At 39.9% G+C, this 122,768-nt stretch overlaps 8 protein-coding genes across 9 annotated transcripts; 3 read left to right on the top strand and 5 right to left on the bottom strand.

Moving 5' to 3' along the window:
- Positions 1-2,741: 2,741 nt before the first annotated feature.
- LOC146619652 (uncharacterized) lies at positions 2,742-5,087 on the bottom strand. Its single transcript, XM_085369831.1, has 2 exons — positions 4,956-5,087; positions 2,742-3,455 (listed from the first exon to the last, which is right to left on the bottom strand). Exons 1-2 carry the CDS (start codon positions 5,085-5,087, stop codon positions 2,742-2,744), a joined length of 846 nt encoding a protein of 281 aa, XP_085225957.1.
- A 1,120-nt stretch (positions 5,088-6,207) lies between these two features.
- On the bottom strand, positions 6,208-23,871 carry plekha3 (pleckstrin homology domain containing, family A (phosphoinositide binding specific) member 3). Of its 2 annotated transcripts, XR_014906660.1 has the most exons (9): positions 23,569-23,623; positions 17,484-17,600; positions 17,241-17,390; positions 15,385-15,506; positions 14,962-15,066; positions 13,866-13,909; positions 10,225-10,319; positions 9,459-9,867; positions 6,208-8,097 (listed from the first exon to the last, which is right to left on the bottom strand). XR_014906660.1 is itself a non-coding variant. In XM_085369003.1 (8 exons), the coding sequence occupies exons 1-8, from the start codon at positions 23,606-23,608 to the stop codon at positions 9,758-9,760; spliced, it is 783 nt and encodes a 260-aa protein (XP_085225129.1). In that variant the 5' UTR covers positions 23,609-23,871; the 3' UTR covers positions 6,208-9,757. The 2 variants fall into 2 exon arrangements, 1 of the variants encoding a protein (XP_085225129.1); XM_085369003.1 differs by having other exon boundaries at positions 6,208-9,867; positions 23,569-23,871.
- Positions 23,872-24,409: 538 nt separating this feature from the next.
- LOC146619650 (kelch-like protein 10) lies at positions 24,410-29,967 on the top strand. Its single transcript, XM_085369002.1, has 5 exons — positions 24,410-24,543; positions 25,474-25,960; positions 26,939-27,532; positions 29,283-29,432; positions 29,668-29,967. Exons 1-5 carry the CDS (start codon positions 24,410-24,412, stop codon positions 29,965-29,967), a joined length of 1,665 nt encoding a protein of 554 aa, XP_085225128.1.
- A 2,618-nt stretch (positions 29,968-32,585) lies between these two features.
- lhb (luteinizing hormone subunit beta) lies at positions 32,586-35,372 on the bottom strand. Its single transcript, XM_085369000.1, has 3 exons — positions 35,288-35,372; positions 34,818-34,936; positions 32,586-32,819 (listed from the first exon to the last, which is right to left on the bottom strand). The coding sequence occupies exons 1-3, from the start codon at positions 35,370-35,372 to the stop codon at positions 32,586-32,588; spliced, it is 438 nt and encodes a 145-aa protein (XP_085225126.1).
- Positions 35,373-37,252: 1,880 nt separating this feature from the next.
- Positions 37,253-39,917, top strand: cox20 (cytochrome c oxidase assembly factor COX20). The gene is made up of 4 exons (XM_085369001.1): positions 37,253-37,396; positions 38,107-38,221; positions 38,949-39,012; positions 39,159-39,917. The coding sequence occupies exons 1-4, from the start codon at positions 37,364-37,366 to the stop codon at positions 39,301-39,303; spliced, it is 357 nt and encodes a 118-aa protein (XP_085225127.1). The 5' UTR covers positions 37,253-37,363; the 3' UTR covers positions 39,304-39,917.
- A 2,810-nt stretch (positions 39,918-42,727) lies between these two features.
- Positions 42,728-45,514, top strand: LOC146619647 (uncharacterized). The gene is made up of 2 exons (XM_085369830.1): positions 42,728-42,890; positions 44,790-45,514. The coding sequence occupies exons 1-2, from the start codon at positions 42,728-42,730 to the stop codon at positions 45,512-45,514; spliced, it is 888 nt and encodes a 295-aa protein (XP_085225956.1).
- A 1,265-nt stretch (positions 45,515-46,779) lies between these two features.
- LOC146619646 (solute carrier family 22 member 7-like) lies at positions 46,780-52,094 on the bottom strand. The gene is made up of 11 exons (XM_085369608.1): positions 51,990-52,094; positions 51,497-51,900; positions 51,190-51,293; positions 50,838-50,992; positions 50,533-50,701; positions 50,262-50,382; positions 49,302-49,411; positions 48,929-49,143; positions 47,636-47,744; positions 47,236-47,442; positions 46,780-46,937 (listed from the first exon to the last, which is right to left on the bottom strand). Exons 2-11 carry the CDS (start codon positions 51,881-51,883, stop codon positions 46,874-46,876), a joined length of 1,641 nt encoding a protein of 546 aa, XP_085225734.1. The 5' UTR covers positions 51,884-51,900; positions 51,990-52,094; the 3' UTR covers positions 46,780-46,873.
- Positions 52,095-75,555: 23,461 nt separating this feature from the next.
- Positions 75,556-121,955, bottom strand: epas1b (endothelial PAS domain protein 1b). The gene is made up of 16 exons (XM_085369605.1): positions 121,537-121,955; positions 99,588-99,778; positions 95,111-95,256; positions 93,871-93,958; positions 90,712-90,830; positions 89,755-89,957; positions 86,781-86,887; positions 82,737-82,884; positions 82,404-82,609; positions 82,014-82,249; positions 81,554-81,664; positions 80,485-81,017; positions 80,176-80,272; positions 79,877-79,964; positions 79,607-79,783; positions 75,556-79,369 (listed from the first exon to the last, which is right to left on the bottom strand). The coding sequence occupies exons 1-16, from the start codon at positions 121,560-121,562 to the stop codon at positions 79,218-79,220; spliced, it is 2,628 nt and encodes an 875-aa protein (XP_085225731.1). The 5' UTR covers positions 121,563-121,955; the 3' UTR covers positions 75,556-79,217.
- Between the last annotated feature and the right edge of the window lie 813 nt (positions 121,956-122,768).

The raw sequence follows: 122,768 nt of genomic DNA, 5'->3' as shown, positions 1-122,768 counted from the left end.
CAATTTAGCAACATGAGTAGGAATCTGCAGCCGTGCTCTGCTTAGGCATGGTGGAGGAAAATACTAGCACTGAGGTTTTGCAGGTATATCATGGCCACCTTATTAGTTTAGAATGCTTGTATACAGGTAGATGACAACTTAAAGGGAAAGCCTGAAACCCTTGACCCCTGCAGGGAGGATATCTGGTGAATCTGTTATGCTACATTTGGTTTGGGTGCTCTAGAGTGAAGGTTTGCTGTAAATCGATGCAAAGCTGCTCTGAGGGATCACATTTATTCCATAATGAAATATTTTTGCCCTGATGGGAGTCGTCTCTTTCAGGATGACATCCATGGGAAACGAGGATGAGGATGAAAACGGTGTGAATCATCTGCCGTGACCTTCACAATCACCAGATCTCAGCCCAGCAGAACACCCGTGGGAGATTTTGGACCAATTTTATTTTAAACCATCACCGAAACACAAAACGACAAGCTGTGCTTTATGCCTCCACAGAATTGATGCCAAGCTGCACTGAAGATGTTCTGGTGTTACATGTTTATTTTATAAAGCTGCTACAATAGTTATTCCGTTTATTTTGTCACCTGTCTGCATCTTTTCATTTAGAAACCAAGAAAAGAAAATCTTAATGAGATGCTAACGTTTTGCTGCATACAGAGTTTTGCCACCAATGAAAGATTTCATTAGTTTGTGTAATTTTTAAATGGTGAAATATAAGAGGAAAATGCACGAGTTTAAATAATACATTTAATGTGTGGTGAAGTTATAGTTTTGGTGTTTGATTATAGAAGCACGTATAAAATCATTTTGTATGTACTGAGGGAAGTTAAGAGTAAAAAAAAAAGGAAGAACGGGAATGAAGAAAAGTCATCCTCCCCTTTGGTTCTCTGCAGATCTGCAGCATTTACATGTTCTACCCCCAACTCTGAAAAAACGCCATCCTTTACCATCAATGACATCAGTGCATGTTTGTGCGTGTGCTGGCAGCCATAGTGGAAACAGTGTGTCGCAGTGGAGACATCTGGAAACTTGGTGGCTACTGTAGGTGGAACAAACCACACACGCATCATACAAAGAGCCTCTTGTTAGTTTTTTCATGCACTTGGAAACCGTCCAATGCTGTTCTGTGAAGGTGAGACAGAAAAGACTGTTGTGTTATCTGCAGCGTACAAGCACCTGCATTTTACCCTCGTAACAGTCGAGTTCCTCTGTGCGGGGCATGACATGAGATCACGGGTAACATGTTCTACCAGAATTGCTGTGAGTACTTGAGAGGATAATGGAATACATTAAGGAAAAAGGAAAGAAATGAGAACATCTGACAGATCGCTAAGAGCCGATCTTATCTTGGTCTTTTTAGCCATTTAAGCAATGCAGTATCCATCAGTCAACTCGTTTTGGTCCAAAGTAAAAAAAACAACAAAATTTTAGATGATATTATCCACTGTAAAAATAATAATAATAAATATCCAAGATAGATGTAGAATAAAATAATCAAATATGCTAAAAACCCTCAGTCTCACTCTCACCCACAAAACACCATACACATTACAAAACCTTTGGTAACCACACCAACCCAAATAATGTATATATAGATAGATATAGAATAGCGGTAGGACTACATGCCTTTAGAGCCAGAGTCTTAAGTTCGAGTCCCAGTATATCCAGTAAGGGGCAGAAACAAGAAGGCATTGGTAGGCAAGAGATGAAAATAGGGTGCTCTTGAAATGGGTTGCAAATGTTGTCTATAGGCATCTTTCATACCCAACAGCCGCATTAATGACAAAAACTATTAGCAATAGTCTTCTTCTGACATTTGTAAGAAGGGACTGCTCTCACGACTGGACAAGGTACAACACAGGTTGGGGGGAGAGAGATATAATCACTCCCACCTGAGATGTTATTTATCAAGACTACCATAATAAACCCAACATAAAAATCAGAATAAAGGATAAAACAAATGTTGACTGATGCCGATGAAAGAAATTTCGTAAGAATGTGTTGTGGTGTATCTAGAAACTTTAGACCAGAAGGAGACACAGCGAGAAAATATTACTGGATCCAGGCATATCATTAATGCTCGATGTGTAAATGTCTTTAATAAAAATCTATACAGCATTCCAGGAGATGACACGAATTCTTCAGGGGTTGCTTCAGAGCGAGAGTCCAGCATTAAAATCTGCCAGATACAGAGGCACTGGCTTTGGTGAAATCTTGTGAATGCAGCTGAAAGTAGCAGAATTCTTCATGCAGGTCATCAGAATTCAGATTTACAGCTTCATCACGAACACTTTCACCTCAAGACAGAACAATTTATTACAAGCTGGTACTTTCTGAACCCTGGTGTTTGAAAAGGCCTCCCACCTACAACTGATAAAAAGTAACTCATTTCGTCGCCGTTTTGACGGATACTTTACTCAAGGACAGACTTCCCAAAATGACATTTAACTAAAACTGTAATATAAAAAAAAATACAAATTTGATGATCGAGCAGTCCTTATGTGACTCTCTCTTGTTTATAAGCCCCTCCTACTAGATGAGGTTTCCACGCAGGATTCAAACAAAACTGTCCTTTACGATTGCATGCATGTGATGTATGCAGGGGAGGTCCACTCTCCCAGACAGGATTATTGCATTATTGTTTACAATGACAAAACATTAATTTAATGCCTTATATTCACATTTCTTTATTGGTTTTTTCACATGCTTAAGGGCTGTATACAACACTGCAGGGCACTGTATTACCAGGGCAGCTGTGTACTGCTGTAATGACTCCAGTGTGTGTGAGGAAAGTACATACAGTAATAACACTGGCATGGTTGTGCAGTAAGTGTTTGCAGATGTGTGCAGGATGCATTTGGAGCCTGAAGAGGTGCATATAACATAGGAAACGTGTGCAGAGGTGGAGGTATATATTGACCCTGACGTACGAGAGGAGGAATATAGTCAGGCTGAAGATGTGGTGGCTGCCACGGGCATGGGAATGGTACAGAGGGAGGGATATTGTCTCTTCTTCCTAAGGTTCCCCCTCTCTCTGGTCGGCAGATGGTGTAGGTGGTGTCATTCTTGTGTTTTTGGGGCAGCACCTGGAGGTGAAGGGTGGAGGTGACTTGGCGAGGGTGGGGCAGGAGACTGACAGACTTGGTTAGCCGAGGTCTTTTGAGCATCCCCTTCATCCTTCCCTTATCCTCTGGAGTCTCAGATGTCTCCGCTCGCCTGTCACCATCCTGCCCTCCAGAATCAGGTTCAGCAGTGTCTTCACACACAGGCCTCACTGGTGTCTCTTCTACGACGTTCCCAGTAAAGCAACTGCTGCTGGAACTGGACTCTGCTTCTGAGTCGGACTTAACCTCTGATCCAAAGTCTTCGTCAGATGAGCTGGACTCACTCCTGCCCCCCCACCAAGACCTGAAGTGTGCCTTGTGGTTGTAGCAGTCAGGGCAGCGAGATAGACTCTGGAGTTAGAATAGAATAATCCTTTAATTGTCCCACAAGGGGAAATTTGGTTGTATCAGCTCACTTTGGAGTAGAATCAGCAGGAGATAAGGACATGCATGCAGGTCCTCCTCCTACAACACTGAAACAATGCTGGCAATTCCCCAGATTTACACAAATATTGTAGAAAAGAAAAAACATTAAACCTGTTAAACTGGACTTATAGCCTCAGTATTAACATTTTGACTGCTGCCATGTTTGTTAGGATCCAGAAGCGACCATATTTTGACTAGTTGGAAACATCCAGGACTTAAAAATGAAGCCGAATTTGGCCCTAAAAGTGAGTCAATCCCAACAGAAAATACAAGGCCCACCTTTTCTGGATTGATAAACTCTGCTTACCTGTGTTACTGAACTTGAGCTCGCATACGATAATATGGTTTGTAAGAGCATGGAAAAGTCGCTGATGAAATGAACTCAGGCTTCATAGATACAGAAGGAAAATTCCTATTATGGTTAAGCCCCACCCCTTCATTTTCAAACCTGTTGTTTACAGGAGCAGCCAATCAGAGGACACTGACTTAAGGGAATTGAGGGCTGAAACAAACCTTTGTCTGACAGATGCAGAATATTTTGAGCTGTGAGTCACACAAACTCTACCCGGATACAGTCTAAGAATTTAAAAACCAACAGATCTCTTTCAAGCGGCAATTTCTCACATCATTTAAAAACATAGGTTAATACCTTTGATTGTTTTTGACGATGTGCTTGATTGTCCTCAGTGTTTTGTTCAGAATCTGAGTGAAGTCCTCCAGACTCGTCTAGAAATCAGATGGAGAAGAAAACGTGAAGGAAATAAGATGCACAACTACACGCATAACAAAAAAGAAAGACAGGTGGTTATTTGTGTTAGGGTTTTTTTGAAGCTACAGTTTGTTGAATTCTAGATTCTACATGAATATACAAACGCACAATCACCTGTGGCCTCTCATTACACAACATTTGAAAACACCTGTCCTACTTCAACACACTAGCAAGAAGTTGAATGGTTACATTTTCTTAGCTGACAATAAAAAAAAAAAAAAAAATACTACCAACCCATTAATAATCCGTATTAAAACTGAACCCAGTTGGAAAACAAACCAGAGAAATTACACTTATTTACTAGTGTTTGAGCAAAATGTTACAAATCACATTTAAGTGACTGAGTCTGGGCTCAAGTACTTTGAGATTAACAGGAATTCACATTTGCTATTTGAGAACATATGAGGTCATGTTCATTTTGATTTAAAGTCGTTTTGATAACTAATGAATGATTTCAGGCTCAGGATTTTTTCTGTCAAAGAACAAAATATGTCCTCACTCAGTTTGCAGCAGTACAGACTGAGCAGATTAATTGGTGAGAAAAACAGTCCTAACCAATTTCAGCTGTTAACCCTGCGTAATGTGTGGCATAGTAAAGTTTGTACTTGCTACTTCTTAAGATAACAAGTTATTCATTTATCACAAAGCGCACTCACCCATGCTTCCCCGTTCTCTGCCTCAGGTCCGGGATACTTCTGCTTCACACACCTGCGTGTCTTTGTGCAAATGAGTGTCAGGTGAGGGCGTTTTGATATGTGCTGTTTGAGGAAGAGACACACTGAGCTCATCGCTGTCAGAAAATAAATAAAATAAAGAGCCGACTTCCAACCACAGATCGACACACACAAGCACATATGCATACACACACCTTTTTGTAAACACGCAACAGGATCATCGTCCAGGCCCCTCCACAACCTCCCACCAGCTGAATAAACACAAAGCTCCTATTAAAAGTCTTAAACTGCTGTTGATTTATGGGCAGGTAGTATATGCATGCGTGTTAAAGGTCTATATAAACCCTTAAATATGAAAGGAAAAAAAAAACCACCTTCAGTTTCAAACATTTCTTTATTCAGACAATGAAAATCTGATCTGATACAACCACTTACGTCACTCAGAGACAGTTAAGGCATGAAAATCTCTGCTGGTTTGGCCACAACAAATACAAAATAATCCGCAAGAAGAAAAAAAGAGATTTGGGAGTAACTCAGGAGTGTAATATTTAAGCTTCTCTCTCTCTCACATCAGAGCTTGTTGACTGAGGTGTTTAAGGGCAGGATATTTATTTATTTATTTATTTGGGGGGGGGGGGGGGGGGGGTTCCAAAGAATCCTGAACACATGAATCTACAGCTAAACAGTTTGCTTAGCATGGAAATGTGGAAAGGGTGGCTTACACGTAACACAGTCAGCCTCCCCGTACTTGCAAAGATGACTCATTAAGATATGGGCGGGATCTCAATATCTGGATGCAAAAGAACAGCAAGAAAAACATCTTTATATTTATTTTAAAATTCATATATCTAGAGTTTGTAATATTCTTCTTACATAGCTCAGCAAATATATTCTGATGAGTTCTCTCCCCTGCATTCATCAGCTCATTGTTTATGCATGGTCTACGGCTTCTCTGGGCACAGGGGCATGGATGCTCCCACCTCCTGCTCTTTGAGAAATTCCCAAACCAGCCGAGAGCCACAATCTCTCCTGAGTGTGCTGGATCTGCCCCTGGAAGTCCGAACTATGTCAGCTGGCTCTTTCAATTCAGAGAAGCGGTGTCAACTGTATTCTGTCGGTCATTAACTGAAGCTCACGACCATAGGTAAAGGTAAATCTAAAACTTTTTTAAAAATTCACTGTATTAATAAGTGATTCAATAATAAAAAAATAAAAAAAAGTCCAGTTTTTGATCGATTTAATCTATCATCTGTGTTATTGGACAGAAAATGGATCATATATGAGGCCCAAATATGTCCCGAACCAGCCGGTGGACCACGTCAGTAGTCAGAGAAGCAAAAGCTCATTAAGCGTTGTTGTCGTGCTATCAAGTCTGAAAATTTGGCAAAATGTAGACTTTATTTTATATGGGCCCACACAATGATCAAATACAGATCTACCAGCTCTCTGCAGATGAGAGTAACATCACAGGTCAGTGACAGGACATGAAGCTAACATCCAAAGTTTAAACTGTGTGCAGCTCTGATTATACACAGGAAATGCACCTCTGGGTCTTCATCACAGAGAGTGAACAGACATTCGAGTAGAATAATACACAGAAGAAAAGTTTCAAGAAGTTTTCATATATTTAAGGCTGCAGCTTTCAAAGTTTCACAGCCATCACTGTTTCCAACACGCAGTACCATTGTCACTATAATCCACTTATTTAGTTCTCAAATATTTTTTTAAAAAAAAGACTCTGGAGTGCAAAAGTCACCACATGAAAGAAAAATGGATGTTAAGGGAAAGTACTGTAAAGTTACTAGGAAAACTGTCTGTTTCAAAACACCCACAAAATTCACAAAGCTTAGGATACAACAGACGTGGTCCATCTAAATTGGCACGAGTGACGTTAAGGTAAACACAAACGCACTACGGCATCAAATATTTGGGGGGTTTTTTCAGTTCAGTATTCTGCCGGGAACGTTGGTGAGCATCACTGTGTTTGCTTTGTTTTCACATGACTACTTTTTCTGTGTTTGAACAACAACGCAAGCGTGGCGTGACACGACACTGTGCAGACTTCAAAGGTGATGTGTGAAGATTTGGGACAGCCTTCCTCGTCTCTCACACACGCACACAAATCTAAATGTCTTCTTCCACTCAATGTGTCACTTTGACCATTAGAGTGTCTGAGCCACAGAAAATTATATATCTTGTGTTTTTTTTTATTTTCTGGTGGTGAACACTGTTTATCCTGCTGTGGATACTATCTGAAGGCAGTTTTTCAAATGGCACAAACACGTTTTTTCCTCCTTGCAGCTCCTCAGAAAGAAATTTACAAAGACAACACTTTGCAAACAATACATCATCGTCTGAAACGTTAAGCTTTACATATTTTTAAAGTTTGATAAGGTTTTGGGAATCAACATGTGAAAATCAAACACTGTAAACGTTTGATCACCAGTGTGGCTGCAGTTTTTAGATGACTGCTGCTGTCTCCTTGCACTCGCTCCTCTGCGACGCCGCTTGATCGCCTCTCGTGTGTCTGAACAGTTATACTTCTCATGATTTTATACTTTCAGGAAGTGAACACAGTCACAGGGAGGCAAATCTGGGGAGTTAGACAGGTGGTGAGCGAAGCCTGAATGTCTGTGGCTGAAAATCCCCACAGTTCAGATCGTTGCATCTGAATCTCCTCCCTCAGACACCTCAGGATGTTACAGCAGAACTCTGTATCCACAGCCTTGTGCTGGGGAACGAATCCATGATGCACAACCAGATAAATGTTGAAAAAAAATGCAGAGCGTTCTTCTAAGTTTCCTCAACCTGATGTGCTGCCTTTGGACTTGGAAACTCTGGTCTTTGACTGGAAACTGCTTGGTCATAGCTAAAGATTCAGCTCTCATCACCAACGATGATCATCCACAAACTCTGGATCAGTTTAAAGTAAAAGTTGATGTTCGTTCTTTGCACTAATGTGAGGTCCATGGTGAAGTCACACAGTGAGAGTGGTCAGAATGGAGGAAAGAAAAAGACATGCTGAAAATGACCTTAAAGAGGAGATCAGATCACAGTAAGGTTCAGATAAGGTTTTTGATTTTTACGCTTCAGTTTCCGGAACCTTCTCCAGTTTTCCGTGAAGCTGAAAATGACAAAAACAAAAGAGAAACGATGTTGCCAGTGTTGGAAACGCAGGACTGTAAAACAGACTATATGTCAGTTTATACACAACACTTTGGTTCTCTCATTTGAAAAGGCTGGATAACAAGTGTGACTGACTGGGATGTGGCATCTGTGGTGACTCTCATTCTCAAAAGGCAAAGTTTTTATCCGCCACCATTCGGTTGTTTTGAAGAGAATTTTGATGAACAAGTGATGAATGTGACCAAGAAACAGAGGACAAATAACTGAAAAGTCATAAGTCTACGAGTGCACCTGGATGATTCTCCTTTCTGACTTTAGTAAATTACAAAACGACCTTCACAGTTCCACAAAGACTAGGCAGCACAAAGAGTCGCCCCCTGCTGGCAATCAAAAGGAATGCAGCTTGAAGGCACTTCCGCCTCAATTAAATCCCAAAACTGAATCCATCTTCTAAAACATCTCCTAATCTGACACAGTGACCACACACACAAATATAATATGATCTGAGCTAGCATTAATGCTTCAGTCATGTCAGTGACCGATTGCTAAAAAGCTCAGTTTTCATATTCACCCTAAAATGAGTGGTGTCAGGGTCACATCTTCAAGGAAATAATTAAGAAATTCAAAGATTTGCTCACATTCCCAGCTAGATTATCTGAAATTTAGTATTTCTGTTCACTTGTCTTAAGAGTTTAGGTGAAACTCGGCTCAAAACGAGGACAAGCTGCAAAGAGCGTAACACGGTCCAGGCTGAGCATGACCGCCTGGAAAAAGAAAGGTGGCAGCTTTAATGCAGGTGATTATGTTTTGGCAAACATCTGAAGACACAAGCAGACTCGTTAAAGCAGGGACGGAGAGTGATGGAGAACGTTTTTTTTTTTTGCCTTTGCTTTCGGCAATGAGCTCAGCTGGAGGCCTGGAAGAAGAACACAGAAGACGGGAGGAAAGAAGTAATTTGGGGCTCTTTAGGAAAAGCCAGAAAAATAGATGCTTTTGCGTCACAGTTGCTGGATTTCAACATCCTGTCTAAGTGCCACTGAACAAAACTTTTGGCTCTGCGGTCAGTTTTTGGATGCACAAACAAACCTCAGAACACAACAAACCTTCAGTACATTCTGATTAAAGCAGCCCTGGCATCTAATTGTTCCAGAAACCAGGAATTCATAGTTCATCGTGTCCACACTGCGTCATGGAGCTGCCTGATACAATCATCTGGTTCCAGCTGAGGAAATTCGCTGGATCGACTGGGGATACTTACAATTTTCCTTGAATCCAGGATGTGGACTTCAAGTACAACTACATGACTACAAAAGTATCCATGGTTAAATCTGAAAGGTTAACAGTGTGGAGTCCTCTCACCTCATCAGGTTAAAGCTTCATATAATTCATACTCTCAATTTCTCGAACTTCAGCTTGGGACTGAATTTCCGTCAGTCTAGTGTATACTGTGCAACTGAAAGACTTCATGAAATGAAAGCTAATGAATCCAAAGTGCTTTTGTTTGGCAATTAGCTGAGAAACAGCTTGTGAAGGACGTTCCTACAACGAAAATGTTCATCCTTGGTGTAATGGTGTCAGTATCTCAGCAAATAATGATCTGGTGGCGTTTGTGACATCTTCTAGAGTTTATCAGGGTTTGGATGGGCATCTTGGGGTCTTCAGATGGAAAGGTCAGTGTCTGTATCAGTGGGCGTGGTCTTTGGGCTCACACTGCCTGCCCTCTCCTCGGGAATGGAGGACGAGTCACCGTTGAGAGCAGGCAGCAAACCTGGAAAACAAAACAAATATATTAACAGGTGGGTCGCTTTCATTCAGGATTCTCAAAATCGAGTTACACAGCGGAAAGTGCAGAAAGCTACAAAGAACGTAGTTAAACCACTCACTGAAACAGCCATTGGTAAACTCAACCAAGGGTCATACAGGCTTTAACTCTCAGTACTGAATACAAAACATGTTTTCAGCTCAGTTGTAAGAATTCATATTGAATGTAACTATACCTACTTATACTAATTAGCTCATATAATATCACTTAAAAACTTAATGTGTTTAAGTCTCTCTACTATTTTCTCTTTATTTAGTTCTGAAGTGTCACTTATGCAGACTATAAAAAGATGTTATGTCTTACGTTCAGTATCATAAACCGAGCTGTCAGAGTTGGTACGGTTTCTCCGCTGAGTTGACCTTTGACCTCCACTCACGTACTCCTTCAGTACACCTGACCTGAGGAGGAGGAGTAATGAAAAAGATTGAGAGAAACTGAAAACTTTCTCACCGCAGTAGTGTTATTTAACAAGTGTGTCTTACAGCTGTAATTTAATGGGGAGGTTTTGTGAACAGTAAAAAAAAAAGTCATCCACAAATATTTACCCCTATTAGCCAGAAGGAGAACAAAACTACCAAGAAGTAAAAGGAAGAGATGTTTGGACATCTCTGCTCAGACTGCTGCCCACAGGACCCTGACCCTGACAAGCAACAATGCAAGCTTTAGCTGCCCTCAAACAACAACAACGGAGAATCTCAGCTGATAGGATTTAGCAACACAGTGTCAAACAAATTCTTCTCCAAACTTGAAATATTTTCAACTATTGTGTGTTTGTCTGACTTCCCACTACTGTGGTCCCCGCCAACCTTGACAGAAACATGGTTAGGCGGTTAGCCACCGCATACAGCATTTGCTTCAGTATTGTTTAATTTCAGTCATGGCATCTAGTGTCTGCTTTATTTCCAAATCTAAGAAATGGACATTTATACAGAAACTTCTTTTTTCCCCAAATCATTATGTTTTGAAATTATAGAACTACACTGCTGATGCAGCACAGCCTGTCACGCATCTGCACTGCAGTCAAATGAGCCTTTGTGTGGCAAATGTTTATGTCTAGATTGGAAATAAGGCAGACACTAGGTGCCATGGTCATTAGAATTATGGAAAGGCAGCTTATTAGGTGCTTTTCCATAATACTAAGACTGCCTTATTTCAGCAATTACCAATCACATTTGATATAACAAGCAAAAGTGACATCGGACTCGACAGTCCTGTCCAGTTAGAGATCAAACTGCAATCAGAATCGTGCTAAATTATATAAATAAACATTTCTAATGCTAAAGAAGTCCTGAACATGTGAGAAGAACTCTTACATATTTATACGAAGCTTCCAACTGATTCCAGCTTAATTATCAGTTGTTGAAACAATAACAAAATCTGTAAAAATAAATGAACTATCTAGACTGTCAACTGCTCCTTTACAGAAAGCAAGTTTATTAAACTGATAACTGAGTTAGTTATCAGCTGATCAGAGTTAGTTCAGTTATTATTAATTATTATTGTGTTTTTTCTTATTATTATTATTATTATCAATAAATAATATCATTACTATATTCAGGGTTTGTTGAAGAAAAGCAGCCAGTGAGTGAGTTATGTGACCTGGGATTTCTGCAGTCCAACTACAACAGAAAACCCAGAGTTGCCTCCAGTTTTCCATTAAACCTGCTTCTGGAGCAAAGCCCCGCTTCCATCTGAGACGATGCAGGAGCATTTGCTCATCACACAATCAGACTCCAAAACACAAGAACATAAACAAGCTGTCGTTACTCATTAAATAAATGCAATATATAATCTTCATAATACTGTACAATTTCCACTCAGACCACTGGGCTGCTTCATAGCCACTCACTGTCGTAAACATTATTACTGCACTCATATTAATCTGTCAGTCTTGTGACTCAGCACTATCACACTGGACTTTACAGGTTGTGCTGTAAATATTTAGTTTCATCCTGATGTCTCATGTGTTCAATTGCACATCAAATCTCACATAAAACCTTTTTTTTTTCCACAATCATGAGTTTAAATTTTATCGCTTGCTTTGCTTTTTGTCCTCTTTACAGAGAATGACATCCTCTGAAAGTTAAATGAACCAGCAACAAAAATGAAGGGACCTTTAAATCCTCACAGTCATTTTCATTCAACAGATTTGAGAAAACCTAAAGAACTAGTTTGGTTTCTGAGAAACTGGTGAAGAGCCGTTACATTTGATTTGTAAAGGTCAACAACAACAAAAATTAAAATATTCAGTTTATTTTTTGCATGGTGTGTGAACAGCTTCCCCCCAAAAGATCCAAGACACAAGTACAGAAGGAGTAGAAACTGTTGTAAAGCGGAGTGACGTATGAACACTTAACCTTGAAGTAACCAAGTGAGGTGTTACAACTTTTCACAGGTGTGACAGGGTTAATGGGTAGTTAGGTGGGTCATTTATTTTTTGTTTTAACACTGTGGACAAATTTTTGGTGTAATTTTCTATGTGCAAAGTGATGTTTCGCAGTGAAGTGGTGCTCACGAGAACTAGCAGACACCTGAGACCCAAACTCACGATGAAAACAACTAAACTGACATTTTGTGAGGTTGACGCTTTTGTGCCCAAAACATATTAGTGATAAACAATAACTGAATATTGTCATGGGAAAAGTAAATAGTATAGGCATCATTAACACATAAAGCTGTAAGGAAAAAGGAAAAAGGTTTCCTGTACAAAATCTAATGGAGTCATAAATGAACCCACTCAGTCATTTCAGTGGCTAAAATAGCAGTCACTTGAGGGTTTAACAGGTTTTATTTGCTTTAATAATACCTGCTGTCTATGCTAGGCATTAATGTCAGCAGATTTTAAATCACTAAAGTGAACAAATGAAGTTGAGTCCGATAAATATCCTAACATCTATTTCATTCTTATGTGATGCAGCAGTCATCAGCAATTGAAAAAGCACTTACTTTATAATTTTAACATCTCCCAGTAACAGATGTATGTAACACCATTACTTTAAAAAGTGTCCTGCCATGCATCTCAGTCCAACCATTGGAACGAGACTTTTTACAGAATCCATCAACAAAACATGATTTTTTTTTTTTTTTAAAAAGGCAATCATGCTACACACAAAACAAGTCACTTTGTTGAATTAGCTCTCAGGTAGATGGTGACTCTGCTGTCAGAAGGTGACGTGTGTGCAAAGCACTGCACACGGACTATAAAATGCCAATATGTGACAATAATAATTAGTGTGTGACGTGTCCATCCTCCAGTACTCTTCAGTACCTGCTGTAGTAAAGTCTACACTGAGTTGTGCCAGTTCAGATTGACATATTTAAAATACTACATTTCTGCCTCCTGGAGGCCAAAATCAGCATTCCAGTAATTCCTTTCTTATTTGGAGAACAGGGTCAGATTGAAAAACTTTCACGTAAAAGTCTGCTTCCTGTCCAGGATGATTTTTCAGTGTCTGTACTGAATAATTTTACTTTAAGTAGTAATACTGAAACAATGCTGTGCATGTTTGTATCTACTTTATTGTTCTTTAACTTCCTCCTAAAAATTCTAGTTTGAAAACTCTGATCGAGTCTTTGCCTCAGACTAAACGATCCACCCTAAAACCAGCTTATTACTTTTAAATCTGTGAAAACACATTGAATTGAATTGCTTTTAAAGGCAAGTTGTAACACAATGCTGTAACTGCAAGGCATTGTGTGCATGACATTATGATTGGAGGCTGAGCCTGCATAAAAGTTTGAAGCTAGAATCGCCCCTGGTGCATCCAAGGGTTTTTTTTCCCACGTAAAGATCTTTGAACAACATGTTTGTAATAAATATGCTTCATAAACAAACTTGAGTATAGTCTACAAGAAACTTTAAATGTGACTTTGAATGAATTTAAGTCACCTCTTTTTTGTTACAACTTTAAATTCATGATGGTTTGTGTACGTGTTTCACTCACCTGTCAAAGCTGTATGTTCCAGGGTGACTGATTGACCGCTTCATCTGTACAGAAAGTGACACATTTGGTCATTTAGATTTTTTTTAAGTTCAATTAAAACCTGATAACAATTTCAAGACCTTCACTTTTGTTTTTGTTCTAAATATCTCTGATCCCTCGATGAGCTGTAAAATGAGAAAACATTTAGACTTTAAGCCATTTTGTTAACTTTTTATTTCCATCTGGCACGTCTAAATAAAGACCTGCGTCTTGAGCATTATTGGAATTATTCTGTTGCAGATTAAGATTTTTTTTTATTATGCCTGTAGGTATTGGTATTACAATGTTCAAAGTACAGTGAAAAGAATACAAAATAAGTAAAAGGAAATGAAAAGTGTCTGAGACTAAAAATGGAAATTGACTGAACAGTTTGATCATTTTTGTGCATTGTGTGAGGGTAACCTGAGTGACTGGTGCACCTTTCAAAATACAAAACAGAGTCATCACCTTATAAAAAAAAGTATTGGTCTGTTTATAAATGAAACAAGTAAAAGATCAAAGTAACATTTTTATTGAATTCTGTTCGATTTCTTTCTTACTGTAAAAATATAGTAAACTAATCAGTGAAGATAACATTTTGCTCGAGGTCAAGTGTTTTCTTAACCTCTCCTGTCACGTCTGCTTCAATGTTTTACCCTGAGTGTATGAGTACAAAATAAAATCTACAATAAAACAATTATGCCACACTGTTATTTGCCAAGTCTACAACTACACAATATTTCTATCCAATTACAGAACGCCTAATGACTCTGGTTTTGTGCACCAGAGCACTCTGTACTGCTGAACATCACGGGCACATTGTGAAACTCGAACAAACCATAGGAATATAAATGAAAAAAATCGGTCGTGTCAACAAAGATACAAAATTGTATTTTATTTTACGGAGGATGTTTCTTCTTGAATATTATTACTCATGTTGTATTAAACATCTTTTATCTACTGTAACTGAATAATTAAACAACTTTTGAGTTAGAGAAAATAGATATTATTGACCTTTTTTTTTATTAATCTAAACCTAAATTACAGGCTTTTGATTAGCTAGAGAAGGTGAAATTACCCTTTCAGGAGGTCGGAGGTCAGGAGTCAAACTGTGATTGGCCAAGGTCATACACTCCTCCAGAGTCCTGATGAAAGTGGCACATGTGGCACTGAGGAGCGAGGCCTGAAGACACACAGACGAATAACCAATCATCTTTTTTTTCTTTTTTTTACTCACATACCTTCAAGCTTCAAACTGAGAAATAATTTTGATTTAATTTTAGACATCTTTCTGCCTGATGGGTCTTTTGTGTGCACTAAAGGTTCCTTTTTTTTTTTTTAAATGGTAAAATGCCTCCTTTTTAAATAATTTCTTTCACATATACACAATAAAGCAAAATAATATCATTTAAGTACTGAAAAAAGAAACTCTTATAATTTGAGTCTAACTTTGAAATATTGTAAAGATAAGTTTGAGGTAAAAAGAACCCCCGTTTCTTACCTCAGAAGTCGGCGCGGTCTCTGAGTCAGCGCTGTACTGTGATTGGATTGTTTGGACCTGCTGGACGAGGAGGTCACAGTACAGGCGGAGTTCAGACATTTTTGTCTTCAGACAGTCTGGACCTGACAGACAGAAGTGTTGGGTTCAGGAAACTAATAAATGTGTACCTGAATCAACTAAATGATGCCACTGTTCACTTCTGTTTTATGTTAAAATATTTAAACAACTAGATTTCCATGATAATGTACATGGAAGGGTTGCAGAGTTGGACGACCCTTCTCCATGTCTTATTCGATTTTGAGATGACCAATAGTCAATATCACTATCCACACTCCGTAATGCATATTGTGTCAAAATAAAATCAAAAAACACAACAGTAGTCTCTCACAGGATGAAAGACACTGAGCAGCTTATTTTGCAATTCCAGAATGAAATAAAGTAATATCAACAGGAGAATCATGTTCACATACAATAATGAATGGTTAAGTCTGTAATTAATGACCACAGGTGGACAGCTAAATGGCTAAAATGATAAGTCATAGCTGAGGATGCACCAAGGAACCTGGGAATCATTCCTTACAGTGTTTAAGGTAGACCTGAGCATTGTATGGCCCTGGCCTCATGTGGCCTTTACCACACAGCTGTCAAATAGCTCAACCTGGGCAAAGCGTTAAAAAGCGTCTGGGGCCTGAGGGCAGAAATTTATGAGATTTTATGAGAAGAAATGTGAGGACATTCCAGAGCTCTCAGATGCAAAAAGACAGCTCTTTGATTTGCTGTTGATGCAACTGTCCTTCATTTTTCCACCTCATACTTTGATCCTGACTGAGTAAAATAGTAAAGCATTTTGTATAAAGTTAAAGGTCTTTAAATTTTTTCAAAAACAATACAATTTGTTCGGTTTGTTTTGGGAATGTTGATTAAACAGTTATGAAAGGCTGGAGTTTTTATTATGTCTATATCATGTTTTTATTGCCTAATTGTAAAAGCCACTGCTACTGCTACCAGCAGCAGTTTATAAAGAGATAAAATTAATATTGAGCACAACTAAATTTAACTCATTGGTGTAGCCCTTCACAACAAAACCAGTTTCTTGGGGAAAATAATTGTCCATCCTGGTTTAAGGCAACATCAGGCTTGACCTAAATATTGCTTTCCTAACTTTAAAAAATAAAATAAAACTAAATATAAAACAAGACAATACATGCAATACAAACATTACTAATCTAGTTTGTAAGATAAAAAAATAACACCAGGACCAGGTTATATAAAACAATCTCATTAACATGCTGCATACTGCTGTCATCTGCAGTTGCTGTTTCTCCTTTTTATAAACCTCCTCATTTAGCAAACAAATCATATACAGAGCTGCCAATAGATAGCAGAAGTGAAATATTTAATCAAGCTGTTTATAAGGTGCTGTTACTGTAAATGTAACAAAAAGTGTAATAAAACTCTCACTTTATATATTGTCTCTCTGACCAAACACAATGACCGAGCGCGAGAGATAAGCCAAAGAATTACGGTGGTCTGAGTCTTTCAATGGTGTCGGCTCACCTGACCTCAGCTTGCAGTCTTTGTAAACACGCAGATAAAACTGCTGGTGTAGCAGCTGTTAAATATCTCTGAACTGCTAACCATTTCCTCTTAAGTCTCTCTATGCCACATCAGCTGTCCCGTGGCTGACATGTGGTGAAGTACGCACAGAATAACATTGAACTAGCAGACTGGGCTGCTTGTTCTTTTACTTTGTAATTTATTCTAAATTGTTGCTGACTGAAATGGTTTCCAGTTTTTGTTAGGTAATTTTCCCACGGATCAATCCTGAGAAAAAAGAGCAGACATTGCAGACTTACCTTTGTGTTTGTTACTGTCCAGTGTCCCAGCTTTGGATGACCCCAAAGCCACGAGCCACCTCTGCCTCTCTGCAGCGTTCACAGCTCGTACGTAGAAATGCTGTTCACCAGGGATTATCAACTCTAGACGGGTCGTATCTGTCGGATGAACTGAGACATAAAATATGAGGAGCGTTAGTGTGATGGATATGTTTGCTTTTGTGGCACCATGAGAGAGAATGGGTGAGATATAGAGGAGCTAACCTTTAATGTCACATACGGACATCTTGATGGATCCTTTGCTTCCTTTGCCAACATCGTCCTCGCTGTCGTAATAAGAGATGACTCCGTTCTCTAAGACGAACCAGCGAGGCTGCCATCCTGAAGATAAAAAAACTTACATGTTTAATACAAAAAAAATCAATGACAACACTGACTTTATAATTCCATGATTTTTTAGGTTTTATATATTCTCAAAATTGCACCCGAGTTTTGTTTATTTTAAAATGATATTTAGTTTCAATTTTACAGTTTAACATTTGTTTTTTGTTTTTTTTATTTTAATTAAAAAACATGATGTAGCAAAAAAAGGTTGGTTATGGAACAAAAACATGCATAACAAAAAACAAAACAAAAACCTAAACAAATTTTTTTTAAAGATTCTGGCACTAGATTGTGACACAGAGTAAAATTAATTTAGTTGCAGTTTTAAACAAGTAAAATGTGTCTTTCGCAAACCTGGAAATTTCATGTACAGCCTGGACAGTCAGAATTTTCAAGGCCAATATTGATATCTGGTGATCTAAAAATCTGCTATATATGCTGATATTTTTCCCCTTTTTAGACATTTTCCCACTAGTGGGCAAACTATGCACCATCAACATCAATATTTCTCCCGTCACTTCCTTCCTTACTTTTTAAACTTTCATTTTTTGGCTGTTATCAGTGCTGATAAGGATATAATGGCCAATAATCATCTGTTGTAAACATGAAGTTATGATGGCTCAAAAAATGAAAAAAAAAAAAAAAGAACATAAAAAGACTGACCTTGATATTTGCATCTGCTATCAGCCACATTCCTATTTTAAACATTGTAATTTAGTAAGTGGTACATCCCTATTTATTATTGCCCAGTAGGTTTTCTTGATTTGACTGGTCAACAACAAGAGAAGATAGTGATCAAACTCATGAAAGCCACTTTCTGAATTTTCCAACTCTACAAGGCAGAGGACGTTGCTGAATATACTCTATCTTATCGCCTTAACCCAATTGTTTAACATCCACAGATATTCAGTTTACCATTAAATATGACAAAGACAGGGGCCCATACTTAGAGGTTGAATCAGTGCATTTTGAAGCCAAAAATCTTGACCATTTCCTGCTTCAAGTGTCTGAACTCTAACTCTGACTATAACCGTTTTTGGCAAGGGATCATACAATGAAGTGAAAAGGGAAATTTAAGTCTCTTTAGAAATGTCCCTTCAGAGGAGATTGTTCTGATGACATTCAGTTTCCAACTGACAAAAAGCAGATGACAGTGGGAGTGTTTGAGGTCACAAGCAGTGTATAGTTTGTCCTCCGCCACTATTATTAATAGACATGTTATGCTGGCATCATTAAGGTCAAACACCACTTCAGGTCCTGTTACCATGCAGCTGGTTTACATCAGAAGATACGTCCCTCAGTGGTTGTGTGTGGCTGTCAGTTCTCCTCTGAGCAACATTTAAGTTAATGCTATAAATACCTGGCTCCGCCCTGGAGCCAGGCCCGGGGAGGGTGCCCGAGGGCGAGCGTCTGGTGGCCGGGCCTTAGTCCATGGGGCCCGGCCGGGCACAGCCCGAAGAGGAGACATGGGCCCATCCTCCCGCAGGCCCACCACCCGCAGGAGGTGCCATAGGGGTCGGGTGCATTGTGTGCCGGGTGGCGGCCAGGAGCGGAGGCCCTGGCGGACTGACCCCCGGCTGCCAAGACTGGCAATAGGGACATGGAATGTCACCTCTCTGGTGGGGAAGGAGCCTGAGTTAGTGCGTGAGGTTGAGAGGTACCGTCTAGATATAGTCGGGCTCACCTCCACACATGGCTTGGGCTCTGGAACCAGTCTCCTGGAGAGGGGCTGGACTCTGTCTCAGTCTGGAGTTGCCCCTGGTGAGAGGCGGCGGGCTGGGGTGGGTATTCTAATATCCCCTCGGCTTGCTGCCGGTACGTTGGGGTTTTTCCCGGTGGACGAGAGGGTTTGTTCCCTGCGCCTTAGGGTCGGGGAACGGGTCCTGACTGTCATCTGCGCTTATGCGCCGAGTGGCAGTTCAGAGTACCCAGCCTTCTTAGAGTCCCTGGGGGGGGTGCTGGAGGGTGCTCTACCTGGAGACTCTGTTGTCCTGCTGGGAGACTTCAATGCTCACGTGGGTAACGACAGCGAGACCTGGAGGGGCGTGATTGGGAGGAACGGCCTCCCTGATCTGAACCCGAGCGGTGCTTTGTTATTGGACTTCTGTGCTAATCACAGTTTGGCCATAACGAACACCCTGTTCGAACATAAGAGTGTCCATAAGTGCACGTGGCACCAGGACGCTCTAGGCCGTAGGTCGATGATCGATTTTGTAATCGTATCAGCAGACCTGCGACCATGTGTTCTGGACACTCGGGTAAAGAGAGGGGCTGAGCTGTCAACTGATCACCACCTGGTGGTGAGTTGGATCAGGTGGCGGAGGAGGACGCTGGACAGACCTGGTGCACCTAAACGCGTAGTGAGGGTGTGCTGGGAACGTCTAGCAGAGGCCACAGTCCGCGAGATCTTCAACGCACACCTCCGGCAGAGCTTCAACAGCATTCCGAGGGAGACTGGGGACATTGAGTCCGAATGGACCATGTTCAGCGTCTCCATTGCCGAAGCTGCTGCATTGAGCTGCGGCCGCAAGGTGGTTGGTGCCTGCCGCGGTGGTAATCCCCGAACCAAATGGTGGACACCAGAGGTGAAGGGAGCCACCAGGCTGAAGAAGGAGTCCTATCGGGCTTGGTTAGCCTGTGGGACTCCGGAGGCAGCGGACAGGTATCGACAGGCCAAGCGGAATGCAGCTCGGGCAGTGGCTGAAGCAAAAACTCGGGTGTGGGAGGAGTTCGGAGAGGCCATGGAAAAAGACTTTCGGACTGCCTCGAAGAGATTCTGGCAAACCGTCAGGCGTCTCAGGAGGGGAAAGCGGTGCTCTACCTGCACTGTGTATAGTGCTGGCGGAGCGCTACTGACGTCGACTGAGAAAATTGTCAGGCGGTGGAAGGAATACTTCGAGGACCTCCTTAATCCTACTGACACGTCTTCCGAGGAGGAAGCAGAGTCTGGGGATGAGGGGAATGACCCGCCAATTTCCGGGGGCGAGGTCACTGAGGCAGTTAAACAACTCCTTGGTGGCAGAGCCCCTGGTGTTGATGAGGTCCGCCCCGAGTTCCTGAAGGCTCTGGACGTTGTAGGGCTGTCCTGGTTGACACGCCTCTGCAATGTTGCGTGGAGATCAGGGGCAGTACCTGTGGACTGGCAGACCGGGGTGGTGGTCCCCATCTTTAAGAAGGGGGACCGGAGGGTGTGTTCCAACTACAGGGGGATCACACTCCTCAGCCTCCCTGGGAAAGTCTATGCCAGGGTGCTGGAATGGAGAGTTCGTCGGCTAGTCGAACCTCGGATACAGGAGGAACAATGCGGTTTTCGTCCTGGTCGCGGAACACTGGACCAGCTCTTTATCCTCTCCAGGATACTTGAGGGTGCATGGGAGTTTGCCCAACCAGTCTACATGTGTTTTGTGGACTTGGAGAAGGCATTCGACCGTGTCCCTCGGGGTGTCCTGTGGGAGGTGTTGCGGGAGTATGGGGTGTCTGGCCCATTGCTACGGGCCATTCGATCCCTATACAACCGTTGCAAGAGCTTGGTTCGCATTGCCGGCAATAAGTCGGACTCGTTCCTGGTGGGTGATGGGCTCTGCCAGGGCTGCCCTTTGTCTCCGGTTCTGTTCATAATTTTTATGGACAGGATTTCTAGGCGCAGCCAAGTGGCGGAGGGCTTTCGCTTCGGTGGCCTCAGAATCTCATCTCTGATTTTTGCAGATGATGTGGTTCTGTTGGCTTCATCGGGTGAGGGCCTCCAGCTCGCACTGGAACGGTTCGCAGCCGAGTGTGAAGCAGCGGGAATGAGGATCAGCACCTCCAAATCTGAGGCCATGGTTCTCAGCCGGAAAAGGGTGGAGTGCCCACTCCGGGTCGGGGATGAGTTCCTGCCCCAAGTGGAGGAGTTCAAGTATCTCGGGGTCTTGTTCGCGAGTGATGGGAGAAGGGAGCCGGAGATCGACAGACGGATTGGGGCTGCGGCTGCAGTAATGCGGACGCTGCACCGGTCCGTCGTGGTGAAGAGGGAGCTGAGTGTAAAAGCGAAGCTCTCAATTTACCGGTCGATCTACGTCCCTACCCTCACCTATGGCCACGAGCTGTGGGTAGTGACCGAAAGAACGAGATCGCGGATACAAGCGGCGGAAATGAGCTTCCTCCGAAGGGTGGCTGGCCTCTCCCTTAGAGATAGGGTGAGAAGTTCGGCCATCCGGGAGGGGCTCAGAGTAGAGCAGCTGCTGCTCCACATCGAAAGGAGCCAGCTGAGGTGGTTCGGGCATCTGACAAGGATGCCCCCTGGGCGCCTCCTGGGTGAGGTGTTCCAGGCATGTCCCACCGGGAGGAGGCCCCGGGGCAGACCCAGGACACGCTGGAGAGATTATATCTCTCGGCTGGCCTGGGAACGCCTTGGTGTTCCCCCGGATGAGCTGGAGGAGGTGGCTGGGGAGAGGGAGGTCTGGGCCTCTTTGCTTAGGCTGCTGCCCCCGCGACCCGGCTCCGGATAAAGCGGATGAAGATGGATGGATGGATGGATGGATGGCTATAAATACATTCACTCAAGTCCTGTATTTAAGTAGCTCATTTGCTACTTTAAACTCTACTCTATTACATTTTAGAGTTTACAGTGATAAACATTTACTACATTTATAGTTCCTTTGCTCTAAACTGGGAGCTCCATTTCTGGCATCCTTGGTGTGATATATCCACTAATATTTCCTTCTTAGGTTTAGACACACAAATGTATTTAATTTTATTTACTCTGTGAAGACCCACTCGACCCCACCTTCTTTTCAGTCTATGTGTGTGTTTATTTCCATTGAGCAACACCGGCAACATCTCGGCCTTCTGTGCAGGTCCGCTATTAAAGCTCTTAGAGCTTAGTTGAAGTGTAGTTCTCTTCCCTGAGAAACATCCTTTGGATTTTGGTTTCTTGCACTAAACAAGATTCCATACACAAGCACTTTAGTCATCGATTCACTTACACCACTGACCATAACAGCTATACACAGCAATTAGCTCACCTACCTACTTTGTCATTTGATTTGACAAATATAATGCTTTTTATTGGTATTTGTATGCATCTACCTTTCTGTCAAGCCTGCACAGCCCAGTTTGTGCAACCATGACAACAGGGAAAACTACTGGCTCCAGCAAATATGAAATCTACCAAAGCTGAGTTTCATATAATCTAACTTGAGGCCTTTGGATCTGAGGAACGGCTGAGATGCCTTAAAAGCACGTTGGTGCACCGCAAAGAACTAAATGCACTTTCCAAGAAGAAGGTGAATAATTTTAAGACAGCAGCATTCACCAAAATGACCTTGTTTTGTTTGATTTGCAAACATACACCACCACTACCACCAACAACAACTTTAGTTTAATGAAGATATTCAAAACATACTTGTAATTTGTGTAATGTGGCTATTGTAAATTGCTGAATTATTATGACTTTTGCCAGTAAACCTGGCATGCAGTGGAGATTGAATAACTCTGCTTCCAACTGTCTCTAAAGATCATGACAAACTGACTTTTAAATTCTTCAATGCTTTAATTTAATTAAGCGCTAAAGACCCATGTGTAGGTAAAACGGTGAACATAATAAATGCCGAAACTTGTATTTACTGTTTCTCCACGTCTAATTACTTGGAATACTTTGATAGCTCAGCATTTACAATCTAGTGATGTCTTACATTTCACCATGTCGACAAGGTATATCATGACTTTTAATGCTTTAACTAAGTTTTTGCAGCAGTACCTTGGCATTGGCATGACGCTGATTAGCAACATAATTCTGACAAAATAAATCCAACATTACATTAATTTACAACCAAAAACAGCAGCCGCACAGTAACATGTACAGTTTTAATTTAATATTAGCTTGTTAGCTAACCTGCTAATTTAGAAACTTGTAACATATATAAAATTGGCTGACATTATTCAATACTAACACGGCTAGTTCAAATCAGTTTTTAGAAAGACTCACCTGTCATGTAGTTCGTCCATTTGTAAAGTATCCCCTCCATGTCTTCGTTTCACATCGGCTAACGTCGCTAGCCTTTTCCGTAGCCAGGCTAGCTGCAGCCGAACACTAGCTATATGTAGCTAACGGTCGCAGTAACCCTTGGTTTTCTGTGTAGCACCGCTGGTTATGTAAAACATGAATGAAGCGTTTGTGGTTTGTGACAGCTGAATGACAGCGTGCGGGTAAAAATAAAGCTGAGGTGTTGATTTGTTCTGAGCTGCTCGGAAACTCGACGGCTAACTTCTGGCCACTCAGCTGATGGAGAAAAATGTCAACAAACCACCAGCTTCTCTACGGAGTCCCGGAGCAGCCATTCCACATGAACGCAAAAATACAAAAAGGAAATTTGCTTTGAATTTACGCAAATATTTATTTTTTTCAATTTTATGGTCGTTTCAGTTAAAATATATAATTTTTTCTTCTACATTTATTTAATATCTGTTTTTGTCGCTGATATTTTTTATAAATATTTTATTTGGCAAAATATATTTATGTACGTTCCTAAAAAATGCAAGGCTTGCAAAATGTCATACATACAATTGAATTTACTAAGGTAGAAATTGTGATTTTGTAATACAATTTGGTTTATTTGTAATCCTTTCCCCGATTAATTAACGGAAGAACAGAATGAAGCACTATGATTTTCAAATATAAACAGACTAGTGACACTTTCCAGGCAGCATAAGTTAACGTAATCGGTAATTTAGACAAAGTACCTTACAAAGTGTAGGCAGATCTCTAAAGGAAAACACTAAACAGGAGATTTTTGAGAAGTTTAAACATCTTGAGTAACATCTGAATAATGAACAGCACCTGTAGTACTGTCTTTAGTGAGCTTTTTCTGGAGGGACAGTTGTGTGACTCTGTGATCCGAGCTGGAGATGTTGAGTTTAAAATTCACAGGATCATCCTCTGCAACTGCAGTGCATACTTCAGGTGAGCAGGCCTGTGTTGTTTGGCTGTGGTTTGGTTCTGCATTTATCCTACTTCAAAGCTTTCATGTAATACAGTGCAGCAGGTATTGGGAGGTTTCAATGTTACACTGTACTTTTTGATCACTAGAAATGTTCTGGAGCAATTTTTAGGGGGAAAAAATCAGTCCTGTATTTTTATTTAGTTATTTATTTTGGGAGGTTTGTTGGGATACACATATAGTATAGGTTTGTGTTTGACTCCACAATGAGCCTGTAAGAGGTAGTTTGAAAGATTACAGACACTATAAACTGGCTTTCTCATGATATTTCATCAGCACGACAACAGCAGCAGCAGTTCTAATAAAGTTGTGCACAAACTGGCCTGCACCAAAAGGACCACATCAGTGGTGATATTAGCTGTGCCTTCACCAGTTTAGCTGAAATTGTATGTCTAAATAGGCAGGTAATCAATTTAGGGCCAGACTGAGAGGTGGCCAATGATATGCCATTTCTGTTGCAGTGGGACATTTCCGCTCTTTCCAATTCTGTCTAGTCAGTAAATTTGATAATGTGAAATTCAGTTATTATATTTGCAGCTATTTAATGCCTGCTGTCCCCTGTCGCCCTAACCCTGTTACTGTATAGGAATATTTGCTACAATGCCTAGACAACTCTATATCCTTCTGTCTGTCTAAACATAGCAGCAATGCTGAATGTTTTTCTGGACATGTCTGAATAGATGACCTTAAATAGGAGACTGCCCATTTGAAATCAAGTCATTTTAGATTTTTGTTACTTTAATTTCATATCTCTTTGATCACAGCTTGCTCAAGTAAGCATGCAGCTGAAAAATTCTACAAATGCTATTTAACTATGAGCTGCATGACATCAGGTACTTTTTAAGTTCCATGACAGAGAGACAATGTGAAAATGTTGATCTGAATCTGCACAGGGATCTCTTCTGCTACAAACCACTACCATCAAACAAGGTCTACAACTTCCCCACTGTGTCTCCAAAAGTAATGAGCCTCATTTTGGAATATGCCTATACCCAATCTGTTGTGGTGACGGAGGACAATGTACTGGAGCTGTTGGTGGAAGCAGACAACTTTATCGTGACTGGCGTCATTCAAGCCTGCTGCGACTTCCTGGAGAGGAAGCTTTGTGTAAATAACTGCGTCAGTATCTGCAATCTGGCACACTTACACAACTGTCCTGACCTCAGGGGAAAGGCCTATCTCTATATCCTCCATCACTTTGAAGAGGTTGGTGCACTCTCCTTGGAGTTCCTGCAGCTCTCTGTGCAGCAACTATCAGATCTTATCGAGAAGGATGAGCTCAATGTGAAGCAGGAGAGCACTGTGTTTGAGGCCATTCTCAAATGGATCAACTATTCCCCTGTGGAACGTGGGTGTGACATGCCCGCACTGCTCAAGCAGGTAACTGAAAATGGGATATCAATTTAATTCCTCCTCTAAGTGCATTTATTTTGTTTATTACTCAGTGAGGGGCTGTTGAATGAATGGTAAAGTTTGAAAGTATAGAAAGTAACTTCCGCTGTAGCACTTTGAATTAGGAATAAAAAATAAAGCATAAGCTTGATGCCTGATGCAAAAAAAGAAGTTTGATTGTACACTATTGTGTTTACAGAGTTGGGTGTCCAGGCCGCCCACCTGCTCACCCATCAGCCTTTTACGGCTGACGTGTAAAAAGCTAAAATTGCAATGGCAAAATTACTCAAACTTAAGGCTTGGTAATAGAGTTAATGTAGGAAAATCATTCTTCTTCATTCTTAATCACATTGGGGGGGCTATTTCTAATTCACTTGGGAGTGTGCATCAGAAGGTGCTCATCATTTAGTCCTTAATAAATTGTCAAAGTATTATTTACACTTGCGTCCAGATAAAACTGGCCGTTGTTTTGTAGTTTCAGAAGTGCATTATTGATAATCTGTCTGAACTGCACTTTAGCTTTTCTGACAGAAAAGTTGACTATGCCCATAGTGTTCTGCCAGAACTTACTGACTGGTCCTTAGGCATTTACAACAGGACACACCCTCATTGTGGGACCTGTTTCTACAGCAGGAGGTTACTCAGTGCTTAGATAATGGCATTGACACTTGACTGTGGCACCCCTGCTTGTTTGGAGCTAATGCCATGACCTGCCATTGCTGTTTGGCAGGTGATGCTGTGGCTCTTTACAGGTAATGTTAGGGTCTTTAAGGGCAATGCCACAGCTGATTGGAGGCGATGCCAGGAGCTACCATAGCTATCTGGGTGATTCCATGACATTTTGATTATAGAGATAGTGCTATACTTCACTAATGTGTGGTGGCATGATGGCTACGTCCAACTCTTATATACAGTCTAATGTTGTATTTCTTGCCTTTTTCCCTTATGATTCTTGTTTTCATCCAGGTCCGCTTACTATTAATGCCCACTGAGTACTTGGTTGACACTGTGAGCAGAAATGATCTGGTGAGTAGTAGTCCGGCATGCATGAATATGGTAACCACTGCCATACAGATGCTAAATGAGTCCAATATGGAGAGACCTCTGACCCAAACACGCCTGCCGTCTGAAGTCTTATTGGCCGTTGGTGGATGGGTGAGTCATTTCCCAAGTGACAAGATTGAGTTGTACAATGTCCGAGCTGACCACTGGGTGCCGCTGAGCTGGAGACACAATGCTTCTCTGGGATTCTACGGTTGTGCTTACCTCAATGGATGTATTTATTGCATCGGAGGTTTTGATTTCATAAGCTATTCAAGTCATGTGAGAAGGTTCAGCCTCACCAGCCAAACCTGGACAGAGGTGGGCTCGATGCATGAAGAGCGGGGCTTTCTCAGTGTGGCCACACTGAATGGCTGCATATATGCTATGGGAGGGTGCCAAAAACAAAAGAAACTGAAAACTGCAGAACGATATGAGCCTGACACCAACCAGTGGACTATGATTGCATCGATGCACAAGCCCAGGACAGAAGCTGGTGCTGCAACACTACATGGTAAGGTAAGTGGAATTGAGGTAGTGGAAGATCTCTGCCATGTTGGTTTTGTGGAGAAAGTGATGGACAAAGTTAACTGGTAATGCTAACAACCTTGGTTAACAAGCTGCGTCAATAAAATGTACAGTCAAATAATTCCATTAGAAATGCACCAAAAGATGCCAATGCCTTAATCTGTCAGTACACTTCCCAAAGCAGTCACAAACCCAAATTTTAGCTAGGACGCTATCCATATGGATTAGTTTTTGTTTTTTTTGTCTTTTGTGTCTGGCTGTAAAAATGATTTTTAAGGCTATGTAGTTGGATTTACAACATATGGGGATTTATTATCTTTTGGAGCCAGCCAACCAACGAATTTATGCACTGGAACATGAGAGCACAGTAAAATATTACTTTTCTGTGAGCTTCTGTGCAAAAAAACATTTTTTAATAGTCTTATAAATCTGGCCAATGGGAGTAATTTTTAAAAAATGATTTTTTTTTTTTAGAATAATGTCATGAGTATTGAGAAAGACATTCTTTCCTTGGTTGGTACTTTTTTTCTTGCAAACTTATAACAATCCTGCAAAGGATTGTTTTGGTTTTCTTGGTTTGGTTGGGATCTTTTTGTTAATTTAATCTCAGTAAATATATGTTTTTTAAAAAGAATATTATGGCTCGGCAATTTCTTTATTCCTGTTTTATTTGTTTTGCTTAACATGGCACTGATTTGCAAATGTACTTTTCGGCTTGAGGGCTTAATCATCACTGGACCTTTCTGTGGAAAATATGAATAGTTTATGAATTGTATCAGTTTTATAATATTTTTTAAAACTAAATATGTCTATTACCATTAATCCAACAGCTCAGGGAGAAGGTTAAGGTTACTTCACCCTCAGATCGTGAAAAATAGTAATTTTACAATTTCTGCATCCATATTTTCCAAGTCTGCAAAATACAGAAAATAAATGCAGCAAACCTCTGCTAAAACTAAATGTTTTAGGATAACACCATCATTTTTAGATTTTTACTACTATTATGCAAAGTAGCTACACAGAAATCTGATGAAAACATTTTTAGTTTTTCACAAGCGCATGGCACAACATAGAAGAGCCACCTCCACGGGACAAGACTCAGCAGTCCATCTGCATCTTAAGGATAAAGGACACTCTTTCGAGGATGCCAATGTTCACATTTTGGACAGAGAGGACAGATGGTTTGAAAGAGGAGTGAAAGAAGCCATTTATGACCACTGTGAGCGACCATCTTTTAACAGAGGCGGTGGTTTACGACACCAACTGTCTGCCATCTATAATCCAGTTTTGAGTTCGCTTCCCAGACGCCTTAATGCCCACTCACACCCTGGGCCATCTGACCTCAGGAAATCACATGATAGGGTGGGGCCAGGTTTCACAATGAGCTCACCTGAAACCCTGGCTGATTGTGACCCACACCCTCTTTCACACCTTGGCTCATGTAATTAGGTAGAGGATCATCAGGGGGTCCTTTGTCTCTTTTGGGGGGACACTCCCACAGGGCTTAAATCTGGGACTCTCCACCATTTGACTCTTAGAACTGAAGAAGCTTCTCGGATGAGAGGTGAAACGTCTTCAAGCAACTTAAAGAAATCCAGATGCTTTTCTTGCCAAGCTCCTTAGAATACGATGACATGGATGACTGAGAACCTTCAGACATTTTTAGTGTTTTTAAGTATTTTCTGGAAGCTGAAACATTTAATTCTATTAATTTTGACTTAAACATGATTTTAATTTCTAGGTGTACATTTGTGGTGGTCTTACTGGAGATGAACCTCTGTCATGTGCTGAGTCCTACAACCCTGACACCAACCAGTGGACACTGATCACACCCATGGAAACCGGGAGGACTGGGGGAGCCGTGGTCGCCTACAATGACGAAATCTATGTAGTAAGAAGAGCTTAAAACATACTCTTACTACGGACAGAAATTCAAACATGGAATGTTTACTGTACCTGTATTTGGGAGTCTGTATTATTTTCCAAGTACCATGTACTGGATTATTGGAATGTGATTTCTATAATTACCCTAGAATCAGATATTTTGGAATCTGGAGACCTATTTACTTTTTTTACAACAGAACATTTTTACGTTACAGACTGTAACAAGTCCTTTGTCTGCACAGGTTGGTGGCTTTAACGGTATCACTCAGTTGCGTAGTGTCATCGCATATGACCCAAGAACAAGACACTGGCGCAACGTTGCTCCCATGTTACACCCTCGCAAAAACTTCGGCATTGCAGTGCTGGAGGACCAGCTGTATGTGGTTGGAGGTTTCCACAATGGCGGCTCATTCTGCAATGTGGAGTGCTATGATGAAAAGACCAACAGGTGGTACATTGTCAGCGACAAAGGGATGACCCAAGGTGCTGTCAGTTGTTGCGTTCTGAAGCGACACCCTGATCTGACTGCTTATCTTTCATAATTATTTCACATAAAGAAATAAAGAAATACATTTTTCATCAATAAAAAACTGGCTGTTTTTCTGCTTAAGATCCTGAGGTCTGACATCCCAGTGAAAAAGTCTCTTTTAGCTGAACAGAGAACTTGAACTTTCTTTTCAACATGATGGGCATTGCAGCTTCCACGTTTTATGGCCACAAGGGAGGTTAACAGCTATGATATTAAGATCCCATTGGTAAAAGTCAAATCGTTTCTTCACTAATAGGTGATCCATTCAAGCCGCCATCTTCATCTCTACCACCAGCGTCTAGACTCCGGGGGGTCCTGCCCTAATCCCTATCACTGCTCCGATTCCATTCTGCCAGGATGGACTATCAGAGTCTAACTGGCAAATACCTCAAATTGAATTCTGCACATTAATAAATCATGTTCAGTTCCTTTGATTGATCTCTCCTTATTAAAATAAAGCTGATGTGTTTTCTGAAACCCAGTCTGTAGAATATATTCTGGCATTTAAATTTATAGCGTTTGAAATGATTTTGAAACACAGGAATTTACAATAGGAACCTGTAAATGAAATGCCCTTTATTTTGTTTGAAGTCGTTATGGCAGCATGAGAGGGCTCAACATCTCACTAAGGCCTTGATCACATGCCCAGACATCAGTCAGTGATCCTCTGGCAGCCCCAGCTCATGAAGAAAAATGTGTATTCCCAAATCAGTTGGTGAGTGGTTCCTGGAGGTTGCTACGTGAAATACTGTAGGGCACAAAAGGATATGCTTCATTTAAAGCCTCCTTGTGATTGCTGTAATTGCAGGCAGATTGTTGCCCATAGGGGAAAAAGTGGATGCATGGAAAAAAGTAACTTCTTTGCAAATACTTGCCAATTACCAAAAAAACTGATAAAAATATGAAAAATGTAATGTAACCTGGAAATCACTGCAGTACCAGTGAACGGTCTTCATTTCCAGTTTACATAAACTTTTTCAACTTTCACTGCCACTTTGTGACTTGTTGGAGAGTGTTTGCAGAAAAGTTGGATACTTTTATCTAAATTACAAGAGACAATCAGTGGCAATCTGCTGGCAAGCCAAGCAATAACAAGGTTTTTTGTCCAAAATCCTCTTAGCGACCATTTTTATCAACAGCTAGCAACCACTCACCAACCAGTCAAGGAATATACATTTTCTCTTTAGACACCACTGTTTAGCTTGAGATAAATGCTTGTAATAAAACTAGAAGTTTAACAACATATTATAGCTTTGGTACAAAAAAGTGTTTGTTAATTCTTTTGTCTTATTATTGCTTCTGTTCTTTAACACTACTCACCTTTTTCCATGACATGGTCATAGGCTGTTTATAAAACATGGACATAGTCAGCATGATGTTGTCCACTGGTTTGTGAAATCCCATTTCTGAAACCACAAAATGAGCATTTGGACCAATTCATCTTTGATGAAGGATGATGCATTTTATCTAGCTTTATCTAGCATTCTGTGGCCTTTCGACATCTTTACCAGCAGAGAGAGGACAAAGAACTAAGTTAAAAAAAAGACTCTGGGGTTTCAATTGACAGTACATTCACCTCTGACTTAATTAATGTTGCTGCACAGAGTTATCTGGATAAATTTAAGTAATGCTACCCCCATTTGCACAGTCCCCTAACTAAAGTGCTTCTCCAAAGTAAAACCACACATCTGCATTGGATCTGACTCTAGGTCCTTCTCAGACCTAGAGAAAAGCTTCAGCATGGAACTAAGAGAGCACAGCGTTGTCCTTACTGCCACAGTAAGGACAACACTGGGATGGGCATTATAACGTCTCTTGGTGAGTCACCTGAGCCACTTCTATTCACTGTAATCACAAAACAACCCGCAGGAAGAAAAATACACATTGAACATTTTTGTCAAGTTGATACCCTTATCTTCAGATATGAAAGTGTGATTACTCAAAGCAATATAAGCAGGCAACGGAGCTCTTACAGGCAAAGACCATACAAGTAGATGTACATGGTGCACCACCCATCCACTTAATCATCCATCCATTAAGAACACCAAATCCTGATTAATTGACACAGACAAACCTTTTGGAATGGACTTCTGGATCTTGTGTTTAAATGTGCACATCACATCATTTACTGTGAGCCAGCTCAACCGTCTTCAATGTAGTTTTCTCGCCTACTTTAATGTCCAATTAAAGTAGATAAAATTCAATTAGAGTCACAAATTAGAGTTACTAAGGCTGACTGTAATCGGATCCACAGTTTATGAAGTGAATGCATCATGTCACATCAGTAAGACTTGAAACTAGCAATGGGACATAAATTCTTCATAAACTGTTGAATTGGGTTATATATCACTTTACAGAAAGAACTTTTTTCCATGTAAATTTTACACAGATGTCATTTTGAATGTCTGCTGGCCTTAAGATATGAGGAACGTTAAAGTTACTCCAGCTGTGGAGTCAATTTTCAGATGTCAGGCGTCAGTTACCTTTTATCTTTTTTTAAGACACTGTTTGAGAGAAATATTCATCATGTGTTTATTTCGATAGCAGAAACATATTTTACTGGTTGATTCTAAACAACAGGGCAGCTTCCGTATACTCTGTATAATGTGTTTAAATATGATTGAGCTTCTTTTAATAGTAGAAAGGGATGTCATTCATGCAGAAGTCAGGTTGCAGGCTCTCAAAGGTGCAGTCAGATGTGTCCATGGCACAGCGACCGCAGTGGCAATTCAAAGCCACAGGGTAGGTGACGATCGGGTCTACACCAGGTGGGCAGTCAGGAAGCTCAAATGTTTTATAGTACAGGTCCCGGTATGTGCACACATGCTGGTACACATTGCTGAATGGTATCTTGATGACAGGGTCCTAAAGGGAGGGGAAATGAAAACAGTGTCCTTACAAAAATGTTGTTATAACACTACAGAAGCAACTGTTTTTAAAGGAGCTTGCAAAAGAAAAGCGTCTGGACTTCTTTAAGTTAAAGAAGTTAAAGTTAAAGCTTTTCTTTTGCAAGCTCCTTTGACTACGATGACCTGGATGACTGAGAACCTTCACAGACAACTGTTTTTAAACAAGAAATTCACCTAAAATGTTAAATGAAGTTTCAAAGTCCTGGTTTTAGGCATAAAGTCTTACTGTTAAACTGTTGTGCATCACAGTGAGGGAAAGTTGATGCTTTCAATGAACCATGTGCCAACACAGTGCAGGGGAGCTACCTAAACGCTACTCCCACAGAGGTTGATTATCTTGTTAATAGTGTTACATCTTCGGTGCGTTCAAGTCTGCATGTGCTCCTCAAATTTAGAACCAATGGACTCCCTGGTATAACTCACAAATGTACACCATAAAGTCGTAAAATTTACTTTTGGTTCTGAGGGATTTTTAAAAGTAGAAAGGGAGGCAGAGCCTTCAGCTTTCGGGGCCCTCTTCTGTGCAACCAGAGTCAGACACACTCTCTACTTTTAAGGCTTAAACCTTTTGGGTTTTTTCTTTTCATAAAGCATATAGTTGGGCTGGATCAGGTGACTGAATCCTTCCTTAGTTACACTACAATAGGTCTAGCCTGCCAGAGAGGCTTCCCATGATGTGGTTTTATTGGATTTATTTTCTTATGCTCCACTCTGCTTTTAATCATTATTTATTATTAATCTTTGGCTCTTTTCCACAGTGTGTCTTTTTTCCTGTCTTCCTCCCCTCACCCCAAACCAGTCACAGCAGATCGCTGTCCCTCCCTGAGCCTGGAACTCCTGGAGTTTTATTCCTGTTAAAAGGGAGTTCTTTCTCCCCACTGTCACTAAGTGCTTGCTCTAAGGGGGGGTCATCTAATTGGTGGAATTTTGTCTGTATTATTATTGGGGTTTTTGCCTTATTATATAAAGCACCTTGGGGTGAATGTTTCTTGTGATTTGTTGCTATATAAATTAAATAGAATTGAAATTTAATATATTCCTTTACTTTTGCTGAGAAACCAGAAAGTTTTTAGTATCTGTGACACAGATACAGGTGAAATACACTGACTTTCTTCCCAGTTTAGTCACTTACATGTTTATAATAAAGGTCTGGAGTCACATGGCAAATATACTAGACACACAGCTTGACTTTACTGCAAACAGCAGCTGGCAGCATGTTTGTGACTTCAGGAGTACTTAAACTTAACCTTCCTGATTTCACCACAATAAAATCCACAGACACATCAATTGAAATTGAAAATAGCTTGAAGCGGCAGCTAACACATTCTTAATAGCACGTATTTTTTTAAACCACAGATTATGCAGTTATACAGGTATTAGTTTTTGCTGACTGATAAGCTTTAGAGGCACCATGACTGACTTGCTCAGAATATTTTCCCAATTTGTATACGCATGAAGTGGAAGTTTTGCATAATGTGTATCAGTGCATAGCATGTGGACTGTAACACCAGTCAGTATAGGTGGTGTCTGTAACCAGCAGCTGAAAATGTAGAAAAAAGAAAAGAGTCTGATATTAATATGTGGTAACACTTGTAAGTACCCTGTACTTTCTGGGGTGCACGTTATGTTATGGAGTGACTACGGTGCAAGTACCCTACACTTGCAATTTGTAGGCAAGTGCGGGGTACTTACAGTGTACATGTTTCATTGTTTCTTGCAAAAACCTGACTTGTTGCCTTCAAGATGCACATAAGTACAGAACACTTGTGCCTTATTTGCAGGTCGGGGTATAAAGTGTTACCTCATATGTTTTTGTAAAGAATCAAATAAGCCCTGATTGTATTATTTTTTGGTTTTGGGCCTCCAAATGATTTGTTTTTATCTCCTGATTTTTGCAGCTTTGAAATTCTTTTTGGTTTATATTTCTCTCCTTTACACTCATGAACCACATTACCTTGGTGATGCAGTGTCCACTGCAGATGGTTGTCTCCACTGGATGACAGCTGGGACAGCCCTCCTTCTCCAGAGACACTGTCTGGTTGATGAGCTGACAGGGCGGCAGCTGGAAGGCCGCTGATGGTGGAATAAGTTTTTATTTGGTTCCAAAAATAAAAGCCTAAAACTTGTTACAGATTTTGGTGTTTGTGATGTTTGTGGTAATACAGGATGTCATGTAGCTTTTAAATTTGTTTTTATGTACAAAACTGGAACAACACAACTGGAACACAACCATTAATTCTATATTTTTGTTTGTTTGTTTTCTATTATTATACATTTCCTTTATAAAAGCCTTGCACACATATAAATATATGTTATCAGCATTTTTAATATAAGAATGAGAGAATCCTCCGCCTTTTTCACAATATTTCCAATAACATCTTAGATCAATATAAGCTTCCTACAATAATCATACAGTTCTCTTACCTGCAGGAGATAAGATGAAAGTTGAAGCTCCAACAAACAAACTCAACATCAGTGCAAGGAGCATTCTGCTAATCTGTGCCATCATTCTGTAGGCGTCAAGTTGCATTAGTTAGTCACTTAGTTAATTATTCCTTAAGACTTTTCAGCTAGCAAACATAATGATGGGGGGCATTGTACAAAATAATTTTTAGACTATATTGGGTGTAATTCTAGTTTCAGTGAGAAAATTAAAAGGTATTGTCCCCTTATTGTGTTCATGTTTCAGATTAAATAAAGAATAAGCCTTTAATTGGGTGTTACACCACTATCCCTGGTGTAAATCTGTGTCACTAACATATCTATACATAAGTAAAACATAAAATATATGCACATAAATCATTAATAACTCATCTAATATCTATTAATTAGGTCAGCATATACTGCAAAAACACCAGCTTTTCTATTAACAATTTCAATTTCTTGAGCTCCGTGTTTATAATACTGGAGCTGGAATACAGAATAAAGTTTTAAAGCTAATAATATAGATATGTAAATATCTATATAGCCCTCCACATTTAAACAGCATTCATATAAATCATCTGTCTGCTAGTAAGAGCAGCATGTCTTACCTCTCCGGTGGCTGCAGGCAGTGTCTGGAGGTAAGCTGCCCAGCTTTATAAAGGACACAGGAGTCAAGTATCTAGTACCAAACAAACTCGTATAGGATATCAGTGTTAATCCCTACTACCTGTTTTTATTAGAAGGATAAAACATTTAAACCTTTTTTTTTTTTACTCACAAGCTGGCAGAAATATAATTTTAAGAGGAAAATTTATTTTTAAAACCTTTTTTGACACAGAAGCACCAAAAATGTAAATGGTTTTCACCCAGTTCTAAACATGCAGTCTTCGCTTTAACTATTAAAAATAAAAGTCGGTTCAGAGAATGCTTAAAAATCTGTTCAAATAACTTTTATAATATATTTGACACAAACTTTAAACAATGTTTTACACTGTTTATTAGTCTACACCTCTTCTTTCTAGTCACTCCCCCTGTTATAGGTACAGTGCTCAAGTCTTTAATCTTCCTCTTTCATTTTTGTGATATTCAATCAGACTCCTAAAGTGATGTAATAATAATAATTACCAACAAAACAGGATGACTGCTAATCTGTTGCGGATGTAGTGAAATAACCTTGTTTTTAAATGGGGGATCATTGTGACATGCAGGCTTCCTGTTTGATGTTGTTTAATGGAAACGTTTACCCTGTCACATAATTCCCGTCAGGATTAATGTTTGTGATAGGTTAGGATGACACAGCAGTGTGACTTCAGTTTCTTTTTCATTTAACTAATTAACCATTTATTTACTGTATCCATTTTCTATAACACATAAAACAAGGCAGCACAGTCTGTATTTAGAACACATTGTCTTCAACCAGTTTACTGGAGTTTTTTTTTTCCTTAAAGCAAATAGGCACATCTACAAGCTGAAAAGTGATTGCAAATGTCAATGTTCTCTGTTTATTTAGTTTTTTAGTTTTTTTTTTTATATATATATCTGCTTATATTGGCAAATAGCCTGTAGTAAACACTACTGCAATCATTTTTTGTCAGTCAGTTTTATATATCTTTCATTTATCATGGGAAAAAAATTCAAAAAATTGGCAAAGAGGGCAACAGAAATAGTAGAAAATAAATAAATAAATAAAACAAATAACATCACAGTTCTATAAGCATATTTTAAGTGACCGAAAAGGCCTGGGTTGATTACAATGTAGGCACAGTAATGAAGAGTCATAAAGATACTTGCTAAACATGTCATTACTGACGTTTTATATCTAACCCCTTTATAAATCCTGTTCACTACTAAGTAGCGATATTAGACGTGAAAAACACAGAAAAACAACAGGAAATCATTTTTGCAGACGCCGGAACCACACATCTTTAGTACGTTTGAGTCGGCGACTTATAGGGAATGGACCATTCGACAGGTACGACGCATGCGTATAGAGGCAATGTTGTTACGAAAGTGATTATATGTTTTTAATATAAATTGAACTTGCACGTTGAAGAAGGACACAAATACGGCGGCTATATGGCAGGAGAAGATAGGGAGACTCAGACCAAGGTGAGAACTCGAAGGGACTCGATGGAATCGCGGCGGAAACGCATTGGTGTTTGCAGAAGGTCAACATCAGCCGATTTGATTTAGCTTGTTTAATTTGAACTGTAGGAGAAAATGAGGAAAATATAAGTTAACAACGAGCTCAATTCGAGTAATGACAACAGGCCGAACGTTTAAATTAAGCAGCAGTTAAAGAGGACAGCTGGATGATACATAACCTTCGTGAGACAAGACGCTTCAGACAAGACCCGATTTGGAAATTTGGTGCTTAAAGATTAACTTTAAGTAGCAGACATGAAACCAGCATCCCTGTTAGTGAGGCAACGATTTTCTTAAACAGTATGGCAATCCGAAAACTTCGGCTTACGGATTATTGACCCTATTATTCAATATTTCTGTAAAACGCCTGTCTGTGTTCACAACAACACATTTAAATGAATAAAAAACAATGGACTGTGAGTGGTGTGACTGTGAGTACTGGAAAACATTAACGTGCAATAAACTGTAAAGATATTCTTTTTGGCATCAATGGATTTCTACCCAGTGTGGGGAAAATGTTGTAGGTGCCCGTTGGTCACCATGAACATCTGATTATTTCCTAACTGACAAACACAGTGTTCACACAACATTGTAAAGCATTTATAGACAAAGATGGAATTCGTTTTTGGAAGGAATTAAGATCAACGTGTATGTCTTTACTGTCTGTTCTTCAGGGTCTGAGGCTGCTGGGGATCCTGGATGTCCAGAACACTCCTTGTGCCAGGGAGGCCATCCTGCATGGAGCTGGAGGCTCAGTAGCTGCTGGGCTGCTTTATTTTCTGGCTACTAGTGAGTCTTGAGTCTGAAATGTCTCTGAATTTACTGCTTGATTGTTTTTATTACTGTCACTCAAATGTTAAAGTACAGTTACTTTTGGATGCTCCCTTGCCACAAGAGGTCGCTACAGCAGGTAACTGTAGTCAACAGGGTTTATAAAGGGGATATGCACAAAATAAAGAAAGGATGTGTTTTGTAATTATTTTTATGACGCTGCATTACTGTATCTACATTATAATCAATACAGTACTTTAAAAAATACTTTTTGATAACAATGTGACTTTATCTGGATAAAAACAGAAAATCTAATAATCACTTTGCCAAAATCTGATCGCAGCTTCCACCTTGTGAGAGGGATGCTGTTTGCGACTCAAAATGACTTTATATGTTTCATGAGTAATCTATTTGGCAAACATATCACAGATTATAGGCCAACAAGTCACTTAGAACAGTTTAAATACAGGCAATCATTTTTTTGGCAAATAACGTAAATCACCTTTTGGCACAACATGCAGTACCCTTCCTGACGCAGCATCAGAGGGGACGTGTGTCACGGTTCACTTGTGGAGTAATTTACTATAATTTTCTTGTACAGTTCATCATGCAAAGCCAAAACCTCTTGATGTATCCAAACCTTAGTACACATTTTATGGTAGTCCCTTTAAACAGAAATGCAAGTAAACAAAAGTTATTCCAGTTCGTCTTATAGTTATCTGACTCGTTTTCTTGTTTTCCTCAGGTCGGGTGAAGAGGTCTTTTGATGTGGGATTTGCGGGTTTTATGGTCACCACACTCGGGTCCTGGTAGGTCTTAAGGACACAATTTTTCTTCAGTGCCTTTCACGTTTTAGTCAGAATAAACATTTCTGTTTTGGCTCTTTCTCGCCTGTCTAGCTTGTTTACTACTTTGTTGTGTAACTGGAATGCTCCTGTTTCTTCCCACTGTTAAGGTTTTATTGCAGGATGAACAATGCTAAGCTCCGTGTGCAGCAGAGGCTGATACAGGAAGGCATCAAAAACAAGGTCGCGTATGAAGGAACTGTTATGGACCCCACAAAAAAAGGCAAAGCAGAAGCACCTTCAGGCCCCTCGTGACCTCTAGCTCTTTTCCTCTCGGAGGACAAAAGAGAATGCAGCTAGGCTAAACAGACCTAACTGCGTTTCTCTGAATTGATGGACAACATTATTAGAAACATTTCATGGATGTTTTTCTGTGTTGGATTGTTAAGGAGCTCCTTCTCTGTTATTGAAATTCCTTCATAATCTGAAAGCGCCAAAGCAAGTTAGTTTCATTTTCCAGTCCCTGACATGATGAGTTTGACTCATTTTCACTGTATCCTAATGCTAAACTAATAAAAGAAGTACTGATTTTGTTTTAAAATGATGATCAGGTTAAGTTATTACTGAGGTTTTCTACACATCAGCCTCTACATAATGTAAAATGGAAACTGCTAGTGTGAATCTGTTGTTTTATGTTATTAAAGCAACAAAATCAAAAGGTGTATCAGAAATGAAGGAAAATCAGGATGTACTGGAGTCTTTTCAGTGTTGTTTATCTGAATGTGCTGAATGAAGCGTCTGTGGGAGAAAGTACAGAGCAGCAGGATTTGTGACTCAGTCTTTAAATCCACTGTATCCCTGAAGGTTTGATTATTTAATGTAACAGTTACATGCTTTCGAAATTAAGATTAAAATTAAAAATCAAAACAAAGGCCTCATATAGAAATTGTAATTGATCTTTTTTTTATTATAAACTTTTCTGTGATTCAACTATTAATAAAATTACTGTGAGCCTTAAATTTAGGTTTAGCTTACATTTTGAGTCTGTTACCAGGGTAACAGTTTCTGTGATCCTAGCTTACTGGCAGGTTTTCTTTATTAAACAGAACTTCTCTCTGACTCCTCTTCTGAAGCTGCAACTGAACCAGCTGACCGAGGCTCTTTTTCATTTCTGCAGTCACAAAGTTGCCATTTTGATATTAATTTGTTACTTTTGTTTGTTTAGTTTGCATCAGGCTGTCAGCCTCTTACTGTAGTGATCACGTATGTATGAAATTTCAAACACATACGATCTACGAACAAGGTCTTCTCAAGTTACAGCTGAATTCAACTCAAGAATCACATGAAAAATTTGGTTGACTCCTGCTTTATTTATAGAGTTAAATTGAGTGCAGATAAATGCTGACTGAGTGGAGAATGCTGATTACGATGACTCATTTTCCCTTGTGTATTATTTATTTGTTTCTATGGGGCTCATGGTCCACACTCAAACACATTTATTTGCCCTTTACAGCTGAATTAAAACTGAGGTTCTGCAAGCTGATCAGTTTTTCTGGAAATTCAGTTTCTCATTTCTAGTCAGGATTTTTTAAACCTGCTCTCTGGAATATAGCCCCAGATCCTAGCTGGATAAATGTGTTTGCTACATGTTCAAGTGGTTTTATATTCTTGGCACACTGTTATAAAATGTTGGCTAGCAAGTGTCTATCTGTCCTTCCTGTTTGTAGTACTGCAGGCCATTGTAGGTCCATTCTAATATCAAAACGGCCTCTTTAAAAAATATTTAGTATGTTTTACGACACATATTACACTATTTCAAATGCTTTTGGTGCCAGAAAATGTTAGTATGCCCTCCTGTATGAAATCAGCTTGCTTTTTGTCCTTAGTGAGTTCCTGGTACCAGCTACAGGACATGCAACAGGAGTGTAAAAGTAGTTTTATATCTCAGCTGCCTTAAAAAGGAAAAACTGGAAAATGAAATCTAAAACATTGTGCAGAAGAAGTAAGATATGCAAGGCTACATCAAACAGATCAAATTAAGAAGGGAATCATTGTTCAGTCCAGGTTCCTGTTCAGCTCCTGTATATTTTACTCTGATGCACAATGTACAAAGAATTTCTGCTCACATTCTTCATTTACATTTTTTCTCCTGCATAGTCACATAAAGTAAAAACCTTTATCAGGTTGTGTAGCTAATACTAATCTAATGAACATGAGATTCCATTTATTGTTATTTAGCACATGTGAAAAGTTTTGTTTTAGGTTTTCTATCCGATCAGTTTTAGAAAGAGAAAAATCATTATTTACCACTTTAGCAAGTTAATAATTTGTTCTGTCTGATCACTTTTGACCATTTATAGCCCTGAGCCTTAGAACTTCAAAGAAAAAGACAAAAACAACAACAACAAAAAGAACATTTAGAAAAACAAAGCAGAAAATATGGCAGCATTTTAAACAAACAAAAATAAAAACAACAACTACCATTTTAGGAATTACAGTATTTAATTAAAAAAAAACGGAATAATTTGAGGGTTTTTTGATTTGTTTTTGTTGCGTTTCCTGTTTTTTGGTCTGTTTTGCCCTTGTGAGTCATATATTTGATATAAAACAAACAACTCTTTAAGGCAAATAATCCTCCTGGGTAAAAATAAAATCTAAGCCCCTCCCTTTAGAAATAAAAAATAGTGCGACACAAACATACAGAAATAAAGTTTACATACAGGCTGTTAAATTATACTGATATCAGTTTTTAATGCAAATCTTCTCATCCTGCTGTGTCACAGACACGAACACCAACAGAGGCTGAGCACATCCACGCCTCATTCAAAGCAGCTTTCTGAGCGCTGTTGAGATCATGAGGCTCAGCACAGCAGCAATAAACAGCTTTGTAAAAGTTCCATGACACGTAGTTTCACAAGAAGACTTAATTCACACACCAGACATGTTACTCAGACACATGGTGTCTGACATTTTAAGACGGAACTGACATATTTGAACAGTTTTTGAATTTAATCTGGAAAAAAGGCTGGGATCACACCTGAAGTGGTTTTGACGCATGGCAGTAAACACGACATACACCACAGGTAGGACATGAAGAAAGTTATTAAAAATGATAAAAATACAGTCTGTCCTTTCTCTGAATTCAGGATTGCAATGGATGTTTTTAGGATGCACCATTTAGTTCCATTATAATCTAGACCTCAAAAACGGGTAACTCTCACTCAGACGTTCTGGATGGACAAGTAGCACTGCAGGGAAGCAGAAAATTATGTAAATGTGGGGATGAATTGTCTCTTAAACGATCTCTAAACTTAACTCGCTTCTCTGCTGCTGTCATGTTGGTATGTTCCGTCAGTTTGATGACAAATATATATTTATTTAGAAAAAAAAATAACCATGTTAACAAAAAAACATTTTTTTTCTTAAAAGGAAATGTGCTTATATTGAAATAGAGTTCAAAGGTCTCATATTAAATTAAATGGGAGCTCAGTGCATAGTTTAGACAGAATCGTGGATAGCTAAGCACTGTTATTCGTCTATATTGAGGTTTGTGTTTAAGGGCTCACATGTACATATCGGATGTGTTTATCTGGCACATTAAAAATGATTTTGTCCTTGTGTTTTTGCATACTGCAGTAGGTGGTCACTACAGCCTGCTGCCTTCACAGCATCACCTCTTTGATCATCTAAACAGCTGAACACATAAAGAGCTGCTGTGCAGCCTCTTATAGCTGACAACATGGTGACAATAGCTGTCCCTGACCTCGTCATTTCCACTTTTAATGCCACTAATAACACCGCCACCAATGTCCACTTAGCCAAAGTGATGAATTGGCTGACCTTCAGCCTTGGGCTGCCCGCCATTGGACTCGCTCTTTACATCCTCAAGAATCTCTCCAAAGGTTTGTCTTCTCTGTGTTTAAATATGTCTTGTGATTAGAGTACAGCCTTTCAGAGCTAAAGATGCAGAGGTTTGAGTTAGACATTTTGGCTAAATCTGGGACAAAGTTGGCACTAGCAGTGTGTGCAGCACAGTATATGTTTTTTGTTTTGTTTCATTCTTGGGATTTTATCACTGTGCATCACTTTAACCCCCACTTCTAACTGCTTGTCACCACTGAACACCTTTTTCAAGTGTGGCTAATGGAAACCAAAGAAAATAGCCCCTTCGATCTAACATGAATTGTCTTTGATTACTTTTACCTCAAAAACTGGGCAGATAACAGCTTCTGGGCACCTCCTGCGCATCCTGCTGGACACTAGGAGGCAGTCAAATTTCATGTAAAAGTAAAATTTCATGTCTTGCTTTCAGCAGTTGTAAATTTACACACAAGGTAACAGCTAAATGTAGACAATACAAATTTGTTTCTTCACCCTGAATATATAGCCACTATTATAAATCTACTGAGCCACTAAACAGGTAAACCAAAGACAGTGGAGACGATTGTATCATATCATCAAAGAGGGATAAGGAGGCTGACATTTGTCTTCAGGAATGCAGCGTATGCTCCCGACAGGTTGATATCACAGCTAATGTGATGGCAGCAGCAGAATACACTGATCTAAATGGGACTGCTTACTGATGGCACCAAAAAGACCTGAAACAAAATTCAACACAGACACATGGAGATAAACTCTGGGTCTCTGGCATCATAACAGCCTGGCTGATAACCTTCAGGAATACTTCTTGTACCAGAAACCTTCAAACTGTTAGGTGTAGAACACATGCCTCACAGAATGTAAAAAGAAATGAGAAGAAAAGCAACAAGCCACTGAACCACAGCAAAGGAATCGTAGGCACAGATATGTAGTGGCTCTTAACACACTTTAAACAAATAGCCCAAATTACTGGTGACTGTGGTCTACGACATGCACATTCAGTGGAGAAGGGGTGATTAAATGCTGCCTCCTAAAAGTAAAAGACTTTCAGACAGGTTGTTAAAGCACAAATACGATGAATGTGATATTTTGCGCTGTGCCGCATACATTTAGAGAGGAAGCGTTAAACCTTGTTTAAGCCTGCTGACGGCTAACTGTTATCAGATGTCCACAGGCAAAGTTTTGTTTAAGCTACTCAGCCTGTGCATCTGTTTCAAATAACTATGTATTTTTTTCATTGGGATGAATTTGATAAACTATTTGAAGATCATCTGAAATTACTCAGAAATCTGATTGTGACCCACACCCAGTTTCACACCTTGGCTCAGGCGATTAGAGGATCATCAGGGGGTCCTTTTGTCCCTCTGTGGGGGGACACTCCCACTAGGTTTAAATCTGGGACTCTCCACCATTTGACCTTAGAACTGAAGAAGCTTCTCGGATGAGAGGTGAATCGTCTTCAAGCAACTTAAAGAAGTCCAGACGCTTTTCTTTGCAAGCTCCTTTGACTACGATGACCTGGATGACTGAGAACCTTCACAGACATACTCAGAAATCTATGCTTATAACAGCAAACATCAATCTTCTTTTCCCTTCATCCCCCAATGACCTTGGCCACGTCTCATAAGTAATCTGCAGCTATACAGTAAAATACAAGAAAGTAATGTGAACCCTTTTGAACAAAAATATCAAGTATCTGTGGGACGTGCTGGACAAACAGTCGCCAACTGCTAGTGATCAGGGACTTCTGCGCTTCTGAATAAATATCTTCAGCACTTCTGTTGGATCAGCAAATAATGGATAAGCACCTGTTTCTAACAACATGTCATCATCTTGATAGGTTTTAGTATTTCCTGAGTACAAGTGAAGTATTTAATAGCAATAGCTCAGCAATTCATTTAATTTCTGTGTTTGTTTTCCAGGTGGGAATAAAGTTCCCATGCACGTCATCTTCCTCCTGGTTTCTGACATCATCAGTTTCTTCGGACGTCCTGATGCGAGTCAGAAAGTGGACAGCGGGTCCACGTTCTCTGCCAATCCCACCGACTTCATCTTATATTTTGGTGTCGTCTCCAATATCACCCTCATGCTGTTCATAGCTCAGGAGCACCATCTCCAGGTGGCCTACCCACAATGTCTTGCCTGCTGCACCAGTATCAGGAGGCATCCCGTAGTGGCCTTGGTAGCATGGGCTGCCCCATTCGCCATCCTGGCTCTCGCTGTGCTACAGTACAACCTCTGGTTCGCTGTGGCTCTCCTTGCTCCTTTCCCCTTTCTCCTCTTCTTTGCTGTGGACTCATGGAGGGCTCTGAATTGCTCCAGATCTAATCCTTCATCACCAGAGAGGAGAAGGACAGTGGTGGGTATCGGTGCAATCTGGGCCAACTACACTGTCCTCTATGTCCCTTTCATCCTCAACCTCCTTCTTGAAGCTCTGTCCTTGACAGAGGTGGTGAGCTATCTGGGGCTAGTGTCTCACTTGCTGCTCTACCTCAGCCCTCTGGTGGACCCTTTCATCTATATATTCATGAATAAGGGTCCCAAAGAGGTGCTGCAGGCACTGCCCTGCTGCCAAAGGTGTAATCAGAAAGAAAACACGACACCCACAGTGAACACTGTGTCTGAGACAGTAGAAACAAGACTTTGAAGAGGAAATACAGGAAATACACAAATCTGGCATGGGACAGTTCATAAGTCTGTCAGATTTCTGGAAGAGATTTTTAGTCTGAGGCATTTTACACAGGAATGATTCTGTTACTCTAAACTTGTAAAACTATAAACCACTGTAAACACATAAGACTGCAGTTATGTGCGGGCAAGGAGAAGAGAAATCTGATAGCAATTAGCTTTGGCAAGACCACACAAGTAGTGTCAATGAAAAGTGTCAGGTTGAATATAATTGGATGTTACAGGTCAGCTGGTAACAAGGTGGTTGATGAGATGGTAAACAGAATGAGAGGCTCCATTCCAACACTGAAATAATGCATATAGAGAAATCTGGCTCTCAAATCCTTCCTCAGCCATACGAGCACATATGCTTCATATGCACAATCAAAATAAGGGTCACTGGATTATCCATTGTCCATCATAACTGCAAAGCTACCAACACGGTCTACTCATCTATTTTAGCTTATCATAACGTCTCTCTCTATATCTGAAATGCTTTGTATTTGTTTGTATTAACACTTGCTTTCTTTCATTGTCAATTTCTTTTTATAAGTTAGCGTTCCTTTTTAAGTATATTTACAATTGTAGGAAATTGTTACCAGTGCTGGAAAATCAACTTTTCTTGCAGGAATGTGCACACACACACACACCTGCATCTAAAGGGCAGCCTAAAAAGCGAGCTGATGGCTGTTCCCTTCAGGATCTTGCTGGATACATTTATTTTTGCTGTGTTCTCATATTTTAGTTAATGCAAAGCTCAGTATTGCTGGATAACTGTAAAAAGTACAAGTTGAAATGTAATGAATTGTCTGTGTTTACACTGAGCAGTAAGGTCACTTTTGATCACCTGACAGGTTGTTCTAATATTAGAACTGCCTCACATACATTAAAAATAACACGGTGAAGCTCTTCCATACATCTTGCATACGTTTTTTTTTTATTTAAAAAAAACAACTGTGAAAATGTAAATTCCTGCTGATTTGTACAGTTTTTAAGATCTCACAATACTTCTTGCTTCATGTACTTTATTAAACCTATAAATTTTATTGTACTTAGATTTGAATGCAGTTACACATCTATATTTCTTTCGTTTTCCTTTTTTCATTTTGTTTTTCTTTTCTTTTTTTCAATTGTGTAAATATCAGTGGGAAACTGTCTCGGTATTTAAAGAAAAAGGTCCACATATAAAGTCTAATACAGTGCATCATCTTTTAGATCAAATAAAATTGTAACTGAACATTGGTCAGTGCAATTTTTTAATGTTATAAAAAATGACATTTATTCTTTCTTTTTTTACATTTTTGGTCAAAATCTCTTTTGATTTTGAATTCATTCTTCGTTAACCTAATTGTGACTTAACTTCTAGGAAAATAAGCGAGGATTCCTTGGATACATCTTTCTTTCTGAAATTAAAAAGAATGGAAAAAAATGAATACAGACCAACATAATATTTAAAATAAGTTAAATAAAACATCAGTAGCTCAACAAAAGGCTTAAAAGTCTTTAAAAAAAAATCACACAGCTTATATTTTAAATAACTTCATATATATATATATATATATATATATATATATATATATATATATATATATATATATATATATATATATATATATTTTTTTTTTTTTTTTTTTTTTTTTTTTTTTTTTTTTACACATTTAATGTATTAATTTAATATATGTATTGTATTATGTCACCAACCTTGGATTTTCTATGTCATCAATTGTCTCAGGCAGCTTCACATTCAGTGTTTCTGGAAGAAGCAGAGCCACTAGGCCAGAAATAATGGCTAAAGAGCAGAGGATGATCTGAGGAAGAAGAGTCCACACATCCTCCAGCAGCAGGATGAGTGGAGCAATTGATACTCCCAGACGACTCACGAAACTAGTATAGCCCAAACCATTCTGCCTGATAAGACAGAAAATAAGTCAGAGGAAGTGAAACCTCTGTAACCCTGCTGAAGGCAGACGAGTTTATAGACCTTAGGTGATCTTTACTCAAATAATAATTAACATCCAATGCCGGAATAATGCATAATAATCCTACCAAATAAAAAATAACTGGCATGGGTCAAGGGATTGGAAGTAAGTGAATCACTGACCTGGTCACGGTAGGGTAAAGCTCAGTGGTGTAGAGGAAGATGGTTGTAAATGAAGCTTCTGAAAGGCCTTTTCCAAGTGTGGCAACAATGGCACGCACGTGCCACAGATCTAAAGAAAAAAAAAGGAAATAAATAAATAATCATTTACATTTAGTTACTGTGAAACAAAAGGGATAACTGATCACTGCAGTATAAGCTGCAGTATTTATTCTACAGCAGTGGTCTGGTAATCTAAGGATATAACATCTGTAAATAAAAGTGGAGCATGGTTTTAAAGTCTTACCAAAAAAGTGCCCTAAAAACCTGCATTCTTTCTAATGGCCAGCAGAAGGCTTTTGTGAAAAAGAAATCAAGTAGTGATTGCTTGTAAGTTATTACTTGACTAAAAACTTAAGTGATGACTAAACAGTCTCAGTCACAAAAATCTTTAAAAAAGTCTAATTTACAGTAAAAAAAAAAAGATAGTAATACTTCAGGTAATGGCTACATTGTGATTGACAGGTACCATTAAATACAATTTCGATGCCAAAACTAGCATACAAATTAATATCATAGTAAATGAACAATGTATGCTGGGAAAAAAACAGGCTAGCAGAAACTAGCAAGCTTGGTTAGCCGGGTCCTGTATGTGTGGAGTTTACATGTTCTCCCTCCCGCTGTGTGGATTCTCTTTGTGTACTCAGGGCAAATTCCAGAGCTTAAAGACAAGCATTTCAGATTAATTAGTGACTCTAAATTGGCCATAGATGTGAGTGTAAGTCAAAGGTTATCATTCTTCGTGTGTTAGCCCTGCGATAGACTGGTGACCTGTCCAAGGTCTACCCCCCTTCTCCCAAATATGACAACAGGGATACGCTCCAGCCCTGCGATGACCCTAAACTGGATGTGTTTTCAAAAAACAGAATGGATGGATGGCTGGATGGACAAATAGATGGATGTATATCTTCACAAAATGCCAACAGGCAAAACTCCCAACTCAAGCCTTCAAATCAGTGATCCACAAACGACTGGCTGTAAAAACTGCATACACAAGAAAAACTGCATTCTTCCTCTTCCTGTAAAAGAGAGCACATTAAAATCTCACGGTATGATTTTATTGTGCTCTCTTTTACAGTGACCCTGTTTGGGTGAATGAATGCACCTGAAGTGAGAAGTTATTGGTTTCACAAAGATACCTCTGCTAATAAAATGAGTGCACTTTAGTTTTCACAGTATTACAAATAAACAAACCAGCCTGCAGTCTGTGCGGTTACAAAACTTCTGGAAAACAGGTAACAAAAAGCTCTCAGTGACCTTTGGGAATAAAGATGTTTATCCCGATGCAGATCCCGGTCAGTAGCAGCGTGCCTGATTGGCATTTCCTTCGTCCAATGATGTTGAGAAAACAATAAATTGTGAGCTTGGCAGGAACTTCAATGGCTCCATAGATAAAGTGTGTGAGGTACATATTCAAACCAAACCCAGTGATGTTCAAGCTGATTCCATAGTATGTTGAGGCGACTCCATACCTGCAGAATATAAAAAAGTATTTTTATAAAACCTACAGCATTCAAAATTCAACTATTGAAAAGAGATTTCTGATTAATTCAAAATCTCAGAGTAGTAGATAGAGGTAGTTTATGATTTATATAATTGTTGTTGGTATTGTCTTCATGCTGATACACACCAAACAATTCCAAGTAAAAAAGTTAACCATCTCATTCTCGGTGTTTTGACTAGGTGGAAGTACGTATAGTTTTTTGCCTGGTTTTCCTGGACTTCTATGTTGGAAAGAGTCTGTAGAAAAACAGAAATAATAAGCAGTTAAACATGGATATTGATTTCTGGGCTAAATCGAAATTTTTATTGTTTTTTTTGTTGCTATTTTAATATGTTGGTTCGAAACAGGTCTCTCTTGTAAATGATACACAGAGTCTCAATGTTTTGTCCTTCAGAATGCTGAGGCACAAAACTCATATTGTATTGTATTGAAGAAGGTGATGAAACAGGAGGAATGACTGCAGTTTTAAGCGGTCTTTCAAGAAAAGTTCATTCAAGAACTCTGGAGTTTCACAAAGTGTGGACTAAGGCTGATGTCACTGTTTCAAGAGCCACAATCCACATCAAACCACCCCTGAACCAGAGACAAAGTCAGAAACATGTAACTTAGGCTAAGGAGAAAAAGAATTGAATTGTTGATCATTGATAAAAAGTCCATTGAACATCAAAGTTAAAGAGTGTGGATGAAGAGTGCACAGTATCCAAAGTGTGTGAAGTCCAATGTGAAGTTTCTGCTGTCTGTGATGATTATACAACTGTCTACCAAGAGATTTCAGAGCATTTCTTTAGTCTGCTCACAAGCTTTGTACAGATCCTGAATCTCTTTTCCAGTAGGAGCTGGCGCCTTCTCACAGTGCAAAACTTTTTGCTTGATTAACCCATGCAACTTAACTTATGTACTTAAGTAGAATTGTCAGGTATCTGTACTTTACTTGAGCAGTTTTTTTCTGACAACTTTTTACTTTTACTCCCTACATTTTTAAACGATTATCTTTACTTTCGACTCATTTTCTTACATTTTCAAAATGGGCTTGTTAGTTTTGGTTTGACGTATTTGAGGGAAGTTATAAACGAAGCCCAGCCTTACCTCTAGTTTTTCTCTGGAAAGTTTTTGTCTTCTGTTGATGTTTGCACATTTGTCAAGATAAAACTGGGCCCTTTCCACTTTACCATTTGCTAAAAGCCAGCGAGCAGATTCAGGAATCCACCTACAATTATAATCATACAAAATAATCAACCATTAATTACAACGATTATAAGTCAGATGTGGGAAATACACTTCCAAAAAATGTCATGAATTAATGTTGTTATGAATAAAAAACATCTGTTTTGTTCCCCTGCTGTTGTACTTCACTTACCACCAGGTTAGAACTGCGAATCCTAACGGGGCTGTAACTGTCATGGTCAACGTCCGCCAGTCAGTGAGAAGAAAGGCCATCCCAGCCAGCAGCATGTAACCTACAGACCAGGCCAGGCTGCCAATCACCCCAATAGTTGACCTATGACTTATGTCAGCCCACTCAATGGCTGAAAGGTATGAAAAGTACCAAAATGAATGATTATTAGTTTATTGTTAATTATGAATTTTAAACCTACAACAACTGATTTTAGGGGCGCAACATGTGATGTGTTAACATTTTTTGAAGGCAAAAAAGTCATTTACTGAGAACTATTGAGATGATGCTGATTCCTGTCAGTGAAAATCCAGTGAAAAATCTCAGCACTGCAAACAGTATGTAGGAGTTTGCAAATGTGCTGGAGAAGCCGAACACGATCGACAAAATGTAAGAGACCAGAAGCATGGTTTTTCTCCCATACCTGGAAACAGCACAGGAAGTACATTTTCCCATAACAACCTACAAAGGCCTCAAAGGGGTTTCACAAATGTAAAAGTACAGTCATGTTTTTTAAGTGTGGTTTTGACCAAAGAATTATCACAACTATTATTCCTTGTGCACGATAAATTGAACAATGGAAAAACAAATGCATATCCAGCATAAAGTGAACTGCCTTACTTATCACAGAAGAATCCAAAAGCTAGGGCTCCGATCATAACTCCAACGAAGAATATTGTGTTTGTGGTTTTTGTCAGGCTCTTTTTATCACAGACAAGGTTCCACTGGGAAAGAAACCCACAGAGGAAAGCATCATTTAATTTGATCCATTTAGGTACTAGTTTCTTCTATTCAGGCCAATGTAAGGGTCAATATTTTTTTAAATAAAATTTGAATTTCATGACAGTCAATTTATGTCACACACATCTGTGCATGTTTTTTGTTTTTTGCAATATTAGTTTTTAGTCGTACACTATTTTTACTGTACCTCTGTGGCCAGCGTGGAAATGAAGGTGGAATTGTCATAAACCCATCCACTCTGACACCAAACTGTGGGCAGGTCAGTGCGGTTGGAGTTGTTGGATAAAAGCTGAAACTGAGGCTCTGCGAACATCTCACAGGATTTCGGCTCCCCATCTTCTCGTACAGGAAGGCTGACAGTCAGTTTCTGCTCCTGAGTTAAATTTCTGAAGAGTTCTTCTGAAGACTTCTCCAGCGTGCTAATGTCACAGTGGTGAGGGGGCACAGCAGCAATGAAGTTATTTAGTAAGAAGTGACAGGGGAGAACCATCCGCGAGGTGCACAGCAGGATGAGGATGGCGATTTGGAAACGCCCAAACCCATCGATTTCCTCGAGGATGGTCTCAAACTTCATCTTTGCTCTGCTTATGACTGCAAAAGTAAGAGGTTTAGAGTTAGTTTAAAATGTCAGAAAGTTAAAGATGTGAACATGTATCAATACAAAGACTGAGATTACTCACCTGCATAAAAAGCTGCATAGGGTGCATGCACTCGAGCTGCAATGTCCTCTTCTGAGTTCTCTGCCCCCTTTTATATGATAGGGTTGGATTTAAGCTCTTCAGAAATTTGCCTGGCAAACTGACTTGATCATTAACTTCAGGGTGACTTTTGAACATCATTACATTGCAAAATATGTCAAAGTCCAAGTTGGTACTCCAAGTTACACATTGGAGAAGCTAGTACAAATGTCAAATGCCCCTTAACCCTCCTGCTACATGAATGTAAGGACAATAAAATTTAAATAATGCAAACCGCAAAACCAAGCAAACAAATGATCTCCATAAAAATGTATAAATTATAACTGTTGGCTAAATTTGACAATCTGTATTTATTAACTGAGCAAGTGTTTTGTTTTAGTCATCTGAAACTGATTGAAGTCATGCTCAAGTACAATGGGTATTCGTTACGGTAGTGACCATATTTGGACACTAGGTGGTGGTGTAGCCTCTTCTTATAAAGATAAATTAAACTCAGCATGCTACAGCAGGTGAAATGACAGGATTAACACACTGAATAAGTAATAAGCTAGTTTGTCTTGCGTATTTAACATTATTTTCTCATAATTTCAGAGTGTCTAGTGCACTGGTCAAACGCACAGGACATAAAAAGGAAAAAAAGGGATACAAGTCCTTTTGGACTTTGTTTGCGGTTCACTATTTTGTTAATCAAGCATTAAACAGAATAAACCAGCAGCCCACACTAAAAGCAATTAATGTGACTGATACACAGCAGCAAGAGTTGTAAGAAAGCAAAGAGTCTCTACGATACTATATAAAAGTCCTCAAGCAAACCCTTTTAAAAGGGAAAAAAAATCGCAGAAATAAAGGGTTGGCACAAATGTCACGTGCAAAAAAAACGTCAACAGCTCATTCTGGACAGTGGGTGACTGATTGACCGTGAATATATAGTAACTAGAGATGGACCGATCCGATATTACGTATCGGTCCGATACTGACCTAAATGACTGGATCGGATATCGGAGAAAAATAAAAAATGTAATCCGATCCATTAAATATCACGAAAGCACCTCACAAAACTTGCAACACACCGTAACTCACCTCAGAACGTTAGCACGTCGGAGCAGTATGCATCACGTGATAGAGCGGCTGTGGCATGCGGGACCTGTGGTCTGGATAGCATTTGGAGCTTCGCTAGCAACCTGGCATTTCATCTCCGACAAAGTTATCCCCGAGAGAAGTAAAGCAAGTGTGTAAGTCCATCTCTGAATGTTTGTAAAGCATTCCTGCATTAAGCTTAACGAGCGACTGCCTCTCGCTCTCCGGCTGCTACTTCAATCGTGAAACTGCTTAAATGATCAGCTGATCGGCTTTTCTGTCGCAAGTCCGTCTTTGTTTTTGGCCCACTTTGCACCAGAAAGAGGAAACCAGCGGCTGAACAACAGCAGCACGTTTAAGCTTGATAAGCTGTTGTTAGAATTTATTTAATATTACTTTCTACTCGAGGATCTTTTTCTACGTAGCTGACGCTGGTAACTGTGCAGGGGCGGATCTAGCAAAGTTTAGCCAGGGGGGCCGATAGGGCATTAACAGGGAAAAGGGGGCACAAAGACATACTTTTCTTTCTTATTCTCATTTAAAATGTCTAGCTTTTAATAAATAATTATCTGACACACAAAGTTTTAATTTGATGTAAAATGAATAGAAGTCAATTACTGTATATAGTGACTATTAAGTCTAATATATATACCCTAGTAAGCTATAGTACTTTTTCCTTTGGGAAGGTACCATCTGTGCAGTCTGCAATTTTGTTGAAGAAAGATGTTGAATCTATTTAATATTTCTTGAAAAATAATTGATTTCTGTGCATTTTTTTTCACACTGCATCAAATTAAGGTTGATTACGTCGATTAAGCATCATGAGGTGGCGCGTGAGGGGTGGTTCCCTATTTTTTATTTATTTATTTTTGTTGTTGCTGGGAGTTGGAACCCTATTAGTTAGGTTGCTTAATATTTACGCTAAGTACTCTTTAAAATACCAGAATAGGGAGGATGGTGTAGGTCTAAGTTTATTAGATTGATCAGTATTGCTGAACTATTAAATATTTTTTTTGTACACAGGTATAACAGAATAGCTTTAGTGTAGTTGTTGTTTTAAACTTGAGTATGAACTTGCAGACTTGCAAAATGCAGCAAGATATTTTAAAAAACAGTTTTGTTGATTAAAAAACACTATATCGGATTCATATCGGTATCGGCAGATATCCAAATTTATGATATCGGTATCGGTATCAGACATAAAAAAGTGGTATCGTGCCATCTCTAATAGTAACTGTATCCGCACAAAACTGGAAAAATAAGGCCCTTAAAAACTTTTATTATCTTACATTCTTTCTGTGTGTAAACGACTGTTGATTAAATGCATCTATACTGAAACTGGAGAAATATGTCCCTTTGGTTTCAATTTAACAGGTAAACCTTGTTATCAGTGCATTTCACTTCAACCCATTTCAAAGGATGAATTAGAGTGGAAACTGTGAGCCGGGCCTGCTCGGATCACTTCTGAAAGAATGGTCAAAAATTCCCATAAACACACACTTAAACCCTGTGGAAAGCCTTCCCAGAAGAGCTGAATGTCAGGAGATCCTGAAGCCTCAGAACATGAAGAAAGGAAAATATTTACATTTCATTTTAACATCATTTGTTATTTAATATTTTTTATCGCTTTGTTCTAAAATTCAGAAATTGGAAAAAAAAAAACAAGAAAAAGTCAATTAATTTATATATTTTTAATGTTTCCTAGTTAAGACAATACCAAAACTTAAACACACTGTTTTGAATAATCATACATGTTCATTTATTTTAAAGAACATGTGAAGATTTGTGTCAACTCAGAGAGGAAAGCTTTCTGAATGTATATACACGGAGAAGTGCTTTCTAAATGACAATCTTTTATTTTTTACATAAAGTTCAATATTGAGTACACATACAGACAAATACACACATGAAAAGCATCTAAGCAGTCAAAGAGAGAAGCGTTCTCATGAGAAAGCTGATGTTTACCCTGCGGAAGCTATACAGTCTGCACCGTCTGTGGCTTTCACTTAAACACACACACTGACGGATGAAACGTCTCCCCGGCCATATGTCTGTGTGCTTCCCCTACGCACAGGAAGTGCCCTCGAGGGCGCCGAGAGGTTAATGACGCCACACTAACACAAGGTCAGAAAATGTAGCACATTGAATAACAAAATAACTGGAATGTAAGATTTTTTGCTTATAACTTTTCATTTCTGAATATAAAGATGAATAAGTAATAATAGTATTAAATTAACTAAAACTCAGCATTTAAATTGTGACAATTTACTTAGAAGACAGAGCTTTGTATTGAGCGCCTCTTTGGGCCATCGAAACCACAAAACCACAACTTTGCTATTCTGGTTTATTCTGTCTGCTGAGACACTGCCATTTTTGGCCAAAGGCATTTATTTTCATTGCTTGAGCTCGGCGACATACAGCAGACAGATGTGGTTGTGCAGTAATTGGTGCACATAATAAAGCACTTAGTAGTTAAAGAGCAAGATATTTCTGTAAGGAACTAGTAGACACCATCTGCTACAATAAGCAGCTTTATTTATACAGCACAGCTCTTCAACAAGTTAGTTCAAAGGTCTTTACAAACACAGGGGTGACAAAAAAGCCAGAAACAATATTAACTGCTTTAGCGTAGTGTTGGGCCAACTCATTGTACCAGAACAGAGTCAGTGCACCCTAGCAGGTGTCTGAACTCAGCTGGACAGATGAACATCAATATTCTAAAAGGTTTACAGTGGAGGTGGAGTGCTTTCTCTAACAAGTCACTCCAAAATGTCACATTATTGTTGAATTTGGGTGAGATCTGGTAACTGTAATTATATTATTCACACCATTTTTTAAACCATTCACTTTGGTAAATGGTAAATGGTAAATGGCCTGTATTTGTATAGCGCTTTTCTAGTCCCTAAGGACCCCAAAGCGCTTTACACAACCTGTCATCCACCCATTCACACACACATTCACACACTGTTCACTTTCTCCCATGGGGCTTAAAAAAGAATCATAAAGTAAAGGTTATCGCTCATAACAACTTTGTATTATTTGCAAAGGATCCATTATTTTTCCTTATACTTGTTGTTTGCCACCTGTCTGTAGGTGGAGCAGCAACCTCTAGTGCTGAAAAGCTATGAAACTCTAATATAAAAGTACCTTTTAATGTTGGCAGTAATCCATTCGTTTTTTATATTGAAGCTATTCTGCTTATTCTCAGCTTCATATTTTAATTCTTGGAATCCACTACAGTTGATTTGAATAAATCCCAGTTTAGAAATGAAGCATTTTTATGTTATACTTGGCCATGATGCAGTCCTTCAGCTCATTTTGCATGAAATAAGCCATTTTTGCTACCCTCCCTTTAAATCAACTTTCTTCTGATTGGCTCTCCCTTGCAAATAGAAGGTGTGAAGAGCATGTAGGCAGGGTTTTCTGTGCTCAAAGCCAGAGCTGTGTCTGGTGAAAGTGAGGCTGATCTGGACAGCACACCACCTGCGGGCCCCGACCTCCGACCCCAGCTAGGTAGATCTCTCCTGCACGTTGTCCACCACCCCAGGCCGAGCACATCTTTCCAACGCTTCAACCTCCGGCTCCAGCTGGGCAGGACCTGCTGGCTCTTCAACCTCTGAGCAGGTGAATGCACAGGTGGTGGGGGTGGAAGTTGTTCAGCTGAGCTCCTCCAGGGAACAGGCACGGGTGCAGGCTCTTGCCGGGCACTAGCTGCTCCCACCCACGGAGTGTGTACAGGTGCAGAGGGAGGCTGTGCCTTGGGTGCCCTCACCCTGGGAACCGGCACAGGTGTCAGAGTAGACCAGACCTCAGCCACTCGCACACATTTGGGAGACGCCGGTGGGGATGGCCGCGGTGGCGGCCAGGACCTGATCTTAGCTGCCAGATCCTCAATCACCTGCATCTGGTGCTCGGTCCGCTTCTGCGGCTCCTCCTGGTGAGGGTGTGCCACAGCTGCCTGTTCCTTCTGCATGGCCTCTAGGTCAGCCAACATTTCAGCCAATCTTGGGTTTTGTCACCACTGTAATAAATCCACGGCAGACCTGACCAAGTTTCCATGATTTTCAGCATGGCAGCAGTCGAACGCACACAGGAACAGCAACACAAATTCAGGACCTAATACAGACTTTAAAGCCGCGCTGCAGACCACGCTCTGCCACACACTGCCTTGTAGTTGTTTTGCCTCAGCCAAACAGTTAAGTTGTGGTTTACATCCTTGTCTGTCCACCTATGATGCAGTATACATATGTAGTCAGTAGTGGCCAAAAACTCACCTTTGATTACCATATTGCATTTACTTCATCAATGAATCCAAGTGAACATTTATCCTAGATTAGCACTGCGGGGTCTTTACCTTACTGGTAAGTGGTGCTATAGGAATAAAACTGAACAGATCTAAAGAAATTGTTCCTGACATTTGGGTTTGTTAGAACAGGACGGCTGGGTGACCACAGCCCTTTCAACACAGGGCTGACAGAACTTTTCCTCCATATATTAAAAAATACAATACCCAAAATAAAACATTAAAATAAAAATACATCAAGGCAGATTACTATACTAAAAATAAAGATAAAAGTACATTTATTGGGTTTGTTTTGTCAAACTTTGCTACTCAAAGACAATGAGGAGCAAAGCACAATTAAAAGTGCTTGTTCTGATGGCAACTTTAAACTGTAAATAGTAGCTAAGTGTCCACACTTGGGGTTTTGTGTTTTCTAAACATTGTGAGGACGCTTAAACTCCATGGTTCCAGGACATCTTTTTTCTCTGCTGCCATTTACACAACTACATTCACGCCTCAAAATATCTTAAAAGTGTATTTTGTGACCCAGAAAGAGTAATATTACAACTAAGTAGCTGCCGCCATTGTTGGAATTCAACTTTTGCGAGATCTCGCAAAAGTTTTGCGAGATCCCGAGTTAGTTTTGCGAGATCCCGAGTTAGTTTTGCGAGATCCCGCAAAACTTTTGCGAGATCCCGAGTTAGTTTTGCGAGATCTCGCAAAACTTTTGCGAGATCCCGAGTTAGTTTTGCGAGATCTCGCAAAACTTTTGCGAGATCCCGAGTTAGTTTTGCGAGATCTCGCAAAACTTTTGCGAGATCCCGAGTTAGTTTTGCGAGATCTCGCAAAAGTCCGTCTTAATTTTTTTTTCTCCCATGTCCCCTGTGGGGCTCCGTAATAAAGCAATAAAGAGGACTGAAAAACAGGGACAATGAAAAGATAAGGGAAGAGTAAAAAAAACACCATTTCGGTCAGGCTAAAGTTTGGTGATGTATTTTAATGATCCAATCTGTTTGATTGCAACAGATTTCTAGAACAAAATAAAAGCCTGAATCTTACCGTAGCCTTGTATCATCTGTTGTTAGACTGCAGCACAGTGTAAAACTAAGAAATTACTTTACAGTCTCATTTTATGGTAATTCCTCTGTAAAATCACAACTCAACACTATTGTTTCCTACTTCTGAGGTACTTGTCTAAGTAAGAAACAGAAGAAAAACTTTTTCTTAAATCTCTCACCAATTATTTCTTTATTTACAGTGTGTGAAGGATGTGTTACAAATGTAGCGTTTTTATGTTTATTAATAGGGAATTACCCCTGACCGCTTTGCCACCCTGTCCCATCAAAAGGCTTATTTTTGTCGCCTTTCCTGATCAGGCAAACTGGGCTCTGCTGGGGTCAAACAGTAGAATGATTAAATAATCATTGCATAAGCTCTTTGTCTTTGTGCTTCCCAGATCAGAACAGTTCCTGAAAACAAAATTCTAGACTGGAAATGGTTTGATTTGGCCAAGCATTGTATGAATGCTGAGTAACTGTATTCCCACAGAAAACAGATTGTCAGAACTTATGTGATGTCAGATAGCCATTGTCTTACTATGTCACAGTAAAAAATAGCTGGGTTCCAGTGTAGCAAACATTGCTGATTATTAATAAAGAATTAATTGTTTTGAATAGCCATTTCCCCGAATGGGGAGGAGGGAGAGATAATAAAATTACACAGAAAGCTGAGACTTCTCACTTCAACAAATATCTGCTGTTAGTCAGTTTTACTGTTTTACTTACCATCAAGGCAAAAGGTTTTGGCAATGGCACAAATTTTGTGTTTCATTTTACTGCTTCAGTTTTTATTTGGTTTATATTTGTTGATGACATTCACACAATGCTAGCATCACAGGCTAAACACAGAAATGTCACCAGCATCGCTAAGGGGTCAAATTTTGCTAGCTGACTGGTCAGGTCCCACCCCCAGGTGTGTGTAGCTGTACTGAGCAGGGATTTTTCCTCAGCAACGTTTGCTGGACAAGGATTTGGGTAAAGTAAATGTTTATTGGATATTTATATGGTCTGAAGTCAGAAACAGTTAAATAAATAAAAATTTTCAGACACCGTTTTGAGAGAGATAATGAAGTTCATATAAACACTGAATTCTTTGGAAAGTATTCGATTGTGTTGATGTTTGGCTGTTTTTGTGTGCAGCCAAGATTTTCAGTCTCATCTTTGGTCAGCTCAGCTTTTCTTGTACTGCATCTCAACTATTATCTAGAATTGTGGCATGGTTAAAATCACTTGCTAATAATGACAATTCTCATATAAGCACTTTTCCAGTAACGCTGTTCTGAGTACCGACATTGTTCCTTATATTTCTATCACAAAGACAGGTGCTAATAGCAGCAAAAAGTAGCACTGACCTGGTACCAAAACTGCCTGTGCCAAAGTCAAAGGAAAAATGGACATCTGTGAATATAGGAGGGGCTAGCACAAGATAACTGACCTATTATCAGCATATGCCCCCAGCATATTCTACCTGCTATGACTATTACTTCAGTGTATGCTAGTAATGCAATGTAAACTTTGGCCTGTTGAAATGTTGCCAGTATGTGATACCCTGATGGAAACTTCCAGTCATGCAGAATGGAAATCAGACACCAAGCTCCTCTTAAAGGAACTACGTGTCTTTTAAGTACATTTTGTCGTCTTTAATTTTTACTTGGGATTTAGCAGAAAGCAGTTCCAAAGTATTACTGTCCAAGCATTGGACACATGCTCCTCCAGGGAGCCTATGTGTGCACAGCAGAATTTATTCTCTCCACTATATTTACACCAGAGCAATCTCTGCTGTAGAGATAGCAGAGATCCTTAAACTATAATTTCAGCATCCTTTAAAGGAACAGTCTAAGGAGCTTGGAAAGAAAAGCATCTGGACTTCTTTGAGTTACTTGAAGACGTTTCACCTCTCATCCGAGAAGCTTCTTCAGTTCTAAGGGTCAAATGGTGGAGTGTCCCAGATTCAAACCCAGTGGGAGTTTCCCCCCAAAGAGGGACAAAAGGACCCCCTGATGATCCTCTACCTAATCACATGAGCCAAGGTGTGAAAGCGGGTGTGGGTCACAATCAGCCAGGGTTTCTGGTGAGCTCATTGTGAAACCTAGCCCCACCCTATCATGTGATTTCCTGAGGTCAGATGGCCCAGGATGTGAGTGGGCGTTAAGGCGTCTGGGAAGGGATCTCAAAACTGGATTATAGATGGCAGACAGTTGGTGTCGTAAACCAGCGCCTCTATTCAAAGATGGTCGCTCACAGTGGACGTAAATGGCTTCTTTCACTCTCTTTCAAACCACACCCGCTTTCACACCTTGGCTCATGTGATTAGGTAGAGGATCATCAGGGGGTCCTTTGTCCCTCTTTGGGGGGAAACTCCCACTGGGTTTAAATCTGGGACTCTCCACCATTTGACCTTAGAACTGAAGAAGCTTCTCGGATGAGAGGTGAAACGTCTTCAAGTAACTTAAAGAAGTCCAGACGCTTTTCTTTCCAAGCTCCTTAGACTACGATGACCTGGATGACTGAGAACCTTCACAGACTTTAAAGGAACATATAATGAGAAAATTAATTCTAACCGCTGTTGGGATCCAGTAACTTGGTTGTCAAAACAAGATGTAAGGTATACCACGACTCTCTTTCTATCTCTCTCATGTTATAATCTAAAAGTGCTCTCTGATTTTAACATGGGAAAGTGCCTGTTTGTTTACAGCGTGATTCGAGCTATACTGGGGGGGGTCAGTCCCAGCTGAAGCAACGCAGTGTCTTGGGACTGAATCGGAAAAAAACAAACTGTTCCTGGATCAGCTTGTTGGAAAACAAGCTGAGTCCCCACTGCATTAGGCTAATATAAGAGTGGACAGAGAAAGGTTTTGACAGAAAAAAATGACTGAGTCAGGTCACACCCTTACAAAAGTTAGTTTCCTCTTTTTATCAGCTTATCTGTTGACGCTTCTCATAAGTAAAATAACTTGTTTTTGAGGGTAATATGAAGCTTTGAGAAGCTCATAATATTATTAGCAAATATTGATTTGATCCGAATAATAAATAAATATATATAAATTACTGACAGATGAATGGTAAAAATGGTAAATGGCCTGTATTTGTATAGCGCTTTACTAGTCCCTAAGGACCCCAAAGCGCTTTACACAACCAGTCATCCACCCATTTACACACACTGGTGATGGCAAGCTACATTGTAGCCACAGCCACCCTGGGGCGCACTGACAGAGGCGAGGCTGCCGGACACTGGCGCCACCGGGCCCTCTGACCACCACCAGTAGGCAACAGGTGAAGGACACAACGACCGAGACTGTCCAAGCTGGCGCTCGAACCCGCAACCTTCCGATTACAAGGCGAACTCCCAACTCTTAAGCCACGATCGCCCAATCTTTGAATCTATTTCATATCAACTCACCTAAATGACAAAATATATCAGCTGAGACTGAAGAAGTCACTTGGATGATGACGAAACATTTCTCCCACTGAAAACGCTACGTCCAGATGAAGCGAATCAACTTTTGGAGATATCATGGCTTGGTGCATTAACTCCACTGGTTGCAAACTGAGTCACAGTGAGTTTAAAACCTTACTAAACACTTTTCTGGTGTGATACAAACTACAGATTGACAAGTTGGTACTGTATGAGCATGCACACCAAGAATGCAGTGCTTGGCTCAACGGTCCCAGTTTGGTTGCAGTAAAAGTTAATCAAGACATTAAGCTCAAATCTTTGTTTAGGTAAAAAGAAAAAAGATCTACTAGCGCTGCTATCAATCCATATTTTTAATGTTGTAAAGCATTCAGTGAAACTTCCGAGTTTCAGCCTTTTACTTTTTCTGGATGTTCAAAAGAAATTTCAAACCAGTCCGTTGCAAAAAAAGATCAAATTTAACTCCCCGTGTAATTAACTAACACATATTTGGAGTTAAGCTTTAGGTAAGGTTTTCAAATAATTTTTTCCCCAAGAAAATATATTGTTTAAAATGGTGAGCTGGCATTTAATGACCCCAAGTCGGTTACCTTGCACCGAAAAATAGGAGAATTTTAGTGATTGATGCTTGAATTAATGCTGGTTTCACTTGAGTTGATGAACAGCCATGCCCAGACAATGCAAGTAGCACCTCCTGGCTTCCAGCAAACCTGACAGGTGATGATTCATCTCTTCAGATAACACCTTTCCACAACCCCAGAGTCAAGTGGGTTGGTGTTATTCATTTCCCATGGTGTTCCAGGCAGTTCACTGCCAGAAAAGCATGGCATGCAGCTTTAACTGAAGCTATTTTTGATGCACGTAATAAAAGCCACAGCCCTTCAAGGCATGGTGGCATAGATAAAGGGACTTGTTGACTGTGTTGAAAATGTGGTTTGCCAGAACAAGCAATGTAGTGCCTGCCATTTGTCCTTCTTCATCTCTCTCTCATTGGCTGCTCACTTGTTTCTGCTTGTGCTACTTTTCCAGACACTTTTTAATATAGATTTGGAGACCCATCTCACTTGTACACCCATTATATCATGCTAATGTGGTAAGAAATATGCTGTTTGGTGTCTTCAAAATAAAAGCCTCATCCTGGTTTGATAATCTAATTTATTATAGTCAAGCAGCATTACATTTTTGTTTTTTCACCAGTATGACTAAAAGTGATTAATTGTAGTAAAGCTAAAAGAATAAAGTGATACCATAGATATGAAAGTGAACTCAACAGACCAGTGGCAGACTGCCATCTGAATCACTGGGTCTGGTGGCCTGAGATTCATATTAACCTGTTGTTAACATTTAACTTGTCCAACTTGTCCAAAAAAAGCAAGAATGAGATACTCTCTTGCTCATCTGCCTACAGGCTTTCTGCTTTTGTGGCAGTATCTGTGGTGCACCGTAGTGCACACCAAACATGCACTTTAGTGCATGTATGCAGCCTTGCGGTACAAGCCATACATACCAGCTTCTCGTGCAGTAAATTTTAGTTTGCCACATGAAATGGGCAGAGTGAGAGATGCACAAAGCTGCAACCTGATGCTGAATACTTTACCTGATTTACATTGTTTCAACCTAAACTTATATTAAGTGTGTCTGTGTGTGCATGTGTGATTTAACTTTGCTTACCTGCTGAATATAGATATTCATTTTACCTTTGTAGCCTCTGATTAAATGGAATGATCCTTTTCAAAAAGTGCTGAAAGACACCACAAAAACTCTTGTTGTAGAGAAAGTCGGACACGCTTTTACTTTTTAAAAATTATATTAAATTATATCACTACATTGACAAGAGGAGTTGCCCTCAGCTGGCCAGTGGGCCAATGGGTCAACTGGTCCTACAAGCACTGACAGCAGCTCATTCATCCATTTTTATTGCTGACACTGTATTACCCAATCAAATCTCTTAACGCAAACACCCCACCCCTACCTTCGTTGTGTAGAACAGAGTTTAGTGTGAAAGAAGTGGTGAAAAGGTGGAACTGAAAAGATAAGAGATAAAAAGAAACTAAAAATAAATGCAGTACAAGGTGTCAAGTTAACTGACATGTTACCTGAGATTGTTGCTAGCACCAGCAGTGGAAAAGTGCAGGAGGAGGGGCCACGACCGCAACCCTAGAGACGAAGAGACGGAGGAGTTTGACCTGCTTTGACCTTGAGCCACTGCTAAAGTGTAGTTTTTAATTGTCACATGATGCAGTGCAGTGCAACTGAACTAACCCAACACCACCAGGACTTGTTAAGTCCAGTAGAAGAACTATTTTGAGATGAACTTTTTTCTTTTTTTTAAGTCAGCCTCAGCTGGTCATTACAGGAATTGCTGTTTCTTGACACTTCCTTCTACTCATTTTTCAATCCACAAAGTTTGGCAGTTTAAGAACATCATGATTGATAATTACATTAATTACAATAAATTCTGTACCGTGACACGCATATTTCACAGGCAGCTGTCTAATAATTTAACACAAACAACAACAAAACAATTCCAAAATATTAGGCACTAGTAGAGAAATGATACTAAGTATAATTTGGAAAAGATTTGGTGCCATTAAATGTTCTGCAGAAAGCACTGGATAAAGACTTGCATTGGAAACCTGAAATGAAAGGAAGCTGGTTGGTCTGCGTCGCCGGTTCCGCCCATTTTTACCTCCACCGTGTTTTCCTGGCTCCCTACCTGAAGGAAACAAAACACTCTGAATCAGCATGGAACAAAGGGATGCAAGATGTGTGTGTTGTTTACCTGCAGTCCTCTCTGAATGGCCCATGCATGCATTTGTATGGCCAAAAAGTTTGGGTTCCTGTCTTGATGCAAAGGAAGGAAGAGGTACAAAACATTAAAAGTTGAATGTATTTTGGCTGATAAGCCATCAGGATGTGCTGGCATAACACTTTACAAGAGCCTCTGCCGTCAGCTCCCATTGCTTTAATGACTGGGAAAAATTCTGTCATCATTTGTTTGAATTATGGGAAAACACTGAGCTAACTAAATGCAACAGGAATACTCCAAAGACTTTTGTTTGGTAATGGTTGTTTAAGTATATAATCTGCTTGTGAATCAGATTATCCTGTGGAGTTCATGTAAAAAAGATGGACATAGCTAGCAGGGTTGAAAAGAGAGGCCAACATGGAAATTTCCCCAAACCTGCAAAGTCAGTGAGAAAAGGATCCCACTTCTTAATTACTTCCCCAATGAGGTGTTGTCTCAGTTATTTGCACTATCAGATTATGTCTGGTTATTGAAGCCTTAGAGGGTACAGCAGAAACATTCAGTCAAGGCTCAAAAAACTCACATCACCACAAGCGTGACATGTGAATCATACATCTGCGTCAGATCTACACCATAACCAGAACCCCATTTTAACCCTACACCACAACCTTCTACATAATCTTATGTGCACCTCCCAAGAAATGTAACTACATGGTTGACACAACAACTTGAATGGTGCGGAATATATGTATTCATAGCTGCTATAGTCAGCTGCTGTGTAGGTGTAGCACTTAGAGGAAGCTGAATATGTGGTGGTGTTTGTCTCATCCTACCTGAAAAACTTCCATTACTTGTGGCTTTGTGGTTTAGTTTATCCTCAGCATTGTGACCTGAATGTGGCAGAACCACTCTCACCAGGGAAGCAAAAATGTGGCGAGACAATAAGTCTATAATTGCCTTTCTGTACCCGTTTTGGTCTGTTTGTGTGGATCTCTCAGTATTTCCCAGTCAAATAGAGGATGTGCGTCATAATGCAGCATAAAAACACAGCAACAAAAGCACAACAACAAAGGTAAAGCTTTGAAAAAGGCTTTCCATGCAACAGGAAAGCAGATCAGACTGTCATCAAAAGGTTTTTAATAGCATGTGGAACATTAATGGTGGAAAGTATGCCCATCTTGAGTTTGCATTTAAAATCAGGTGGAACAAAGCCAAGTATATTAAAATGATAAAGTACAATTCATTACAGTTCATTTGTTAAACTGTACAGACCGATAGAAAACAAAAGACACAAAAAACACCAGCTGTCTTAATGAAACTGGGCCACCACATTCCTCCACAACAGGCAAACTGGTGTTCTGGTGATGGTGATGTTCACTTTGTTTCTGTTTTGATAATTGTGGTGCTGGTGTACAGCACGGTCAGTCTTCTACATTTGTGCTGACGTTAATGCCCGAGAAGGTTTAAAACTCTGCAGAGTTACTGATTTTGGTGACTTTTACTTACTATGCACATTCACACTCCGGGACCTCACTTTGTAACTTCGGTCTGTCACTTCACGCCTGAGATTCCTAAATGCTTCCACCTTACAATGTAAGTCCCAGATCTTCTATTGGTGAGTTTCAATCTAGTGATTCAAGATCACTAGATTGAAACTCAGTCAGATCACAGCATATACTTCAACAATCCATACATTTTCTGATGTTTATCTGGGTATGGGTCGCGGGGCAACACTTTAAACAGCCACGTACTCCAGCTATTTTGGTGAGACATTGAGGCGTTCCCAAGCAATCTCAGAGAGATAATCTGTCCAGCATGTCCTGGGTCTACCCTGAGGCGTACTTTCAGTTGAACATACCTAAGACACCCTTACCTAGGAAGCGCCTGGGAAACACCCTAGGCATCCCAGACAGATACCTAAATCACCTCAACAGCCCCTCCCAAATTACCAAATTCCTTGTCCTATGTTTAAGGGAGAAATGCGGTGAGGAAAAGGATTAATATCCCTTTTTTTAACGATACCATTCATTGGCCATGCAAGTAAAGTTTCTGCATCAGCACAAAGAAAGCTGCCAGGTGCTCCTAGTGTAGGATTAGAGTTTTTCCTTTAATTTTTCACCTGGTGTGTGTTGCCTCAGCTTGGCCAAAAGTTAGAGTTAAGTAGGAGTTAAGACGACTTTGTCTCAAACAGAACACTTTTTAAAAAAAAAACTTTTATGCAAATGTTAGTATTGTGTAATTATTGATTTCAAAGTGTGTGTGTGTGTGTGTGTGTGTGTGTGTGTGTGTGTGTGTGTGTTTAACAGGAACAGCAGTCTTGTTATTTATTTATTTTAAGTAAATGTTAATAGTCAGACGATTAATCATTTTCATGAGGTAATCACATGGAAAACAGTCTGCAAATATTAAGATTGAGTAGAAACACTTACTTTTAAGCTAACCTGAACTATGACAACAGAACGCTTAATTCCAAACTTTAACATTAGACTAAACCTGAATCCCCAAAACAAACTGAAACCCGCAGATTTACCTTGTAACATTTCTCCTTTGATCCCGTGCTCACAAAGATGGCGCTGCAAGAGTACACACAGCGAGCGAGGAAGACGGAGGGACCAGCAGCACAGAACAGGCTGTTACAGAATGTTCTTCAATTAAAATGTTTGAAACTGCTAAATGGTCTTGAACTGAGCACTCGATTGACTCCAGACCAACTCAAACACAAGAATACACACGTGAGCGCGCACAAAGTTGCTTGTGCAAACTCAAATCATCTGGTAAACAGTCCCGCCTGCCACAGTAACATTTTAACAAGGATGAGTACACTACATGATAAAAGTACACCAGCTTTGAAAAATGTGACACAGCTGGCTGTCAACCAGACGTGGAATGTAAGCAACTTTATTTAATGTGGTGGGTATTTACAATGCAGTTTTAATGTGCAAAACACACCATTATTTATAGTTTTGGAGCTTTACTTGTTTTTAGATGAAGTGAACATTAATTCCACATTATAATCTTTCAACTGATCTGAGAGGATGATGTTTAAATATGTCAGGTTGAAGTTCAGCAAAGCTGTGCCACATGTACCTCTGTGACATGTCATATTTTTGAACCGTTAAATACATTTGAGATGGTTTTCACTAGCTGGGACCACATCCTCATTTTAGGTTTGACAGCATTTCTAGTGGACAATGGCAGATGGCTTGAGCATGAGTTGAGGCTGTGGTTTGGGGAAGGCCTCAGAGGGGATTGGCAGCGTCTACTGGGCCGGGCAGATCCCCATGTACTAATGAGAAGTGAATATATTAAAAAAGTGAGGTAGGGTGGGGCATGAAAATGAGAGCAGCTTGTTGTGCCAAGGAGGGGGACACATATAGACAGTTCTCTGTCTACAGGAAAAAGCCATTTGCCTGCACTGTCCTTATGATACAGTTGAATAGCATATGATTTGTTTGGTTTTTTTTGTTTTTTTTTTATTTAGGACAGTTCTGATTTCTATTACTTTTCAAACATTATGACAGTCAAAAGGAATATTCTTCAAAAAAAGAAATTCAGACATAACTATGTGTTATCCTCAGTTATCTGACTTGACACCACAGGTCAGCCCACAGCAGCAGTGCTCCAAGCTTCAGACTCAGACATTCTGAACCACACCAGCGTAAGGGAGTGCTTTAACAGTCATTAGCAGGATGTGGTTAAGGGATAAGGGTAAGGGATATTGTCATGTCTATTTTTGCTGAGGTCATGGTGGTTTGAATGTTTTGTAAAAACCGGTATGTGATAGATATCTAGAGAATACATCAAAAATAATTACATCGAAAAGGTAGGTTTTATCTAAAAAGATGTTTAACTGGGGGGGATCACATTTTTATCATGTACTCCAACAAAAACAAAAAAGATGATTCAGTTGGTGAAGAATGTCAAACTTATCTATATCACACGTACTAGGTTTCAGCTTCTGTTAACTATTTATAGATGTAAGCTTGTCACTTTTTTTAGGTACACCTCTTCAACTGCAAATATCTAACCAGCCAATCATATGGCAGAAACTCAGTGCAATTAGGTATGTCGATTTGGGCAAAACGATCTGCTGAAATTCAAACCAACCATCAGAATGGGGAAGAAGGCTGAATTAAGTGATTCTGAATGGGGCATGGATGTTGGTGCCAGACAGAGTGGCCTGAGTTTCAGAGAAGGTGATTTCCTGCACAACTACCTTTAATATTTACAGAGATCAGTCTGAAAAGGAGAAAATATCCGGTAAGCAGCAGTTCTGTGGGTGAAAATATGTTGTTGATGTCAGAAGAGAATGGCCAGATTGCTATAAACAGATAGGAAGGCAACAGTAACAGAAATACCACCTCCTGCTACCAGGATGTGTAGAAAAGAATCCCTGAATGCACAATAGCAAACACATGGCAGCAGCAGAAGACCATACTGGTGCAGCTGATCATAGGAAACCGAGACTGAATATCAAATGTGGACCACAGACGATTGGGCAATCACTGTCTGGTTTCATGAGTTTCAATTTCTCCTACAAAATTTGGATGATCAGAATATTTCATAAATGTGAAAGAATGAATCCATCCTGCCTTGTGTGAACAGCTCAGCCTAGTTGTGGTGTTGTAGTGGGGTGGAGGATATTTTCTTGACACACTTTGGGCAACAGCCTGAGTATTGTTGCTAACCATATCTCTTTATGACTACACTGTACCCACCTTCAGCAGGATAACACCCCATGTCAAAGTTCAGATCATCTCAATCTGGTTTCTTGATCATAACAATGCGCTCACTGTACTCTAATAGCATCCATGGTGAGCACATTTCAATCCGATTCAAAACCTTTGGTCTTGAGGTGACTGTTGCAGTGCGATGCCATATAAATAAAAGTGGACATGCATCATGACTGCAGCCCACAAATCAGCAACTGTGTGATGCCATATCAAAATGGAACAAAATCTGAGGAATGTTTCCATCATCGTGTTGAATCTATGACATCAAAGAAAATAAGTATAACCTTGCAGCATTGTGTACCTAACAAAGTGGCTGTGTTTCTGCTAGTTGCATACAATTCTTGTACAGTGGGGCAAAAAAGTATTTAGTCAGCCACCGATTGTGCAAGTTCCCCCACCTAAAATGATGACAGAGGTCAGTAATTTGCACCAGAGGTACACTTCAACTGTGAGAGACAGAATGTGAAAAAAAAATCCATGAATCCACATGGTAGGATTTGTAAAGAATTTATTCGTAAATCAGGGTGGAAAATAAGTATTTGGTCAATAACAAAAATACAACTCAATACTTTGTAACATAACCTTTGTTGGCAATAACAGAGGTCAAACGTTTACTATAGGTCTTTACCAGGTTTGCACACACAGTAGCTGGTATTTTGGCCCATTCCTCCATGCAGATCTTCTCGAGAGCAGTGATGTTTTGGGGCTGTCGCCGAGCAACACGGACTTTCAACTCCCGCCACAGATTTTCTATGGGGTTGAGGTCTGGAGACTGGCTAGGCCACTCCAGGACTTTCAAATGCTTCTTACGGAGCCACTCCTTTGTTGCCCGGGCGGTGTGTTTTGGATCATTGTCATGTTGGAAGACCCAGCCTCGTTTCATCTTCAAAGTTCTTACTGATGGAAGGAGGTTTTGGCTCAAAATCTCACGATACATGGCCCCATTCATTCTGTCCTTAACACAGATCAGTCGTCCTGTCCCCTTGGCAGAAAAACAGCCCCATAGCATGATGTTTCCACCCCCATGCTTCACAGTAGGTATGGTGTTCTTGGGATGCAACTCAGTATTCTTCTTCCTCCGAACACGACGAGTTGAGTTTATACCAAAAAGTTCTACTTTGGTTTCATCTGACCACATGACATTCTCCCAATCCTCTGCTGTATCATCCATGTGCTCTCTGGCAAACTTCAGACGGGCCTGGACATGCACTGGCTTCAGCAGCGGAACACGTCTGGCACTGCGGGATTTGATTCCCTGCCGTTGTAGTGTGTTACTGATGGTGACCTTTGTTACTTTGGTCCCAGCTCTCTGCAGGTCATTCACCAGGTCCCCCCGTGTGGTTCTGGGATCTTTGCTCACCGTTCTCATGATCATTTTGACCCCACGGGATGAGATCTTGCGTGGAGCCCCAGATCGAGGGAGATTATCAGTGGTCTTGTATGTCTTCCATTTTCTGATGATTGCTCCCACAGTTGATTTTTTCACACCAAGCTGCTTGCCTATTGTAGATTCACTCTTCCCAGTCTGGTGCAGGTCTACAATACTTTTCCTGGTGTCCTTCGAAAGCTCTTTGGTCTTGGCCATGGCGGAGTTTGGAGTCTGACTGTTTGAGGCTGTGGACAGGTGTCTTTTATACAGATGATGAGTTCAAACAGGTGCCATTCATACAGGTAACGAGTGGGGGACAGAAAAGCTTCTTACAGAAGACGTTACAGGTCTGTGAGAGCCAGAGATTTTCCTTGTTTGAGGTGACCAAATACTTATTTTCCACCCTAATTTACGAATAAATTCTTTACAAATCCTACCATGTGAATTCATGGATTTTTTTTTTTTCACATTCTGTCTCTCACAGTTGAAGTGTACCTCTGGTGCAAATTACTGACCTCTGTCATCATTTTAAGTGGGGGAACTTGCACAATCGGTGGCTGACTAAATACTTTTTTGCCCCACTGTATGCAACTAGCAGAAAGACTAACTCCCAGGTATTATTCAAAGCAGGGTTTTCTTTAGAGAAGTTATCATTTAAGGTATTTTTGTAACACCAAAGCTGCACATGTATATATTATATTATAAATATGTTCATTATTATTACAGCAGATTATATCAGTAAGAAAGCTGAAAAGATATTCATTGATAATTTATGGCAAAGAGGTGGGATTAAATAAGTGCACTTCTTCCTGCCCCTTTTCCATATGTAACTGACTCAGAACAGGTGAAGCGATATTGAAATTTATTTTTGCTTTATTTTGTTAGCATTTTTTTCTTTTCTTTGCTAAATGAACTTCTGTGTATTGTTTACATGATCAAAATAAATTGAACACAAACAAACATAATGGAATATCTTTGGATTTTGATGAAGAAAAAAAAAAGAATCCTCAATTTTTTATTTAGAGATATATACAGGGAGTGCAGAATTATTAGGCAAGTTGTATTTTTGAGGAATAATTTTATTATTGAACAACAACCATGTTCTCAATGAACCCAAAAAACTCATTAATATCAAAGCTGAATGTTTTTGGAAGTAGTTTTTAGTTTGTTTTTAGTTTTAGCTATTTTAGGGGGATATCTGTGTGTGCAGGTGACTATTACTGTGCATAATTATTAGGCAACAAAAAACAATATATACCCATTTCAATTATTTATTTTTACCAGTGAAACCAATATAACATCTCCACATTCACAAATATACATTTCTGACATTCAAAAACAAAACAAAAACAAATCAGCGACCAATATAGCCACCTTTCTTTGCAAGGACACTCAAAAGCCTGCCATCCATGGATTCTGTCAGTGTTTTGATCTGTTCACCATCAACGTTGCGTGCAGCAGCAACCACAGCCTCCCAGACACTGTTCAGAGAGGTGTACTGTTTTCCCTCCTTGTAAATCTCACATTTGATGATGGACCACAGGTTCTCAATGGGGTTCAGATCAGGTGAACAAGGTGGCCATGTCATTAGTTTTTCTTCTTTTATACCCTTTCTTGCCAGCCACGCTGTGGAGTACTTGGACGCGTGTGATGGAGCATTGTCCTGCATGAAAATCATGTTTTTCTTGAAGGATGCAGACTTCTTCCTGTACCACTGCTTGAAGAAGGTGTCTTCCAGAAACTGGCAGTAGGACTGGCAGTTGAGCTTGACTCCATCCTCAACCCGAAAAGGTCCCACAAGCTCATCTTTGATGATACCAGCCCAAACCAGTACTCCACCTCCACCTTGCTGGCGTCTGAGTCGGACTGGAGCTCTCTGCCCTTTACCAATCCAGCCACGGGCCCATCCATCTGGCCCATCAAGACTCCCTCTCATTTCATCAGTCCATAAAACCTTAGAAAAACCAGTCTTGAGATATTTCTTGGCCCAGTCTTGACGTTTCAGCTTGTGGGTCTTGTTCAGTGGTGGTCGTCTTTCAGCCTTTCTTACCTTGGCCATATCTCTGAGTATTGCACACCTTGTGCTTTTGGGCACTCCAGTGATGTTGCAGCTCTGAAATATGGCCGAACTGGTGGCAAGTGGCATCTTGGCAGCTGCACGCTTGACTTTTCTCAGTTCATGGGCAGTTATTTTGCGCCTTGGTTTTTCCACACGCTTCTTGCGACCCTGTTGACTATTTTGAATGAAATGCTTGATTGGTCGATGATCACGCTTTAGAAGCTTTGCAATTTTGAGACTGCTGCATCCCTCTGCAAGATATCTCACTATTTTTGACTTTTCTGAGCCTGTCAAGTCCTTCTTTTGACCCATTTTGCCAAAGGAAAGGACGTTGCCTAATAATTATGCACACCTGATATAGGGTGTTGATGTCATTAGACCACACCCCTTCTCATTACAGAGATGCACATCACCTGGGGGCAGGGATAGCTCAGTAGGTAGAGTGGTGGCCCCATGATCGGAAGGTCGGGGGTTCGACTCCACTGAACGGCTACCCTGAGGTACCCCTGAGCAAGGTACCGTCCCTACACACTGCTCCCCGGGCGCTGCACTGGTGGCTGCCCACTGCTTCACTGGGTGAATGGGTTAAATGCAGAGGAACTATTTCCCTATGGGGACTAACAAGCTCACTTTACACTTTACTTTACACTTTACACCTAATATGCTTAATTGGTAGTAGGCTTTCGAGCCTATACAGCTTGGAGTAAGACAACATGCATGAAGAGGATGATGTGGACAAAATACTCATTTGCCTAATAATTCTGCACTCCCTGTATATTACTATCTCTATCTCCAAATAAAACATACACACATATAGTTGATGAATAAGGGTAAGATCAGTATGCTTTAATAAGATATCAGTGCAGAAACACAAACTTCTTATTGGGTTACATTCCCCACATTGTTGTTGTAGTAATAATAATAATAATAATAATAATAATAATCATAATAATAATAATATTCATAATAATAATAATAATATCATCAACATAGATTTTAAGCATATTTTTAAAAAAAAATCTAAATGGTATTGTATGACATTGACAGAACAGAATACAAGTAGCTTAACATGGATCCCATAAGGAAAAACAAAAACCCTGTTACACAAGCCAAAGATAAAATGCGGATATCTTTTTAAAGAGGAAGCGCGATGAGTGAGTGGATTAACTCCTGAATGATTTGTCACTTTACCCTTCAAGCAGCACAGTATGTTGCGCACTGGTGATAAGCCTCCTAGAGTTAAAACACAAAGCTAAAGACCCAATGATTTTTTTTTGGGTTAGCGTCACTAATGCTCGTGTCTCTTCGACATTTCTTCAGGGAAGGAGTTTTTGTTTGTTTGTTTTTTGCTTTTACCCCCTTTAATTTCTGACTTTGCAACATATCTTAGTTGTTGTTTTATTTCAACACTGGACATACATTTCACCTATTTGGCATTCAACAAGTTTCATGGTAGCTGCTGAATGCTAACAACATAATAGCTTTTAATTTTCTGACCAAAGCTAGTGGAGTTTTTTTTCCTTCTTTTTAAATCAACTTCCGTGTAGCCAACTTTTTCCACATGCATTACCACAGTTTCTTTCTTATCTGATGAGGTCATTTAAACTCATCTGAGGTGCTGTTCTTTGTCGCTGTGCATATTTCCTCACACTAAATACATCTTTGGTTTGTAATATTTCACTTACCACTGAGATTCTTTACTAGTTTATATTGCACATAAAATTTGCAATTAAAAAACGATAACATGCTTCAAACATGCTGTAAGGTGCTTTTCTGGAAACCAATGTTTCTATATTTTTATATATTTCAAACACTGTACATAATCCTACAAACATTATTAGCATTTAATTGAAGCCTCTTTTTACTCCAAATATGAAAAACTTCCAATTTAATCAAGGGTATAAATGGCCTCTTCTTTTGGGTTGAAAAGAAACATTTTGGTAAAGTGAAAGGAGTGAAGAGGAGAGGAGAAACAAAGAAGTGATTTATCAAATTGGCAAGTGGAGAAATATGGCGCAGGTAGGCAGGCTGAACAGGAAGTCTGTCATTTCATTTGTCCTTCAACTGAACTTCACTTCTTTACATCTCCTCTTATTTGAGATTGTTGCAATTTTACTGTTAAAACTCTTCCTCCTGACAGATTTGGCCTAATTATATGCGGTTAACTAGAGGAAATTTAGAGGTAATTAATTTAGAAGTAATTGCACATTTTCATTGTGTAATTACCTACTGCATTTTTTTTTTTTTTTAATTGTTATCAGGACTGTCCCCTTCCTCTTTTTTGGCACAGTTTCAACATAATCTTTTGATATTTTACAAAATTATGCTTGTAACAGACACCTTTAGCACCACTCAGTACCAGAAAACCCTTATAGGCACATGAGTGCTGACTGAAGCAGCATGTTGAGACACTATATATTAAAATATAAGAGCTTAACGTTACAGTCAAATCTTTTTTCCCCCACCCAACTAATTCTAAAAACCCACAAGCAGCCTCATTAGCAAACAGGTCATCTGATAAGCCTCACACAAAGCTTAATTTGTTATCAAAAGGAAGGATTGGTTCTAATGGGATTCTACTCAAATCCAAGAGACTGGCTCATCACTGCTGATCAATTAGGATCGAAATAGATCCCAAAAGCTCTATTAGGTTTGGGTATATTTAAGGAATAAGTGAAAGAAAGCCACAGTGGCGCAAAATCTGAAGAGTTATCATCAAAATCATTCCAACTGTGAATGTTTTCTCCAAATATTATAAAACACATGACAAATTTGTATTTAACAATAATCTATATTTCTTTAAAAAAAAAAAAAAAAAACTTTTGGGGGTTTTATTTTTAGATTGATATCTTCTACTTGGCTGTGAGAAAATATCTCAATTTCATATCCAAATTTAGATTCATGCAGCAAACAGGAGAAAAGAATTTACCTTTAACTTAAGATGCAATGTCAAGTTAAGATTGCATTTGATAATCATCCCCCGCAGACCTACAGTATGCCATCTACAGATCTAAAGGAACAAACTGTGCACTTGAAGGGTGACCTCGGTATGTTGAGACAACCATAAAGTCATAAGGCACATCATAATGATTAAAATGAACTTGAAAGAAGTTGAGCACATCAGGCGGAGAACATCAAAATACAGTGTTAGTGGATCCAAGAGATGTAATAAAAGTTCTACAAATGACAATGATACAATGTCTATGAAGCACCTTTTGCTTTTATATATGCAACTGGAAAACTATGTGATTAACAATGTGGCAACTTCACCTTCCTTACAATATTCAAAATGCTACATATCTGAAAAGTGAAACTTAGAAAACTGATATTTACCTCTTGTTTTGTTGTTGTTTTTTTATCTGATTTTTTTTCTTGTTATTTTTAAAGCAAGAACAACAACAGTACTGGCCAGCCAACAGATTCCATGGATATTTTAGGATAGAATAAAAAAAAAAAAATGCCACCACAACACAGAAACAGCACAAGAAGAAACAGCACTGTGAGGGACTGGCTCTAACTGCATCTATGGGGGGGTAAGGTAAGGACAAAGTACCAGGACACAAACACGAAAAACACCATCTTTAACATTAGTTCTGTTTTAAATACATAACATATGTGTACAAAGCTCAAAGTGGTCACCACACAGAGACAATTACCTCAAAAATATAGACTGAGCTTAAGAAAATACTTTGAGAGGAAAGAACAGAAAAACTGTATTTCACTGAAGACATACTGACAATGTTTGGATGAAAAATTAGTTTCAAAATCTGCTCTTATGGCAAGTAATAATCAAAGCCTTAAAGCTTTCTGTAACTGGCAGCCACTTGGTTTGTGAGTAAAGAAAAACTGGCCTTGTCCTAATCTTTAAGAAAATTATATAAACTCCACTTTCAAGTCATGTCACAGGCTGCTGTACTGCATTAAAACCATGGCTGCTGCTATGTACATATGCATTGTCTGAATGAGTAAGTGATCATGTCAACGCTGCCGTCTTTACCCTGTCTGTTATGTGCAGCGGTGTGCACAGGAGGTCGGGGCGGGGGACGACATCCAATCATGATCTTTTGCCCTAATAAAACACCAAGGGGCAACAGAGGTTACTAGAGCCGCTTAAGCTAAGCGCTATTTCGGCTCTACTGGGTCCCCCAAAAAACACCCCTCAGCTGCCCGTCTAGACAGCTCAAGTGCCCACCTGATCAGCTAAAGTGCCCTTTTGATCCCTCCCACGGCACTTGTGATTAGCCCAAGTGCCCCCTGTGTTGGGCTCAAATGCTCTCCAGTTGGCTTAAAAGAGCATACCAGTGACAAATCTCACATACTTTACCACCTGACCATTCTCTAAGCATTCTGCAAACCACATTTCTTTTTCAAGCTGTGCTTCCTACAATGATTGTACAGCTTGTCTGCTAACAATTTTGTTGTGTACTGTACATAATTCAAACCAATAAGTGTCTCAAACTAAATGTAAAACCGTGGCACGACAGGATTCAGCAAATCATGCAAACTTTTTCTTAAAGCTTCCCCAAGTACAGGTGCAGGACAATAACGAAACCAAAACACCCCCACCACCACACAAAGGTGTCCCCCTTTTTCAAACAGTCCCTGGTCCCCTCATAGTCTGTGCACACCACTGGTCTGGTCTTTATGGTTTCCTGTATTGCATAAAATGTGTGTTAGCTAATAACATTTAATCATATGAACTCTTACAGTGTGTGCATGTCACATTCCTTTGTGCAGGCTATTGATTATGTACATAAAGTCTAGCTTTGTTACTGACAATCTAAGTTTTAGCTCAATGAAATAATTGCACAATAAGAAAATAACCCTGTATCCACACAAGCTACACACCTGACTGAGACACTAAAGTGAGGAAAGCGTGTTTAGACAGATTTAAGATGAAGATGTTAAATCTTAAATGTTCAGATTACATATATTGCAATATGTTTATTACAGTGTCAGAGAGAGAGTGAGAGACAGAGAAAATAAGAGAATGTAGAACGTTGAGTAAGAACTAAAGAAGAAAAAAAAAGGCAGTGTTAATGTGGTGAAGTGTCCGGTCAGTTTGGATTGAATAAACTGGGGGAATTTCATAAAAGCTTCAATATCTCAATTCAGGAAAAGAAGAAAAGACTATTTACAATAATGATATGTCATTTGAAACATACAGATCTAATGCTACTAGTTTATCTACTAAAGCAGCAGAGATATGCTACAGTGATTTATGGGATGGATTCAGACAAAACGAGGCAGGCTGATGAATGTGAATATGTGGAAAAAGGCTTGAGCAAGGCTGGGTATCACTTTTACTGCTTCCGATTCTGCTCGGCAGTTCTGGTTCTGGTCATAGCCTTTCAAATAAAGCAACCTTTAATTCTCTAAAGATTAAAATAATACTTAAATTGGAGTATATTTTAAGTCTTGGGCATAGAGGAAATGAAATTAATACAGATTACCGCAAAGTTACAACATTACATCTGGCCGCACTGTAAAGTACTCCAGTCCAGCATATTGCACCACTATGATTAAAAAGAAATCATCTTTGGGTGTCCGTAATGAGAATACAATAGTGTAAAGAATTCTTAAGAAATCTTTAAAATGGCTACAATTTACCACAGTTCATGATACCCAACTCTTGCTTGAAGCTTCAACTGCGCTGTGTCTACAAGTTGCTGGTAAAACATGCAAATGTGAAAGAAGATCGTGTCTCTGTTCATGTGTAGGTAGTATAATATCATCTCTTCTGAGCCAAATGCTTTAGCTAGAAGAGCAGTAGGGCTGGGATCTGAGCTGCATAGAGTCCATATCAGGACGTAGGTCAGAGACCCACTGCTCACAGATTCCCGCTTTGCTAAACCTAAGCAGGAATCGGCTGGTAGTCAGGGTGATGTGGCTGTAGATGTTTGAGCAGAGCTGGCCTTTGAGGCAGGTTTTCTTCCACACCACTAACACCCCTTTACACCAGAGACCCGAGTTCAGGATGTGTTTTCAAACATAGCTTTGCCACCCTGTTGGCATCTATACCAAACCCGGTGAGATCCCAGTGTCAAAACTCTTAAATAATTAATGTGATGGTGTGACCATTGTCATGTATTAAATGTGCAGCATTGACCTTTTTTTTGACCAGTGATCGTTTGTTATACATGCGGGTCATTTGATGTTTGGCTCAATGGTGGTCAACCTGCATCTGATATGAGTCAAGAGCTTGGCAGGGAAAGGGGTGCATGTGGCTTGACCCTGATAACTCAGCTTGGTCTACACAGAGAACTTAAAAAGGGATGGGGAAAAGAGTGTGGGGCTAAATAAGGCAGGATGTGGCCATTAATACCATTCTCTATAGTTAGCTGAGCTTTAGGGCTCATAGAAGGCCTAGAGGTACAAAGGTAAAGAAAGGCTTAAGTCTCGTGCTGCAGGTTGAGGCTCAGGGCAGGGAGTAAGTCCAGGTTTATGTCGGTGTTTGAATCTGGGGCTCTAGGTGGCCTGGTCCAGGGCTCTCAGCAGGTCACAGCCCTGGAGGAGGTGCAGGTTGCCCTGCAGCGGGACATTGACCTCGCAGTCATAGCGGGTCAACTCCGGCAGAAAGGAGGGTTCAAATGAAGGCCCCAGCAAACGACTGGCTATGCCTAGAAAATGACAGAAATAAAGAAAATCCCTGTGTGTCAGTGATTTACTTGTTTATTTGAATTAGAAGACCACTTGACATGAGTAGATTTAGTCAGAGCAAGATGTTAATGGCCGAGTCATATATTCTGCAACGTAAAAGTACTTTAAATTAAACAGAAGACTAAATGAGTGCTTTAACTGTCCACACAGTGATATTAGCTGACTAAAATCTGTAAATGTTAGTAATTCCAGCTCACCCTCACACTTGTTAGAAGGCAGCATGTTATACTCTCTGTAGTCACAGCTCTTTTGGGGAAAGCCTTTTTCATTTCGACCACTTATCCCATTTCCTGCGTACAGTGACTTCCTGTGTTGTTGCAGCGAGTTGAGACATGGAGCCATGTTCCCTGGCATCATTCTCGCCATCTCCGACTCTGAGAGGAGAGAGCGAGAGGTTAAAAAGGTGCAGCTGATGCGTGGAAGAGATGATAAAACATGGTTTCCATCCATTTGCTGCACAAGCATACCTGCCAGTGATCCTGCACAGAGGGAACGATCCATGCAACTGTCACTCCTTATCTTCTTCCATATGAACTCTGGCAGCTTGCCTTCACCCTGAAACAGTCATACTCAATTGATTAGCAGGTTGTGCATGCAGATATTTTTTTAGGCAAACTATCAAACTCAAGAATTTAAATCGTGGTTTGGAAACTAACATGCAACCTTGCGTGGAACACTAATGCCTCAAAATAATGCACTATGTTACACTGAATACTTTAAGTTGCAGTGGAACTTTTGCTGTACGGTAGGAGTCGGAGGAACTCACCACAGCCATCTGGCTGAAGGAGCGCTTCATACTGTTGGCCATGGCCACTCTGGCTGGACTCATGTCTCTGTAAGCTTGTACAAAGTTGTCGATGGACCTGCATACATAAAGTGGATGAAAAAAAATAATATTAATAATAAATAATTGCGGCAATAATAAAGAGAATTTGGTGGTCAACACCCTTTTTTATTTAAATCATGTTGTTAAGGTTTTTATTCCTTATTCCTTTTAGTCTTATATTTTCACAGTTATATGCATCAAGTTAAATTTTCCTTGAGCACTAAAATAAGAGACTCATAGTTAAGTCACCTCTGTTTCTGCATGCCATGTGGCATGTTCTGCTTGCAGGATGGCCGTTCTTCCAACATCGTGTCCATCAGACAGGCTTTGGTGGGCCGTGGTTGTTGTTGGTAAGTCAACAGCGGGTCTGGTGGCCACTGCAGATTCTGACTGCCACCCATGGAGGACAGCGGGGAGCTGGCCGGGGCCTGGTATGGGGGATTGTGCAGATGCCCCATCATGTATGACCTTCCATGGGGATCTGCATTCCCCTGGCTGGAGACTCTCTTTTCCCCTCCAGCCCAGGATGAAGATGTCGCACGCTGGTAGTGGCCTGGGGATTGGGAGGAGGTGGACAGGGGCTGTAAGAGGCTGGCCACATTGTTGAAACTCTGCTGGGTGGTCTGGTTAATTTGGGGCAGGCTGGTGTTGCTCCCCATGGATCCTGCTGGAGCTGCCTCCAGGGGCTCTGACTCTGTGACAATGGGATTGAGCTGGAAGTCCTCTCCATCCATAGGGATATAAGGAGCCAGAGTCTCCAGGTCCAAATCATTCAAGTCCCTCTGGATAGCAGAAATAATTTTTGTTTTGTTTTTTCAACACAAATATTTAAGAAAAGAGATCCTTTTAAGCATTTGGAGAAAACTATAAATTATTGCTTTAGACATGTGAGTATTTGTGGCTGAGATAATGCTGCAGTGTTCATAAACTGCCACTCAGTTTAGACTAACAGGATTATGATGATTACATTAGGAACTCAATAATAAAAACATCATTGTGAGCACTAATATTTAATCAGCAGCCACTCAAATATGTAAACCACTGATTTATAGTTTTGTTTAATCCAGTACTCGTTAAATTGAAGAAATACTAACATAAAATGGAAAATGTCCTGGATGCTTTTCTCACAGATTTATAAGCTAAAGGTCAAAGACACTATAGCAGTAAATTAAAAAGCTAATGATACAGAATACATATGTTGAGCTGGTTAATTCAGGCTTTTTTCTTTGTTTGTCTGAGTTAACATAAAATTCACTAACTCTACACAACTTTGGTCACACACACACACACACACACACACACACACACACACACACACCTCAGTGTTTGCAGAACTGTCTCCCTTTGTGTCCAGAGCAAACAGCTTCTCTGTGAGCTCCACCCTCAGGTCACTCTCCACTGAGCTGTAGTAATCATCTGGGCTGCTGGGCTGCAGAGGTGAAGGACAGAGGGAAGGATGAACAAAAGGAAGAAATTAGATTTAAATGAGAGAAGTGGAGAGAAAGAAAATGATAAACACAGACAAAAAGGGCTAATACATAAGAGAAACAAGAGAGATGAGTTTTGACAAAGGCACTATTCACTGCTACGAGCCTATTCCATCCAAATAACCACCCCCGTTATTCTCACACACACTGCCCAGTTTTAGTGACCTCATCGCACACTGAAAGAATAAACCATGGAACAAGTGTAACCAACCAGTCACTCGCTCACTAACTAATTACTCTTTTCAATTTCACAAACTGGCTCTCAGTCGTGCCCTGTCGCGCTGTCCTCACCGTGGAGCAGCTGCTGAGGCTCGGAGTGGCGCTGCCCGATGGAGGATTCTGCTGCACAGTGAACGAACCACCGGCCATTTTACCCACGTCCCCTGGAGCTGCAGTTGGGGGTCCAGAGGCATTGGAGGCAGACTTGTGGCTCTCACTGGCCCAGGACGGTGGTCCCGGAGGGGCCATGGCTGAAACAGACACCTGGGAGTATGCTGGCTGCTGGGGCTCTTCAAACTGAACACGACCTGCGAAAAAGAATCACAAATTTGAGCCAATTTTTTAAAAAAGACAAAAGGAAACTGTATTAAAAAGTTGTTTCTGCTATATTGTTTTTGCCAAAGTAAGGTGGAAGAATACTGTGACCATAACAGACACAGTTTTACAGAAGTAAATACTGACTGAAGTCGAGGGAAACGATCGCGTCTCCAGGTGTTGGAGCAAGCTGAGCGAGATCTTCCGGCTCCTCTTTGAATTCACTGAAGAGGGCATCTCCAGGCTCTCCGCTCATGCCCACTCCAGGACTGAAGAAGCTGCTCATGTGTCGTGGCTTGAACAGGGACTCCGTCTGCCCCAGGGACAAAATCATCGACTTCTCCTCAATGTCACTACGGATTGGAGAAAACACAGCAAATTTGAACTTTGAGATATAGAAATCTGAATATTTTATGATTAAATCCAGGCAAAGATGGCATTTAATTGAGGGAAACTTGGATTAAAAATGAAGACTCTTACCTGAGGACATAGTTGATGCACACGATGCACTGCGGCTGAGAGTTGCGGCTGTTATAAATGACAGTTCCCTGGGTTTCTACCCAGACGTAACCCCCGTTCTTAGCCAGCATACGATACTGACTGCTTACTGCCTGACCCTTGGTACACACTGCATAAGGAAGAGAAGAAGAAACAAAAAAGAAGCTATGAATAACATTGGCGTTATTGCTTGCAAGTTTAAAGCAGATATAAAACAATTTTCCTGAAACTGTGAGCATACTTCCTTTATTCTTCAAAAGTGGCACACTGATTTGACTCGAAAGTGAATGACACTGAAACAATAATGTCAGGATCTGGAACATTACATGTCTTTAGTTTTAAAAGTCTCCATCTTTTACTGGTCAGGGTTTTATTAAGTCATTTCTCCATGTTCACCTTTTGTTGTCATTTTTATTAGAGTCTTTACATAACGATTTAAAATGCCATGAGATGACTGTTGACTGGCACTAAATAAAACTGCGCTGAATTTGATTTCAGCTACTGTCCTCAAGTGTACAGGACTGCTTTAAACAGGGCCAATGTAATCAGTGTTCTTCCTTATTACTCAGAAATTACTCACCGAGAGTACTTGTTGAGTTTTTGTTGTTCATGCGTAAAATTGTGACGCGTTCACATTGTTGTATAACCCAGTGAGTAATCTTCTGATGAGGAAACAAAACCAAAGAGAAAATAAACTGACAGTTCTTTTCAGTCTGTCGATGTCAGTGACAGATGGACTGTTTAATCTTCTGTGTTGCAACTTTCCAATCAAAGGTCACATCAGTAGTAAAGTTCATAAGCCTCAGGCCAGTCAAATTAGAAGACTGTGTAAACCTTCAGTACTACTTATTAAAAGATTTATGTGAGTTTATGTATATATTGGAGCTTGCATGTGTACTTTTGACCATGTGTGTATTAGAGGAAATCCAAATAAAGTCAATTTTTGCTTTTTAAGGTTATTAAAAGATCTATTCTAGGAAGAGAACAGATCAAAGAAAGTATTAAATTCATGCCCATTTGGAGTGCCTGTAAAATCTTGACCACAACTGTATGTGGTGGATTTTTATACTTTGTTTTTATTTAGGTGTTTAAAGTCCAGATTGGCTAATTATTTGTTAAATATTTGCATAATCCTTTAAAAATCAAGCAAATATTTGTAAGCGGGATAAGGCGGGATGTTTGACTTTGACTCGAGAAGGAAATGTTCTGGCTACAGTCCAAAGTTCAGCACTGGCGTGGGAAAGGCGTAGGAATGGTCACAAAGCGTACATAAGGCCAGTGACTCCCTGTGTGTGTGTGTGTGTGTGTGTGTGTGTGTGTGTGTGTGTGTGTGTGCGCGCAAGTAAGACTGTTGAGAAAGCTTGGAGGGGACAACACTGCATGTAGCAGAGAACACTGTTAGCATGTGCTGATCGACAGGCTGGTCACGTTGGCCGTGAGAGCGGCTCGTCTGTGTTTGTGAGACGTTCAGATGGATAGAGAGTCCTTTATCTTGGCAAATGTCAGACAGCTAAGGGCTGCGGATGCAGATGACTTAAGATCAGTGGAAAGAGAACATGGCTAAAAGAAAAAAAATTCACATGCAGCACACTAAACAAAAACCCGAGGACTACAATCCTCTTTCAAGTCACTTTTTTGGTTTTTGTTGACATGCAAAATTAAAGTGCAGCGAGACCAAAAGAACATGTCTAAAAGGTCAACTTTGGAAGTGCAAAACTTCAAAAGACAACTTGGTATCAAACAATCCCAATATGTGCTGAAATATTTCTGTTTCAAGCACAATGGATCTGTTTTTTAAGCCTATTGTTTTTTTGTTTTTTGAGCCAACCTTTCAAAGTAAGTCTTTGATTTAAAAAGTCATAATAATTTGACTTTTGTGAATGTGAGTTACTTTGTTTTTTGTTTTTTTATTTAAAAAGAATGCACTTATTACCCCAGATGCTTTTAGATATTATTACTTTGGGCCTGCGGTGTTTTTTAATCCATCCAGACCGTTTCAGTGTGAATTACCATTTTTGGAAATATTGTCCATGTTCTCTTTAATACTAAAATATGACAGCCATATTCTATACTTCTTATGGTTATTGAAGTATCAAAAACAGAATTTAAAAATTTGCATTTAAAATTGCACAAAATAAATCGATCTTTAATTGTAAGCAGTTTCCCCCATAAACTATTTTCATTCAGTTAGACTACACCCATAAACTGCATGATTGTGGAGAAAGACCCAACTGTGATGAGAGGCTCGTGCTTGGCTGTATGCATTAATGTCATCCAGTAGAGTAATGTTAGCTAGCGGCATGTTTTATCTGACTAGTGAATGGAGAAAATTGTAAAACCACAATTTGTCTTTATGATTTTGGACTAATTGAGTGTGGAAAAAGTTGTTGGTTTATTTTATTTTTTACTTCATGGTAAGACAGGGAGAGTGCTTTTAGTTTAATGAAACAGGCAGCAAAGACTTGTACAGCTCTGAAACTCACACCATTACAATCTAGACTGAAACACACCACTACAGGCTACAGGGGGAAGTATTTGGGTTGTACTGCTTCTTTAAGTTTCTGCTTGACATCTTTTTAAATGATGAAAGTTTTGGATGAAAATATTATTTTCTGTGAAAAGTAAAATATCAAATTAGGTACAGTTTTGTGTCTTGATGCATACTCAATCATCCAAGTAAGGAAAGTTGATTCTGGTCATCTGGATGTAGCGAATCAACTTTTTGGAAAGTACAGTTTTACTTTTCAAAGAAAATATCAGGATTAGTGTTGGCCCAGATATGCCAGGAGGGAAAAAAAGAAAAAGAAAAGCATAATCCTCTTTGTAACAAGAGCATTTTTTGCTGTGTACACACAGACACACACACACAGCCATTATGTTGCAGGGGTGGTTTTAAGGAACTAAATTACCACTTTCCCTCGTGCACTGTCAAAGCCTCTAATGATACAGTGCTGTCAGTGAAGAGAATAGCCATGACACTTCAGAGCCTTGTCTGCATGCACGCGCACACACACACACACACACACAGTTATTAGATTGTAATAGAGGCCACCTGGTCCCCTGTCCACTGTGTTTGTGGCATCAGATGTGCAAACCTCATCAGGCCATCAGTGGATGCACCTAATTTAATAACAGACATCTTAATACCATGTTGCTGCTCTTTACATACACACAGACATCCACATATGTCTAAACAAGGATAAATGTATTTGTCTACCTAAAACATAAATAAAGAAAATAAAAATAAAATTTAATGAAACAAAAATGTCTGACAAGAAAAACCCCCCAATATCGTCACTCAAACTTTAGGCTGTATTACCAGCTGACTACAAGCTTGAAGCGTTTAGCTGATCTGGCTAGTGATTATGCAGTTTTTACATCCTGATCACTAAAATTAGAGTTCATTTAGGGAATCCTTCAAAGTAAGTTTGGGTGACCATGGCTCAGGGGGTTGGGAAGTGCATCTGTAACCGGAAGGTCGCCGGTTCGATCCCCAGGCTCTCTGTCCTGGTCGTTGTGTCCTTGGGCAAGACACTTTACCCTACCGCCTACTGGTGTTGGCCAGAGGGGCCGATGGCGCGATATGGCAGCCTCGCTTCTGTCAGTCTGCCCCAGGGCAGCTGTGGCTACAATCGTAGCTTGCCTCCACCAGTGTATGAATGCGAGAGTGAATGAATAGTGGCATTGTAAAGCGCTTTGGGTGCCTTGAAAAGCGCTATATAAATCCAATCCATTATTATTATTATTAAGTGCCTCGAATGTGCCATTTCAAGATGGCTGCCAATACTGGCAACCATGCAGAAAGGCTCTAATTATTGTTTAAGAGTTGCTCCATATTTCATCAGGTTTTTGAACCAATCGCTTACTGCTACGAGCAAAATCTGAGGACACGCAGGCTTAGATCTTAGCTAAAGGCTAACTACACGTGCAGATTGTGTTCATAGCTGAATCACCGTGGCTTGTTTTGCTTCATATTTGATGTTTGAGGCGTTCAAAGTCTTTTTTAAGGTCCGAGCATGTACTTACAGTTTTGATGACTCTTGGTGACACTGTCTGAGTCCAAGGCATGGTAGAAGTCGTAGATGGAACGACCCAGCAGATCCTCGGGAGTGTAACCCATCAACTCTGTTACCCTGGAACACAGACACAGACATTAATAAGACACGGGCTTTTACTTATTATTTGAACTTTTCTCACATGTACGACTCAAAACACAAATCCTGCACTTCATCCTGAACTTAAAAAGACATCATGTACCACTTGGAAATCAAACTGAGCGGTGGATAGATTTCCAAAAATAAGAATTGCTCGTTCTGTCTCCAACCTCCCGGTGCTTGTGGGAACAGCTAATCTCTCGTCTCTCATCACAAGTTCACGTTGTTAATCAGGATTTTGTTGCTGGCTTTCAATAACCACGTTTATAAAACTCCCTTTTATTTCTCTCCAACTCTTTCGCCAGTAAGTAGAGGTTTTGAGAATAAATAACAGGATTACTGTAATCTGATTACAGGTGCACTAATTTAAATGAAGTTTTTGAGTGCTGAAAATAATTACATACTTAGCTTCAGGCTGTTTTGACAACAAATAAACTCAAGTTAATAACGTATATAAATAAGTAATTTTGACTTCACTGAGAAGCCAACAATTAGGCTAAGGGTCAAAAGCAGAGCCTCTTCCAAACAAACTGTGCTGTGAGAACATGATCCAAACCTACAACAGGAAATGGGCCCCTGAAAACAAGGTTTTATCAGGATAAGGAGACCGGGGAGGGTAAACTGGGACAGAGAATGAAGATAAGTTGTACTTAACCCAAATTAAAGTGCTAGGAATGTGATTTTACTCCAACTGCCACCAAAATGTTTTCACTCTGGCATGAGGATAGACTCCAGAGTTTAGGGATAGGATACACTGCAGCATAAAAAAACGTTTCAAATTTCCAGTAGGTATAAATGTACTCTTTCACTCCGTTTCATCCTATTTGTACCTCTGATCATCACTCTCAACATTTTTTGATGTCAAATCAGTTAAAATACAGTTTTCATCATCTATATTGCCCTTTGGATAGCTTTGGAGGTGTGAAGCCAAAGTTTCATTGAGATGAACAGTCAGCGGATGATGATGATGATGATGCGGTGGATTTATTGTGTGAGGGACAGAGTGAGAGGTCTGGTGATGCAGACCCTCAGATTGCATAACGCTGACAGATGTAGTGAGGAAAGGGAGGGAAGGGAGGAAAGGGAGGGGATGAATGTCTGGAGGGAAGAGGAGTACATAGGCACAATGGGTTTAAAAAAAAAAAAAAAAAAAGAGACACATGAAAAAAGGAAAAAATGCATTAAGGCCAGAGAGGAGAGTCAGAGTGGGGAAAGAGACGAAACAAAAGCATTAATAAAACATGGTCACAACTAAAATAGCTTCAAATTATAACAATGATGATTACGATGGTGATTGCTTTCTTTTCTTTCCTTCCATTCATTTCCTCCATGTTAAGTACGTACAAGCGTTTCACTGTTATTTTTATGTTATTTTGTATCACGGTGTACTTTACATTATTACAGATATAAAAGTAACAAATGACAGGAAGACCAAAGCAGAGGAGCACATTACCCTGCGGGCTATCGTCTGCATACAAATGATTTTATACAAATGTTTGAATTAAAACTCTAAAATTAATTAATGCAGGAATCAACGCTACACAAATTGTATCTAATTTAGTGTAATATTTGGGTCAATGTCCCTGTATTACTGATAAATCTACAACATGCACTGTAATAAGTAGTGATTACTTGCATGACGTTTCTGACTGACACTTAAAAGTAACATAGTACACACAGAAGTGTTGTCCACGTCTAAATTATCCAAGTTGTATAACTTTAGAACTTCCCTTTGTGTCCTTTTGTGTTTGTATTCCTTATACTGTAGAATTGAGAATATAGCCAATAGCCATACGTCATTTATAAAGCTGGTATTTAATCATAAAATGGACTTTCTTACTGTACTTAGTAAATTATAAAGAATCAACAGGGATATTGAGGGGAGGAAATAATTGTTCTTCTTAGGTCAAGCAGAGTTTAAGCAAACTAGAAGGTTAAACTTCTGATTGTTACCCCTCTTGAAGAACTAATTATTCCTAAGTGATAAGTCTCTGTTCTTTCCCCCTCTCTCTCCTTCTTTGTTTCCTCCATCTCTCACACTGCCAGGCATGAGCTAAAGAAACTTTCCGTCCCTCCTCTAATGAGTGTAAGTCTCTGCTGAGCCAGGAGGGTCGACCCACCTACAATAAACTCATTTGCGTAATTGGAGAGAAGATTTAGGCGGCTATTAAATTGCACTAAAGAGGGTGAAAAAGAAAATGGGCTCTTGTTTGTAGTGCGGTCACGCACAGACCTGTGCATGCAATACACAAAAGGAACATTTCTCTTGCATGAGAGGCTTGATAAGATTACAGATTTGCGTGCATGCGATTGTGTAACACCAATCTGAAAATGCGTTGTGTTCCCTTCTCGTGCCAGTGGGAAAGAAATATCTGGGCGCAAACTATGAGGTTCTTTGGGTTTAAGATAGCCGCTTTTCATGCTAACCTACAAGTGACGAATGATAACTGACACAATGTCAGATGTCATTTTGTTTGGCAGCTTTAAAAATGTTTCAGCTTTAGGCTTGTTCACGATCTAATCCAGGGTCATTAACACTTGGCACGCTCTGACAACGTCATGACAGCGCCTTATTAATTTATGTTTCATCACCAACTTCTATTTTCTTACCTGCTAAGTCAACACACTGCAATCGCTCAAATCTTCTGTGTGTGTGTGTGTGTGTGTGTGTGTGTGTGTGTGTGTGTCTCAGACTTTAAGGGTTGTGTTTTAATTGGCAGCAATGTGAATCTGCTGCTCTACTGAACTCTGCTGAGGTTCAAACCAAATATAGGTGCATAAAAATATATTCACCGAAGCATATATTATCATTTAATACAAAATCTAAAAAATATGTTTCTGCCTACCTCTCGTCACAGTAGGTGAATTTCATGTCCATGCTGTGTCTGCTCAGGAAGGTCTTGCTGTCCAGCGGCGTGTCGATGTTGGACGGGTGTGGTATCGGTTCGCACATCAGGACAGCGCATGTGAGCGGAGGCTCTTTGAAGCCGCACAGCACTCGCGGAGGGCAGCTGTTGTACATCCTCAGTTGTCCAGTGCAGTGAAGCACCTGAGGAAGAGCAGCAGGAGTGTAAATGGAGTTTACACAGTGTCAGAGTTACCCCTGTGGTGAATAACATGCAGCCATAGCGCGATTATTACAGTTTTCCCTATCTGAGTGTTCATATTTACCATGACGCAGACACCTATTGTAGTGGTCATGTCTTTTTTGGCCCCACATTAGTCGATATTAATGGCCAGGGCTGCGATAGGTTCTTCAAAAAATGGTAAAGTACTTCTTACCTTTGAAAATAATGCTTTGCATTACTGCTATACAACCCAGAGAAAGCATTTCTCTACACTATTTGTTACACTACTTGTGTTGCTGCACAAGATTGCTTGTGGAATTGCTATTTAAGGATATAACATTAAACTTTTAATATGGGCTTCTAGACTCCTACCAGCATCATGAATTGCTCTGGATGATGGAACTCCAGGCCTCAAGGGCCAGTGTCCTGCAGGTTTTAGATCTCACGCTGGGTCAACACCTGAATCAAATGATTAGTTCATTACCAGGCCTCTGGAGAACTTCAAGACATGTTGAGGAGGTAATTTAGCCATTTAAATCAGCTGTGTTGGATCAAGAACACATCTAAAACCTGCAGGACACCGGCCCTTGAGGCCTGGAGTTCCCCCAACCCTGTTCTAAAATCTAAACCCTACTTGTGTCCAATATGTGGCTAAATCTATTCACAATGTAATAATCTCATTTTGTGTGTGCAGTTGCTGCAGATGTGATGCTTTGTAGATGTAGCAGTTGTTACCTTCCAGCTGGCTGACTTGAGGTTGACAGTGCGTCCTCTGTTGGTCACCGTGCATTTCATCCTCATGAAGAAATCTCTCTCTGTGCTCAGCTCTTTGCATTTTTTACCAAAGCCACTTCCTGGAAGACACAAAAAAACAGTGTGTCAGAATTCATCATCTGAATCATCATACAATAATACAATGTCACTGAGCAGGGGCAAACATAAGCATTTAAATGATTCAGATCCTGCTCTTGTGAACAGCTTTTTAGCTTTTTGCACAGTATATAAAATTCGCTTGACATTAAAGCATAATAATATATGGATCCTATAAGTATGAGGAGATTTAAAACAAAGTTCAGTGTCTTTTGTTTTTTTTTTGCAATATAATAAACTGGAAGTTCACTCCCTTTATCTCCCTTCCAGCTTAGTCACAGAGGACTTGGAAAAATAGGCCAAGTTGTTACATCATAAGGTCAGAGTTCAGCCCCGGAGCTGCAGCCACAAAGCAAAGAGAAGTGTGTCTTTTGTCAAACTCCACGCTTAAAAGTGTGTCTCTAACTCCATATGGTTACACTTGAGCAAAACAAACACCACATAAATGTTTCCCCGACACTTACAAGCACGTTCATGTTCAGATGTGAATGAGTGTGGAGTGAAAGTGCGTTAAATAGAAAAGGTCTATAAATCAGAAGGTATTGTTCTGCTGGTGTGCTTTGTGGCCACTGCTGATAAGAGTTATCAACCACAGCACAGCGAGTGTGACCCTGTGTGTGTGCAGGAGAGAGGGATGGAGTAGAAAGTGGATTCACAGACAGAAAACATGTAGTATGGGTGTACTTCTGGCTCTGCTTTGCACTGCGTGTGTAACATACTAAGGTCATTATCTCTACCCCATAATGCCTTGTTCCTCTCTCAGCGCCTTTCCTCGTCTGCTCTTCCTCACGGTAGCAGCTCTTATCTGCTTTCCTTTGCACATGTCCTTTACAACTCTACTTTATCTGTTTATAGGTTCATCTCTGTATGACCTTTGAACTTTTGTTCTCATGTTTTTTCCCCCCTTGTGGACCCATCAGATATAGAATATTAATAACCACACTCTGTTCATGTTTTGAATTGTTTTGCATAGATCATCACCCACACTACACTACAACACAGCAACCACGCTTGAATCTTCCATATGGACAGCTGCCTATTCACAGCTGTCTGCATAAGTATCTGCAAAAGCATATCAGCAACTGTGCATTCAGTTTTCGGAAGTTCAAAGGTTTTTAGGAAGAAAATGGGCAGGGATTTCAATAACTCCTGAATAATCATTTAAGTTAATTTAAATTCCTTAGATCCTAAAAAGTGAGCATTTATCTGATGGAATTAGCCACTGACATCAAATCGAGTCAACGCCCGGACCAGTGAGACGTTTTTGGGCAGCACAAGGGATTTTGTTAATTATGTGGCCGAACTGTGTATCCGGGAATAAAGGGCATAAAAGGAAAATTAAAAAAAAAATCAATTAAAAAAAAAAAAAAAAAAAAAAAAAAATCACTCTATTAAGAAGAAGAAAACATGCTTATTATGACTTAATGTCATTAAAAAAAAAAAAGTCAAGGTTAACACAGTCATTACATCTCTCGGCCCACATGACAGGAGCTGGAAAGTAAGCCAAGCTGTTACATGACAAGTGAGAGTTCAGCCTTGGAGCGATGCCTCAGAGCCAAGAAATTAAGTGTCTCTTGTGTCAAACTCCAAACTCACAAGTCTTTATCTCCGTATAGCTAAGGTTGAGCAAAACAAACACCAGACGAACATCTCTTCAGGCCAAAAACAACTGCGTACGTTAATATGTGAGTGACTGAGTGAAAGATTTAAATAGAAACAGGCCTATAAAATATAAAGTATTGTTCTACTTGCAAGTTTTGCGGCCAGTGCTGATAAGCGTTATCAACACTCTGTGTGTGCTTATATTCTATATATACATGCAGGGGAAAGAGTTCGAATTCTCAACAAAAAATAAATAAATAAAATAAAAATCACAAAATCCTGCCTCAGAGTTTGTTTGCGTTAACATCAGCTGATGACATTTTATTTCACTGGAGTCACGCTGCAGATACGCAACACCAGTGCGACCACACATACTGAAGTAAAGAAGTCACACCGGTGTTACTTGTCCACAGAAATGTCCAGAAAGCAGCAAACTAACACAAGATTGGTTTATTGTCTTTTATAATTGAGGCGACTGTTGTTGTGATTTGGCACTACATAAAAAAATTTTTTATTTGAAATCAGAAACAACTAGAATTAAAATACAAACTCTCACATGATTGGGGGAAGTTTACTTAGATTATGCCTCCAGTTATCCAGCATGGCTGCATGACTTCACACTTACATAATCTCAAAATGCTGTGAGTGGACCTAATGAACCACTGCCACGATTTCAAATAAGGAAGTCAGAGTATGTACAGGCAATTAATATGAGGCACACTCTCGGGCTTAGATAATACACAGTTTAACACAGTTTCTTTTGCTCTTGTTACTGTATGATGTCATTGTGAGTAGATTTCCCAATATGGTCATGAAAGCCGACTCAATACGGAGGGTGACCATAAATGAGGAGGAGCTGATTTCAGACAGAGTGAACTGAAAGGCGAATTGTTCCTTTACTAACAATATGAAGCTGGTAATGAGTATTACAGGTGACCTTTAAATGTTTCCAGTCTGAATCAAAGCTTAGGAATCTTGTCTTCTTCGAAGACTTAACTATTTGTATTGTGAGCATCTTTTAAGTGTATTTGTTTTTTTAATTATTTTTTTTAATTTGCGTGGTATTAATGCTCTCCAGTGAGTTGCTTAATTTGTTTTCTGTTACATACATTCTATGATCTCCTCATGGTGACGTGGGTGGGACAAAACATCAACTTTGTACACAGGATATCCTATTATCTAATGGGCAGCATAGCTTGTGAATTGCTGAGCAAATTTATTCTTTTATTGAGTAGATAAGACTCCACAGACATTCCTCTACTTTATTTCAGGGGGCATTTTCTGATAAGGAGGAGAATGAAAAGATCACTTGTCATGTCAGAATGACTGCATATTTTTTTTTAATCAGTAAACCATAATCAGGTGAATGTAACAGTTGTCATAGGTGGATAGAAGATAATGCGTATGAGACTGTGTACTAACCAGTCGTCTTCAGACTGAGGTTCTCTCTGATCTCCTCATGGTCGCATGGGTGGGTGAAGTCAAAGATGCTGTGACCAGTAAGCTCCACCTGAAAAACAAAAAGCAAACAAATAAATAAAAATCCTGAAATAAGGAATGTTAAATAAAGATATACAATTGCCTTTCTGTTACAGTTTTCTCTACATTTTACAGTAGTTGTTCCATCAGTTAGACATGCTGCATATTTCTTTTTCTGGCACCAGCACCAGTAGTTTTGTTTGGGATAAATAGATGAAGAGGGGGTAGTGAGCGTGAGTAATGGCGGCCACCATGAATGAACAAATGCACAAAAGTGTGTCACCTCCAGAAACACAGAATGCTTCAACACTAAACAAACAAAACTTTAGCAGCTCGTGATTGTAATCCTCCGATAACCAGTCAAGCTGCACTTTCTATGCAGTTTATATTTGCCCCATATAATATAAAATATGTAATGAACACACTAAAAGAATAAAATTTGGACATCAAAGACAAGTGTCCAACCAGAAGTGAAATGTGTTCTCCTTCTGTTCCACAGCAACGGTGTAAGGAGTGAAGGAAGACCACTAAGTTTTTGGACAAATCTTCTACCACAAATGATTTTCTTCCAGAAAATCCACTTAAGGGACATAAAGTTCAGGCAAATGGGTCACAAGGAAAGCCTGAAATCAGAAAGCTGAGGGCAGCGTAGGGTCGCAAAGCAGAGCTTTTGTTTCAGCGTTTACAGTAAACTTCTCCTTTACGATTTGCTGTTTAAGTTGGTGCCAGAGAGGGTGGGGAAAGAAAATGCACAATGTGTTTATAGTTGAACCTCACCGTCTTGACTGAACACACACTGCTGGCATAACAGGCATTTCACATAAACACACCCCTCTCTCTCTCCTGAGTACCCGTTAACATCCACATCTGCGTCCTGTCTGACTGGGTTAATGTCTTTCTTCCAATCTTCTTGAGAAGTTAAAGAAAATTAAAAAAAATCTATCCACATGTCACGTGCAAAGATGTTAGATGTTGGTGATGTTTATGACCTCTCAAAGCACTTTAAACTACAAGCCAAATTCACCTGTATTTATATAGCACTTTATTCTGTGTCTGTGGACGCCCCCCCGCAAAAACAAAAAATAGCATCAACTATGACTGCGTGCAAATAAACAGGAACTGATCACATTTAGAAGTGTCTGCACTTGTCTGTTTATTTAAGTGTTCTTTAATGGCTGTGTACCTGCGTGAGTCCCATGAATTTGTTGATGTTCTCGGACAGGAAGATCATGTCACCATCTGATGTTACTACGGTGATGAAGCCCTCCAGAGACTTCAGGTACAGGCTGTCCATCTGTCCGTTGTCCTCGCCGTCGCTGCTGCTGCAGCCTGGAGGGAGAGGCAGCAAACAGGAGACGCTTACAAATTGTTTCTCATTCAGTGCTGATTATAAATGGATATCATTGTGAATCTGTGTGTGTTTGTGTGCACGCATCAGGCTTGTTTTCCCTCTTGAAGCTTTGGCTCAGGGACAAAACAAACCACTGTAGCTTCTTCCTGCATCTCCGGCCACCCCTGATGCTCGACCCTGACAAACTGCAGGCAAACTGCTCAAGCGGTGCCCGCTTTTAGGACATAACTTGCAATTATGCTCAAATACACTCAGCGCAGTATCCAAACATTTACACACAGTGACTCCAGTCTGTCCACAGTGTCTTGTTTCAGCTAATTGATAGAAAAAACACCTCTAGCCTCGAGCTGGCCCCAACTCAAGAGGCGTATGTGTTTGCAGACGCTGGCTTCACGCTGAACAAAGCCCAGTAGTTGATGGGGGTGGAGGGTGGGAAGCTTGCAATTCCTCTAGTGTGTTTCCCTGAGATAAGAGAGAGCAACTCTCAAGGCTTCCAACAAGGCCTGGGGCTCGAGTTTGGAGCTGGGCCCAGATAGCATTAGCCCCTAGAGGACCCGGAGCTTTCACATGGGCCCCAGGGAGCTGGGGAGACTCTCAAGGCTCTATCCAAAGACCAGCGCCACCTTTGGCCTAAATACTAAGCTGTGATTACCAGTCATTTGGACTGAGTTGCACTTTTCTTCTCTGTGCTGTTCTTTGGTTGCGTAACTGCCCTCGTTTCAGAATAATGGGGAGCAGAACAGAGCGTTTGATAGGGACAGCTGCTGCTAAGAGAATCATTTCCCCTCTATTTTCTGACATTTGTCCGGTCATACTGGACAGAATGAAGGGACAGAGCAGTGAGGCAAAATGAGTTTCTCATAATATGAACTCAGAACATTATGTGACTGTCATAGTGGGAATTCTTTTTCCACCATTTTCCTGTTCATCACGTTTGTAAAGACAGAATATCTGGTGCATGCTTTCACATGCCAAACAAAAGAGATAGTATTCAGGGTGTGCTACACATTAGGACGCCACAAGAGAAAACCTTGACAATGTCACCTACCCGATGTGGGCTTCAGGGACTGAGGCTCAAATGAGCATCTATTTTTGGGGTTAGGATTTGATTTTAAAATGAGGAGAAGAAAACGTGAAACTGAACAAAAACAAATATTTTCTTTCTTTCTTGTTGATAGAGCCTAAACTGTCAGAATAGTTTTGTTAGGTCAGTAAATGCCTGAAGGGAACCAGTACCAAATATTTAGACATAAATCTAAAAGTAAGGCACAATTTCGATAAGTACCATTAAAAAAAACAAAACAAATGCATGACACACAAATTGTGTTCTGAAAAGATGAGAAATATTCAGTAATGAACGCAACCAAGAATAGAAAAAAAAAAGAAAAAAAAATCCATATGCAGTTGGAGAGTTGTCTGTCATTTATGCACATGTTACTAAAGCAGTAACTTAATATAAAAGCACTCTACTGAAAACATCTGTTATAATAGTTGTTTGGAAATTTCTATATTTTTCCCCTTATTTTGGTCAATCTGCTTTTTATTCTACTCCTTATCCAATCGTTAGGGTTGCTGGAATGCTGAGCATAATAATTTACGTTTTTAAAAAAAAGTAATATATTATGAACTCAATTGAGGGAACTTGTAATTTGCCAGAGAACAAATGGCGTACAGATGAAAACAAAATATTTGGCCGCCTGATCAAAGGGCAGTAAATCAGTATATTTCCCAAAATGTAGGACTCTACTTCAAACACAGCTGGGACCTCTGCAATTAAGAACGCATATGTTTCACAGTATTTTGATCCAAGTTAAGTCAAAGTCAAGACAAAAATACAGCTGAATCCTTTGAGGTATCTCCTAATCAGTACATCAAAGTTCATCAGGTCCCAACTGAGCGTAAGTTACTTAAGGGAGGTGTTCCCTACAGCGGCTCTTGGGTGCATATACAGTATGTTTGTGTGTTTGTGAGGGTGCATTCCAGCATGTTTGGCGCCAAGGCAGTCGGCTGTTATGGCTAGCAGGGGTAATGCCAGCACCAGCCGAACGATGGGCAGAGCTCTTAGTTTCCTCCGCAATCTCTCCTTCCATCACGGAGCAATCAGACCGGCCTGATAATGCTGTATCTGCAGCTGCATCTCACGGATCTCCTTGTGCTCTCCTCCCCTCTCACCCGCTGCTTTCCTACCCTCATTACCTTTACAGCTCCTCCCCGTGCACGCCTCCTCCTCCTCCTCTCGTTCGCACTTGTTAACCTCTCCTTTACATACATCTCATACATACTCCCCCCCTTTAACACTTCTTTATCTATGCGAGCACGTCTGACAACCGCTACTGGAATTTCAGGAAATGTTAATTACCCTAAATTGGTTGTATCACCCAAATGACTTTTGAACCCTGCTTTTGAGTGCTTTGAGAAAGTTTCAGTAGCTACCATTGTGTTTGGATAGAGGCAGATGTTTTACAGGTGGATATCTCAAAATCTTGGAATTTGAAACTGAAACCATTTGCATTTTTATCTCTTTTTGTGGTTAACTAACCCTTTAACCTCAGGCAAACGCGCAACGAATGTGCTGCTGGATTGCTTTTTTTTTTTTTTAATCTTTGTAAAACACCCTGATTAATTGTTCTTTTTTTAGTGGAAACGCAGCCCATATTCCACATCTTTATCAAGCATCGATTTCATTTGTGTAATTTGTGCGCTAAAATCCTACTTGAGATGCTAAATGAATAAAGAAACGACACATAAATGCTCTGATTAATGATAGTCTACAAAGAAGAAATGGGAAGTAGTCATCATTGTTGTTTAAGGAAGCACTGGTTGAATGCATGGCTATTTCCTCTGCGAACAATGAAAGTAGTCAATCATAAATAAAGAGCAATAAATAGAAAAATCAAAAGTTACATAAGAATAGACTAATGGCAGTCTAAAGATTTACAGATAAGTCTAAGGTATGGCATTAATCACAGTGCTTTCCTGTGTTTTATTACTATGGTGTCGTAGAGCTGACAGCTTTTATTAATTGCTATAAAAATGGTTTTAAAGAAATTATAAATCAGGTCAGCTCACAAAGTGTGAATGATGGGAATTATTTAAATTACATGCCAACATTTTTTTTCTCCTCCGTGTGTTATAATGACACAGTCAATAAAACAAAAACCAAAAACAAAGACAGTCATTTAAATCAGCGACAACATGAATATTGCTCATCTATACACAAACAGCTTTGACTTTAAAGATATCGTGGGGAAGTTTACCAGCATACAGGTGTCAAAGGTTAAAACCTCACTTTACCACCTCCTCCCCTGTGTGAACTCAAGTTTTCTAGCTCTATTAAGGAAAAATAAACATTTTTTAACAAGCTGCAGTGCTGACAATTGACGTTGGTTGTTAAATTTTGTGGTTCTCTGATCTCACTTCGAGACACGGACGCAGTGGAGGAATTCCAGAACAATAGGTCTGATTCTTTGTTAAGCTTCCTCGGCTTCTAATTTTAACTAAGACGAGAGGAAGGAGGAGAAGTGCAAAGAAAGACGCCAGCAAATACTTTCCTGCTTTACTGGACAACTCGACATAGCAACAGACACACACACACACGAACGTGCCGACGCAAATCTGTGATCACACGTCAAAGAAGCTGCTGGAGGGAGGTGGTGTGCCGTTTGAATTTTTTCTCCTTTGTGTAACGAATTAAGATTCACTGCACGGAAGCTTGCACCGATTTGCATTTAGAGGTGTGTGAAAAATTAAAGGAAAAAAATACATATGGGCTTGGTAAAGAGCTGATGTGCTGTAAGAACAGCACATCTTCAGAGCACCTTGGTATTGACACACTAAGAACTCTACTGAAGGGATGGCCAATTCTCCCAAGTTCATTCTGTTCTCCTAGAGGTAGGGAGTCCTGTCTGAAGGACCAAAATCGTACATATTTGACAGCAAAGACCAATCACAGCATTGGTGGCAACAAAAGTTGCCTCAAGGTGCTTTATATTGTAAGGTAGATCCTACAATAATACATACAGAGAAAATTCCAACAATGAACAAGCACTTTGGCGACAGTGGGAAGGAAAAACTTGCTTTTAACAGGAAGAAACCTCCAGCAGAACCAGGTTCAGGGAGGGGCGGGGCCATCTGCAGCGACCGGTTGGGGTGAGAGGAGGATAAAAGACATGCTATGGACATGCATATGCCTATGACTATGTTCATAACTGAAACCAAGTCAGGAGTCTCAATTTCTCCCTTTAGTTTGTCACCCATGTGCATATTTGTGTGAGTCTGTGTGTATCTGCCTGTGGTGTAGCGTTCGTACTTATGGCGAGCAGCTTGCGTGTACGGAGGAAGCTGATAGCGAGCCTCATGATGGATGCCTTGTCCAGGTGAGCGCTGACGCTGTGGGATAAAGGCAGCTGGTGGGCCAGCTCGTAGAACACCTCCGTCTCTTTGCTGCGCCTGCAGCGCGCTGCATCGCGAGACTTCTCCTTACGTCTCTCTGAGCTGCTCCTGTGCCACAAAACAGACAAATGGTCATTTAAACATGAACAATGACACATAATCATACGGTTACTCTGGAAGTCGGTTGGCTTAATGAGACAGTCGGTCTTCGTTAATAATTATATTTCAGGTTCTTCTGTATCATTCAGCAGTTAATCTTCCATGAATGCACTCACTGTCTGGGGTCTTTAAAATTTCCTACTCGACCTTGCTGCGGGCACACCACAGCATAAAGAAACCAATCTCATAAATCCCCATGTGATTCGACAAGCACCAAATGTGCCCGTTTCAAAGGGGGTTCGCTCACAAGTTCGAATACAATGCATCATTCAGTATAAATACAAAGAAGTGGTTGGTTTATAAAGCTTTTCTGCAGCCCTGAGGTACAATAATTGCTCTTTTGTTTTTTTCCCCCTGAAAAACTAGGACTTACATATTTCCACATCAGAAACAAACTGGGCCATGTTGAAATATCAGCAATATCAGAAATTCACATCAATGATACAACAAACAGAGCTGCAGAAATGTTATTGCGCTGCCTTTGTTTTTGCAACCCAACACACATGAATTCACTTTTTTGATAAAGTTACGCAAACATATTCAGTATTCAAAAATTGCTTGACTTGCTTCTTAAAGGACTACGATTGAACCTGAATTTCACTTTGTGTGAGCTTGACACCAGTTATTGATCATCATACACAGAAACATACACCTCAGCAGCTCCTGCTTTTGGTATCGCTTCAAAGCCTATCAGTGTCTGTCAGTACAGAAGGGGACGTCCCTGTTTGAGATGCAGAAAGCCAGTTCAGTTCAGCAGTTGGCAGTCAGGCTGGTTTAAGTTGCAGAAACAGTTTCCGTGTAATGGAAAGAAATAACTTGTATAACGAGTAAAGACACTGCAAGGCAGAACTACAGAAGGAACACAAAAAAGATGTATTTAGAGATAAGAAAACAATAACTTCTTATGACGCGACACCATTTCCTTCACTTCCTGCATGAAGAGATCAGTCACCAGGTCACTAACACAAACACTGTATATCTATGAAAAACACACATATGTACTCGCTGAAACAGCACACTTCAAAAATGATCAAAAGATCCTTTTATGAGAAAAGTGAAATGTGGAAAAAAATGCATTAAACTTGTTATAAAAGATGTTCATCCTGGCTTCTGATTTGAATACTCACTAAAATTCAGTCCCTAACCAACTAAAGACTGGCTTTTCTCAACCTTTTCCTCTTGATGTTAAAAGAACAATTACAATATCTTAAAAATAACCATCCCACTGGTAACTCATTCACCTCCTGTGTCCACTTTCATGCATATTTTTGTTCAACTTTCTCATTCGTATTTGGATTTAGTGAAACCTATTGAGCAAAATTCAATTTGAACTTTGCCAACAGGAGGATTATACAGCGTGTTTGGAGTCTGTGTTCCATGCGAGGAAAATGGGTTTTAATAGATGTAAATTGGTCTTTAAAAATAAAATTTAAATTGGAAACGTGGTTAAAGACGTGTAGGCAGGTGATTATTTTAATTTCCTCTGGTTAATGCATTTGTTGTTTGAGGGAGAGAGCTTTTGCTCACAGCACCGAGGTTCCAAGATAAAAGCGTTTACTTCAACAATCAAATTGCAATCTGAAAATCTTTTCATGGCGGTCAAGCTATAGCAAAAATGCCGCCAACAAAGCCTACACAAGAGCGGGCCAAATTATGTCAGCAAGCAGAACTCTGGGTAATTTTCCATGGATATGGTTTCTTTTTTTTGGCTCCAGGCTCTGAAAAAGAAATGCATCAGATTTGGACGTGAAAGCTCAAATAGGCAAACAGTCCTAGTTTAATCGCTGATCCAAGACATCAGCACAACAATCCATATTAGGACATCACACGTGGAGTTTGGCTTTATCTGGGCTCCCTCGTATGCTCAAATTCAACTCTTAGTCACTGGATACCGTCTGCACAACATGGGACTGGTAAGGTTGCGCAACAGGGTTCAGATTTATATGAAAAAGCTGCAAAGCAACAGCAGCAGGGGAAGAAACTGACAGAAGAATGCTGCCGGATGGAATAAGAAAACTGTGGTAACATCATAATAGCAGACTCATCATGCTCCATTTAAATCCACTGAATCACCTCTGCTGAAATACCTGGACAGGAACAGCATGATTATGCAACAGGTGTGACTATAAATAAGACAGTGACCAATATGTGTTTTTTTGCAGTTACTGCAGTTTCTCACTCAACCACCTGGGGATTACTCCAAAAGAGACAATTGTCATAGACTTTCATATTATTTAGAGTCTGTTACAAAAATCAGTTTTCATCTGTATAGCTGTTCAGAATTACTTGGAGGACTTTTTTGTTTTTCTAATTTATTCGTTAAAACATTTTTAAGGCTTAAAAGTTATACTCTCTTTTGCTAGTTTATTGTAGTTTATTGTATAAATACCCATCTATAAAGTCTTGGCTCCAGTTCTGGTGGTGTAGTACTTTATTTGGGCATTAAAAAGCAGGTATCTGCACCTTAAGTTCATAAAAGTGTATTAGCTTGGCTCTGGGATATCAATTCTCAGGTAAAACAGCATTTAATTCATTTTTTTAAGTAACAAAATTCACTTTAAAATTTCTTGAGTAACAAGACAGAAACATTTTTACAATCTCCATCCTAAAATGCAGAAAAGAAAAAACTAAAATAAAAGTTCCGATACAATTAAGTGGGACCTTTCTCATACAGATTTAAATTGAGCATTTTGTTCTTTAACAAGAGCCAAAAACAGGTTAAGTTAAAAAAAAAAAAAAAAAAAAAAAAAAAAAAAGTGCTGTGAACAAAAAGCTTTTTTACCCTCAGATCTGTGAGCAGCCTCTACGGAAAAGATAACTTTACAAACCACAACAGGCGAGGTGAAGCTCTGCTGAACTTCACATGCCCTCTGTCAGTGGTGACACGATGTGGTTTATCAGACTTGATCACATCTGTGGCAGAACTGCAACATGCAGGGCCAGAAAGAAAATGTAACAGTGCAGAAGAAACAAATATTTTGGCACCAAGGTTAAAAGGTAAAGAAGCCAGATGCCTTCACACCGTAAAAGATCTCTTCTGAAGCGGAGACTTACAACCCACTGAGATAAGAGAATAAAGTGCCAAATTAAACACCTGATGAAATACTGAACCAAGTGAGACGACTATAGAAGTGTTTTCTTGCTATGACAAGGTCGAACAACAGAAAACGTCCTGCATGCCCATATAGAAAGTGTACATTGAACCATTCAACCGTTGTGCATACCGATGCTTTACACAACACAGCAGCTAAATGCCAGGAAAAATGGCAGTCGTGTGTGTTCTGGACGCGTTTACATTATTCCATACAGCGGAAAGTACATATAAGAGGACATTTTATCACCACTTGGATCAGATTTACAGTCTCGGTGAAGGAACTCTGATGGGGGTGGGATCACTGCTGTTTTAGGACACTGTGGGGCTTAAAGTGTTTTTACTGACTCTTGTAGATTTCAATATATTACTGGTTTCCAATATTCAGCTTACACTTTATTTAAGATACTTTAGATGACTCTTGGTGAAAAACACTTGCTACCTTTGCATGTGTATTGAGTGGTTTTCACATTTCCATGAGCCCTGGCTCGATGACACATATCCCTTTACCTCAGGAAGGGCATCCAGGGTAAAAAAAATTATTAAAAAAAAAAAAAAAAAAAAAAAAATCTGCCAAATCAAAGATGTGGAGTTGCTCACCGTCATGACCCTTTGTGATTAAGTGTACTGCCAAAAGTGGCTTTTGTTGTGCTGCAATGAAGGGATACTTCAGAAAAACTAAGTTATGATAATACTCAACAGGTGCTGAATGTGTTCATGACCTTCCCACTGGAGACTACAAGACATAAATGCTTGTGCATTAACATAAGATCGCTATGATGTACATTTATCAATTTATGTAAATAAATGTTCTGAAAATATATATCCAAAATCAAAGTAGAAATAAAAAGGGTAAATTGGCATTTTATTTTCTATTATCAGAATTATTGTCACAACATCGTTTCTATGGAGAGCAAAAACTGCCAAAAGTAAATAATCATAAATTATTTTATTTTTTGTAACTTAACTAAAACAAATTCTAGAAAGTTTATAACATAAATTTATAGTATTTCTGATTTGATTTGCACTTCTGTTAAATGACCATAATGTTAATTCCTTATATCTGTTTATGCTCCAGAGACAAATCCCCTCCTTTTAACAGACAAGATTTTTAAAAACATTTTTTTTTTTTAAACAAAAACAGGACCAAATCATCTCTTTTACTTAAACATAAAGCAAGAGCGTTTTCAGTGGTTCGCATTACAAAATTAAACTTTTCCCTGCAGCCAAAATCTGGAGTCCACAAAGCGCACAAACTAGAAAATCCAACATGCAAACACACATTAAGGACAAGATAGCATACAATTAACAGGAAAGGCAGAGCACAGAAGCACCATTATCTAATCTCATCGAGTGTTATGTCCCATCAGTGCGTCTCCCTGCTCGTCTCTGAGGTTTAAACTCATTAACCCCGACTGTCAGTCACTCAAAGTCTCATTACTGATGAGCCAGCAGACAGCAGACTGCTTCCACTCAATCAAGCCAACTGAGAGAGCAAACTTCAACTAGCTCCTTGATGTGTGAATGTGTGTTCTTTTGTCTTTGTGTGTGTGTGTGTGTGTGTGTGTGTGTGTGTGTGTGTGTGTGCGCCACTCTTTGATTGTCCAGGGCCATTGTTGCTGAAGATCCCAGCAGACTATTTCAGTACAGAAAACAATGGGAGTCACAGCGCTTCACCAGGGCATTGCAGCCTTCCGATGTACTCACTGACCCCTCGCTCATATTCACAAACGTGCACGCAAACACACGCACCCACCTGCGCGTGCATACCAGAGGTTAGAGGTCAGGTGCATCTACTCAAGTAAAACTTTAAAAAATTTCCAGTACTTTTCTTCTTCCTACCTTCTCTTTCCTTCATTCCTCAAATCGTTCCCACAACGATTTACTGCAGAAAATGTGTTCACTTTGACCTGCAGTAAAAGATAAATCTGGTCTGACAGATTTATTTCATCTTGTGCTTCAGTGACTCAAATCAAACAAAACCAATGCTGGTAATCAAGTAATGCCGTTTCTAGAAGAAAAGAGTCTTGTCAGATACCTCATATTCAATTATTTTCCACTTACGTTTATTATATATGTATATGGTTTTTTTTTTTACCTTCCCTTATGTCATTCTTTGAATATATTTAGGCAGTAAAACTACGTGACTAAGTTTGCAATCATGGCTCGGGTTAAAGCACAATGCATTTATGACAGTATTGACACAAATGCATCACATCCATTTCAGACCATAAAGCACTCCTACTGAACTCTATAAATGCTTACAAAGTGTTTTACAATGTGGCGTCTGAGTCCTGAGCGAATTGTTGTTCCAGTAGTAAAAATACATCAAGTGGAATGTCTCGTCTTAAGAGAGAGGGCCATATTGGACAATTTGCCAACCAAATTTACTCAATACTATCTCAAGTTCTTGTGTGGAATTGCCTCACTTGAGTGAGACAGGAAGTTTCCTCTTCTGAAGCCTGATTTCTGGACATTGAAAGTTACTGCGCAAACTTGAAGTGGCTTAGATATTGACCCAGATTGGTAAATGGAGGTAAATGGAGTCTTTCCTGTTTGCTCCATCTCTTTTTAGGGTTAACCCCAGCTCTTAGACTTTGCACCCTACTCATGCAGGACTCCTGATCTGATACATTTATTTAAAAAGAAAGTCTTCGGCCTACAGTACCTGCTCAGACTTGCCTTTGCATTGCTGCATTTTGTATGTTTTGTCTTGTTTTGATACAGTTTGAGATGCTGCATAAAAAAGGAAAAAAGATAGTTGGTAGTTGCTGCTCGATACAGACGCATATTTGAGAAGACAGTCTGGCTGCAGAGGGTACCGAGTTCATGCAATCAAGCCATGTGGAAAATTCTGTACGATCAGCCAGTCGCTGCCCTCCTCAGACTCTCAGCTCATCCCGAAAAGTTGGATCAAACATGAAAAACACATTAAAAGGGCTACTAAAGGACATTATACCGTTTGCGCCACCCTCTCAGCTCCTACTGGCAGGGCCTCATCTTTTAACCTTGGGCTACGCACACTAAAGCAAACAAGCCAAAGGTTAAACATACCACAAACCAACATACCACAAGTTTCTGCCACTTCAGAATGACACACTAAACTCGCAACCACAATATATAGGTACACTTACATGTACAGCAAGGTGACCTCCAGCAAGCTGACAATGATGATCCGTCAGTGCTGCAGTCATAAATACTATTTTGAAAGCTGAAACACACCTAAAAGAAAAACCCAAAACAGCACACTCACTCACCTCAGGCCAAAACATGAATCTGTTTGTTAAAGCTTCTGAAATGAAAACATCCCACAAGTTTCAGCTCCAACTTCTATTCTTGCCATAAAATGATGTAAAACGCGGAGATAACATTCTTTGTTCTGCTCCGATTCATTGGCACATCCAAAAGCTGCTTTTAAAAAGGCCTACGAGAGTTGCAACCAAAGCTGAGAGGGGGGAGATGCGGGTCACCAGCTATTTTAATCATCAAGAACTCACGCAAACGTGGTATGAGTAGCTCCAAAAGGATTTCTGTTTGTGTTGCGTTTGTGATGGAACAGATGATTTGGTTTCGTCTGTTTCTCCTCTCTAAGAGGGCGACGTGGTGTGAGATCTGGGTATTAAAACAAGTAGAAAACACATATCTGGCATTCTGAAACCTCTGCGAGAGAAGTGAGACTGTCACTCTAAACCACAGCCAGTCACATGCTCAGGTACATGCAAAAGGTACACGAACACGAGAGGCAGAGAGCAACATCAGCCTGACTCACACTGAATGTAGAGCCCTGAATGTGACAATACTAATTGTGGTTGAAAGGCTGAAGATGGAAATAGTACTTTAGCAGCAGATACCACTCAGAGATACTCAGTCCCTGGAAAAGCCAACCTTCATACTGAGGTATTTTCATACCTGCAAGGCCATCAACTTTCCTTTGTTTGCTTGCAGTAGTTGTGACTTAACTGGAAGTTGTGGTCAAGTCGGCGCCACTGAAGCAGACGTCATTTTATGCAACTCGTCAGCCTCGCACACTCACCAGTACTCTGTGTTGTGTTCAGATGCAACACTTGCTGGGAAGCTTTCGGCGCCAATTATCTTTGTCACATTGTCATTCCGAATACCAGTTGAGCCAATTCTTTTAAATCCGTCTCAGCATATTTTCTGTTTCACTCACATTGCAAAATAATGACGTCAAACTCGTTGCAGAGCAGGGGAGCGTTTTCACATGCAGGCCGCTTATCCTACTCTGTTTGCACATTGTTCATACACAGATAAGAAAGCAGCTTCTTCAATTTACCCTCCTCCCCTCGACACACAAAACAGCAGAAGAAGTCATTACTTTAACTGACAGCAGCGTAACACTAATCAAAACAGTGGAGGAAATAAAATTAATCACAGTGAAATAAGAATAGTAGAATACAAATCACGTCTATTTTGATTTGTGAAATTAACTTGTGTATTTTTAAAATGACTTTTAATGGTTTTTTAAAAAAAATAAATCTATAAATCATTTGGCTCTGGCAGTAATTTGTCATCCAACAGATCCACACTTGCTTTTATTGAATAGACTTCAAATGACCAAATTTGCTGCTCTAATTATGTGTAAGTCATGTTTATAACTTTCACTTGGCTCTCAAATCGTTTTACAAGCATCAATCAGAATTATGAGCTCACCCGACAGGCAGCTTCGGAATCGAACAATGCAGCAGAGCCAGATGTTTTTCAACCTGAAGCGTTGCTACTTGGAAAGCAAACCTGAAATCTGAATGTGGTACAACAGTCCACACCCTCGGTCCTCATTCATTATTTTTCTCCCCCTTACCCGCAAGCTTTTTTCAATCACTTTTGGTACTCTCGCTGCGATAAACTTGCCATTGGACGCCTGCAGCCTGGAGCGTAAGGAGGAACATGTGCACGCACACTCACATGTTGCCCAGTCGCGAGATTATTTTCAGGCCTAATCGGAACAAAAACAAAGAGGGCAGAGCTGCTGCCGCTGCTGCTCTCGGACATATTGTGTCTGTTCCCCTCTCTGCTGGCAGTAATGAGGCCGTTAATACAGTTTTCCCCTGCAGCCCTCTCTGTCTGCACAGCACAAAGCTTCATCTGTTCAGATCTGCATTCAAACATGAACAGATAGAGAGCGTGGTGTTCAGGGTGATCTGACACTGCATCATATCTCATGCACTAACGTATGACAATCTTATGTAGATTCATGTACAGTAATAAGCATAACAATCTCTCTCTCACACACACACACACACACACACACACACACACACACACACACACGTTAACATTTAATTGAATCTGTCCAATTCTTATTTTTAGGTGCTTAAAGATTTATTTTTGTATCTTTGGAAGGAGGTTTTAAGGTTTCCTGCGACAGAGATTTGATTTAAAGGATCATTTCAGCAAATGTGAAGCTCCAAGTGAAATTAAGCTTTAAAAAAAAAAAAAAAAAAAACTCCTCCTTTTTTTAATTAAAAAAAAATTTAAGGCAAATCTTCCATTTAAGAATGGAAAACTTTCATCTCGTTACACATTTATTTCTTAATTTTTACTTACACAGAACATCAATGCCCATTCTTTGGACATAATGTAATGGTGTGTTATTACAACAAGGCCGAGGTTTCCATCACTTAAAAGATGCAAACAGATACAGCTGGAATTAAACGCATCAACAGCAGGCGAAAAGAATTCCACAAAAGCCTTTAATCTGAGTAAGCCGAGTTTAAAAGACACGAGCTCATTGCAGGTTTATGATTCATGACTTATGTAAAGACACAACAACAAAAATAAAAAAGGTGGATAAGGGAAAGGGGAGGCAAGAGGAGGAGAGACCCGAGGCGGCCGCCGGTCATAGTGGCAGAGGAACTGAACTTCAGGTAAGAAGTTATGACCTGCTGTCTGTGTCAGATATAAACCAAGTTTAGTTGTAGTTTGTTTAAGTTGTGCTGACTTTTTACAGGCGCTTAGAATAACTGGTACTGCGTACTAGCTAGCATGACGGAGTTTATATACTGCTGGGCGGGTGCTATGAAGTTACTGATAGTAAATTTTATTTTATGCTTAAGGTTAGTTTCTCAAACTCCTCAAAATCTTAACAAATTGTGCCAATCCTTACATGTTGCACCAGGCTGATTTATCATCAAAAGTGGAGAAGTCTGTGACAGAGGAGACAGAAGAGCAGCAGAGAGAGAAATAAAAGAGCAGGAGAGAGAGATGGAGATGGAGAGATGACTTTATGTCATCCATGAGGGATGCATTTGGCATATGTTTCACATATTATAGCCCAACAAGTTACTTATAGCAATTTAAATACGAGCAATCAGTTTTTGGCAAATACCGGCTATTTTTGTGTTTCTTTTTATCGCTGTGTAACTGAGTTCAATTGAAAGCCTGCATGCGCTAGTACCTCTTGCCACGAGTTCCCAGAATCCTTTGTGGTTTTACCCCTAATGACGTCACATTTTTGGTGGGCCGGTCTCTGGTCAAAATGCCCAGGCCGATTTTTTGTCCCAGTCCAGCCCTGCATATTGGTACCATTTAACCTCCCAAATCTTTACTTAAACTGAAATATACATACATATAAATATATTCCTGCTGTCTGGGAGATGTGTCTTTCTGTTGACACCAGAAACTACAACATGCAGGTGCTGTTAACTGAAGAGACACTAATCTACGAGTTTGTTATTCAAGTTCTGGATTGAATCTTCAGGTTGTTCAACAAGCAGCCCCATAAACACACGAACACAAATGCCCAGAAAACAGGTCCTGACTCCTGCTGTGATTGTTGTGATAACAAGCCAAAAGGTGCTTATAGGAAACAGATCCGGTAACCAGAGCAGGTGTCAGGCTGTGTTAGTGCGAGCAAGAGTGTGCACGTGAGTTTGTGTGCGCATGTGAGTGTGCTTCATGGACCATTTGCTCTTTTGCCCAGTAACTAAAACTGTTCTAATCAGTTTGTTGTCATTTCCATCACTCTCGCCGAGTACAGATCGACAGATTTCGTTGACTCTGAGGCTTGAACTTTTGTACCATTCCTTCACCTCTTCTTTAAAGATCAGTACAGCTGTATGAAGATCGCTATCAATTCCACTAAAACTAGATGAAGTGTGAACTAGATGAAGTCTTGTTGTGCGCAGCTTTGCTGAAAAGTACGCCGTTTACATGTCTGTCTTTGGTCTGAATTTAAAATAAAAAAAAGAAAAAAAATATTTATATAATTAATATATACACATACACACACACACACACACACACACACACATATAAGTTCTGATTTTAAAATTAAATTTTCATTATTTAACGATGAATAATTAATCTTTGTTTAAAAAAACAAAAATATATTATGTTGATCAATCAGAAGAGGGAGACTAATAGATTTAAAAGTAACCAAGTATTTTTTTTAGTGTGTTACTAAAACTATAACTGATGAAGTAGTCTTTGGAGGAATGTTACAAAACAAGAATACTACTACTATCATCATTATTTCTTAGTCATTTATTTCCCCGGGCAAAAGGGAGAATACACACTAAAGTCTCACACAGGCATATTGGCACTTATTTTTTTAAGTGTACTTTAAAGAATGTTGAAGTCTGTTTGGATATTTTTAGATTGTGCTTATGGAAAACATGCTGCTTTCCACTATAAAGGTGGTCTAGAGTCAGAAAAGGCCTACCCACACCCATAATGCACACACAAACAACTTAGCAGACACACACACACACACACCTTTCCTTGCTTACAGTGGGTCTTCCTGTAGTTGTGGCGCCTCGCCGAACAAACACAGAGCAACAATACAGTACTGGCTAATCTGTGATCCTAAGGAACATCAAGTTCTGGAAACACAGCCAAACAGGCATTTGTCTGTGTGTGCATGCGCACACACACAGACACACAGGCGAACAAACAGCTATCCCAGACAGGGGCCCCGACTTCGCCTCAATCAAGGGAAGAACGATGCAGGAGATTGCTGATGATTCCGATAGTCCATGAAAGAGAGCAGCGCGCGCGCGCACACACACACACACACACACACACACACAGTCACTCTGGCACAAACAAACCCGCCCACAGCACGCTGATGGTTGGGATAGACTGGCTGATTGAAAGAAGCACAGAGGGGATGGAGAAAGGGAAAAGGCGAAAGAGAGGGAGGCCACAGGTGGTGTGAGGGAGGTCAGCTGACCAGACTAGAAACCCCGCTGAGAATACCAAATGAGCTGAATGGCACAAATCTAAACATTTAGATAGAGAAGGCAAACTAAAAGTAAAAAGATTTACATGGTGAGTTCAAAATCATTTATTTCAGCTCATCAGAGAAAGTTAAAAAAAAAAAGTTTTAAATTTTAAAATGAATGGGTTATTTTGTTGCTGTCTTTTTTATTATCATTGTCATTGTTACTGTATCCAGATTCTCCAAGACCTAATTTATGTTTTAATTAGTGTTCTATATAATCACAATAACTATGTCAACAATGTCATTTTATACAGTGAATTGTACTATTTTACAGTAAGAAACTGCTGTTGTACATGAGAGTAAGTGCACTGTTAAAGTCTTGTTCATGGCTCTGTAGAACCAACACATTTACAACAACAGCAATCAATAGCCTAAACACTTAAATCAGTAGAGCACTAAAAAGTTTGGGACGCGGTCCATTTTCTTATTATAACTACAGATGAAAAGGGATGAGCTGACTGCTGACTCAGTTAATGTGGTGGGGCAGATACAGATGGCACCTGAGAGAAGCTTTGGTGGGTAAATCTGTAGTTTCCTGTACTTTATTGGAATTTAAGTGTTATTATATAAATAAATATTTAAAAAAAATCAGTACTGTTGGGGGAAAAAACAGCACCCTTAGTCATGATGAACAAAGTTTTTCCCCATGTGATCTGAATTATTGCCCCCTGATGAGATAACAGCCGACCTGAAGTGATTAACTGCTACAGGTATTTGTGGTTTAAGGGTCTCGCATGGAAAAACTGAAGAAAATCCAGTTCCTAGCAATGATAAAACTGTTTCATTACTCAAAGTTTCTGAAGAAAGATAAAGAGATGATTAAAAAGAGAACGTAAGGAGAAAACAGACTGTCTTTACTTTGCATGTTTTTAAACGCAAACCCAATGAACAGAGGACTGACTACAGCAAGATTACAGCGACAGGATTACAGGAGGAATGTGAGTGTGTTACTGGTTTTCACTTTATTATTGCTTTCACTCAAGTTTCTGACATAGTTGTCAAGTCAAGGTTACTCGACTTCAAAAGCTGCGAAACTCATTTTGGGGCATTTTTAAGTGTTTGCAAAATGTTTTTCTGGCAGAAAAAAAATGCACCAGGTGAAGGTCAAAAACAAGCCCTGATTTACTGTTCCGTCCTGGTTATCGGCTCTTGACCTCCGGTCCCGTTTTGCAAATTCACCTTGAACAGTAAAAGTGTCGAGAGAGCTGAAAAGGACATTCAAGGAAAAAGCTTTTAACACACAGGAGGGGGAAACAAAAGGGAACAGTAATCTCTTTCAACACAAAAACTTTTCAAATGACAAAAGTGAAATAATGACAACTGTTGTTCTGGAGAGATATACAAGTTTCCTGAATTTTTTATTTATTTATTTTTTTTAAAACAGCATAAACTCCACTGTGAAATTAAAAAAAAATATATACAATCTTACAGAGCACTACAAAGTGACTTTTGCTAAAGTGCATTGTATTCCAGACTAAGAGGACGGTGTCTGGACTTCTAAATTTGTGAATGCGCTCTAAAGCTCCAGAACAGTGAAGCACGAGGGAGCATGTGGAGGCTTTTTCTGTGTTTGCTTTTAATGAGTGCATGAGGTGTGATCAAAAAATCCCCATAAAAAGAAATAATCTAATCTGATTTCTATTAGGCCGATCTCCCTATGAGGCCATCTCTTTGTGCACATACGTTCTGTTCTGACATGCAAATCTGCACAATGGATGTGGGTGGTGACTGAAGACCGTTTTTCCACTGCACCTGCTCACATACAATGATACACCAAATCTTAGACACCTGTGGACATGGCAGTAGAACTCTATATTGATGTCCTGATCCTGGAAGATGATTGGTGCATAAACTGGTTAATGTGGAAATGTGGGATAAGAGTCTTAACTGGAGATATAGCTCTCATCAGCACTGATGACCCCCCCAACATGAAACTCGGGTCACTTTACAGGGTGAGGTTTTCCTCTAAGAGCAAGTTTGAGGTGAAATTGTAGATGCATACGTACAAGTCTTCAACATGAACACTTGAATACATATAAATGTAAAAGTTTATGCAGCTGCACTGTGTTTAAGGAGCATGAATCCAGTCTTTATGCAGTGCGGTTAAAATGACTCTTCTGTTGAAGTTAAGGGAACTTTATCATTGGTTACAATAACAGAAACAAGGCTGCGGATATGGAATGATTGCGGTCAAGCAGATGTTTCGGTGTGAAATAGAACAACAGCGGTCCCTTTTTAAAATTCCCTGTTTTGCTGACATTTCCTTCCACCCTGACTTCTTGCTACATGGACTTTTTACTTGTGTTTTTTGTGGGAAATGCAAATATGTTTACAATAAAACTCCACAGGGCATCTTTAAAGTTAAGGAAAATGTGGCTACAGTTAGTTACGATGAGTTTCAGAAATTGGTAAATAAAGCAAAATCCCTTCTGCACACAACTTTCTATGTCCAGCTTCTGACTTTGAAGAGCAAACATTTCACAGTCACTCTTGAGGTGAAACGGGAAGTCTACAGGGAGATGGAGCTCAGCCAGGTGACATACAGGGGATCGTGGATCTCAGCCAATTTGGTAGCAGAGGAAAAGGAAGAAGGGGAGCTGGCGGACGGGAAAAAGGAAATGGCAAGGAGACACAGTTCTGAAAAAGAGGAGAATGTGGCGAAGCAGAAGAGGCAAAGAACAGAAGTGTGGTGGGGAGGCCGTGGCAACAACAACAAAGTGAGCGGGGTAAACAGCGCTGTCGGGTGTCCAGAATAAATGTGAGACAATGTGATACGAGCGAAAAGCAAAAAAGAAAGAGGTTAAAGACAGGAGGAGGTAGCGTAGGCGGGTGAGAATGAATGAGATAAAAATAACAATGGAAAGATATAGAGAGGTTTCCCAGACCGACTTCTCGCCTCCCCTGCTGTTTCCCCCTCACTGCGCAAGGGTCTGATGGCCAAATGGGACGCTGGACTGTACGTACGGCTGACCAGGGCCCTCAGCAGTTAGCAGGGTCTCAGGTTTACCAGTTTGTTTATTGCACACACTCACTTTTGAGCTCTTTTTGCCATTGAAAACAGAAACATTCTTTCTTTATTTAATGCTTGATATTTACAGCTCGTTGGTGCACTCACTCACAGACTGCATCTCTAGCTGAAGAAACTTACAGTTTAATTACAGAAAGAAGTGCAATCTAATTTGTTTAAACACTCAGAGTGTTTGTGAAAAATTCCCCAACACTAAAAACCTGCAGATAAGATAGTTGATCGTTTTATGTCTAATTATGGTTGATGAGTTTTCTCATTTAACTAATGGTTATGATAGCCAAAAACAACCACCGTTCCAACAGTCTGAGTACTTATAAAGAAAAGAAACTCATTTTTAATCATTTAAAAAATAAATAAAAAACAGCCAGTTCCCTTTTACCAAGGCTGTGTCATGCTGATTGTTCCAACGAGGGAACAACACCGGTTTTTTTTTTTTTAAAGCTGTCCAGTGAATTCACAGCAGGTGAGTGCTCATCATTGTCCTCCTTTACTCAGGCAGCTCCCTCTGCTAAACCAAACCAGCGCGCTTCCAGTAGTGAGAACACGTCTGACACAAACCATCCCCTGCGGCGTGATACATGTGAGAAAGAGAAACCTTCAGATAATTCAGAACTGATTCTCCCAGCATTTTCCATGGCTCATGTGTAAAAACAGCTTGTGTCAATAAGATCATGTTCAGTAAAAAGCAACAAAGTAAAACAAGCACTCTGTTCACAGGCATTCCCACTCAATTCACAGCACTGTATAGAAAAAATGAAATAAATCCACACCTGTTGCTGGAAAGTAACAATCACTGACATGCACTTTTATTAACTTGTAAATTCTGTCCTTCCTGCTCTGTAAGTGCTCTCAGCGCTGATGTGTTAAATAGCTGTTGGCCAGCCGCCTCTTTCTGAATCCACACATGCTTCTAAAGCTTCAAGTCCACCGCTGTCCGTAAGCAGCAGCAGGAGAAGCAGCGGGCTCGCTTAAAACCGTTCACCCAGAAAGAATCACTCACGGTAAACCACACGAGTCACACAGCTGGCAAATGTAGCGTAGCTGTGTCTGTATCACTTTGCTACTTAATAACCCCAAGCCTCTCTCTCTCCCCACTCAATCTTTCACTCGCTCTACCTCGCTTTAGTCTCTCTTTTTGTTTGGCCTCTATTGTTTCGGTCCTCATCTTCCTCTCAAATTGTTTACCCAGAGTAAAACACTGAATAAGAGCTTGACAAACACAAACAGTGGACTCTCAAAATAAATGGACACATTCCTAACCACAGAGACTCAAAAACTGACAAACAGACTGAAGTGTCTTCTAATGTTGCTGCTGGTACCAAGCTTTTGTTTGTTTATTGAGATTCTAACTGAAAATAACTCACAATGGCAGAGCCAGCGAGCAGCTCATACTGTAGCACCCCCCTCCCCTCCACCCCCTTCTTAAGGGAAGCAATAAATTCTGCCCATACTTGATATTGAAGACAAAGTTCAGTCGAGGTCTGGGAATCATTGCGAGTTGTTAAGAGGCACTTCTTGTAAGTCATCAAACCAAAAGTGTAACATTACCGGTAGTATTATTTAAGGTCACGTTTCCAGCTTTGTCACACTCCGGGAAAACCGTTTTGGGAAATCCCAACACAACTTAAAAAGAACCAAAAAAAAGGAAAGGTAAAGCTTTCCTTCTTTAGACTGGGCAGTAAGGAAGATAGATTTTAGACATATTGTTCCCAATATGAATTATTTTAAAGAACTGAGGATTTAGAGTTTCAAACCTCACTAAAGCACTCTACTTGAGTTAATGTACTTAATCACTTCCCATCTCTGAATACAACAAACAAGCTCCAATTTTAAGCATTTGGGCTTCACCCTCTCCGTCTTTCCTTTCACTCCTCTGTCTTGCAGCGGGCAGGTTGCACGCCTTCTGTAAGTGGCGTGATGTTTGGGTCGGGAGGCCGGGTTTGCCCGAGGTTAGCACACAAAAGAGGCACGAAGGCTCTGTGCCAACCAAGCCCTCGGCCCACTGTGGAGCACTGCGAGGATGGGAGGCACTGAGTTGACGGGCTTCTGTAATCTGACGCAACGCCACAGCTGCTCCTTCTGCACTTTACTCATTGGTCTTTAAATGCCTCATTGATTTACGCTCATCTATAATCACCTTTGCATCCACTTGATTATTCTTGATTATTTCTGTCCTCCCTTTTGTGTGCTCTCTGTCTTATCTTTGGCAACTTGCTCACCTCCCTCACCCTCCCCTCTCCTTCCCGTGGATGAGCATAAGAAAGCAGGACACAAAGATGTAACAACAGCAAGAATATGTTGCCAAACTGGTGTGTTTAGGAGATCATTAAAACCACAAATCAGGCTTTTAAACTACTCGCTCCACAGCACCAACACCACTCAGGATAAGGTTCAACATGACCAATATGATGAAAGTGAGCAGTTCTAGCTTAAAAGCACTGCAGCACTGACAGCTCAAACAAGCTGCCAGAATTATTCAGCAAGCATTAACACTGCCTGATGTCAGATCACCAAAAGGTGAGTCCAGCCCACTGCATCAAAACTGCATTTTACACTTTTCATTATATATTACTCTAATAATCAAGTTGCAGGTTATACTTGGAGCAAATCATAAAACTGTTGCTTGTTAATTTCGTCCAAACCAGAAGTTTTTCAGCCTCCTGACAGGAAAAAACAAACACGACCTGTGGCCGCTGTGACGATCTGCTTCTTTGATTTACGATAAGTTGTTTAAATGACACTTGTTTTTACAAAGTCATTTGAGCCGGCCCATATATTTTATAAATGGATGGTTCATTAAATGTCAATGTTTTCCATATGTACCTCTTAAAACAAACAAAGGGAAAATTTGGAGGCATTTCTTTTTAAGTTATTACAGTTCAACTGGTCTGAGGTTTAAACTGGGCTACATGCGGTCCATAAAATAAAGTGATTCTAGCTCAGCATATATTCCCTCAAAAAGAAAAACTTTTCAGACATTTTCCCGTTGAGTCTTTGGAGTGAGTGAAAGGTTACAGACAGACAGCTTAGTATGTACCATCTCCTATAAAACAGTCATTAAGAGAAACTAAACTCAAAGTCATTAAAGGTCTTAAATTCATTCAGCTATGTTTTGGTGTGGAGATTAGAAGAAAAAGAACCCCACAGCTGTCATACAAACACCTCAAAGACACCATAAAATTTGGTTCTTGTTAAGATGACTTAACATGCACATGGCTACTAGAATTAAAACCAAATCATCTCCTCAATAAATGCAAAAGTTTTATACCTAGAAACTGCTATGATAAGGTTCTTAATATTTTTTTTTAACATCCACAATTTAAATTGGCCCATTTTGTTATTGCTAGAATATACAGCTACACCCCCACCAACTATGATAACGGTAAAATGTCCTCCAAAGAGACAGAAAATACACCCGAATGGCTCAATCTCTCAGCAGTCATGTAATGTATATCTGCCTGGCAGCTGCCCTGGACTCTGACCTTTGAGCATTGTTTCCAATGGGATCACATGCTGAAAGAAGCGAGAGGAGTTCCTCACAAGCCCACAACTTATTTCTGGTATCAGTAGACCAACATGTAAAAAAAAAAAAAAAAAAAAAAAAAAAAAAAGGAGAAAAGAAAAGAAGCTATTCAATGTATTCAGTAGCGTGACAAACACTGCTGGTGTGTTACGGAGTCAGGTTGTGTTAACGGCTTTCTGAAGTTGTTACAAACCAAAGTAAACATACAAGTGTACACTATGTCAACCACTGTTATACATAACAAGAAAAATACTAGTAATGTAACATTACTTGTGAATCCAGTTGAGCAATGTTAACACTCGGGTCTAAGAAATGAATAAAAGAAAGCTACAAAGCAATACAGTGAAGATTTTTTTGGCTTAAATGATGGAGAACATTTTGAACTTATTGCCGATTATAGTAGTCACACTAACATAACAGGAAAAGTTCACGATGTGAACGTGGCGCAGACATAAGAATATAACAGATCAGGTGACTTGGACTTACAGCGTTGTAATAATCGTCATCGCAACTCAACAAGTAACAAAATCCAAATTATTGTCGCAAGAAAATTATGTTTATATTATTGATAACACAAAATATGAGATGCAATTCAAAAATAAGAGAGAGCTTTACTTTCCCACTGATGTACGGCCGACACCCTTGCAGTCATTGTTATTTTGGGAATTTCAGCTTGCCTGGAGGACATTTTGGGGTTTTGGGAGCACTGCTGGCTGCTTATACAAACTCAGGAAGTGTTTCTTTGCTCCAAATCAGAAAGGTGTGGTAACTCTACCAGCAACTAATATCATCAAGACTCAGAAAAGATTGCAGTGACAGTTCAAATCAGCGTTGACTCAGTGGATGACAAGACACAAAGCTGGCCTTACGCACACAGACTTTATCAGATGTTTTTCACCCAGTTCAAGGCTCTTGTAACATTTTCGGGCTCCTCTTTTCGGGCTCTTGTGAAAAGGTACTCCTGAGAGGCTATCCTGAATTTATTTGTGCCTTTAGTTTGAACTTTTTTTTTTTTTTTTCTTATTAACCGATTTATCTGATTACGTTTTTTCTGTTTTTCTAAGAACTTGTGCGACTGCTTTAACTTGCCGAAACTCGTAATGGCAATGTAGAAAAACCTAAAAAGTACCCCGTTTCCTCCAATTTTGCTTTACTGCATTCTCAGTTTTGCTTCAAGGGGGAATGCATTTTCTCTCTGACAAAACATCTTCCAAGCAAAAAAAAAAAAAAAAAAAAAGGCAAAGCCCGCATAAGGTGGAAGCTTGATCCAAAAGATCCAAGATAGTACATGTAGGAGACAAGAGGGTTCAACTACAGTGTGAAATCACTACTTTTCCCCCTCATCAAGTCTGTTTGTTGATTTGTGCATTTTCTTTTTTAACTTTCAGTTACCCATCAAATTTTTGAATATTTGCCTTTAAAGTTCCAACTGCAGAAACATAAATGATTAATCAGTTATTAAAAAACACTTATTATTTTCTCCATTTGCAGATATCTGACAGTTCATTTTTCCTTCTTCCATGAACATGTTGGGCTTTTACAAAACAATAAGCAAAAAAAACAATCAAATACGTTCCAGCTGTAGCTTTAAAATAGACATGCACACCAACATATAAAGAAAAATCAGTGACTCTGTGATGAAAATCTTCTGAAATCTTTTTGTGTATCAGGATACAGAAAATATGTACCTGCCGGACAAGAAGTCAGTTCATCACATCCACATGATTATTATTAATAAAACCAGTGAGAGACACCGGATCTCAAATAAACACTGGCAGCTGTCATGAATCAAAACTTATCAAACCAATTATGACTTCCAGGCAGCAGCAGTGACAACATACTACTGTGTGACACAAAGAAACACACACAGAGCACACCAGCGAGAGGACAAACACCAGTGAACTCTCACACACTTACACACACACGCTTTTCATGTGCAGCCTGACAGAGACACACTTGCAGAGATCCTTTTCCCTAAAATGGCCGATAGGTCTTCAGTGGGAGCACAGAGGCGTTGACCAGTCAGAGGAAATGCCCTATACTCATCTCACTTTCCATCTCCCCAAGTCATTTTCTCCCTCTTTCTCTGAATGTTTTCACCCCTGGCACAGTTATCCTGCCTTAGTCCCCTGCTTTGTTCACCTTTACGCTTGATCTGACAGACAAGAGTCAGAGAAAAGAGTCCGAGGTGCACAGGACATACAAGCAGGTGTCAAGCGAAAACAGCTGCACTGGTTGAAATCAGTTTTCTTCTCCAGGTAGTGTGAAAGATTAATTTGCAGAAAATCTCTGGGAATCTCTTAATTAAATATTAAGTTGAGCATCGTTTCACGCTCTCACCAGGAATCAACCAGGAAACCTAATTTAGAATTTCCCACAGGTAAGATGTTAAAGCTAACTGGCCTGTTGTGACCACACAAACCAAGACAGGCTGAGACGAGTAAAGCATTATTACTAAGCCTGAGGCTTCATGGCTACTGATGAACAATTAACAACCAGAAAAAAGGGAATAAAGCCAGGGAAACTGAAGAAACCTGAAATATTACAATACATAATTAGAGCCAAATTATAAACAACTTCACTGGTCAGATCAATGCTGGGATACACTGACCTAGATAAAACATGCACAATTATCTCCTGTTTGACTAGTTACAGGACAAGATTATCATGCTGTGTGATATGACTAAGTTAAGAAAAAAAAAAAGATGTCACAGCTCTATGAATGCTGCCAGTCATGCCGCCAAATATCAGTTTTTGAGATTTTGGCTAAACATCAGGTGGTTAGAGCAAGAGCAAGGTACTGCAATATATCTGCAGGTCTAGAACTTTCCTGATCAGGCAGTCTGATATCTGCTGTAATGACTGATTATCCTTTACTGATGCCCAGCTTCTGTTAAAAGGAGGTTAAAGGTTAAGAGCTTGGATTCTCTCCAGAAAGTGCTGCCTTAATTAAAAAAAAAAAAAAAAAAAAAAAAAGTGTGGTGTCTTTTTTTTTCTTCTTGTTACCACTTGTTCAAAAGTCCATGTAGATCTTGTTAATATTTATACATTCATAATGACATGCACCTTTCTATAGTAAGCTGCTACTTCGCATGCAAGTTGAGCCTTCTCTGTGTCTGCTCTGCATCCTGTGTGCAGGATCAAAGTGTTTTATGTGGGTTTAATTATGCAAGAAAATTTTTCTTCATATGAAACTTCATAACTTCCATTTAAAAAGATTACAAGTGTTGTGCATAGAGGTATTTACACACATCCTTTTTTAAAAGTTAATGGTTTGTTTACAGGACCACTTAATGTGGAAATTAGTCAGTAGTGGGGTTTAACCTTAGAATGAGCGAGAAGCAGATCAGAAATTGTATTAAATTTCAAATTTGAATATATTTAGAAAGTATTTTAAAGTCCTTTAAAGTTCATTCGGGGTTTTAAAATATGCACAATTCAATGTGACTGCGGCTTCTCGCAGTGAAACCCAAATCAGCTCATTTCCAAAACAAACGCTCGGTTCAGTTACAGGCTAAACCGGCCACTTGCCTTCCAGCCCCGGTGCATCAGAATTAATGCAATGCTAAGATTAAAGCTGTGTGAAACCACCGCCTGTCGCTGCCTTCCAAACAAGCAGAGAGCGCAAAGCTAGGCCAAGTCACATGCAGCACTGCAGCAACAGGTCCCTCTCTGTGCCACAGCAGCCAACTGTCAGGCAATTTCTGCACTAAATAAACAGCCTCTGTTATTAAATCCGCGAATTAATAAAGTCACATCCAAGCGGAAGGCAATTAAAACCGCAGAGAGGCTGAAGGAGAGGAGTGAATCCAGTATCTCTTACCTCTTTTTCTCCTTTTCGGCTGTCATATTTTCGCAATGCTGTTTCCACGACAGTCTTGAGTAAAGTCCAACTTTAGAGTTAAAACAAAATTATATTAAAAAAAATAGGGAGACGAGAAAAAGCAGGTTTAAGACCAAAGTGCGCAGGTCACAAGGAGCCCGCTGACAGATGAAGTCATTAAACCTGTGAAGCGTTCAGTTAGTCCAGGCTGGCGGTGATTGAGCTGGGGGATTGGGGCCGTACAGTCTCAGAACACTGCCGAGGATTGTACAACCTCTCACCCGCTGAGAAAAGACTCCACACAGGCTGAACGCTGAGCTGCTGCTGCTGACAGAAGCCGCCCGCAGGTCCGCTTGTCAAAACTTTTCTTCGCTTGCTGATATGCAAACTCCCAGAGCTGCTCTGCCTCTGACCTGAGGCTCAGCTGAAGCTCAGTCCCGAACAGCTGATTGGCTGGAAATGCCACCGGGAGACCACCCCGCCCCTTTATTCAGCCCCGCCCCTCCCACTGTGGCCGCTGAGCTCCTTACCTGTTTTGTGCAGGTTGATCTTGTTCCTACAGGTGAGGACGTTATAAAGCTCCAGTGCGGACAATCTGTAGATAAAGTCGCTTTTTGGCCTAAAAACTAGCCTACAGTAACCAAACTAGAAGTATAATGTAGTCACCTCTCACTTTAATGTAAGCTTATGAAGCTTTACATGAAACCATGATTACGACTGTTCTGAGAATTTATCTTTATGCCATAAACACACAGGATCAGATTGTCTCAAAAGTGAGTTTTAACTCTTTAACAGTGTATCCTAGTTCTGCTCCTTTAAAGGCACAGTTTAACTACTCGTGCGACCTTTCTAGGAGAAACTAAACTTTTACTGGAGGAAATGCTGTGTCAACTTAGACTAAGAAGTTTAAAAAACAGTCTTAAGTTTGCCAGAGTTTGCCCATCATTTATAGTTCATGTATTAAACTTAGGAAATCCTAATCAGGTAACGCTCAACCTCCAAGTTCAGTAAAATTATGTCTTACTTGAAAGTGAATTGACATTTTGAGACCCTTGGTCAGTAAATTCAGATTTTGAGTCAGGTAACTCATTTTTTTTTGACCATTTCTGCTTTTCTAGTGGTGAAAAGCCTCCACAGAGTGGGATGATTTTCTTTATTTAACAACTGGATGCATCTGGATACTGGAATCAGGGCGACGGCCGCGGTGATTATTCCACCGTCTCCACGCTCGC

The sequence above is a fragment of the Diplotaxodon limnothrissa genome, linkage group LG13 (assembly GCF_057381915.1).
Source record: "Diplotaxodon limnothrissa isolate DT_005_m linkage group LG13, D_limnothrissa_male_GT1.1, whole genome shotgun sequence".
NCBI lineage: Eukaryota > Metazoa > Chordata > Actinopteri > Cichliformes > Cichlidae > Diplotaxodon > Diplotaxodon limnothrissa.
Note: the sequence above shows the minus strand (reverse complement) of the source record. Positions and strands in the feature narration are given on the sequence as shown.

Excerpts from the sequence above, each read along its gene's own strand:
- LOC146619652 (XM_085369831.1), bottom strand. The coding sequence starts at position 5,087 with ATGAGCTCAGTGTGTCTCTTCCTCAAACAGCACATATCAAAACGCCCT. Across the intron at positions 3,456-4,955 it reads CAGAGAACGGGGAAGCATGG|AGTCTATCTCGCTGCCCTGA; the intron begins GTGAGTGCGCTT and ends TTCTAACTCCAG.
- plekha3 (XM_085369003.1), bottom strand. The coding sequence starts at position 23,608 with ATGGAGGGGATACTTTACAAATGGACGAACTACATGACAG. Across the intron at positions 17,391-17,483 it reads GTCCGTATGTGACATTAAAG|TTCATCCGACAGATACGACC; the intron begins GTTAGCTCCTCT and ends TTTATGTCTCAG. Across the intron at positions 10,320-13,865 it reads GGAACATACAGCTTTGACAG|GTCAGGTGTACTGAAGGAGT; the intron begins GTGAGTGAAACA and ends CCTCCTCCTCAG.
- LOC146619650 (XM_085369002.1), top strand. The coding sequence starts at position 24,410 with ATGAACAGCACCTGTAGTACTGTCTTTAGTGAGCTTTTTCTGGAGGGA. Across the intron at positions 24,544-25,473 it reads AACTGCAGTGCATACTTCAG|GGATCTCTTCTGCTACAAAC; the intron begins GTGAGCAGGCCT and ends GAATCTGCACAG. Across the intron at positions 29,433-29,667 it reads ACAATGACGAAATCTATGTA|GTTGGTGGCTTTAACGGTAT; the intron begins GTAAGAAGAGCT and ends TTGTCTGCACAG.
- lhb (XM_085369000.1), bottom strand. The coding sequence starts at position 35,372 with ATGATGGCACAGATTAGCAGAATGCTCCTTGCACTGATGTTGAGTTTG. Across the intron at positions 34,937-35,287 it reads TTTCATCTTATCTCCTGCAG|CGGCCTTCCAGCTGCCGCCC; the intron begins GTAAGAGAACTG and ends TTCCACCATCAG. Across the intron at positions 32,820-34,817 it reads GTGGACACTGCATCACCAAG|GACCCTGTCATCAAGATACC; the intron begins GTAATGTGGTTC and ends CCCTCCCTTTAG.
- cox20 (XM_085369001.1), top strand. The coding sequence starts at position 37,364 with ATGGCAGGAGAAGATAGGGAGACTCAGACCAAG. Across the intron at positions 37,397-38,106 it reads ATAGGGAGACTCAGACCAAG|GGTCTGAGGCTGCTGGGGAT; the intron begins GTGAGAACTCGA and ends TCTGTTCTTCAG. Across the intron at positions 39,013-39,158 it reads GTCACCACACTCGGGTCCTG|GTTTTATTGCAGGATGAACA; the intron begins GTAGGTCTTAAG and ends CCCACTGTTAAG.
- LOC146619647 (XM_085369830.1), top strand. The coding sequence starts at position 42,728 with ATGGTGACAATAGCTGTCCCTGACCTCGTCATTTCCACTTTTAATGCC. Across the intron at positions 42,891-44,789 it reads CCTCAAGAATCTCTCCAAAG|GTGGGAATAAAGTTCCCATG; the intron begins GTTTGTCTTCTC and ends TTTGTTTTCCAG.
- LOC146619646 (XM_085369608.1), bottom strand. The coding sequence starts at position 51,883 with ATGAAGTTTGAGACCATCCTCGAGGAAATCGATGGGTTTGGGCGTTTC. Across the intron at positions 51,294-51,496 it reads TTTCCACGCTGGCCACAGAG|TGGAACCTTGTCTGTGATAA; the intron begins GTACAGTAAAAA and ends TTTCTTTCCCAG. Across the intron at positions 50,993-51,189 it reads TTTGGATTCTTCTGTGATAA|GTATGGGAGAAAAACCATGC; the intron begins GTAAGGCAGTTC and ends TGCTGTTTCCAG.
- epas1b (XM_085369605.1), bottom strand. The coding sequence starts at position 121,562 with ATGACAGCCGAAAAGGAGAAAAAGAG. Across the intron at positions 95,257-99,587 it reads ACGCAAGCTGCTCGCCATAA|GCTGCAGCAGCAGCGACGGC; the intron begins GTACGAACGCTA and ends CTCTCCCTCCAG. Across the intron at positions 79,370-79,606 it reads GCCTTCTAACAAGTGTGAGG|GCATAGCCAGTCGTTTGCTG; the intron begins GTGAGCTGGAAT and ends GTCATTTTCTAG.